The sequence below is a fragment of the Lynx canadensis genome, chromosome D3 (assembly GCF_007474595.2).
Source record: "Lynx canadensis isolate LIC74 chromosome D3, mLynCan4.pri.v2, whole genome shotgun sequence".
Classification (NCBI taxonomy): domain Eukaryota; kingdom Metazoa; phylum Chordata; class Mammalia; order Carnivora; family Felidae; genus Lynx; species Lynx canadensis.
This window is the reverse complement of record NC_044314.2, coordinates 50,019,500-50,140,735: the sequence shown is the minus strand read 5'-3', so window position 1 is coordinate 50,140,735 and position 121,236 is coordinate 50,019,500. Positions and strand designations below refer to the sequence as shown.

General features: G+C 37.0%; 2 protein-coding genes and 1 long non-coding RNA gene across 7 annotated transcripts; 1 reads left to right on the top strand and 2 right to left on the bottom strand.

The window, feature by feature from the left end:
• Positions 1-551: 551 nt before the first annotated feature.
• On the bottom strand, positions 552-75,042 carry ESCO1 (establishment of sister chromatid cohesion N-acetyltransferase 1). Of its 4 annotated transcripts, XM_030335980.1 has the most exons (13): positions 74,889-75,031; positions 52,485-52,602; positions 49,116-49,388; positions 39,661-39,763; positions 37,287-39,423; positions 32,704-32,818; positions 30,355-30,415; positions 28,944-29,058; positions 25,687-25,818; positions 12,140-12,229; positions 8,946-9,089; positions 6,973-7,160; positions 552-1,764 (listed from the first exon to the last, which is right to left on the bottom strand). In XM_030335980.1, the coding sequence occupies exons 5-13, from the start codon at positions 38,835-38,837 to the stop codon at positions 1,617-1,619; spliced, it is 2,544 nt and encodes an 847-aa protein (XP_030191840.1). In that variant the 5' UTR covers positions 38,838-39,423; positions 39,661-39,763; positions 49,116-49,388; positions 52,485-52,602; positions 74,889-75,031; the 3' UTR covers positions 552-1,616. The 4 variants fall into 4 exon arrangements, 3 of the variants coding, with proteins under 3 accessions (XP_030191840.1, XP_030191841.1, XP_032451372.1); XM_030335981.1 differs by lacking the exon at positions 49,116-49,388; XR_003973149.1 differs by lacking the exons at positions 552-1,764; positions 6,973-7,160 and adding an exon at positions 12,772-12,895 and having other exon boundaries at positions 9,000-9,089; positions 74,889-75,042.
• Positions 75,043-80,910: 5,868 nt separating this feature from the next.
• Positions 80,911-93,919, top strand: SNRPD1 (small nuclear ribonucleoprotein D1 polypeptide). 2 transcript variants are annotated; one of them, XM_030336795.1, is made up of 4 exons: positions 80,911-81,038; positions 88,118-88,194; positions 90,432-90,623; positions 93,744-93,919. In XM_030336795.1, exons 1-4 carry the CDS (start codon positions 81,025-81,027, stop codon positions 93,818-93,820), a joined length of 360 nt encoding a protein of 119 aa, XP_030192655.1. In that variant the 5' UTR covers positions 80,911-81,024; the 3' UTR covers positions 93,821-93,919. The 2 variants fall into 2 exon arrangements, with proteins under 2 accessions (XP_030192655.1, XP_030192656.1); XM_030336796.1 differs by lacking the exon at positions 80,911-81,038 and adding an exon at positions 81,246-81,345.
• Positions 93,920-98,955: 5,036 nt separating this feature from the next.
• On the bottom strand, positions 98,956-106,415 carry LOC115527921. Its single transcript, XR_003973103.1, has 3 exons — positions 105,509-106,415; positions 104,783-104,954; positions 98,956-99,165 (listed from the first exon to the last, which is right to left on the bottom strand). It is a non-coding gene; the product is annotated as an uncharacterized LOC115527921 (long non-coding RNA).
• Between the last annotated feature and the right edge of the window lie 14,821 nt (positions 106,416-121,236).

Genomic DNA, 121,236 nt, shown 5'->3' with positions numbered 1-121,236 from the left:
ACAGTTAAAAGAGCATCTATACTACACACGAAAATTGCATGCTCTTTTTAAAAAGTTACAGTCCCTGTCAGGCAAATGATGACACCAGGGGTGACTGTAAGAGTTTAAAGTTCAAAGGCAAGGGAGTGTCAAAATTCAGACCATTATGATGAGTCAAAGGGAAATATTTACACCCCTACAAAGAAGAGTACAGAGCCTTATACCACTCTATAAATGTGAAAAGCATACATCTATAGGGGGATAAAATACACACCTGATAATTGAAAGCTCTAAATTTCAGCTGGTTTTTAATGAAGATATGATTATCATTTCAGCTCATAAAAATAATCTATGTTAGACCATAGTGGTGCTTCATTCTTGGGCTATGGCTCTTTCTTCAAAAGATCAGAATATTTCCATGTTAGGATTCTGCTTTTTGAAGACCAAGTTCAGAATTGTTACTGACATACTGATCCTTTGGCAAAATGGTGAAACTTTTAAGAAGCCACTATTTTAATTCTATTTTAAGGTATCAAATTTAACTCTCTGAAAAAGCACAAATGACAACACACTGTCATCACATTTATCACTTAGAAAAAGCTATCAAGTATTTTATTATTTTATTCTACATTATATACAAGGTCATAAAAGGCCACAGCAGTTTTTCAACATATAAACCCTTTAAAGTAGAGGGCACTATGAAGGATAGACAAGTATCAAAATGAAGTCCAGTAACGCAGGCATATACTCAGTGTAGTATTTCTGAGGAATAACAAAGCAGATACCAAGTCATCCATAGTTAGCTTACAACTATTCCACAGGTTTTTATAAAACCTCTTTGGGATCTGTTACTAGCCTAAGTGTACCCAATTAACATTTATTTTAAGAAATAAAACCAGAGTGAAAGAATAATAAACTTTAGAGGGTATTTTCTAATTCTAGTCACTACAATAAAGCTCTCCAAGAAGGAAAGCCTCTATTTTATACCACCTTCCACTTCCTCCTGCATCGAGAATAGGAAAGAAATGGAAGAAAATGCTCAATATTCCAAATTCTTCCTGCTTATTTGGAACTTTGCTTTTTTGCAGGGGTTCCTTCAAAATGTATTTCAGACCCTTTAACAATTAGCTTTGAATTCCTAAATAGGCAATATTGCACCCTCCTTGAATAGTAACTCAAAAACATTGTTTTCCGCTCTTTAAAAATACAATCTTTAAAACTATAACTGGTATCAGCAGATCAATATAAAAAAATACAGTACCAAGCTACACTGGTATATTTCCATATTAAGAACTTCAAAATATACTTATCACTGAGACCATAGTCCTTGCATTAGTTTTCAGTCCACTATGAACAATTATCTGCTGCATGTAAACATGTCTAAATAACTATAGATAAAATACATCAATCATAAATTTCTGTAAAAGATAATAAAATATCTTCTTTAAAAAACAAAACAATAATAAGCTATTACTGCATTGTTTCCAATTTTATGAAAATGGAACAACCTTATGGTTGTTGCCAGTCCTGAGTTCATTGTAATAAAAATGGCCCTAGTTCCTGGTTAAAGTCAGCAACCAATCCATTCTCTTCAGTAGATGTCTTCTAGTACTGCAAGCAAGAGGCAAGAATTTGTTTTAAGTGTTATTTTGTCCATTAATAAAATTATATACCAGAAACTGACCAGTGCCACAGTACTGTGTTGCAAAGAGTTTTCCATCAGGAGTGGGATCTGAGAAAGCAATTTCTTCTTTACTCAAATATGAGCCATATATAAAGTTACTCCTATTAAAAAAAAAAGGGGGGGGGGTGTGAAAGGGTAAAAAAAAAAAAATTATTATTTTTATCATTAAAATTGGAAAAACCTGTCAACTACAATTTGACCAGAAAGACTTTTCAGGTAATGTTTATGTTCTAAAAATCATTGAAAATAACTGTTCACATAGATTATTAATGATGTGAGGTAAAAAAATTTTTAGGATGGGAATGCAAGCTAGTGCAGCCATTGTGGAAAACAGTATGGAGGTTCCTCAAAAAACTAAAAATAGAACTACCCGACGACCCAGCAATTGCACTCTAGGTATTTATCCAAGGGATACAGGTATGCTGATTTGAAGGGACACATGCACCCCAATGTTTATAGCAGCACTATCAACAATAGCCAAAGTATGGAAAGAGCCCAAATGTCCATCGATGGATGAATGGATAAAGAAGAGGTGGTATCTATATACAATGAAGTGTTACTCGGCAGTCAAAAAGAATGAAATCTTGTCATTTGCAACTACATGGATGGAACTGGAGGGTATTATGCTAAGTGAAATTAGAGAAAGACAAAAATCACATGACTTCACTCATATGAGGACTTTAAGAGACAAAACAGATGAACATAAGGGAAGGGAAACAAAAATAATATAAAAACAGGGAGGGGGACAAAACAGAAGAGGCTTATAAATATGGAGAACTGACAGAGGGTTACAGCAAGGGGTGTGGGGGGGGGGATGGGCTAAATGGGTAAGGGGCACTAAGGAATCTACTCCTGAAATCATTGTTGCCCTATATGCTAACTGATTTGGATGTAAATTTTAAAACTTTACTAAATTAAAAAAAATTTTTTTAGGAAAGCAACAACGGTTTTAAAAACATTTACTCAACACCTTTTCATGATAAAAACACTCAACAAATCAGAGTAGAAGGAACTTTCTCAACCTGATAAAGAGCATCAGAGAACATTAAAGTTAATGTGAAGACTGAAAAGTGTCCCCCAGAGATCAGGAACAAGTTAAGGCTATCTGTGTTTGCACCTCTTCCATTCAATAGTGTACTTAACTGCAGGCTCTAGTCAGGACAAGTAGACAAGGAAAAGAAACTAAAAACCAGATCAGGAAGGAAGAAGTAAAAAACTCTCTTTTTGGACACTTTTGGATGATCTTATATATACAAAAATCCTAAGGAATTCACACACAAAAAATATTAGATCTAATTAAAAAGGAGTTCTGCAAGGTTGCAGGATACAAGATCAAGATTTAAAAATTAATTGGGGGTGTGCCTGGGTGGCTCAGTCAGTTGAGCGTCTGACTTCGGCTCAGGTCATGATCTCATGGCTCGTGAGTTCAAGCCCCACATCAGGCTCTGTGCTGACAGCTCAGAGCCTGGAGCCTGCTTCTGATTCTGTGTTTCCCTCTCTCTCTGTCCCTCCCCTGCTCTCTCTCTCTCTCTCTCTCTCTCAAAAATAAGTAAACATTAATAAAATTAAAAAAAATTAATTGGGGCGCCTGGGTGGCTCAGTCCGTTAAATATCTGACCTCAGCTCAGGTCATGATCTTGTAGTTTCTGAGTTTGAGCCCCTCATCGGGCTCTGTGCTGACAGCTCAGAGACTGGAGCCTGCTTCAAATTCTATGTCTCCCTCTCTGCCCCTCCCCTGCTTGTGCAAAAAATGAATAAACATTAAAAAAATTTTTTTTAATTAATTCGATTTCTATATACTTGAAATTAACTATCTCAGGAGTAAGTTTAACAAAAGAAGTGTAAAACCTGGAAACTTAAATAAAAAGAAAGATAACCCGTGTTTATGAATCAGATCTATGGCTGCTTTTGCAGAAATTAACAAACTGGTGTCCTAAAACTCATATGGAAATGGAAAAGTCATTGAATAGTCAAAAGAATCTTAAAAAAGAACAAAACTGAAGAAGTCACACTTCCTTATTTTACAACATACTACAAAGCTACAGAATTGAAAACAGTGTGCTACTGGCATAAGAACAGATCAATGGAATAGAATTGAAGACTCCAGATATAAAACCCTGACAATCAATGATTTCAGACATGGGTGCAGAGACCATTTGATGGAAAAGACCAGTCTATTTAACAAATGGTGCTGGGACAACTGGATATCCATATAAAAAAAAAATGAGTTTGGGGGCTCCTGGGTGCCTCAGGTAAGCATCCAACTTCAGCTCAGGTCATGGTCTCACGGTTCCGTGAGATCGAGCCCCATGTCGAGCTCTGTGCAGACAGCTCAGAACCTGGAGCCTGCTCCAGATTCTATGTCTCCCTCTTTCTGTGCCTCTCCCCTGCTCATGCTCTCAAAAATAAACGTTAAAAAAAATTAAAAAAAAAAAAAAAAAAAAAAGAATGAGGTTGGATCTCTCATCTCACAACATTCACAAAAATTAACTTAAAATGAATCAAAGACCTAAATGTAAGAACTAAACTAATGAACTCTTAGAGGAAAATATAGGTATAGATCTTTGTGGCCTTGCATTAGGAAATGGCTTCTTAGGACACCAAAAACACAAATGACAATAGAAAAAGATATATAATTTGGAGTTCAAAATTAAAGACTTTTGTGCTTCAAAGCACATAAAAAAGATGAAAAGACAGCTATGAAATGGTGGAAAATACCTGCATGTCCATCAACTGGGATGAAGAGATAAAGAAGATGTGGTATATATACACAATGGAACATATATACACAATGGAACATATATACACAATGGAACATTACTTATATATACACAATGGAACATTAAATGAACGAAATCTTGCCATTTGCAACAATGTGGATGGAGCTAGAGTGTACTGTGCTGAATGAAATAAGTCAGTCAGAGAAAGACAAATACCGTATGATTTCACTCATATGTTGAATTTAAGAAACAAAACAGAAAAATATGGGGGGGGGGGATGGGAGGAGGGAGAGAAAGGAAAACAAACCATAAGAGACTCTTAAACATGGCGAACAAACTGAGGGTTGATGGAGGGAGGAGGGTGGGGGATGGGCTAGTGGGTGATGGGTATTAAGAAGAGCACTTGTTATGATGAGCACTGGATATTATATGTAAATGATGAATCACTGAATTTTGCTCCTGAAACCAATACTACACTATATGTTAACTAACTAAAATTTAAATAAAAATTTGAAAAAAAAAAAATTTGGAGATCATATATCTGATAAGGGACTTGTCTCCAGAATATATAAAGAACTATTATAATAAGAAAAACAATGGACACAGGATCTGAATAGGCATTTCTCTAAAAAATATATATAAATGGCCAATAAGCACATGAAAAGATGGTGAACATCATTAGTCATTAGGAAAATGTAAATCAAAACCAAAACAAAATACCACTCCACACTCATTAGGATAGCTAAAATTATGACAGGTGTTGGTGACGATATGGAGCCTGTTATGTGGCTGGAGGGACTGTAAAATAGTGTAGCTGCTTTGATAAATGAACAGTTTGGCAGCTCCTCAAAATGTTACACAAACAGTTACCATATGGCCCAACAATTCTACTCCTAGGTATATACCAAGAGAAATAAAAATGTGCAAACCAATTACCAAGAAATAAAAACACACAAAAATTTGTACATGAATGTTCATAGATTATTCATAGCAGCCAGAAAGTATAACCAACCCAATGTCCATCAACTGATGACTGGATAAATGAAATGTGGTGGTATATGCATACAATGGGGTATTATTTGGCAATAAAAAAAGGGATGAAGCACACAGATACACGCTACAACATGGATGAACCTTGAAAACATGCTTAGTAAAATAAACCAGTCACAAAAGGTCATATATTATAGGAATCCATTTATATGAAATGTTCAGAATAGGCAAATTCATTCAGATAGAAAAGTACATTAGTGATTGTAAGAAGGTGGGGGAGAGGGAAATGGGGAGTGATTTCTAACAGGTGTGGGTTGTGGGGGGACAGTGATGGAAATGTTCTAGAATTGGAAAGTGATGATGGTTGCACAGCCTTCTGAATATACTAAAACCCACTGACTGTATAGATGAATGTTATGCTACGTAATCACAGCTCAATACGGCTGTTTTTAACAAAAAAAAATTTTTTTATTAGCCAGGATACAGACTATTAGAATTTTCACACTGTAATCTTAAAGGAGGGGCAGGGCGCCCGGGTGGCTCAGTTGGTTAAGCATCTGACTTCGGCTTTGCACTGATGGTGAAGAGCCTGCTTGGGATTCTCTCTCTCTCTCTCTCTCTCTCTCTCTCTCTCTCTCTCTCTCTGTCTCTCTGTCTCTCTCTCTCTGCCCCTCCCCCACTTGTGCTCGCTCTTGCTCTAAGTGAATAAACTTAAAAAAAAATTAAAGATAAATAAAACTGCTTTTCATTTAAAAAAACAAAGGAAGGGCAATGCCCTCATATTTAGGACTAGTATTTCAGCAGCTGCATTTTCCAGGTTTAGTTTTTAAAGAGCTAGAAATATACCTGCCTGCACTCATCATGAAAAGTGTGGGTAGACCTGAGCCCTCCTGGATCATTATTCACAATAAAATAAGGGGGAAGAGACCAGAAACACATTAAGGCTCTAAGATTTCTAGAGCCTTATGACCTCACAATGATGAATTACTTTGAAAGCTATACCTACAGTAATTGCAGACAGGGATTTTAGGAATAAACAAAAACAAGAGACTGACATGAAAACCTCATCTGCATGATTAATTTGAACCTCCATTAATCTGTTAGCAAAGGTACTTTAAAAGAACAACAACAAAAAAAACATGCAATTTATCTGAGTCTTTTCCTCTATACCTTTAATTTAAAATCAAGCAATAAAAGCAAAAAGAAAAACTAGTAAGAGACTTAAATAATTTACAAATAATATTCTTAAATTAAGACAAATTTTCCTAAAAGCTAAATTCCCAAAAAACTTCCCACACTGATCTGATTTTCTTTAAAATTCTCTGATATTGAACACAGTTTGAAATAAGTGGGTTATTTTGCCCTAATATAGTTACAAGTAAGCAAAAATGGTTTACCAGTATTTAACTGATAGTGCTTTCTCCCCCCTCAGATTAACTTCACATAAAAAACACAGATCCAATATGCTGACAATCTTACGCAAATTTTAAATTAAGATAAAGATTATACATTTAAGATTAATTAAATGCCAATCTTTATACTAAAAATCTGAAATCTTAGAACAACAGAAAATGACTTGAAGAATTACATTCAAGTTACCTTAGGCATTCAATCATGCGAGAGGCAATTTTCTTCCGACGCATCATGCTGAATACCCATATCCGACTGATCCCACAGATTGCAGGCTCTGGCAATGTTGAGCAGCACCAGGCTTTCTGCCTTTCAAATCTGACTTTTTCTTCTTCTGACCTGATGACTGGAAGTTTCTCTTCTATAACTCTGTAGCCCTAATATATCAAAATTAGAGGAAAAAAATTTAAAGTAAGAATATTAATTATCAGTTGTCTAGTACTAACCTTAGTGAGGAGGTCACTACATGTGTCTGGCTTCTTAAACTATGGGAGTCACGTATATTTTCACTCCCACTTTAGCAGGAAATAGACCTGAATCTCCATTCTATTCTAATTCACTTACTAGTTATGTCACCATGAGAGAGGTAACTAAGATTTGAGATCCTCATCTATAAACTAGAGATATTTATCACCTCTTTCAGAAAACTGTTGAGAAATTAAATAAGGTAATACATACAAAATACCTTGCCATCATGGCTGGCCCATAATGGCAACTGAATGTTATTTTTTTCCTCTATTACCCACATTCCAAGGACCAGCAAAGCACATGTGAAGAACTCAGCAGTCGTAACAACTGTCTGTGTGATTGCTGCCACAGTTTTAGGGTTCACAGCAATGCAAGAACTAGGAATAGGAATGGCAGAAGAATCAAGAGTTTTAAAAGCTGCTTTCCCCACACTCCCGTCACTTAAAAAAAAAAACCACCAAAGTGCTTTAAAAAGCATGATGTCTCCTCTACCAGTCTAGTTGGACAACAACCAGCCTTCTGATGGGACATGGTACAAAACTTAAAACAATCAGACAATACAATGAAGAATTAACAACAAACAGCCATTACATAACTATCTTCTAAACACTGCAAAAATCATTTGTGGAACTAGGCAGAACAGAAATGAAAAAAATACAAGGGTTTGCACTATGTAAAATTAACTCAATTTCAATATGGCAAACTCTGCAAGCCATTTCATATCAAATTTATATCCCCAAATCACCTTATCAGCTATTCATTTAAATCAATTTTGTGAAAATAGACAGCAAGATTCATAAAGCTATACAATTTAAGGCTGAAATTTTTTAACATACAGAAATTAGTTCATGCAGACTTGTTTTGACTTTGTTTCGTTAGAAAACTTTATGATAAAATATACATTTGCAGGCAACTATTTATATACTAAAAGATACCAACTGAACAAAAGTCAAATCCCATGTGCACTGAATTCATGAACAAGAGCTCAGCTGAAAAAAGCCAATTTAAATAAGGTATGCCTTCTTTGAGCATAAACAGAATCTTCTGTTCTCCTAAGTTGGTCTATTAGTACATAACTTACCCAATGTGAGCATATACCTTTTATCGTGATTCTTTTATTTAGTTTTTGTACAATTTGGCTCCTAAATACAAACCAAATTCTTACCTAGCACTCAACCAAAGAAGTGGTGATCTATTCTGGAGATGGGCAACTTTTTATAAAGAAAGGCTTTGTAGCCCACCTGACTTCTGCTGCAACTACTCAACTCAGTCTTTGTAGTGGAAAACCAGCCACAGACAATATGTAAGCAAAAGGATATCACTATTTTACAGTAAGATTTTATTTACAAAAACAGGCTGGGTTTTGTCCTCATGCAACAGTTTGCCAACCTTTGCTTCATTCCAGTACTAAAGCGACTGAGGCATACATTACATTAGTCTCCAACATGGAAACTTCCTACACAAAATTTTACAGTGCTTTCGATTTATAAAATTTTTATTTTATATACTAACTTGAGAAACTAATTCTCACGCAAGATACAATTCCACTTAATAAAAAATTACAGGAAATCTGACATTCACATGCTTCCTTACATCAAATGTTGATAAATTTACCAGGATTATGTTATTCAAGTTTACACAGTAAACCCTTTAGCCACCAAACTACATATGAACACTCTTTAAAAGTCACTTACCCACTGGATATGTTCCGCAATTAGGCAACCAACTACTTTTTTGTCATTAGAGATAAACAGAAGTGTTTTAGTTCTGGAATAGCACATTAGTGGAGCCTGTTGGAAACCTAAATCATTATCAACCATCTCTCTAATCTCGTCAACCTGCCAAATAAAGAACAGTATTTTTTGTAACAAAAAAAGCAATGTATAGATGTAAAAATATACTATTACAGTTCAGTAAGTTGAGTATATTATTCGAAGGACATTGTTTAAAGAGTTCTTTGGGGGGCACCTGGGTGGCTCAGTTGGCTCTAGGGATCAAGCCCCATGTTAGGCTCTGCACTGAGCAAGAGAACCTACTTAAGATATTCTCTCTCTCTCTCAGTTCCTACTCTCTCTAAAAATAAAAAAAATTTTAAATTAAAAAAATTGGAATGATGTAAGTTTGAACCCCACATCAGTAGTAGTTTGGACAGTAATGCCAGTAATGGACAGTAATGCCAAGACCAGCAGTCTAAAGAACAAAAACAGTGAGAGTTTCTACAACGGACAATAAGAACATTAAAGCTTCCCATTAGAAGCATCACGGGTTTGAGAATTGGAGAGAGCTTCACTGGAATCTTAGCCAGGCAAGCCACTTTTCTTTCCAAGCCTTAATTAGTACTCTCATCAGAAAAATGGAAGTGAGAGTAAAGAAACACATGTTTATTCCTTATCAACCATTGGCCAGATATTATCTTACTTAAGTCCAACATCTCTTCAAAGTCTATGGTTCCTCACTTTACATGTGCAAGGAAGAAAATTCAAAGGTAACTTTCCCATGTCAGATACTGGACATCTAGAAAACCAAGGAGCAGAGATTTGAATCCTTAAATACTAATATGACATCAAACCATGCTTCTTGTAGTTTACCTCCTAGAACTGTGGTCAAGGTCAAATACAAGCTCTAGCTCTTGTAGGCACTAAAAGGTTTTTGTAAGTACTCAAACATTACTTCTTTCCCCAGTTTAAAAAAAAAAAGAAAAATGCAAGAGGCACCTGTGTGGCTCATTTGGTTAAGCACCTGACTCTTGATTTCTTAGATCATGATGTCACAGTTTATGGGATTGAGCCCCAGGTTGGCTCTGCACTGACAGCATGGAGCCTGCTTCGGATTCTCTCTCTCCCCCTCTCTCTCTGCCCTTTCCCTGCTCAGGCTCTCTCAAAAATAAACAAACACTTAGCAAATACAAATAATCAGTCCAACAAATACTCATTTGTGTTACTAAGTTTAAAATGAAAATAACCCCTAAGAGCATTAAGTCTTCATACCTCTGACATGTAGAATACCATGTAATAAATCCTTTATTCAGGGATGAAAACTCAAGTCCTTTTAATCCTAGAACAGGAGCCCATAATACAACTCATATTTCAGTTCCTAAAGGCAAATGACTCACAATTCCTTAGATTTTCATTTTTAACCCATTATGGGATATTAACTAGTAACATACTGCATTGTTACTAAGATTCTGCCTTGAGAAACTAAAACGAGGATGTTCATATTTACTTAATATTCTTAGTTACGAAAAGTCCAAATGCCACATGTGGTGGTGTAGCAACTGTTCATTTCCAAACGGTAATGGCTGGAATTCCAAAAACTACATAATTTTCATCTAGTCAATCACTAATCCAATATTAACTAACAAATATTTGTTTTTATGACAAGGATCAATGTTTCAAATATAAGACAGGGGGCATAGTTATGTGTCATTCTAAATGCTATTGTCTATATTATTAGGCAGTGGTGTAGTATGGGGGCTTATTTGGTTATCTGAGATTGTCCCATCATAGATAATACAGGGTTATCTGAAGTCAAAAACAGTAAGATAAAGTAGAATGTTAGCTATATTTTCAAATGATAGGGTTAAAATGTTTCTTTCAACCTCCCTTTCAAGTGAAGTTATCCTAAATTTAAAAAAAAATTGTTTTTAATAGCTATTTATTTTTGAGAGAGAGAGAGACAGAGTGTGAGGAGGGGAGGGACAGAGAGAGGGAGACACAGACTCTAAAGCAGGCTCCAGGCTCTGTGTGGTCAGCGAAGAGCCTGATGTGGGGTTCAAACTTACAAACTGCGAAACCATGACCTGAGCCGAAGTCAGATGTTTAACCAACTGAGCTATTGGTTAAGTTATCCTAAATTTAAAGAGGTCCAATTGTTAATCTAAAAATAAGCATAAATAATTTTCCTTGCATTTTCTAGACATTCTGGACATAGCTCAGTGAAATTAAGATTTACATATAGACAACTGGACCCACTGCTGTACATTACAAGGTACTTCTGAAAAAGCATGTGGAAATTGGAAAAAAAAAAAAAAAGATACTTGATGTAATAGAATGATTCCAGACTTCATTATCTCTCTGGTTTATTTCTCCGAACCTTCAAAGTATGGAACTCTAAGTTTGAGTAAAACCTGGTTCACACTAGATAAGAGGATCTTTTTAGGTTTTCTACATTATAACTATAAATCAGAATATATCTTTTTTCTCTTAACATTATATGATTACCCCATGCTTAATCTCAGAATTACTACTATTATATCCTCTTCTGCAATAAGCTTTTATTTAAAAATTTACTCTCAGGGTGCCTGGGTGGTTTGGTCGGTTAAGCATCTGACTCTTGATTTTGGCTCATATCATGATCTCACAGTTCATGAGGTCGAGACCCACATTGGGCTCCACGCTGACAGCGCAGAGCCTGCTTGGGATTCTCTCCCTCCCTTTCTCTCTCTCTGCCCCTCCCCTGCTCGCTCTCTCTCCCTCAAAATAAATAAACTTCAAAAAATAAAAATAATAAAAATAAAAACTTACTCTCAACATGAAACTTTAAACTTGTTCATTTTAATTTTCAAAGTTATTCACATTTTAATTATAATTCTGATTCTTAAAGTCACTTATGTGGCATCATAAACTAGCATGCCTATTATATCATCACTCAATTTACTGATAATATGGGACAGTAATCAGTTCACTAAAAATTTATTTCACATATCCCAAACTCATTACAAGTTTAAAGCATAATTTTTCAGTTGGGTTGTATTCTTTATTCTTTAAATGCTTATTGCTTGTTTTCAGAATTGGTGTTTAAATATGCTATGCCAATAATGCATTACACTGTTAAAAGTGGCTACAAAATTACATTATCCATTCTACATGAAATTTCACTGAAAATTTACCTTTTTCAGAGCATACTTTGGGTCTTCAGGAAGAACCATTATTATCCTGCCATCAGGATATTCAGCCAGAATTCTTTCTTTTTTCCAACCCTAGATATAAAAAACATGAATGAATTTTGTTACCATATTTCATTTATCATATTCATGTACAAGAAGAAAAATATATTGCTGTGTCTAAAAGTTGCAAACATGGAAAAATATTCTCATTAATGTTTACATGATACAATCAGCTATTTTGTTAAGCATACAATAGGTAAAATGCAAGCTAACTTCTCTATACTAATCATTCAAAAGTCTAATACCACAAGAATATTTTTAATTTACCATTTCCCATTTTAAATTAATTTTGAAAATCACACACCAAAAGCAAGCCCCTTAAAAGAAGTGATTCCCAGAGCCTGAAAGATAACTGTCCCAGTTTCTTGATAAAAGAACTCTTAAATTCCTTTGGAACATGGTTACCTCCACAAACAAACACTCATGGTTTTATGTCTGGCATGCCAAAGACCTCCAGGAGGTTTTAAATGAACTGATTTGCATGCAGTAGCCCAGTATGTAGTAAGGAATAGTTTTTATTCTTATTGATCACAACTATCAAAGTCACAAGAAGGAGACTATAAAAATATAACTACCTTCTAAGAATCTAATAGGGAAGGAGAAGCTACGTTGTGTGTATCTGAAGTTAAACATACTCAAAAAAAGAGAGGTAATAAACTCTTCTTCAGATCCACACTCGTGGTGATTAATGAGCAGAACCTGCATGAAAAAAAAAACAAAACAAAAACCACTTAAATCTAGTAAGATGGGACTGAACCAGAGGTTAAAACTAGGAGCTTTGAAGTTAATAATAAGTACAGAAGGAATGAGCTTAACTGGTTGTTCCATTTGCCTTACCCAATCAACTTTACATTTAAAAAACAAAAACAAAAATAAAAACAAAAACAAACAAAAAAAACTTTCAAGAAGCAGTATGTACTTCTATTAGAGAAAACCATGATCTTCTGAAATCTTTTAAGACTATGAAAGCTCAATAAAACCAAGAAAAAGACAACTACATTTTTTTTAATACTATGGCAAGTTTGAAAGGAAGCTGATTTTCTGTTAAAAAATTTAGAATGGCTTTTTAGGAGAGGGGCAGGATCTTAGGGACAAAAAGTCTAGTAATAAGCTTGGTAAATGTAACAATTTGAAGTATTTAAAATGAGAATTTGTTTAAAAAACAGAGCACACAAAGATAAAGTAAAATTCAGTTGATTGTAATTATGATTGGTTAAAAGGTTCTCAAGATTTGAAAAGGAGCAGAAACAATAGACACAGAAGTCATTTTTTTTTTCAAAATAGAAATTAAATCTGAATTTAGGTAAGCAATTTTTAAGGAGTATAAAAGACATTACCTCTTTAAAACAAATTTATATTACTATGTTAAGTTAGGAAAAGCTTTTTAAAATATATCCACTTTCCATAAAATGAAAACAGACTTTTCATCTTAAAAGTTAAACTATAAATTCAATGAAGAACTAGAAAATTTAAGTAACCCCCACTTCTAAAAAAGTCATATCCTGAGCTGAATTATCTAAAGAAAATCTGATCAATTTACCTATTACCTTTAAAACAAAAATATTGGTCTAATGTCATTATATTGCACCATAAGCACTAGACAAATTATTTTGTTTTACTGACTTTTTAGTGTAAAACTTTCTCCTGAAACAATTTGAGACTTGCACATTCATGCAGAAATTCTATCACAATTGGATTTGACAAAATTTTGTGTTTTATATATGACTGTTTCTTCACATACATATAAGCAGCAAGCATTTGCAAAGGGCAGAGTTACTATTTCTTAGGTTTCTAATACTCATGAAGACTGTATTTTAGTGAAAACTGTTCAAAGGTTTTAGAGTAAAAGTTCAGGGTTTAAAGCCCTGTTCTTGGTAGTTACTAGCTATATAACTTGTACAAATCACAAATTCTCTGTTTCCAGATCTAGGCTATGTACAAAACGGCTGTCATCACCTCCATCACTTAGTTGCTTATTAAGAGAGTTGTATTTAAGATAATTCCTCACACAGAGTAGCCACTCAGTAACTTCTATTCTACCTTAATAATGATATCAAACTAAGATCAGTGCCCTACTCTAAGAAAACCCAAGTTGATTAATAAAGTCCCCAAAGTTAAATAAACAATAAATTCAAACCACAGACAGATGAAAGAACCAAGTAGGCTAATGTCTGTCAAATAACATACTTAAGACATTTATATGCCTCCACTGTAGTTATCTCTTTCCTGGAGTTAATAACCACATGATCTTCCTGACTTTAAAAAGTTTAGAGGAGATTGTTGCCTGAAACTGAGGCAGAGGTGAAGGTTGTGGGGGAAGGGTGCATACAATTTACAGGAATAACCAAACAGCCACAGCTTTCCACGAAGATGCAAATTCCAACCCAGTGCATTTACACTTCTCACCTTTAGCTCTAAAATGTTACATATATCCCTCTGGTAGCAAGTAATATTTTCCAAACCCCAAATTTTCTTAATTCACCTATCTGGCTGTGAAAAGCAAAAAGCTTTATATTCCTAATAGCAATCAATGATTATTTTTTGTTCCTTGCCACTGTACTTACTCTAAACTTTAGAATCTAAAGAATGAAAAGGATTTCTCCTCTCTTTCCATTTAAAAAGGGTATTAACTGAAAACAATATACATTAAGTGGTGGAAACACTGATCTATCTATACAATTACCAAAATTCACCAAGATCTGTGCATTTAACTGTTTGTAAATTATACCCCAATTTTTAAACCTCACACTAATCACGTTCATAAAAAGGCTGAAGGAGAATACCCATGAAAAAAATACCTTGAGAAATAAAAACAACAACCAGCTTTTGAAAAGATTACCAATATTGCAAGAAAAAAAAACAGGGAGAACCTTCAGATTAAAGGAGACTTAAGGGACGTGCCAACGAATGCCAATATACGGATCTTAATTCAAACAAATAAACAGTATAGAGAATTATATTTGGAGAGCTTTGAACTCTAAGGGAATCTCTGATAGTAAGGAATTAACTGATTTTTCTTTAAAGGTGCAGTTATCTTTGGGCGCCTGGGTGGCTCAGTCCATTAAGCATCCGACTTTGATTCTGATCATGATTTCACGGCTCATGGATTCAAGCCCTGCACCAGGCTCTGCTGTCAGCACAGAGCCTGCTTCAGATCCTCTGTCTCCCTTTCTCTCTGCCCCTCCCCCTGCTTGCTCTCTATCTCTCTCTCAAAAATAAACATTAAAATTTTTTTTTAATTTTTTTAAATTAAAAAAAGGTGTAGGTATATTCTTTAAATTACTTCTGTGGTGAGGTGCCTGGGTAGCTTGGTTGTTTAAGTACCCAGCTCGTGACTTCAGCTCAGGTCATGATCTCACGGTTCATGGGTTCCAGCCCTGAGATGGGCCCTGTGCTGGTAGTGCGGAGCCTGCTTGGGATTCTCTCTCTGCTCCTCTCCCATTCATGTGTGCTCTCTCTCAAAATACACAAACTTAAAAAAAAAAGAACTTTTATAGTAAAAATAGTCATCTTTTCATCTTTTAGAAATACAGATTTAAAAATATCTATCAAAATGATAATGTGACACCTGGGGTTCGTTTCAAAATAACTTAGAAGGCTGGATGAAAGAAGACTGTCCGTGAATTGTTAATTATTAACACTGGATGATAAGTACATGGGCATTCATTAGCGTATGTGTGTGTTGTATTAAACTTTTTATTTTATTTTTTAAAAATTTTTTTTTTCAACATTTATTTATTTTTGGGACAGAGAGAGACAGAGCATGAATGGGGGAGGGGCAGAGAGAGAGGGAGACACAGAATCGGAAACAGGCTCCAGGCTCTGAGCCGTCAGCCCAGAGCCTGACGCGGGGCTTGAACTCACAGACCGCGAGATCGTGACCTGGCTGAAGTCGGACGCTTAACCGACTGCGCCACCCAGGCGCCCCTAAACTTTTTATTTTAGAAAATTCAAACCACCCATCGCCAAAACACTATCAATGGCCTAAGGCTTGTTCAAGCATCATTTATTTAGAAGTGAAAAATAGGGGTGCGTGGGTAGCTCAGTCAGTCAAGCATCCGACTCCTGATTTTTCAGCTCAGGTTATGATCTCATGGTTCATGGGATCAAGCTCTGTCAGGCTCTGTGCAGACAGCGCGGAGCCTGCTTGGGATTCTCTCTCTGTACCTCCCCTGCTCACATGCGCATATGCTTTCTCTCAAAATAAATAAACATTAAAAAAAAAAAACAGAAGTGAAAAATAATGCAAAACAAATCTAGTCAGCATATCAGTTAGACCTAAGGTAAGGAAAAGGAGTGAATGCAACAGGGGCACAAAGGGGCTTGAGATGCCAGTAATGTTTCTTGTCATACGGGTGTTGACTTTGTCAAAACACCATATTAAGCTGTGTATTCATTATTTGTGTACTTTTTTTTACATGTTGTATTTCATTTGATCTTAGCCAAAAGGCCAAGAAGCGATTACATGTTGTATTTCAATAAAAATTTTAAAAATAAGTACAAAAGCAATTTGAAAAAACATTTCAACAGCCAAGTTTAAGAATTATTAAGTATTGAAATAATTAATTTTTAAACCCATCTCTTTTCAAAATCATAAGTCTTCAGAAATGAAAGTAAATTAAAATTAAAATTAAAATTAAAATTAGCTCCGTCAAAATTCAGTTACATTTGATAGTTACCCAAGGCATAAAGTATAAAAAAAAAAAACTGCTGGAAAACTGCAGAAATTCCAATGCAGTGTATAAAAAAATTTTGAGATCAGACAGGAAAGCTAAATACCGTCAAGAGGTCAGTTCTTCCTGATTTGATCTACATATTCAATGTAATCTCAATCAAAAACCTCATCAAGTTGTTTTATGGATACTGACAAAATGATTCTAAAATTTATATGAAAAAGCAAAAAGGGTAGAACAGCCAACACGATACTGAAGGAGAGGAACAGTCAGAAGACTGATGCTACCTGACATCCAGACCCCTTCCAGTGGCAGTCTGGGAAAGGAGCGGCAGGCACCATGTCCAGCCATGAAGGTGGCATGAAGTCAGTCCCTGAAGCAGGTCAAGGAGATGGATGAGATAAGGCATTCAAACAGAAAGAGGAGTAGAAGAAACTCAAGGGAGCTAAAGCAAAGGCCGTGGGGAGGGGTCTCCTGGCCACAGGTGGAATTAAGAAATCTGGCAAAAAGTAAGCTGTTCCTTGTGTCTGTGGCAATGGTGATACTTATTTCTATCCCTGTTTAAACATCTGGATTCCTTTTCATACCAGCTGTTGCTATCTACAGTTAGAATGAAATGTTTCTTAGATTCTATTGTACATTTGAGAATAAGCTTTCGGAAAAAAAAATCAATCATTAAAAAAAAAGACTTACTACAGGGGAGCCTGGGTGGCTCAGTCGGTTAAGCATCCGACTTCAGCTCGGGTCATGATCTATCTCACAGTTCACAGGTTCAAGCCCCGCACTGGGCTCTGTGCTGTCAGCTCAGAGCATGGAGCCTGCTTTGGATTCTGTATCTCCCTCTCTCTCTGCCCCTCCCCCATTCACACTGTCTCTCTCCTTCTCTCTCAAAAATAAATAAAACATTAAAAAAAAGACTTACTATAAAGCTACAGTAATCAAGACAGTCTGATACTGGTGAAAAAAGAAACACATACATCAGTGAAACAGAACAGAGAGTCCTAAAATAAACCTACATAAATATAATCAACTGATGTTTGATAAAATAGCAACAACAGGGACAAGACAGTCTTTTCAACAAATGTTGCTGGAATGATTGGACAGCCACATGCAAAAAAAAATAAAAAAAATAAAAAGGATCTAGATACCATACTTCAAACCCTTCACAAAAATTAACTCAAAATGGATCACAGACCTAAATGTAAAAAGCAAAACTGTAAAACTCCTAGAAAATAACAAAGAAGAAATCCAGATAACCTTCCAAATGGCAATGTCTTTTTAGATACAACATCAAAGGCACAATCCATGGGAGAAAGAATTGATAAGCTGCACTTGATTAAAATTAAAATGAAAACCTTCTGCTCTGCAAAAGACACCATCAAGAGCATAAGAAGACAAGCCACTGACTGGGAGAAAATAATATAAATGAATAGCTGATAAGGGCTGCTATCCAAAAAGATACAAAGAATTCTTAAAACAACAAGAAAAAAAACACCCAAACTAAAAGTGGGCCAAAGACCTGAACAAACACCTTACCAAAGAAGATATAGAGATGGCAAATAAGCATATGAAAAATGCTCCACATCATAAGTTATTTAGGAAATGCAAATGAAAACAAGATACCACTACACACCTATTAGAATGACCAAAACCCAGAAAAATGACAATACCACACTCTGGCAAGGATGTGGAGCAATAAGGAATCTCATTCATTGCTGGTGGGAATAGTAGAGCCAATGTGGAAAACAGTTTGGCAGTCTCACAAAACTAAACTTACTCTTACCATACAATCCAGCAATCACACTCAGTATTTATGAAAAGGAGTTGAAAACTTACCTCCACACAAAAGCCTGCACCTGTACATGGATGTTTATAGCAACTTTATTCATAACTGCCACAACTTGGAAGCAATCAAGATATCCTTCAGTAGATGAATGGATAAATTAAGTATGGTACATACAGACAATGGAATACTATTCAGCACTTTTTAAAAAGAAATGAGTTATATCAAGCCATGAAAAGATATGGAGTAACTTTAAGCACACATTACTAAGTGAAAGAACTCAGTATGAAAAAAAACAAATACTGTATGATTCCAACTGTACAGTATTCTGGAAAAGGTAAAACTATGAAGACAGTAAAAAAAGATCAGCAATTGCCAAGGGTTAGTAGGAAGGCAAGGATAAAAAAGGAAGAGAACAGAGGATTTTCAGGGCAGTGAAACTATTCTCTATGATACTATAATGGTGGATATATGTCATTAGACATTTTTCAGAACTCAAGGAATGTACACCACCAAGAGTGAACCCTAATAAAAACTATGGACTTTGAATAATGGTGTGTCAGTGTAGGTTCATCAATTTTAACAAACATACTGGTGTGAGGATACTGAACACATGGGGTGGGGGTTAATATATGGGAAGTCTCTGTACTTTCTGCTCAATTTCACTATAAACCTAAAATGGATCTAAAAAAAAAAATAGTCTATTAAAAAACAAAAAAGACCATAAACAGAATTAGGAAATGATATTCCAAAATCAAGAAGAAAAAAGTCAATAGAAACAGGTTCAGTGATGACCCACATATGTGAATTAGAAAAACTTTAAAATTTTAGGACACCTGGGTGGTTCAGTCAGTTAAGCGTCCAACTCTTGGTTTCAGCTTGGGTCATGATCTAGCGGTTTGTGCATTTAGACCCTGCGTGGGGCTCTGCACTGCTTGGGATTCTTTCCATCCCCCTTTTTCTCGTTCCCTCCCCTGCTCGTGCTCTCTCTCTAAAAATACATAAATAAACCTAAAAGAAAAATTAAAAAATAGAAGAACTTTAAAATTTCCGTAATAAATATGTTAAAGATTTTAAAGGACAAGATGGACAAACTATGTGAAAAAGATTTCAATAGAGAAAATGAAACTCCCAAAGATGTACGCATATCCTGTGAGAGAAGGATTAGAATTATCTTCATATGCATAAAGTAGAATATATCTCATGGAGAATTTTAAATACAAACTGAAGAAAATTCACTGGTATATGATGATCCATAATAATGTCTTACAAATGGTAAGAAACAGAGTTAAATTATGTTCACTATTTTTTTAAATGAGGAATGAACCACTTTAGCACCTAAATTTAATTAGGTATATAATTCTATATGCAATCCTAGTTAACAAATCTTTTTTTTTTTTTTTTAATTTTTTTTTTCAACGTTTATTTTTGGGACAGAGAGAGACAGAGCATGAACGGGGGAGGGGCAGAGAGAGAGGGAGACACAGAATCGGAAACAGGCTCCAGGCTCTGAGCCATCAGCCCAGAGCCTGACGCAGGGCTCAAACTCCCGGACCGCGAGATCGTGACCTGGCTGAAGTCGGACGCTTAACCGACTGCACCACCCAGGCGCCCCAACAAATCTTTAATCGCTACAATGAATTCAAATTTGGACTGCTTTTTACATTTTGAGGTACATTACTGCTAGTTTTATTTTGCCTAACTTGTATCAAATATAACACAATATATTTCATGTCCCCAGTTGAAGATTTAAGTTTTAAAAGATGGCTGTAGGCACCATAGAGAAAGACTGTAGGGAAACAAAACTGGAAGCTGGGAAACCAGTTAGGAAAGCATTACACAAGTGGTCAAATGATGACAGCTTGGTTTTGAGAGGAAGCAATGGACATGACAGAGTGGGAGGATTTGGAATCTATTTTGAAGGTGGAATTTACTAATGGGTTGAGTATAAGAAGTGCAAAAAGAAAACTGAAGGATTATTCAGAAGTTTTCAGTTTAAGGAAATGAGTTACAGGGTGGCACCACTTCCAGAAATAGGGAAAAGTAGAGAAGAACAGATTAAAGAAATGTTTGCCACTAGATACGTTATAAATTCTCCCTCCTGAGAGTTTATAAGTTCTTTTTAAAAACTGAAAACCTGGGGGCGTCTGGGTGGCTCAGTTGAGTGTCTGACTCTTGACTTCGGCTCAGGTCATGATCCCGGGGTCGTGGGATCAAGTCCCACATCGGACTATGTGGCCTTCCATTCCAAAGCAAAATTATTTTCTAAGATTTGGAAGTCCCGCTCCCATCCTATATTTATATACCACAATACTCTAAGTATTTAAGATGCAACAAAGTAGGGGGCGCCTGGGTGGCTCAGTCAGTTTAGCATCCGACTTTGGTTCAGGTCATGATCTCATGGTTCGTGAGTTTGAGCCCTGCATCAGGCTCTGTTCTGACAGCTCAGAGCCTAGAGCCTGTTTCCGATTCTGTGTCTCCCTCTCTGTCTCTGCCGCTCCCCTGCTCACACTCTGTCTCTCTCTCTCTCTGTCTCTCAAAAATAAATAAACATTTAAAAAATGTTTTTTTAAAAAGATGCAACAAAGTAGAAAAATTAAAAATCAGGATCAGAGAAGAAACAAACTTGATATATAGCCTTATCTTTAAGCAGAGACACTCAACAAAACTCAGACCATTCTCTGACCTCTCAGTCCCTCCTACAAATATACCTGCTCCCTATTCCAGTGATGCCACAGTACAGTTCTAAGGGCCAGTGCTACTTTGCTTCAGATTCCTTTTCCATTCCCAAGATTTAAAAATCTCTATTCCTGCTCTATTTACTTCTCTTTAACACCCAGTGTCCTCTTTCCTAATCACCTTCAAAAGGAATACAGAAAAAGTATATAGAAATAAATATGTATTCAAATTTCACATAAAAAAAATTAAAGACTCAGCAAGAGTTACTGGGTAATTTTTAAAAACTATTTTTTTAAGTTTATTTATTTGAGAGAGAGTGCATGTGAGCAGGGGAGAGGCAGGAAGAGGAGAGATAGCATCCCAAGCAGGTTCTGAACTGTCAGCACAGAGCCCGATACAGAGCTTACCTTATGAAGCGACTGAGCCACCCAGGTGCAACGATTCTATACATTCTATACATTATGCAAGTTTCACAAATGTAGCTATTATCTGTCACCATACACTATTACAATACCATTCATTATTATTCCCTTTGCTGTAATTTTTATCCCCTCCCATGAAGAGGAACAACATTTTTACTTTGATGGTTTAATATTACAATGCTGGAGAGTGTGGCTCTGTAGCCGATCAGAAATCTGTCAAATCTTCCTTCAGTTGTTCTGATCATCGATTTTCCCCTTTTCTACGAACGCCCTAATAATCCAACACCACACAGACCACAAACACATACTACTCTCTCCTTATATGTCACTAAAATATTATTTCTCTCCCTACACTCTATCAAAATATTATTTGATCATTATTTAAACTTAACTGTTTCACAATTCTCAAAATTCTTCAACATCTGGAAGAACAGAAAGAAAAAAGGCCAAAGGGCATCAAAATCAAAGTATCACAATCTGATTTGATGCATTTTTCTAATCTTACTACCTACAAAAATCTGATTCAGTAAAAACAAACAAACAAAAATTATTCATTATTCCCCACACAGATGTTAAGCTTTCTCATTGGCTATACTATGCCATCAATCACAGATGACCTCCTTTTGTCCATTTAAAAAAATTTTCAAGTCTTAATTTTTCCTCACCGATGAAAACAAACCCCTCTTCTGATCACTGCTTTACTAAATTATCACTTCTGAACTGCAAAGCTAATTTATAACTGAATTTAAATAATTAGTATTGACTTACTGCTTTAGTAGTTACATAAATCTCTTGCTAACTTTTCATTTCTTTCAGGTTTTGCTCCTAACCTTGAAGGCAAAGGCATATCATATACCTCCGAGAGTAGAACCCTCCACAGAGCATTCATTCAGTCAGGTGTTAATTAATTCAAAGGAGATAAGGAAGGATAGAGGACAAAGGATTAAGTTAGAAATTTTTCTGCAAAGAACCCAAATACATTCCTTAAAGTTCAAAATATAACTTAGTTTTGGATAGGCTCCAGGCCTGGCAACATTGCTCACTGCTCTGGGAAGAATTTTTCCTGCTTTCTCTTCACACCTTTAGTAAAGAGTACCTCAGTTCAAGAAGGGAAATTGAAGTGTTTCTAAGTGTAAACCAGAGTCCAGGCTCCCCCTGAAGCATTAACAAGTTCCTTTCTAAACAGCTTATAATAAGTTAGATAAAATGAATTTCCTCACATGGTATCCATGAGGCAGATGGGGTACGGAATAGAGAGCATCATCATTCTTTCCCCTACCCCCAAACCAAAAAGGATAAAGAAAAAGAAAATATTTTTGCCAACCAAAAAAAAAAAAAAAAAAGGCTCTGTGAGCATCAATTTCTATGATAACTAAATAATTTAAATATCATTTTGATCTTTTGAATTTTTTTTTTTCAACGTTTATTTATTTTTGGGACAGAGAGAGACAGAGCATGAACGGGGGAGGGGCAGAGAGAGAGGGAGACACAGAATTGGAAACAGGCTCCAGGCTCCGAGCCATCAGCCCAGAGCCTGACGCGGGGCTCGAACTCCCGGACCGCGAGATCGTGACCTGGCTGAAGTCGGACGCTTAACCGACTGCACCACCCAGGCGCCCCTCATTTTGATCTTTTGTAAAGGTCTTTAGCCATTCTTTCTTAACTGTCACAGATTATTACCATATCTAAGAGAAAATTTTTACCCAAAGGAAAAGCTATTTATTTCCTTAAAAACATTTGATTAAAATTTAAAAAGTAAAACTCTCATTGGGTCTAACTTATTCTATTTTCAAAAGGTCTTAAGTAGAACAAAACTTTATTTCCAGTCCCCAAATATTGTCATTTAAAGTTAATTAAAGCCAGAACACCAAATGACTTCTTTTCTATGTGCTTCTCTCCAGGAAACATAAACAGATAAAATCAGTATTAAAAAAAAAAAAAAAGAAGATGTTTTCTCAAACACTTAAAAAGTGATTAAACTTCAATTATAACTCAATTTTTAAAAAGGAAAAAAAAGTGCTTGATGCAAAAACACAACACTAGCCAACACTAGCTGCCCTGTAAGTGTACAATAATGCAAAGCACCATACTAGGTGCCCAATAAATGTTTAATGTCCCAATCCAAAATCGAGAGCTGTGATCACAACAGAACATCTTCAACATAACATGTATGTTTTTATCCTCTCTCCATACACTACATAAGAATGCTACAATGTTTTGGAGGAGTTTCTATAGCCTTAGATTATGTATAATCTGCATTTGAAAACAGCAAAAGAAAAATATTGATCTTGATGTTAGCAAAGGTCGGTCAACTGCTAAACTCAATTCCTTCTCTTGAGCTTATTTCAAAAATAATAAAATAACCCATAGCTCTGTCCCATCAAAGTGGTGGGGTGGGAGGAGGGGTAGGGCTGGGGTAGGAATCAATCTTCCCTAAGTTGCTACATGGCTTGATAGCTTTTCAAGAGCCAGAATTTGTTTAGAAGGTAATGACTCCACCTTGTTCCATAAACCAGCTTCCCTTAGTACTGTGGAAGCGCAGAGTGCGTATTTCCTGATTAACTTCTTTACTTTTTCTCTCAGAAATTAAGGAGTTCCCTTAAGATGAGGAATTAAGTCTTTTAAACCTAATCTTCTTATAATTTTACAAAAGCAATTACAAGAATCAGATGATGTAAAATGAGAACTTCTAGGAGACTTACGTATATTAAATGAAATGTTTTTGCCCCATAGTATTCTATACTTTAGCTACTGATAGAACTATTTTTCTCAAGTTGTAAGAGCATTAATATAGTAAAATTGGAAAAGTACAAATTTCAAACAATAAATCAGTATCTAGCTATAGATACTCCACGTCCACACAGTTCATACTGCATTTAGTTAAGTGACAGAAGGGGGTATGTGTGGCAATGGCAGATAAAATAAGGAATATAAAGAATCACCACAGTAAAGACCCCAAAAAGAAAAAAAAAAAAAAGAAAAAGAAAAGATAAGAAAACTCTACGTATCTTACCTAGAATTAATTGGATAAATGAAATAACATGAACCCTTCAACCAAAGATAAGGGTAAGAATTTAACTGAAGCCAATAAAGATCTTTTAAAAAATCCAACATCTGTTGCTTATGTAAAAATCTACATGAAATGAATTGGTGATCTCAGTTCAGATATCCTGGAGGTCTTATTAATGTGAGTGTACAGTACTGAAGGTAACATGTATAGGAAAAAAATAGATTCCATTTCAGATATAGGTAAACGGCAATTACATTAAATTACTAATTTCACAAGATATCTGAAATGGTTCAAAATGATTAAAACTTTGCAATTTCCAGAAACTATTAAATAATACCCACTGTGTCTCAAATACACATACACTAAAATACATATACTAAAATGTACTTGCTTTGTGGGATTTTTTTTTTTTAAGTATACAACAAATTCTGAGATCTTAACCTTTAAAAATTTTTTTTTAATTTTATAAAGAAAAACTCTCATGATAGCAAAAAGAAGGTAAATAAAAATTGCAAAACCATCTATTTGGTATAATATATATCACTATCAGTCCTCAAATAAAAACTTGTGCCAAGCTATTATGAATATTAAAAAGGCTTATCAACAGTTAATAATAATCACTAAAGAAAAATTTTTAAATACTCAAATTGAATAGCATTATTTGTTAGAAGAGATGAGGTATAATAACTACTTTAAATATGTACCTTAAGTAAAAAAAAAATCCCACAACACAAGCCAGCCAGAATAAAGTTAGCTGGTTTTATGTTCGGCTTTGTTTTAAAATAAGCCAGTATACATACTACCAGGGTTTTGTATATATTATTATTTCCTAAAAAATTTGTCAATGACTTAAATTTGGCAATTCATGTCTTTAAGATGCTGACCTAATTATCTGCATTTTAGAAGTCATGAATTTCACTTACCACATATTTTACGGCACTTATAAATTGGTTGTGGAAGAGCAGATGCTGTGTTTCATCTTCTGGATTTGAAGCTGTGTAGAGCATGCCACAAACATTACAGGAAACTGCTCCAAATCTTTTTTGTCCTGCATCCTATTTATAAAAAACAAACAAAAGGTTTTTCCCTCCCAAAGGAGTAATTCAGCTTCTAAAGCTATAACGGGAACATCAAGTGAGAAGTATTTAATCTACAATGAATAATGTTCAGTGTTGATTAACAAGATGTTAAATTGTGAAATCTAATGTGTAATTTTATTAAGTCCTTAATTTTAGTAATCTGACCACTCACTCCACAGCATTTAATAGCAACTAAGAAGAACTGAGAAATATCTTTTAACACTACAATCTTAGTCCTAAAGCCCTCAACAGGAAATACTCTATAAATGAGAATGAAGATGTATTTTTATATCTGCAATAATTACACTGTTAAAGCTTAGTCTGTGTTTCACAGACTCCTTTTTTAATGTCTTAAAAGTATGTTCTCTTTAATGGTTTTATTCTAGTTTATAAATATTAAAAAGAATATTTTGATGTTACCAAAAACTCATGAGAAAAGGTAATATTAATTTTTCTATTAAAACAGTTGATTAAAAATTATTAACAGTAATTTATAATTTTTTTTTCATATTAACTAAGTACAAGTACAATCATCCATTCTCCAGTAATTCACTTGTGCTATAGAACCATAACTGTTTACAAAATGTTTTCTTTCTTGTCCTTATTCAACAAGAAATTTTCAGCAATATGATCTAAATTTAAGAATAATAAACTAATAATCCCTTTACTCTTTCTATTCTAAAACTGTACAATTTGAATTACTAAAAAAAAAAAAAAAAAAAACATCTAAGATAACAGCATCTCTAGTGTCTTAGAACTAGGATCAAGTAGGGGTATCTTGGTGGCTCAGTTGCATGACTGTACGACTCTCGATTTCAGCGCAGGTTGTGATCCCAGCGTCATGGGATCAAGCCCTGTGTGGGGGCTCCGTAGTAAGTGTGGAGCCTGCTTAGGATTCTCTCTCTTCTGCCTCTGCCCCTCTCCCCTGCTCACTCTCTCTCTCTCTACAAAAATAAATAAATAAATCTTTAAAAAAAATTTTTTTATAACTGTGGCAAAAAATACATATATAACAATATTTGCCATCTTAATTTATTTTTTTAATCTGAGAGAGAGGGGAATACACAAATGAGGGACAGGAGCAGAGAGGGACAGAAAGAATCTCAAGCAGGCTCCACGCTCAGCACAGAGCCCAATGCGGGGCTCAATCCCACGTTGTCCCACCTGAAATCAAGGGTCAGACACTCAACCAGCTGAGCCACCTAGGCATCCCTACTATCTTAATGACTTTTAAGTGTACAGCTCAGTAGTTTTACTATATTCACATTGTTCTGTAACCAATCTTCAAAAGTCTTTTCATCTTGCAAAACTGAAACTCTAAACCAATTAAACAACTGGTCCCCAATCTGCCTTCCTTCCCAGCTCCTAGAAACCACCATTCTACTTTCTGTCTCTGAGTGTGAGTACTCTAGACACTCACAGCAGTGAAATCTTACAGTATTTGTCTTTCTGTGACTAACTTATTTCACTTAGCTTAATGTCCTCAAGGTTCAACCATGTTGTAGCATGTCAGAATTTCTTTTTTTAAAGCTGAATCATATTCCATTGTATGTATACACATTTTGTTCATCCATTCATCCTTGATGGACACTTAGGTTGCTTTCACCCTTTGGCTATTATGAATGATATACCAGTGTACAAATATCTCTGCAACCAAGCAGTTTTCATAGTATTGAGCAAACTTTTCTTCCTTGGTTTCCTAATTGGTAAATGGGAGATAATACTAGTACCTACCTCATACTTTAAAAACTGAGGCCTAACTACGTTAATATGAGTGGAGTACATGGAACAATGTATTAGCTGCTATCCTGACCATTAACATCATCATCCTCATCAACTCTAGACCAGAACTGAATAGAAATGCAATCCACAAATTTTAAATTTTCCAGTAGCCATGTTAAAGAATGCAAAAACAGATGAAATTAATGTTAGTATTTTATTCAACAAAACATATCCCAAATACTTTAACTTCAACATGTACTAAATAGAAAAAAAAACTTATCAGTGAAATACTTTACATTCCCTTTTTTATACTAGTCTTTAAAATGCAGTAACTATGTTTACACTTACAACATATCTCAATTCTAATGAGCCACATTTCAAATACTCAACAGCTACATGTGGCTACCATATTGGACAGTGCTGCTCTATATTCTACTAGTCTAATCCTGTTTCACTACCATACTGATTTAACAACAGAAACATTATTAACTCTAATGAAACTTTCCCGATTAACCTTTCTCAAAAATTTGCAGACAATTCTTACAAAGTTATTCTCCTATATTAAAGTTAGAATCAATAGTCTACTCCACCAAATCCTACTGACAATGTTGACTGGAAGTACATTAAATTTTCCTATTATTTTGGGTTCCTTCATTTTTTTTTATAGTGTGCTCGCTTACTCAAATTAGGTTTTTGCATCAATCAAAATATCTCTTTTTCAACTTGTCACCAAACTGTATTTAAGTTCTATTTCAAATTAACTACTGGTTTATCTTCCTGTAAAACACAGTTTAAAAATTATAATTATACACTAAAATACAGATATTTAAAATCATTTTATGTATTAAGCTCCATGTTATTTTAATATTTAAACCAACTACTAAACAAAGTACATCAAACGACATATTAAAGAAAGTAACAGATCTGGGGCTCCTGAGTGGCTCAGTCCGTTAAACATCCGACTTTGGCTTAGGTCATGATCTCACGGTTTGTGGGTTTGAGTCCTGCATCAGGCTCTGTGCTGACAGCTTAGAACCTGGAGCCTGCTTCAGATTCTATGCCTCTCTCTCTCTCTCTCTCTCTCTCTCTCAAAAATAAATAAAAATTTTTTTAAAAAAGTAACAAATTTAATATAAAGTATCAATCTGTTGTAAATAAAACTAAGAGTATGGATATTTGAGTTTTTATTTGTGATAGGAGGAACTCACTACTGGGGTTCAAGTTGGGGGATTTCTAATGATACCAGGAATATTTCCATAATGACGATTTATGGTGACAAGCCTCTTTGAAAAAAAAGCAATGAATTTATTCTTTAACAATGTGCATAAGAAAGGTGATTATAACAACACTTCACCAAAAAGGTCAAGTTGGATACTTACTATGATCAACTGTTTTTCATCAACTTTCTCTGCTTCTTTTAGTTTCAAGTCCTTTGGAATTGTTATCTCCAAATGGGAATTACACTTAGGCCAAGAATGATTTGGTGGTGTCTCCCTTTAAAAAAAAAAAAAAAAAAAAAAAAATCACACTATTAAATGTTATAGAGCTATTATCACTTCAAAGCACTAAAAATAAAAAAAAAAACTTTCTCTATACGACACTCACAAATCTCAATTCCAAGGGGGGTATAAATAACATTTTAAAAATCAAGGGGAGAACACCCAAGAAAATTACTGATTTTCAACAAATAAACAAAAAACTGCTGTACTATAGTTTGAGTAAGTTTCAAGTTTTTCATAGTTTTAGCCATCTGAGTCAGTACAATTTGTCCTAAATACTGTTTTTTAGTAATCTGTAAAGCAAAGTAAGTCAGATGTAATTTAATTTTGACATTAAAGACAGAACCAAGTGCTTCTAAAACACTTAAAACACTTTTACATGTTGATTATACCAGTACTTCAAAGGGTTTGCAGAAAAGCGCATTCTCAAAATACTGTTGCTGGAAGTATAAAAAGACACACATTGGACAAAAATATGGCAATGCAGGATAATTCCCATAGCTATTAATTTATCCTAGATATAGTAATACAAATTGGCAAAGATGCATATGTTTATTAAAGAACTTTTTTGGACAGAAATAAGAAACAACCAAAATGTCTATGAAGTAGAGAACTGTTAAATAAACAATGGAATATTCACACAATGAAATTTAATGCAGATTTAAAAGAATGAGGTAATTAAGGTAGAGAAGATGCCCATATTACCCTAAGGGGGGGGGGGGAAACTATAAAACGTGTGTGTAGGCACAGAAAAAGTAAAATGAAATGAAAACTTATGAAGATCATTTTCTTTCTACGTGAAAAACCAGATTATTAGCACAACTTTTTAAGGAAAAATATCCCAAACTCAAAAGTTGGAAGTATAAAATCCTAAAGTTCTGTTAAAAACAAGACAACAGGTCCAAAATGTAGTTGCTTATGCTAAGCCCCACATTACCAAATCAAGACTTAGTTTTGGCTCTTCTAGAAATGGAATCTTTAACCAGTCAATCAGGAATCATTTAATCAGCACTAGTTAGATAATTTGCCCTAATGATAATCTGCCATTCCCCCTAAAGGAAAGTAACTTTGCAATAATCAACCCATTTTTTCCACCAGTTATAACTTTCCTTAATCCCACTCCTTTCTGCCTGTAAGTCTTTCATGTTACAGCTCCTTGCAGCTCCTTTCTATCTGCCACACTGAATGCTGCCCAATTTGAATTGATTTTCAAATACACAAAAACTGTAAAAGCCTCAGTTTATCTTTCAATTGTTCCTATATTTACTCTTGTATTAAACTAATGTCTTACCTGTTATCACTGGTCTTAGATGTTTGGTTACTGAGTACAGTGTGTTGTTTGGGAGTTGAACCTGTAATTTAATCAAGAAGATGAGTTAAACCTTAAGCTTTGTACTAGCTCTCCATCTAATAGTTGCAAATCATTACGAAGAAAAGAGAGAACAATACGCTAAATGTTTTATTTTTTTAAGTTTATTTACTTATTTTGAGAGAGAGAGAGCATGTGAAAGGGGATAGGCAAAGAGTGAGAGAGGGAAAGAGAGAATCCCAAGCAGGCTCCATGCTGTCAGCCCATGTTGGGGCTCAATCTCACACACCGTGAGATCGTTACCTGAGCAGAAATCAAGAGTCGTACGTTTAACCAGCTGAGCCACCCAGGCAACTCTAAATGTTTTCTTTTTAATAAAACCATTTGATAAAATTAGGCCTCCTTCCTAGAAATTACTCTTCAGAAGTAGAAAAGTTCTACAGAGTCACAAAGAAATCCAATGGTAGATTAACAGTTTGCCTCTAGTTTCACCAGTTACTAGCACTGAACAACATAGGAAATTGTATAAATGCCCATATAATTATATAATCTCTACATGGAAATAAATGGGAACACCTCTTCGTTTAAAAAAACCCTGAAGTCTCACAAGAAACAGTAAGTGTTGGCAAGAATGTGGAGAAAAAGAAACCCTCATGCATGACAGGTGGGAATACAAATTGGTGTAGCTACCGTAAAAAACAGTATGGAGGTTCCTCAAAAAATAAAAAATAGAATTACCATATGATCCAGTCATTCCACTACTAGGTATTTACCAAAGAATACAAAATGCTAATTTAAAAAGATGTTTATTGCAGAATTATCTATAATAGCCTAATTATGGAAGCAACTCAAGTGTCCATTGATGGATGAATGGATTAAAAATGTGGCGTATATACAATGGAATATTACTCAGCCATCAAAAAGAATGAAATCTTGCCATTTGCAACATGGATGGAGCTAGAGTACAATGCTAAGTGAAATAAGTCAGTCAGAGAAAGACAAATAGAGTACTATATGATCTCACTCATACGAAAGAATTTAAGAAACAAAACAAAGGAAAAAAGAAACAAATACTCTTAAATATAGAGAACTGGTGGTTACCAGAAGGGAGATGACTGAGGGATGGATGAAATAGGTGAAGGAGATTAAGAGTATACTTATCATGAGCACTGAGTAATGTACAGAATTGTTGAATCATTGTATTATACACCTGAAACTAATATAAAACTGTATATTATACTGTAATTTTTAAAATTATAGTTTCTGAAGTTTTAATATTAATAACGCAATAATTCATTTTATTTTCTAAAAAATAACTGCATTTCTCATATTTATATTGTGCTTTCCCTTCCTCCACAAAAAGTTTAAATAATACATAATAGAAGAAATTATCTGACTTCAGTATACCACTCTAAGTATTTCCTTTAGCAGAGAGAAACAAGAATGAGGAATTTGGAATTTCTTTCCATATGCCCTTGTGCTTCATCTGATAATGGTGAGCAAATCTTCACCCAACAACTCAAATAATGTACTGTCAAGGATGTTTTCAAGGTTACGAAAAAAATCTTTGTATGGTATAACTGCACAAATTGCAGAATCTATTTAATTTTTTATTTTTTAAGTAAGCTCTACCAACTGAGCCAGTCAGGCGCCCCTGCAGCATTTGTTAAATCCTTTCAAAAACAAAATCACTAAGATGGAAAACTGAGTAACTCAGGATTGAAGATAAGAATCTAAAGTGGAAAAGCACAAATAATCAGCTGTATTTGAGAAATAAGCTTCTACCACTAACTTAGGCAATTCATTAAGACATACTTCTCCAGAAAGTAAGTTACAAACAAAATAAAAGATTTAAGATAAAGATCTTCTGGTAGCAAGTCAAAGAGTCATATTTAAGTACTTTGTTTTTTCTTTATTTTAGAGAGAGAGCATGAGCAAGGGAGAGGGGCAGATACAGCAGGGAGAGAGAGAATCTCAAGCAGGCTTCACACTCAGCGCAGAGCCCAATGCAGAGTTCAATCCCATGACCCTAAGATCATGACCTAAGCCAAAACCAAGAGTTGGACACTCAACTGACTGAGCCACCCAGGTGCCCCCATACTTAAGTACTTTAAACAAGGTAAGAAAGAGAAGCAATTCTGCCCCGAAAATGGTGATAAAGATTTTTAAAAAACAAAAAAAGAATGGTGATAATTACACATTTGAAAAACATATGCAATATGGTTCAGAAGGATTTAACTGGCCTATTTGGTAGTCAATACTGTTTCCTATCATACTGACAAAAATATCTCTGAACACTGAGAAAACCAAATGATAGTTTCAAAGTTTTACCTGGAAATTTATTCTCTCCTGTATCAACTTTTGCTTGATTGAGTGAAGCTGAAACAGTAGAGGTATTTCCCACGGGATTGTTTTGAAGCTTGGATTCCAAACAGAGACTGAAATTCTGAACATACAACATTCAAATTGTTACTATTTGCTTTCATATCAATGTTTGGGACTCATTCCAAGACACTTTCAGTGAATGCATACTAAGAAAATTTAAGATAATACTTCATAGTTGGGGTAATTCACACTGATAATGCTTTAAGAGTCTCTTCATGATCTCTCCCACAACTACCCTCTCCGCATCAGCTCCCATTATTCCCCTTCATGCTACACTGAAGAACTTGCAAATCCCACAGATATATTTTGGTTCTATACTTTTTCTGTTTCATCCATCTAAACCTGCACTGTCCAATAGAGTAGCCACTACCTCACCTGACTACTGAGCACTTAAAATGTAGTTAGTATGACTGATTTGAGATTATACTGTCAATATAAAGCACAGATTTTTAAGACTTATTACAAAAAAGTAAAATAGGTCTACTTTTAAAATTATATGCTGAAATGAAAGTATTTCTATATGACAGGTTAAATAAAATATTTTAATCTTACCAGCTTATCATTCTTTTTTAACGTGGCTACCAGAAAATTTTAAATCATGTGGTTCACATTACACTTCTACTGGATAATGCTAATCTAGAACCTCTCCCCCTGTATAAATTCAACCCATTACTTAAATATTAACCTCTTCTATGAAGCTTTGCCAAGTTTCTCCATGCCCTTTTCCCAAGTTTGGAATAATTTTCCATCTTCTTCACCTCTACCTCTTTCATGTCCTTATTACTATTTTCAATTGGTTGTTTTTGATTCATCTTCTATAACTTTTTTTTAAACGTTTATTTATTTTTGAGACAGAGCATGAACAGGAGAGGGTCAGAGACAGAGGGAGACACAGAATCTGAAACAGACTCCAGGCTCTGCCCGACACGGGGCTCGAACTCATGGACTGCGAGATCACGACCTGAGCCGAAGTCGGACGCTTAACCGACTGAGCCACCCAGGCACCCCAAGCTTCTATAACTCTTAAGAGCAAAGATATTCTATTCATTTTTGTATTCCCAAAATCCCCTAAATCAGAACACTATCAAAGGTGATAATAACTACCAAAAGAAAATAATATTCCAAGCTCTATCAACATTGGCTGTATCTGTATTGTGATTCTTACACTCAACTATGTAACATTATTTTGAATATTTTTGAAAAAGTGAACAAGTTTTATCACTGACAAAGCAGAAAAATTAAAAACAAGAGCAATGACTAATTAATCTCCATTAAATAGGAAGGAATTTAGGAAGTTACTGGCTTAAAAAAAGAATCACAAAATAATTGGGCTTTAAAATTCATAAAGTTCAAATAATTTAAATTCAGCCCAAAGAATTCAGAGAAGCCCTATCAAACATCATCATTTCTCAGTATGGCTGAAACTGACATCAAAATTACAAGCAGCCATAGAAAAAGATTTCATATGATACAGGGTTTGTTTTTATATTCTCCTTCCTCCCCAAGTATAAAATGGCTAGATTCTGAAACCAGACAATCTCAGTTTAAATCCTAGCTCTACCACTTAAATGTCACTCAGGTAAAAGTTACTTAAATTCCTAAGTCTCATTCCCCTCACCTGTAATATGTAGATAATAATAGAAACCATAGCGTAGACTATAGTGATAATTTTATGAAGCTTTCCTCTGACTAACAAAGAGGCAGTGTTAACCAAAGGCTATTAATGTCATTAACCAAAAGCTTGCTGTGATGGTTGAACAAAGCTGCCACAATTCTTAGTGCTTATGAATAAAGAGAAATCTCTTAAGTGACTGCTACAATGTAAATTCTTTAAAGGCAGAACACATTTGTCTTCTGGAGCCTAGCACAAAATCTTGGACATAGCAGGCACTCAACTATGTCATGAACTAACATGATTACCACATTCCTGATCACTCTGTGAAAGTGATTGCATCAGTGGTATTGGTGAAAAGAAGAGAAACAACCTAAAAGTGCTTTCAACTTGCACAAAACCAAGTTAGCAAAAAACAAAACAAAACAAAAACAAAAACCACACACATATATACACAAACTATGTGTATTTACATTTATGTAAACATTTAAAACACAAACAGTGCTAAGTATTCTTTATGGATATACATAAATAGTGAAATCATAAAAACAAAAAAGGAAGGATCCACACCAACTTCACAAACTCATTTTAACTCTGGGAAGAGAGGTGAATGGAAAGAAGAGGGTGATAAGGTCTTTTCCTGTATCTGTAACATACTTTTCTTATTTTAAAAGACCTGAATTCAATAAAATGTTGGTTTTTTTTTTTTTTTTTTTCAAATTTGGGTGGTAAACAAGAGTATAATGTTAACTTTCTATAGTATTCTGAATGTTTGAAATAGTCAAGAATTTATAAACGTAAATACAATTTTTAACACAAGTTTCATAGGACAGTTTCTCATAATGCACCTTGAGAGGAACTGTATAAATCCAAAGCACATTCCAATAAAAACAGTATTACAGGTCAAAATAATGTGGTCCAAGTAAGCATCTCTATTCTAGTACTCCAAAGGATTACATTTCTTATTCTTTGATATAACTGTCCACAAACTGAGGGTTTCTTTTTAATTTTATTTTAATTGACACACAATGTTAACATTAATGTCAGGTATACACACAGTGATTCAACACCTCTCTATACATTATGCTATGCTCACCACAAGTGTAACTACCATCTATCATCATACAACACTATTACAATACCAGTAACTATATATTCCCTATATTGTACCTTTTATTCTCATGACTTATCCCACAAACTGAGTTTTGACAGGCATTTATGCAGCAAGGAGTAAGAAGATAAACTCCTGAAGATATATACTCCAGGAGAAGATACACCTGGACTATAGCTATCAATTTGCTGACAAAACATACCCTGAAAAGAAAGCCACTCCATCTCCGATGTAAACCACCCTTGTTACACTACCAGTCACTACTTACTTCTAATTACTGTCACTATTTGAATAATTATCTTCTAATTGATGCTTTCATTCCCATTTGTTCAGAAAATAAAATCTAAGAGTACCATATGGTATCTGTTCCCTTTTTAATTTGATTTGTAGTCCACGAGAATAGACAATGATCTATTTTCATGGCTTCTGGCAAGAAGCCCAGATTCCTCATTCATTCAACTTTGCTCCTACAACAAAATGCCTCCAAAAGGAACTTTAAATTATTCCTAAAACTTAGGATGACTTGACTTTTCCCTCTACTCATGATGACTTTTTTCTCAAGTGCTCTAATGTTCAAAGTATGCAATTGTAGAAAAAATGCTGGGCTGAGAAGAACACCTAAAAATTGAATCCTATTTGTGTCCCCAAACATGTGACCTAAATTACATTCCTCCGCTGCTCTAAGTTTTCTCATCACAAAACAATTGAAACAAATTAGTGAAGTTTTTCACATATGTATCATAAAGCTCCATTTTTTTATACATAAAAAATTTCTTATAGGTTTATATATTGGTATTTTACCTATGATTTAATTTGGCGGGAAAAATCAGCTCAGCTGCTTTTATAGTTTCAAACTACTTCCTCAGATAATCATTAAAGTTTCTTCTAGCTATTAGATTGTTTTCCCTTTTTTTCAAGATTGTTTTTCAACTTACCATTTTTAAAATTCTTCACCACTACAATCTTACTCTAAAACTGAAGACTGAATTATTTACATCTTTCAGACATTTTATTTGCCCAACTGTTCAAAATGGTCACACAAGTCAAACTGAAAGACTCCCTACTACCAGAAATAAATGTTTAATTTTTAAATTTTATCAGGTGGAAAAAAAGGGGCTGATTTGTGCCAGCTGAAATTAATTTTAACAATTTGGTCAGAATAAGGCCCAACTTTAATTTCTATATTTTAGTCACTATGAAACATAGTTTCTGTAGTTGCAATTAATAGAAAAAGCAAATCGGTGTGTTAAATGAAAAAGAAAAGCTAGGGGGTATGGGAAAGGGCAAAATGAGTAAAGGGCAGTGGGAGATACAGGTTTCCAATTATGGAATGAAGAAGTCATGGGAATAAAAAGTAGAGCATAGGGAATATAATCAACAATATTATAATAGCATTGCATGGTAACAGGTGATAACTAAACTTGTGGTGAGCAAAGCAGAACATAAAGAGATACTGAATCACTATGTTGTACACCAGAAACAAATATAACATGGTGTGTCAATTATACTCAAAAAAAAAAAAAAAAAAAAAAAAAGCCAGAATTCAACAGGTTTATGCTTCACTTAAAATAAAAATGAAAAGTGAAAATAAGAAAGCAATGAGAAGCATTTACACGAATGTGAGACCTCTAAAGGAGTCAAGTTAGTCGTCTCACTCACTACGAGACTGAGTTAAAATTGAATAGGCTACCTTAACAAATGATTCCTGTCTTTTACAACTTGATTCTTAAGCTAAAATACATTGTAAAACTTATTTAATAAGAAGGTACTCCTGCAACTCTACTGTGCATAATAAAAATAAATTACCTTATCTGGTGTTGATTCAAAAGAATCTTTCATCTGGTTATCCAACGGTGGGTCAGGAGGTGGTTTTATCTGATTATCCAAATGACAATTTTCAGAAGCCCTTTTTGTAGTTTTATTATTTTCAACTGTAACATCATTAACTTTAACTTCTTCAGAATTAATTTCTTTAGTTTCTTCCTGCTGGCAACCTATATTTTTGTCATCATGTGGTTTTGTCCCTAAAACTGTACTTTGAGTTGCTGGATGATGCATTTCTAAGGCTGGTAGTGAAAAACTGGTTCGTATTAAGCCCAATTTAGGGGGAACTTGAGAGTCCAACTTATTTTGCTGCACAGAGTTAAATTTTGAGAGTTTAATTTTAGTCCAGTTGGAGTTCTTTTTAGTTGAGCTGTTTATTCCATTTAATATACATTTCACAGGCTTTGTTTTTCTACTGGGAAAGAAACGATTGCATTGAACATCCTGATTTGTTTCCTTCTGATGAAGTATTTGTCTTTCATTATTAGTCTCTTCCAAGTTTATTTCTGTAGGCTTCTCCTCCTTTACACTTTCCATTTGTAAAGATTCCTTTTTTACCTCTACAGTATCTGACTCAATTTCACCAGCAATTTCTTCACAGAGCTGGAGAATACTACCCCGTTTGCTCTTTCCTGCTTGCTCCAGCTCATTATCTACACTTTGTTCAGGCACTGATGGCTGTGGACTTTTTTGGGATTTTGCACTAGTATTCACTTGCGTATGAACTGACTTCTTCATCTCATTCTTTTTAGAGACTGCCGAAGTAACCATTTTTGATCTTTTTATCTCAGAAGTTACAGGCACAGATTTTGTTTCCTCTTTTCTAGTATTCTTCTGAAGACACTTTTCAGATCCTTTTATGCACTGAGAATTACAAGTATAAGCTGTCTGATGCTCTACTTTGCGTTTTTTTCCTTTGGGGGAATTTATTACTTCATTAATTACTAGATTTTCATCCTCTTTAGTGTCAGACTTTATTTCCGGTACTTTTCTTTTCACATGTTTTTGACTTGTTTTAACTTTATTAGATTTACTTTGAGTATTGTTACAGTGCTCTTTTCTTGGTGGCAAACTCTGTTTAGCTGCTTGAACTTGACCCTGAATTTCTCTATTACGCAGAGACCTTGTTGAAACTTCTGTTAACTGTTGAAGTCTCTGTGACCTCCGGTTAAACTGTTCATTTGATTTAGGAGTTCCATGCACTGACTTTTTCTGAGGTAATTTTTTCTTTTTTGTAGATTCTTGTTGTGAATGTCCCTTCACAGTCACCATATTTTTATTAATGGACTTGCTAGCTTTTTTATCATTGGATGCCGCTTTTGCTGACCTTGTACTCATGCATGTTCCTAATTCAGATTGATTTATTTTACTCTCACTAGAAGATTTAACCAGTGATTTGATAGTTTCCTTTGGGCCTGATTTTTTTGCCAGATTCGTTTGAGAACCTTGAATTTGTGTTTCTAAATTCTTATCTTCACTTTTTTTAATAACACTGGAGGAATTTTCTTTTGATTTCTCCTGAATGGACATCATTCCTGAGTAAGGTCCTCCTTTTCTCAGTAGTATTTGAGAGGATGTTTGTGTCCTGGTAGGTGTGAATGCTGAATGTCTAGTATTATTCTGAGAAGGTCTTAAAAATCAACTTTGAGGCTGATGTACATTTTCAACAAAAATACTAGTTTGCTTCAAATAAGGTTTCAGTCATCCCTAGGACATGAGAAAAGCTGGTATGAAGGCTAAAAGATATTTGCTTTACTTTTGGGCAAGGCAATAGAAATCTGAGGAAAATTTAATTCTAATTTGATATTTTTATAATTTTTTATGAAAAAAACTTAATTCAGGTTCAAACTGTTTTGTTAATTTTTCAATTAATTATGGTTTTCAGGCCTAGCCCTATTACTGGAGGAGTTATTTATCACTGACCTGTTTTGACAAAGATTTTGAAAACTTTTTTCTTCTGAAGTCTACAGTTACTGGACTTCGATTCATTTGAAACATGTCTTACAGCTAGTAGGTTTCTCTCCTTGTTTGCTGAGACTGTTAGTTTAAAGTTCTTATCTAACCTTTTTAGTTTAATAAAATACTCTATTAATATAGATATCCTTTTGTGCTGCCATTTCTGAAAAATTAAAAAAAATTAAAATTAAATTTTGTACAATCCAAGAAATATGGCAATGCTAATACTATACAGAAATAATCTGATTTATGTAAAATCTAACTTCTCCTTTTTAATTAATCTATAAATTTAAAGTTAATAGAAAAAAGTATCCCAACTACATTCTTACAAGTAATCAATGACTTGTCTTATATAAATACACAATAGTCGAAAATCAGTTTATTCCCTGATATTACTTACAATTCTTTTCCCACAAGATAGAACTGATCTTTCAGCCACCATAACTCATGAAAATTTGACAAAATCATTCCTTAAAATATCCTCTTAACACATTACACAGCACCTAAGGAGGGGGGAAAAGAAAGTGTATTTTAAAATGTTTAAAAGGTGCAAAGGAAATATGCAAATTATTCATTCACCACTCATTATATACAACACTCCACAATTTTACCCTGTCTTACCATTAGTCTTCAGAATTCACTTTATACATACCAATAACTTTAGTATTTCTAACCTGAGGTAAACTATCCATTTTATGCTGTAGGAAAAAAGTTTAAAAATAAAAATGCAATTCATAATATGTACATATAATAGGTTAAAGTGGTAAAGTAAAATCCTATTTTGAAGAAAAAGAGTGCACATAAATAACTACTTGTACACAGAAAAACACCGATATACAATTGAAAAGGCAGATTTAAACACACATTTACCTCTACTCTCATGTAAAACCTACTTTAAAAAAGCAATAGATTAAAACAAGACAAAACAAGAAATCCAAAGAATAAATAAAAGAGCAAATGGTGAAAATAAAAATATGTAAGCTGCAAAGAATGATAAATAATAACCTCCAGACTCAAGAAAACTTGAATCCTAAGCTAGAAATGGGGAAACTGAGAAGTAGCTCTACTTAAAACCACAGAATCCCCAAAAACTCAGTAATTGGAAGTATCAGGCTCCACCAGAGATGAGGATGAAAAAAGAAATCAAAAACACAGAAAGATTCCAAGACTGCCATTCCAATTACTAGCACCCAGAAGACTGTCCACCCCTGCATCCTTAAAGACTGTAGTATATATGTCTAGAAAGAGTATAATGAAAGGTCTTTGGTCTGGGGACTCAGGACAGCTGAGGGAAGAAGTATCATACTGACAATAGAAGGAATAAGTAGGAGTACACACAGTGATTGCTGAAACCCACTCCCTACACCTAAACTTCTCTTTTGCCTACTCAAGAGACTCCTAGAGGAGGCAGCCAAGACTGTACCTTCCGGGAAGATGGTTTTCTAATGAATTTGACAGGCCTAGAGATAAAAGATACAAAAAAAATACTGATAGGACCTGCAGTCTGTAGTAGTCCATAGTCCATAAGCACAAGCACCCTCTCTCTGTCTCTCACACCCTACAGTCAAGAAACTACCAGCCCGTCCACCATCCAAACACACAAAACTTTCAAATCAGTTTTTAGTGTCTCACTTGTAACCCTGAGCAAATAAACAAGAATAACAATATACATAAGAAAAACCTTAAAATGAAAAAATGAAATAAATAGCTTGGCAAAAACAAACTCTGCAGAGCCAAAAACTAAAAATAAGCCAATCCATCCATGAAACAAATATACAAGAACATTCACAGTAAAAAAAAAAAAAAAAAAAAAGGAACACATGAAAATTAAAACTACCAAAGAATTTAAAAAGTCAATAAAAGCATTAGAAGATCACAGTAAGAAGATCTCATAAAAGTCAAACAAAAAAGACAGATATGGCAAATAGGAGACAAAATATAAGAAGAAAATTAAAAGGCAATCTGTATCAAAATAACACCAGCATTCTTCACAGAGCTAAAACAAACCACCCTAAAATTTGAATGAAACTAAAAAAGAGCCTGAATAGCCAAAGCAATCTTGAAAAAGAAAACCAAAGCTGGAGGCATCACAATCCCAGACTTCAAGATGTATTACAAAGCTGTAATCATCAAGACAGTATGGTACTGGCACAAGAACAGACATATAGATCAATGGAACAGAATAGACAACCCAGAAATGGACCCACAAACGTATGGCCAAATAATCTTTGACAAAGCAGGAAAGAATATCCAATGGAAAAAAGTCTCTTCAGCAAATGGTGTTGGGAAAACTGGACAGCGACATGCAGAAGCATGAATATATGTATATATTACTCAGCAATCAAAAAGAATGAAATCTTGCCATTTGCAACTATGTGGATGGAACTAGAGGGTATTATGCTAAGTGAAACTAGAGAAAGACAAATATCATATGACTTCACTCGTATGAGGACTTTAAGACACAGAACAGATAAACACAAGGGAAGCGAAACAAAAATATAAAAACAGGGAGGGGGACAAAACATGACAGATTCTTAAACATGGAGAACAAAGGGTTACTGGAGGGGTTGTGGGAGGGGGATGGGCTAAATGGGTAAGGGGCATTAAGGAATCTACTGAAATCACTGTTGCACTATATGCTAACTAACTTGGATATAAATTTAAAAAATAATAATAAAAAAAGAACCCTTGGGCCACCTGGAAAAACCAGGATAATCTCCTCATCCCTCCATCCACCCCCCCCCCCAAAAAAAGAAAAGAAAAGAGAAAAACAGGGGCACCTGGATGGTTAAGCATCTGACTTCAGCTCAGGTCGTGATCTCACAGTTCGTGGGCTCAAGCCCTGTGTTGGGCTCTGGGCTGACAGCTCAGAGCCTAGAGCCTGCTTCAGATTCAGTGTCTCCCACGCTCTCTGCCCCTCCCCCCCTTGCACTCGCTGTCTCTCAAAAATAAACATTAAAAAAAATTTTTTTAATAATTAAAAAAAGAGAAAGAAATGAGTTGCCAGATTAAAAGGGCCCAGAGCACCTAGCACAATGGATTTAAAAAGAATGTTATAAAGTATATCATGAGGAGAAAAAGATGTCCCTCAAGCTTCTAGGGACTGGGAAAAAATCTTGACCACATATATATTATACATGCAAATTATTACTTGCAGGGCAAAAAAAGAAAAAAATTATTAGTATGTGAATTCATTAAGGTGAATAAAAAAATTTTAAATAAAAAGTTTTAAATAACAATTAGCTGAAATACCTAATAGAAGAAAATATCACATACCAGTTTATAACAACACACATACACAAATCAACTTAGAAAGTAATAGGGTATGGGGTGCCTGGGTGGCTCAGTCAGTTGAGCTTCTGACTTCAGCTCAGGTCATGATCTCACAGCTTGTGAGTCTGAGCCCCACATAGGACTCTGTTCTGACAGCTCGGAGCCTGGAGCCTGCTTTGGATTCTCTGTCTCCCTCTCTTCTGTCTGCCCCTCCCCCACTCACACTCTGTCCCTCTCTCTCTCTCTCTCTCTCAAAAAATAAACATTAAAAAAAAAAAAAACGAAAGTAATGCGGTGTATGGGGCGCCTGGGTGACCCAGTTGGGCAGCAACTCTTGATCTCGGCTCAGGTCATGAAATCGCAGTTTGTGAGATTGAGCCCTGCATCCAGCTCTGCAATGATGGCATGGAGCCTGCTTTGGATTCAGTCTCTCCTTCTCTCTGCCCTTGCCCCACTTGTGATCTCTCTCTCAAAAACTTAACTTAAAAATAAAAAAAAGAATTCCAAACACTTAAAAAAAAAAAAGTAATGGGTGTAGATTTGTGCCACTTAGTTATAATAATTAACAATTTAGTTCCGGGACACCTGGGTGGCTCAGTCCGTTGAACATCCGACTTCGGCTCAGGTCATGATCTCATGGTTTGTGAGTTCGAGCCCCGCATCGGGCTCTGTGCTGTCAGTTCAGAGCCTGGAGCCTGCTTCAGATTCTGTGTTCTCCCTCTCTCTCTGTTCCTTCCCCACACATGCTCTGTCTCTCAAAAAATGAATAAACGTTAAAAAAAAAAAAAGTTTTTAAAAAAGAAAAACAATTTAGTTCCCACACATCAATAAACAGGAGAGTAATGCAAGATTTGTGCCAAAAATAGGCCCAAGTGCACGAAGCAAGTTATTACATACAAAGGTAGTAGTATGAATCTAATTACTTTCAAATTAATGAAGATAAGATTCAACATTTGGTGTGTCACCAAAGGCAAGGGAAACAAGAGCTAACATGAACTACTGGGGCTTCATCAAGATAACAGGCTTCTATACAGCAAAGGAAACAATAAAACTAAAAGGCAGCCTAAAGAATGGGAGAAGATATTTGCAAATTGATATATGTGATGAAGGGTTAGTATCTAAAATCTATAAAGAACTTACCAAAACTCAACACCCACAAAACAAATAATCCAGTTAAGAAATGGGCAGAAGATATGGATAGACTAGTTTCCAGAGAAGACATCCAGACAGCTAACAGACACAGTAAGAGATGCTCATCATCATTCATCACTAGGTAAATACCAATCAAAACCACAATGAGATACCACCTGATACCTGTCACAATGGCTAAAATTAACCACACAAGAAAAAACAGGTGTTGACGAGAATGCAGAGAAAGGGGAAACCTCTTGGGCTGCCGGTGGGAATGAAAACTGGTGCAGTCACTCTGGAGAACAGCACTGAGGTTCCTCAAGAAACTAAAAATAGACCTACCCTACGATCCAACACCTGCATTGTTAGGTATTTATCCAAAGGATACAAAAATACAGATTTGAAGGGGTGTATGCAACCCAAGGTTTAGGGTGGCATTATCAACAATAGCCAAACTGAGGAGAGAGCCCAAATCTCCACTGACTGATGAATGGATAAAGATGTGGTGCTGGGGCATCTGGGTGGCTCAGTCAGTTCATGAGTTCAAGCCCCGTGTCGGGCTCTGTGCTGACAGCTCAGAGCCTGGAGCCTGCTCGGATTCTGTGTCTCCCTCTCTCTCTGCACCTAACCCACTCACATTCTGTCTCTGTCTCTCTCGAAAATAAACAAACATTAAAAAAAATTTTTTTTTTTTTTTTTTAAAGAAGATGTTGGGGCAACAAAAAGTCTTAAGCACTGCTTTTGGTCTTTATATTGGTACAAACATTTTGAAAAACTGTTTGACAGTATCTACTAAAGCAGAACATAGGGGGCGCCTGGGTGGCTCAGTCAGCTGAGCGTCCGACTTCAGCTCAGGTCATGATCTCATGGTCTGTGAGTTCGAGCCCCGTGTTGGGCTCTGTGCTGACAGCTCAGAGCCTGGAGCCTGGTTCGGATTCTGTGTCTCCCTGTCTCTCTCTGCCCCTCCCCCGCTCATGCTCTGTCTCTCTCTCTAAAAAAAATGTTTTTAAAGCAGAACATAGACCTAAGCTATGGCCCTGCAATTCCAACCATTGCTAACTTTTAAACTGAAATGACTATATCCAAGTACAAGAATGTTCCTAGCAGCATTATTCGCAATAGCCAAAAATTGAAACTAGATTCAATAAATAAATTTATATGCTAGAATACTATTCAGAAATGAATAAAGAACAAAATGCTGTTGTATATAACAAAAGGTGAACCTCATAACTACAATGTTGAATGAGAGAAACCAGATAAGAAAAATTAAACACAGGAAGATCCAACTTGTTTAAATTAAAAAAAAAAAAAAAAGAAAAGAAACAAAGAAACAAAGAAAGAAAGAAAGACCAATCAATGTTAATAGAAGTCATATAGTAATTATCTCTGTAGGAGGTAAAAATTGAGATGGAGCACAGTACAGATTTCTGTGGTGTTAATATTCTCTATCTTGGTCTGGACAGTAGTTACTAAGTTTTTTGGATTTTTTTTTAATTCATTGAGTTGTTCAGTAATACTTTGTGTACTATGTTGTATATCTCTGTGTATTTCTATGTTTCAGTTTGCTACATATTTTACAAGGGTAAATATATTTTCAAGGACAGGCACAAACACATGAGGGTAGTTATTAAAGTAAATGCATGTAAGGGAGGAAAATATCACTGGTAATTGGATGTAAAGCAGAAAAATAGAGATGGACTGTACATAATTTATTACACACCTATGGTCTTTCCCCCCCAAACTAAGTATTCTGAACTTGAATGTTCCAAGTACCTACTCAATTTGAATCCTATTTCACAACGACCTCCACTTCCCCTACTGATTTACAGTAACATACCAGTGCTAAGCTGTTTCCTTACCCAGGTACAGATGTTATAAAAATAGATGGTATGAGGCCTGAAAGTACTAGGAATCAGCTCTGCATATAAAGACTGTGCAAAGAAAATGTATATTAAATGTGAACTTCTTGAACTTCTACATAAAATGAACATGGATTTTAAATGTTCTTCCCATGGTCTCAGCATTACCAAAAGAAATGAAGAAGATAAAAGTCATACATTTCACCTGGCAATCCTAAAAACTCCACAACATGTAGGAGCTGGATTATGTATATAATTCAGTAAGGGGGAAAGTTCAAGGTGCTGAAACCATCATCTAGCGTCAGACTGGAGGGATAGGAATGGGATGGTTTAGAATTCCATGACCTTATACTTCCTTCCAATTATTCAATGCTAAGAAACAATCCATTATCCCAGAGGAAACAGCTCCAATCTTCACATAACTGAGTACTGCTTGCAATGCCAGAAGTCCAGATACAGCAAAGCACATGCCCAGAATAAAAAAAAATGAAGGTGGGGAAAAAAAAGAAGAAGATGTGGTGTATACATATAATGGAATATTACTCAGCCATCAAAAAGAAGAAACCTTGCTATTTGCAACGACATGGATGGAGCTACAACATAGTATGTTAAATAAAGTAAGTCCATCAAAGAAAGATAAATACCGTATGATTTCACTCATACATGGAATTTAAGAAACAAAACAGATGAGGGATGCCTGGGTGGCTCAGTTGGTTAAGCATCCAACTTCAGCTCAGGTCATGATCTTGGGGTTAGTGAGTTCGAGCCCTGTGTTGGGCTCTGTGCTGACAGCTCAGAGCCTAAGGTGTGCTTTGGATTCTGTCTCCCCCCTCTCTCTGCTCCTCCCCCACTCACGCTCTGTCTCTTTCTCAAAAAATAAACAAACATTAAAAAAAAATGAACAGATGAACACATGGGAAGGGGAGCGGGGAGAGAAGAGAGGGAAACAAATCACAAGAGACTCCTAATGATAGAGAACTATAGGTTGATGGAGGGAGGTGGTTGGGAGAGGGGTAGATAGGTGATGGGTACTTAGAAGGGCACTTGTTACGATGAGCCCTGGGTGTTTTATATAAGTGATGAGTCACTGAGTTCTACTCCTGAAACCAATATTGCACTGTATTTAACTAACTAAAATTTAGATGATAGATAGATAGATAGACAGACAGACAGAAGCTCCTGGGTGGCTCAGTCAGTTAAACGCCTGACTTCAGTTCAGGTCACCATCTCTCAGTCCATGGGTTTGAGTCCCATGTCAGGTTCTGTGCTGACAGCTCAGAGCCCGGAGTCTGCTTCAGATTCTGTGTTTCCCTATCTCTCTGTCCCTTTCCTGTTCACACTCTTGTCTTTTTTTGTCTCTGTCTCTCTCAAAACTAAATGAACATTAAATTTTTTTTTTTTTTTTTAGTTAATAAATAAATAAATAACACGGTTGGTGTCAAGACAATTAGGAAACCATCTGGGCAATTATGGTTAAGAGTGAGGTATTGTCCAGAAAACATTTAACCATTAAAAATTAATTAAGAACTAAAACATAAACAGATTAAATGTAGGAAATTATATTTATTTTCACAGTGGGAAAGACTTTCAAACCCTGTCACAAAATTCAGAAGACAGGTTTGAGAGACGAAATTGGGGAAATACTCCGGCAAGAAAAAGAAACAGTAATCACCATAATGTATTCACAGGAAAGAAACCACACATGGTTGGTATGATAGTAACATAATAATGTAAGCTAGAACCAAGACAAAATACCAATTTTCAACTATCAGGCCAAAGATCAGGAAGTTTAACAACACAGTCTTGGCAAAGGTTTGTGACAGGTAGTCTCACATTCTTGCATATAATTCAATGTCTATGCAAGACAATCAAGCAGTATCTATCAAAATTATAAATGTTAAATTTCAAACAATTCCATTTCCAGCACTTTATAGAACAGATACACATGCACCAGTGCTCAAAGACACAAATAAATATAAAATTAATTGTCAACACTGTATCAATAGACTGAACACTCCAACAAACAGGCATCAGTATAAGCTACTTACATAATTGATGTAATCATATACACCCAACAGAATACCATGCAATCACGTCAACTGAAGTCCAAGCAATATTCCCAGTCTTTTTATAAAGAAATTGGCAACCTGATTTTAAACCTTACATGGAAATGTAGAAACTATATACTATGATCAAAGCCTTTTTTAAGAAAGATTTTCTTGAATACCGATAACTATCCAATTTCAAGACTTACAAATCTACAGTAATCAAGGCACTGTAATACTGATAAAGGAAGCAGAGATCAATAGAACAGAGAATCCAAAAATAGACCCATACATTTATGATCAATTGATTTTGGCAAAAGTGCCAACACAAATCCATGGGGAAACAAAGGCTGAAAAAATGATGCTGGAACTACTGGATATCTAAATAGAAAAGAAGGGAAAAAAAAAAAAAAAACATCAACCCTTACCTCACACAACCCACAAAAATAATTTGAGATTGATCACAGAAATGAGTACAAAACTATAAAGTTCAAGAAGAAAACAAAGGCAAAATCTTTGAGGTAGACAAAGATGGTTTCTAGGCAAGAATCCTATTCATTCTACATATGACCATGTAAAAACCCATGGTCTAAAATCTTCAAAGCAGCTTTATGCACAATAACCAAAATCTGAAGGGAAAAAAAAAAAACCACCAAAGGTCATGTGAATGGACTGATATATCAATATATAATAGAAAATTACTCTACAACAGAAAGAACAAACTTCTGGAACAACATGATGAACCTCACAACCATTATGGTGAGTGAAAAAAGCTTGACCCAGAGAGTACATTATGTTGGATTCCACTTGAAATTCTAGAAAAAGTAGACAATAGTTGACCCTTGAACACCACAGGGGTTGGAGTGCCAAATCCCAGTGCAGTCAAGAATCTGCATATAACTCCTGACTACCCCAAAACTTAACTACTAATATAGCCTACTGTTGATGAGAAGCCTTACCAATAATAGTTAATTAACACATATTTTGTGTTATATGTATGTATTATATACCGTACTCTTACAATAAAACTAGAGAAAATAAGATGTTAAGAAAATAAATTTACAGTACTGCATTTATTGATATGTTTACATCCTTTTACAAGATGAATCATCTGTCAGAACCTACATCAACATTGTCCTAAATGATACAAAACACTGTAAATGTTATGTGCTATCACTAACACTAGACATCAAAAATGAAAAGATAATGTGAAAAAGAAATTCCTACTTATTTATAGGTATAACAATTCGTGTACTAATGAGGCAGCAATATAATTGCTTTACAGTAGCCTAGTATAACTGATCAGCTGCTTCATGCTGGCCTAGCATATACACTAATGAATCATTATACAATTTTTATGTCATACAGTATTACAATCATAACACTGCAAACACATTTTTTAAAAAATCACTTACTTGTGATGATAGGCTAATATACAGTTTCTCCAATTATAAGAGAAGCATATAGTACATAACGTAATTCTTTGAAAGCAAAGTTATAAAACAGTAAGAAAACATATTATTAATTTCATATTAAATATCACTCACCTTATGCCTATGTAAGGATAAGCTATCCACTTCCATACAAGTCTTGTACATGATTTTCTATACGATGAATACTTAAGCAATGATGATGATGATGATGAAAGAAAAATGTCTCATACAGTTCTTGCCACAAGTTATTAGATTTTCACAGGAAGACAAACATACAACAGATAAGTTTATTAACTGTATGCCATGATGATTATTTACTATTGATTAAATGGAAGTGGGTCATCATAAATGTCTTCATCCTTGTTTTCACTCTTCACAATGAGTAGGCTGAGGAGGAGGAAGAGGAGGGGTTGGTCTTGGTGTCTCAAGGACAGCAGAAGAGGTGAAGGTGAAAGGGAAGGCAGTAAAGGCATGCACACTTGGTGTAACTTTACAGCAATACACTAATTTCTGCCTGACATTTTTGTTTTCTCATCTCTTTAAAAATGTTTCTATACAATACCAATCCTTCTTCTACCATTTGCTTTAGTTTCAGTACCTGTATCATAGAAAGGTCCACATCCTATAAGAAGTCAAAAGCAGTCTTGAATAACTGGAATGCTTCTACCAAACTGTCTAATGTCAATCTGTTTTCCAGCACTGTTTCCACATCTTCATTTTCTGGCATTGGTTCAGATGTGTTTATCTTCTGTTAACAACTCAGCTGTTAACTCCTCTTGTGTAGCATCTATTAGTTCTTCAATTTCTCCAAGATCCGTATCTTAAAACCCTTCACACTCCCCACCATTTTTTGCCATATCTACAATGTCTTTCATGATTTCCTTGATTGGCTCTGTTGTAAATTCTATGAAGTCATGCGCAACTTCTGGACACATTTTTTTTCCCACAGGAATTTACTGTTTCAGGCTTGATAGTTTTCATGGCTTTTTCTATAAACAACAATGGCATCTTCAATGATGTGATCCTTCCAGACTTTCATGATGTTCTATTAGGGTTCTTTTCCACAGCATTAAATATTCTCTATATAGAGTATCATGTGTGATGAGCCTTAAAGGTCCTAAAGGCTGATCTAGAGGCTGAATCAGAGATGTTGTGTTTAGGGACAAGCAGACCACTTTGATGCCTCTGGTGTTGAACTCAGGAGGTTCTGGGTGTCCAGGCACACTGTCTAAGGTCAAAAGAACTTTAAAGAGCAGTATCTTACTATCAAGGTACTTCCTGACTTAAGGGACAAAGTATTGATGGAACCAAACCAGAAAAAGGGTTCTCATTATCCAGGCAGGCCTTTTTGTTGTAAACCAAAAGTCTGGGGCACCTATCTGGCTCAATCAGTAGAGCACGAGACTCTTGATTTTGGGCTGTGAGTTTGAGCCTCATGTTGGATGTAGAGATCACTTTAAAAAAAAAAAAAAAAAAAAAAAAAAAGTCCAGCAGCTAGTGTTTCTCTTTTCCCTTCAAGATTTGGAGATTAGCAGCTTTATAGGTAAGGACAGTCCTGATCATAAACCAAATTGCATTTGCACAAAACAAACGAGTTAGCCTATCCCTTCCTGCCTTAAATCCTGAAGCTCATTTCTCTTCCTTAGTAATAAATGTCCTTTGTTGGTATTTTTCTTTTCCAGAATAAGACATTTTTGTCTGCATTAAAAAACCTGTTCAGGCAGATACCCTTTCTCCTCTGTGATTTTCTTAATGGCATCTGATAACTTATCTGCTGCCTCCTGGTTGGCAGAAGCAGCTTCTCCCATTGTCTTGACATTTTAAAAATCAAACCTCTTTCAAAAATTATTAAGCCATCCTTTGCTGGCATTAAATTCTCGAGCTTTAGAATCTTCACCTTCCTTTTGCTTTAAGTTGTCACATAATGACTTTGCGTTTTCTCAGATCATATTAGAGTCTATAGGTATGCCTTTCTTATAGCAATCCTGCACCCACATAAAAGCTGCATTTTCAATACAAGATAAAAAGGTTATTTCAAAAAGTACAAGGTTTTATGCCTTCTGGCATAACTACAGCAACAGCTTCACGAATTTCCTTTTCTTTTCCTACAATGGTCCTTACACTAAATTCATTTATCTTGAACTGGAGGGCAACTGTAGCTGCAGGCTTCAAATCAATGGTACTCATCAAACAATTCAATTTTTTCTTATAATGTCATGACTTCTCCTTGCTTCTTGGGAGCACTTCCAGCATCACTAGTAGCACTCTGTATGGGTCCCATGGTGTTATTCAAAGTTTACGGTATTGCACTAAACACGATGAAAAATATGCAAGAACCATCGAGATCATTTTTTACTGTAATACGTAACTTACTGGAGAGACTAATCACACAGAGATGATTAGCATCACACGATGTTTAAAGCAGACTCAAACACTTGAGCTCACCACAACAGGAACATGAGGTGCCTACGAAATTATTACAGTAATACAGTATTTATGCAGTTATGATTTAATACCGCATCTCTGTTTGTTTACATTTCTTTTGACAGCAAATGATACAATGTATGTGTGTGTGCATGCACGTTTTAATAAATTTTAACTTTTTATAACATATCAATATTTTATGATAGTAAATAATAAAATAACTTACATATATTTTATGCATTCACGAGACTCCTTTTCGTTAATGTTTTCAATATTTCTAGGCTACATAGTTCATCTGGGTTTTTTTGAAGTGCCACAAATCTCAAAAAAATTTTTCAATGTATTTACTGAAAAAAATCCACATATAAGTGGAACCAGTCATGTTGTTCAAGGGTCAACTGTAATCTACAGTAATAGAATGTAAATGAGTCACTGCCTAGGGTCAGGGATAGAGGGAGAAACAGACTTTTGGAAGTGACAGAAATCTTCTGTGTCTTGACTGTAATGGTGGTTCTAACAATGTGTACATCTGTCAAAATCCACCAAATTGTACAGGTTGAGAGTGAAATTTACTGTATATAAACTATAATAAAGTTGTCCAAAAAACAGTGCTGTAAGTAACTGATATGGATCTACACCTACAATCAAAAAACACTGTTAAACCAAAAAAAGCAAGATGTTGAACAGGGTAAAAATAGCTGCTTTTTAGAAGAGTAGGAGAAAGGAAATGTATAGAAACATATGCTTACTTATGTATATAATAGGTATGGAAATAATATTATATTATTAATTATATATTATTAATAATTATTAATATTAATAATATATAATAATAAATATAATAGTAAAGCTTTCTGGGAAAGAAAACTACAAAACCAAGTGTCAGAAGTGTAAAAAAGCTTACTTTTCACTATACACCTACTCAAATGTTTTCTATGTAGACGTATAACCTAGTCAAAAAATTAAAATATAAGTTATATTTCTTTGAAAATAGAAAGTATATTTGGCACACTAATTCATATCGGAAGGCACTAATTTATGAAAGTATAAGCCACTTACCTTATTGAGACAGAAATCACATATCACTGTTTCTTTAAATTGAATGATGATATTTCCAATGAATGATGCTTCTAATAACTTCTTGTGTTTGGCAATTAATCTTAAAAAAATCCTATAACTAAAATAAAACAATCTATTAAAACACGAGAATAAAAAAATACTATTGTCTACTAACTGATCTATTAAAACAACTTAAGACTAAGCTAGATAAAACAACTGCCTAATGACAATGCAAAGCATCACATATCTCATTTTTAATAGATTAGATATAATAGATTAGGTTTATCTTCAAATATAATCACTGTCTCCAAACCTTCGCTCCATAGAAGGAGTATATTTTCCTTCCCAACTGATGCTGAGCCTGGCCACATGCCTTCCTTTGGCCTCATGGTGAGCAGAGTATACTTCCCTGCACCCATGCCTTAGCCATCTAACTTGCTTTGACTGATGAAACATTAGCAGAAATGATGCAAACAGTGGTTTGAAATTTCTTTGTGCAGCAGGGCTTGCCCTCTTGCACCTCTGCCATCACCATGAAAAGAGTTTCACCGGGTAGATGAAGGCAACCCTTCAGCCTAGACCCCAGAATAAACACAAAGAGGAGAAGTGAGCCTAACTCCACATGAGGTGCTAAGCCCAACCCACAGTGAGATATAAAGACCACCCACACCCAAAGCTGCCCAGGCAAGCCTAACCTAAGTCACCTAACCCATAGCTGCTCTATAGATATGTGATCAAGAATAATTAACTATTAATTAGCTAAATATTAACAAAAATTAACTCAAGAATAATTAAGCCATTGAGTTCTAGAGCAGTTTCTTTCTCTTATCCTTTTTTTTAAAAATAGAATTTATCATCAAATTGGTTTCCTAGAACAATTTCTTATACAGGAATAGCTAACACATATCGTACTTAATTTTTATTTTCTGAGAAGCTCCAAACTTACCAAAGATTAAACCCCAGAAGTATAATAACAAAAAAATAATAAAGCTCACTTATATTCCTTTATTATTTTAGCACTAAGAATTATAATTTTTAAAATGATGAATTATCTCCTTTTACATCTCTTCCTCCCAAATTCTAAATACCTTAGTACATTCGACAGTTGGGACCTGCCTTAGAAAAGGGATAAACTGATATACAACTCTACAGTAACTGTCAATCACTCATTTAGTGTTCTAAGGACCACTTCAATTTTAGTTTCCCTTTCGTGCTAAATCATCACTATAGCATCATACAACTTAATAAATCCCCCTTTCTTTTTAACCCCTAAATAAAATCTTGCATCAAGAACTGAAATGTATCCTCTCATCTGTTAACAAATTGATAATACTACTCCTGCAACGCAGAGCTAACTTATTAATATAATCCTAATGAAACCAATATGGAAGTAAAACAAAAATAATTAAACTTTATATAAAATGACCACTTCAAAAAACCGAAAATAACATTTATATTTTACTACAGCAATTTTACAAGACATGATACAAAGTAACTGAGAATTTTAAGAGTACATCCAATTTCCCACAAGTACTTCATAATAAAATGTACTCAAGTTTTAATCATTAATATTGGATTATGAGGGTGCCTGGTGGCTCAGCTGGTTAAGCGTCCAACTCTTGATCTCAACTCAGATCATGATCTTGCGGAATGGGAGTTCAAGCCCCACACTGGGCTCTGTGCAGATGGGGAGAGCCTGCTTGGGATTCTGTCTCTCCTCTCTGCCCCTCTGCTGCGTGCACTCTCTCTCAAAATAAATACATAAACTTGAAGTAAGTAAAATAAGACATTTGATTATATTAAAATGTGTAAGGGGCGCCTGGACAGCTCAGTTGGTTAAGCATCTTTGATTTCGGCTCAGATCATGGTCTCAGGGTTAAGAGATCAAGCCCCATGTCAGGCTCCATGCTGGGAATAGAGCCTGCTTAAGATTCTTTCTCTTCCTCTCTCTCTGCCCCTCCCCAGCTCCCATGTGTGAGCATGTGTGCATTCTAATAAAAAAATTTAATTTTTAAATAGAGAAGAAAAAATATTTGGATTGTATATCATCCAATATATTTTAACTCTAAAATCATTTTTTTAAAAACTTAACAGAATTGAGATAGAATTCCTTTCCATAAAATTCACCTCTTTATAGTGTACAATTTAGTGGGGGCGGGGGGGGGGGGGGGGGGTTGTGTTGGTTTGTTAAAGAAAGCACGCTGAGTACAAGCAGGGGACAGTTGCAGAAAGAGAAAGAGAAAATCTTAAGCAAGCTCCACATTCAGCGCAGAGCCCAATACACAGGGCTCAATCCCACAACCCAGGGATTATGACCTGAGCCAAAATCAAGGGTCAGATGCTCACCCAAGTGACCCACCCAGGCGCCCCTGTAGGTTTTAGTATATTCAGAATGTGTAAGAATTGCCAGTATCGAATTCCAGAATATATTCATGACTTCAAAAAAATCATGGCTCATTAAAAGTCATTCACCATTCTCCTCTTCTTCCAGCCCCTGGCAACTACAAATCTACTTTCTGTGTCTCTGGATCTAACTATTCTAAATGTTTCATATAAATGGAATCACAAAACATGTGGCATCTTGTGACTGGCTTCTTTCACTTAACATGTTTTCAAAGTTCAAATAACATTATAGCATGTATCAGTAATGCCTGGTTTGTTTGTTTTTTTATGGCTGAATACTATTCTGTAGCACGAATATACCATTTTGTTTAGTATCAGTTGATGAATGTTTGACAGATTGTTCCTACTTTTTGGCTATCATGAATAATGCTATGAACAATTCTAATGAGTTTTTGTGTGAACACAGGTTTCAAGTCTCTTGGTTATATACCAAGAAGTATGACTTATGGACCATATGGTAACTCTGTATTTAACTTTAGAGATTGTTGTCCAAATCAGCTGTATCATTTTGCATCTCCAGCAGCCAAGAATGAGGGTTCAAATTTCTCCACATCCTTGTCAGCATTTATTACCATCTTTTTTAACTTTAGTCATCCTTTTAGGTGTGAAGTGGTGATCGCATTGTACTTTTGATTTGCATCTTCCTAATGACTAATCAGGTGAGAATCTCTTCATGACCTTATTGGCCATTTGTATTTCTTTTCTGGAGAAATGTATATTCAAATCCTTTCCTCATTTTTTATATTTTTTAATTTTTATTTTTTTAACGTTTTTATTTATTTTTGAGAGACAGACAGAGATGGAGCGCAAGTTGGGGAGGGGCAGAGAGAGAAGAAGACACAGAGTCTGAAGCAGGCTCCAGGCTCTAAGCTGTCAGCACTGAAGCCAACATGGGGCTCAAACCCACGACCCAGAGAACATGACCTGAGCCGAAGTTGGACACTTAACCAACTGAGCCACCCAGGCACTCCTCCTCATTTTTTAAATTAGGTCATTTTTCTTTTTATTATTGAGTTGTAACAGTTCTTTATCTGGATATGAGACTTAGCAGATACATGGCTTACAGATATTTTCTCCAATTCTGTCATTTATCTTTTCATTTTCTTGATAGAGTCCTTCGATGCACAAGTCTTTAAGATTATGTCCAACGAATCTATTTTTCTTTGGTTGTTTGTGATTATGTGTCATATCTAAGAAACCACTACCTAATCCAAAACCATAAGATTTAGATCTGTTTTCTTCTATGAGTTTTACAGTTTTACCTTACATTTACATCTCCATTCCATCTTGAGTTAATTTTATGTATGGTACAAGGTAGGAGTAAAACCTTCATTCTTTGCAGGTGAATATCCAACTGTCACAGCACCATTTGTTAAAGACCATTCTTTACCTACTGAATTGTCTTGGTAATCCTATCAAAAATCAATTGCCCATAATCATATGGGTTTAATTCTGGACTCTCTATTCTGTTCACTGATCTATATGAGGTTATGTCAGTACCACAAAGTCTTAGTTACTGTAGCTCTGAAGTAAATTTTTTCCAGGTGAGATATAATCAACCTATTGTGTTAGTTTCAGGTATATAACAAAACAATGCATTATTTGTATACATTACTACATGATCACCACAATAAGCCTAGTTAATGTGTCACCATACATAGTTACCAAAATCTTTTTTTCTTATGAAGATTTTTAAGATCTACTCTCTTAGCAATTTCCAAATGTACATTATCAGCTATAGTCACCATGCTGTATATTACATGGCCATGACTTACTTATTTTATAACTGGAAGTTTGTACTTTTTAATCCTCTTCCCCTTTACTCATTTCACCCACCCCCCCCCACCTCTGGCAACCACCAATCCATTCTGTATCTATGAGCTTAGTTTTTTATTTTTGTTTGTAGATTCCGCATTTCAGTCAGATTATGTAGTATTTGCCTTCCTCTAACTTATTTCACTTAGCATAATGCCCTCAAGGTCCATCCATGTTGTCACAAATGGTTAAGATTTCATTTTTTTATGGCTGAGTAAAAACCACTGTATATACATTGTGTATACAGGACATTGTATATATACATTTTCTTCATCCATTCATTTATCGATGGACATATTGTTTCCTTATCTTGGCTATTGTAAGTAATGCCACAATGAACATGGGTGCATATATCTTTTTGAAATTTTGTTTTTGTTTTCTCCAGATAAATACCCAAAGTATTGTTGGGTTCTATTTTTTATTTTTTAAAGAACCTTCACACTGTTTTCAATGCTGGCTGTACCCATCCTCACTGAACAAGGGTTTCCTTTTCTCCACATCCTTTCCAACATTTGTTATTTCTTGTCTTTTTGATAATAATCATTCTAACAGGTGTAAGGTGATATTTCACTGTGGTTTTGATTTGCACTTTCCTGGGGATTAGCAATGTTGAGTATCTTCCCATGTACCTATTGGCCATGTCTTCTCTGAAAAAATGTCTATTCAGAACTTCTGCCCATTTTTAATTGGATTGTTTATATATTTTGGGTATTAAACACTCATCAGACACATAATTTGCCAATATTTTCTTCCATTCAGTAGGCTGCCTTTTCATTTTGCTGATGGTTTCTTTTGCCAATGCAGAAGCTGTTCTTAGTATGATGTAGTCCCACTTGTTTATTTTTGCTTTTGTTGCTTTTTCTATTAGTGTAGATTAACAACATCATCACCAAGACTTATGTCAAAAAGCTCACCACCTATGTTCAGGAGTTTCATGGTTTCAGGTCTTACACTCAAGTCCTTAATCCATTTTGAGTTAATTTTTGTGTATAATTTAAGATAGAGTTCCAGTTTCATTCTTTTGTATGTGGCTATCCAGTTTTCCCATCAACATATATTGGAGATTGTCATTTCCCTCATCATATACTCTTGGGTCCTTTTGTAGTTAAGTTTTGAAATGAGGAAGTGTGAGTCTCTCACCTTTGTTTTTTCTTTTTCAAGATTATTTTGGCTATACAATACTAATTTTAGCAATTTCTGCAAAAATGTCGCTAGGATTTTGATAGGGATTGCGATGAATCTGTAGATCATTTTGAGGAATACTATCATCTTAATATGAAGTCTTCTAATTCTTGAACACAGATAGTTTTTCACTTATTTAAGTCATCCTTAATTTTTCAAAATATGTTTTAGAATTTTCAGTGCACAAGTCTTATACTTTTGTTAAATCTATTCCTAAGTACTTTATTCCTTTTGATTATAAAAGGAATTTTTTTCTTAATTTCCTTTTTAGATGGTTCATGTCTAGAATTAAATACAACTGATTTTTGTACAATGATCTTGTAACATATAACCTTGTTGAATTCATATATTAGTACTAACAAGCTTTGGGCTTTTTTTGTGGATTCCTTAGAATTTTCTATATCTAAGGTCATGTCATCTGCAAACAAAAATTATTTTATTCCTTTCCAATCTGGATGTCTTTATTTCTTTTTCTTGCCTAACTGCCCTGGCTAGAACCTCCGGCACAATGTTGAATAAAGGTGGCAAAAGCAAACATTCTTGTCTTATTTCAGAACTTAAGAGTTAAAACCTTCAGCCTTTCACCATCAAGTATAATGTTAGAGACAGGCTTTTCACAGATGCTGTTCTAGTCTTCATTTGTTGAGTGTTTTTAATCATGAAGGGCGCTGGATTTTGTTAAATGCTTTCTCTACATCCGCTAAGGTGATCATGTGAGTTTTTCCCCCTTTATTCTTTTAACCTAGTGTATTACTTTGTCATATGCTGAGCCAACTTTGCACTGCTGGGATAAATCCCACTTCATCATGGTGCATAATTCTTTTTATATGCTCTTTGATTCAGTATGTATGTATGTAATTGAGGATTTTTTGTGTAATAAGAAATATTGATCTGTAGTTTCTTTTACTTGTGATGTCCTTGTCTAGTTTTTGTATCGGAGTTATATTCTTGACTCAGTTTCTTTCTAGGAATGTGTCCATTTCGTCCAAACTTCTCAAGCCTGTATAGTGGTCCAAAATCCATAGAGAGAAGAACAACACTAACTTTAAGAAGTAGCTATTTACATCCTTCTACTACCATGTCTCTCATTCTTCAGTAGCAAAGTCTCTGTAAACTAGCTGCTCCCTGTGGAGTAGCTTCTAAAGGAAGGAATTAAGTATCAATCCAAGGCTTCCAGTTTTTCATTTTTCCTGGGTTTCTCCATGAACACTGAAAGGGGCAAAGGGGGCTTTGCCAATCACAGAGACCTGTGTTTCTAGCTTGAGAACTTCATGCTTGTTATTAACAAACCATCCAATTACAATTTCTATATCCTTTAGAACTGGCAGAACACAGAGCAGGCATTACATTAACACAAAGTGTAAGATGCACTTGGAAGAAGTGGAATTTTCACAGGAGGAAAAAAAAAAAATCTGATTGTCCTTGACTTACAGTCACCATCTTGGATTTGTGCCTAGTATTGAAGAAGTCATGATCATTTCTATGACTATAGTCATAAAAAACAAAAGGTTAAATAAATAAATAGGGGCAATAGCATCCATCCATCCATTCATGAATAGATCAAAATGTTCCCTAAATAATCAAAAGGTTAAAGACAAACAGAAATACTAACAAATTTAAGGGTTCTAGAATAAAATCAAAAAAAGCTAGAACTTGATTTATCTTGACCCCAACAATAAAATTCTTCAATCCTGTAAAAAGTTTCTAACAAAAAAACCTACATCTTATAATATATAATAGAATTTACTATAATATAATCACACTCAATACCCAAAAAGCAAATAACCCGTTAAGAAACGGGCAGAAGACATGAACACACACTTTTCCAAAGAAGACATCCAGATGGCTAACAGACATAGGAAAAGATACTCAACATCAATCATCACTAAGTAAATACAAACCAAAAACACAATGAGATACCACCTGATACCTGTCACAATTGCTAAAATTAACAACACAACAAACAACAGGTGTTGACAGGATGCAAAGGGAAACCTTCTTGCACTGCTGGGAATACAAACTGGTACAGCCACTCTGGAGAACACTATGGAGGTTCTTCAAGAAACCAAAAATAGTGGCGCCTGGGTGGCTCAGTCGGTTGAGCGACTGACTCTTGGTTTCGGCTCAGGTCATGACCTCGCATTTCATGGTTTCAAGCCCTGAGTTGGGCTCTGTGCTGATGGCTGGGAGCCTGCTTCAGATTCTCTCTCTCTCCCTCTCTCTTTCTGCCCTCCCCCCCCCCCCGCTTGCTCTCTGTCTCTCTCAAAATGAATAAACAAACTTTTAAAAAAATTAAAAAGAAACTAAAAAGAACTATCCTGCGATCCAACAACTGCACTGTTAGGCATTTCCCCAAAAGATTTAAAAATACAGATTTGAAGGGGTACATGCACCCCAGTGTTTACAGCAGCATTATCAACAATAGCCAAACTGTGGAGAGAGCCCAAATGTCCACTGACTGATAAATGGATAGATGTGGTGTATATATACAACAGAATATTACTCAGCTGTCAAAAAGAAACCCTGCCATTTGCAACAACGTGGATGGAGCTAGAACATAGTCAATCAGAGAAAGACAAATACCCAATGATTTCACTCTTACGTGGAATTTAAGAAACAAAACTGATGAACATGTGGGAAGGTGCGGAGAGAAGAGAGGGAAACAAACCACAAGAGACTCCTAATGATAGAGAAAAAACTATAGGTTGATGGGAGAGGGGTGAGATGGGAGAGGGGTGAGATGGGTGATGGGTACTAAGAAGGGCACTTGTTGTGATGAGCACTGGGTGTTGTATGTAAGTAATGAATCACTGAGTTCTACTCCTGAAACCAATACTGCACTGTATGTTAACTAAAATTTAAATTTAAAAAGGGGGAGGGGGGAGAAAATGACAGAGATGAAAGCTATAATAAAGAGTGTAAAATGTGAAAAAAGGCAAATCAATGGAACAAAAAGTCTAGAAATAGACACATTTAGACAAACCACCAAATTTTAAAATGTGCAAAAGAACTGAATATATACCTCACAAAGATAATTTACAAATGGCCAATAAGGATCTCACAAAGTATTTTACATCAGTCATCAGGAAAATGCAAATTAAAAACACAATGAGACACCACCACAAACACATTAAAATGGCTAAAATTTAAAAGACTGACAAAATCCAGTATTTGTGAGGTTGTGGAATATAGAACTCTAAGAACATGCTGCTGGGATGAAATAAAATAAACACTTAGGAAATTTGGTACTTTCTTATAAAGTTAAATTTCATGTACCCTGTGACTCAAATTCCAGTCCTAAATATTTACCACCCAAAATAAAAACATATGAAAAAACAATAAAAGCATATGACCACAAAAAGACCTATATAAAAATGTTTCTATTAGTTTTACACATAATAGCCAAAATGTGGATGCAACTCCCTGCATCAATGACTAGTATATAAAAATAAACTGTGGTATTTTCATGCAATGGAATACTTAGGAGAAAAAAACAAACATAAGCATGTTGTTTATGCAACATGAACGAAATTTTTAAAAATCATTATGTTAAGGGAAGGAAGTCAAACACTGCATAATCCCACTTATATGCGGTTCTAGAAGAGGCAAAACTCATCTATAATAACAGAAAACACAACAGTGATTACCGGGAGTCAGGAACATACCTGAATACATTCCAAGAGACCTTTTGAGGGTGATGGAAATGTCCTTTAGTCCTTTATCTTGGAGTGTTAGCTCCACAGTGTTCATATGCCCAAACTTATCAAACTTTACTGTCTTAAACTGTGCATTATACTAAACGCACATTTAAAAACCCATTTGGCAAAAAAAAAAAAAAAAAAAAAAAAAAAAAAAAAAAAAAAATTTATGAGGCTTTCAGGGTTGGAGATCTTTTTAAGAAGCTACAAATATTGGGGCGCCTGGGTAGCTCAGTCGGTTAAGCATCCGACTTCAGCTCAGGTCATGATCTCACGGCTGGTGGGTTCAAACCCCACATCGGGCTCTGTGCTGACACCTCAGAGCCTGGAGACTGCTTCAGATTCTTTGTCTCCCTCTCTCTGCCCCTCCCCTCCTCATGTTCTCTCTCTCTCTCATAAATAAAAAAAACATTAAAAAAACTTTTAAAAAAGTTCTTTTTAAAGTTACAATTAAATCTGATATAGTACTAATTGGCTTTTAAATATAACTTACTGATAAATAACAAGTTTTTCTCTTCACAAAATAGCAAAATCAATACCTAACAAGTGGAAGCATTTTCATATTAAATACAGTACATAAAAAATAACTTACTTTTTTTTAAGTAAGTTCTATGCCCAACATGGGGTCTGAACTTACAACCCTAAGATCAGGAGTTGCATGCTCAACCAACTAAGCCAGCCCGGCACCCCCATAAAAAAGTAATTTAAAACAAACAAACAAAACTCACACCAGATATGTAAATATCATGTACTCAGGAACAAAAGTCAGTTCCTCCAGGGAGGAACAGTGCCTTCTTTTTTATGTTCCCAACAAGCACTTTACTCAATGCACAAGTATTTATTATACCTCTAATACAGGATTTATCAGTTATATAGGAAGTATGCTTATATAATGTATGTCCTCCACTATAATAAACGCTCCAAATCATTTCTGCACCCCAGTTATCAAACAGTAATTATTTGTCAACCTACAGATGATGGATTTGACCACAAAAAAAAACGGTATCTTAGAGCTGAAGAGCCTGTTATCTACTTGCATTAGAATCTTGAAAACTGCAAAATGCCTCAAGAATAGTTGCCTCAAGGGGCGCCTGGGTGACTCAGTCCGTTAAGCGATCAACTCTTGATTTTGGCTCAGACGATGATCTTACAGTTTGTGACATTGAGCCCTGTGTAGAGCTCCACTCTGACAGCATGGAGCCTGCTTGGGATTCTCTCTCTTACTCTCTCCCCTATTCTACTCGTTCTATCCCTCTCTCAAAATAAATAAATATTTAAAAGCCTGCTTGGGATTCTCGCTCTCCCTCTCTATACTCCTCCCCCATGTGCACATGCACACTCTCTCTCGTTCTCTCTTTCTGAAAAATAAATAAACTTTAAAAAAAAAAAAGAAAAGAAAAGAAAAAGAAATGAGGCACCTGGATGGCTCAGTCGGTTCAGTGTCCAACTTCTGCTCAGGTCGTGATCTCATGGTTCATGAGTTCGAGCCCCATGTCAGGTTCCCTGCTGTCAGCACCAAGCCTGTTTCAGATCCTCTGTCCCTCTCTCTCTCTCTGCCCTGCCTCCGTTTTCTCTCTCTCTCAAAAACATCACACAAAAAAAAGAAAGAAAATCTATTCTACATAAAGCATAAGAAAACATACTTTTAAAAAACCACAAGATACGTGAACTTACCCTACCAGACATCAACAATTAATAAAATCAGGGTGCCTGGGTGGCTCAGTCGGTTGGACGTCCAACTTTGGCTCAGGTTATGATCTCATAGATTATGGGTTCGAGCCCCGCGTCGGGCTCTGTGCTGATGGCTCAGAGTCTGGAGCCTGCTACGGATTCTGTGTGTGTGTGTGTGTGTGTGTGTGTGTGTGTGTGTGTGTCTCTGCCCCTCCCCCACTCACTCTCTATCTCTCTCAAAAAAGGAATAAACATTAAAAATTAATTAATTAAAATCAGTAAAGCCATAGTAATGTGTTATACTGAAGGACAAACAGAACAATGGAACAGACTAATGACACAAAGCAGAGTGCCCACAATCAGACTCATGAATGTATGGTCAACGGCTTTTTTTTTTAATTTTTTTTTTTTTTTTAAATTTTTGAGAGAGAGAGAGACAGATAAAGAGGGAGACATAGAATCAGAAGCAGGCTCCAGGCTCTGAGCTGTCAGCACAGAGCCCGACATGGGGCTCAAACCCACGAACCATGAGATCATGACCTGAGCTGAAGTCAGACACTCCACTGACTGAGCCACCCCGGAGCCCCGGTCAACTGTTTTAAGAAAAATAGTACTACAGCTGGGAAAATAGATTTTTTAAAGAAACAGTGCTGAGACAAATAGTGGGGGGGAGGAAAACTGGTTTCCTACTTTGTACCATGTACTAAAGTCAATGCCAAATTGAATACAGACACAAAATGTGAAAGGTGAAACTTACAAAGTATTAGTACACAAAGATGATATTTTCTAAAATCCTACAAATCAATTAAATGGCCAACTGAAGGAAAAAAGGACAAGAAATTTAAACAAGTTCATCACAAAAAGGAGGAGGAGGAAGGAAGGGGGGAGAAGAGGAGAGAAACTCAATAGGGCAATGGACAAACACCACAATGGCTAAAATTTTAAAGTTTAAGAAGACAAAGTATTGGTAAGAATGTGAGGTAAAAGGGCACCTGGGTAGCTCAATCAGTTAAGCGACTGTCTCTTAATTTCAGCTCAGATCATGATCTCCTGGTTTGTGGGATCAAGCCCAGTATCTGGCTCTGCTCGGACAGCATGGAGCCTGTTTGGGATTCATTCATTCATTATCTCTCTCTCCACCCCTCCCCCATTCACATGTGTGCATGCTGTCAAAATAAATAAACTTAAAAAAAAAAAAAAAAAAGAATGTGAGGTAAAATATTGCTGGTAGCAGTATCTATTATACAAACACCTTGGAGAATAGGTCAAAAGAACAACCAGTCTATAATGAAACAGATGGCTGAAGAATCCCAAAAGGAACCTTGAGGCTAGTGGGAGTGCACACAGGAAAGGGAGTGGATTTTGAGTATGAAAAATCTGACTGTCAGGCATGTGACATTTGGGGGGGAAACTGTGCAAGCACCTTTTTTTTTTTTTTTAACGTTTATTTGTTTTTGAGAGAGAGCAAGCAAGTGGGGAAGGGGCAGAGAGAGGGAGACAGAATCCGAAGCAGGCTCCAAGTTGTCAGCGCAAAGCCCAAGATGGGGCTTGAACTCACGAACCATGAAATCATGACCTGAGCTGAAGTCAGACACTCAAACGACTGAGCCACCCCGGCGCTCCTGCCCTACCACCTTAAAATATTAGGCAAAAGAAAAGCAAGGCAATTATTAACTCCAAGGGGTAAAAGGGGGGGGGGGAGATATAGTTTCAGAATACTCAGCTTAGCAGTAAAACATTTACATAGTTATAACAACACTCACTACTGGCTTAACCAGCAATTGAAATAGAACTCTTTTAAGGGGATATGGGGAAGGAAGCAGGAGAGCTAAATTTTTAACTAAGAAGGCAGAAAGTAAGTAACATCTGAAATTGATAAAACAAAATACAGCAGTTATTGCATACCACCAAAAATATGGAGTTAGATACTAAGAGTAACAGCTAGAAGAATAAAAGTGGTAGCTTCTGGAGAAAGGTATTAGGGGATAGGGAAAGGTTAGGAATGGAATGAGATTTGTCATTGTAAGGCTGTTAGTGCTATTTGACCTTAAAAATACACAAGGTTCACTGTGAAAGTTCTGAAAAAGTTCTCCACTCTTATTTCATTTCTGTCAGTGTATCCTGGCATCCAACAGGTCTCCTCTATTGACGTATAAAAGTTTTAGCCATTTTTTAAATTTAGAGTGCACAATCTATTTTAAAATCTCACCAAAAAAGGGGCGCCTGGGTGGCGCAGTCGGTTAAGCGTCCGACTTCAGCCAGGTCACGATCTCGCGGTCCTGGAGTTCGAGCTCCGCGTCGGGCTCTGGGCTGATGGCTCAGAGCCTGGAGCCTGTTTCCGACTCTGTGTCTCCCTCTCTCTCTGCCCCTCCCCCGTTCATGCTCTGTCTCTCTCTGTCTCAAAAATAAATAAACGTTGAAAAAAAAAATTTTTTTAAATAAAAAAAAATAAAAGAAATAAAATAAAATCTCACCAAAATGGAAATCCTGAAAATTATTTACCCCGACTCAACAAGTCAAAGAAAATGAGAAGATTTTTTTTAAGTCTAGAAATGCAAGAGAATGTAATACAATTCAAGTACAAAAAAATTAAATTAATAGGAATACTACCCACAGAGAGATTTTTATTGGCTACTAAACATCTGAAACTTTAACACCTGAACTCCTAATGTTGCCTCCTAAATCTAAAGTTTTCAAAGGACTCTCATCTCAGTAAATGGCAGGTTCATCCTTGAGTGTCCAACATAAAACTTTGTGCAGTCATTCCCAATTCTTCTCTTAAGCTTATGCAATTTGTCATTAACAAATCCTGTCTACCTTCAAAACACATCCATAACGTGGCCACTTAAAATCTCTACCACTTCCACCCAGGTCCAGGTCATCATTTATCTGTCACCTGGATTTTTACCAACAACTTCCTATTTCCTAACTCTGCCTTCAGTTTTGCTCCTCCCTCCCCACTTCAGCTTCTCCACAGAACAGCCACATGATCCTTTTAAAACTCAAGTCAGGCTGTTATTTCTCTGCTCAAAACTCTTCAGTGACTTCTCATCTCAATCAGAGTAAAAGCAAAGGCTGATGTTAACTATTAACTACTTGCTGGTTTTGTCCCTACTCACTCTGCTCCAGTTAGGTTGGTTCCCTTGCTATTATTTCTTAAATGCATTAAGCATATTCCCACCTGAGGCTAAAAAGTGTTCCAGGCAAAGGAAACAGCTCTGCTTTCAAAGAATTGATATATATATTTTTTGTCCCAGAATGAAGGAAAAGACAACTTACCCAAAATAATACAAAAATTTGTTTTGCTACCAAAAGTAGTATACACACACATGCACATGCACCACACACACACAATTCATACACAAAAAAAGATGTAACAAGCCTAAATTCTTTTTTAATGTTTTATTTATTTTTGAGACAGAGCATGGGCAGGGGAGGGGCAAATAGAGAGGGAGACACAGAATCCAAAGCAGGGTCCAGGCTCCGAGCGGTCGGCACAGAGCCCGACATGGGGCTCGAACTCACAAACCGTGAGATCATGACCTGAGCCAAAGCCAGATGCTTAACCACTGAGCCACCCAGGAGCCCCGTAACAAGCCTAAATTAAAACAAATTAGCATTTTTAACAGAGCATGAGCATAACCACAGTCTATTAGTACCAAGTAAAACTGATTGAAGGATACAGAGATGACTGAATTTTAAGAATTCTATTATTATAGGGCATCAACCAGCCAAATAATTATCACATCAATGTAACTCCTTCACCAAAAAAAAAAAAAAAAAAAAAAAAAAATTCATAAGATGAAAACAGCTTTGTTCTACACAGCCTTAGGACTATTTTACCTAATCTGCTCTTAGTATTTCAAACATCACTGGAAACTTCCAGCCAGATCAAAGTGCAGTTAACTCCATCAAAAGATTTACTGTAAAATCCAACTCAGTACACCTCTCAATTCCACTCTCAGTTCTGAAAATCAAATATTCTTCAGGCAATCACAAAGGTCCTCTGGGAGACAAAATCACCCGTGTGAGCATCTGGCTTTATTTTAATGTTTATTTATTTGAGAGAGAGAGAGAGAGAGCATGTGCATGCACGCCCGCGCACACACACACGAGCCGGGGAGAGGCAGTGGAGGAGAGAGAGAGAATTGGACTTCATGCTCAGCACAGAGCCCAATGCAGGGCTCAATCCCACGACCATGAGATCGACCTGAGCTGAAATCAAGAATCAGACGCTCAAATGACTGAGCCACCCAGAAGGCCCTGGCTTACCTTATTTTAATTCCTCTAGTAGCAGTATCTGCTGGGTAAGCCAAATGCTGGAGCTACACTATTCTCAGCAACTTTCTGAGTCCTGCACTATATTCGAGGCCTAGTGTTTGGTGATTCCTATTTTCTTCCACAAAATCCAGCTCTATAAATGGAGTCTTCTCTTTCTTATTTCTGTGTGTGTCAATTCACTCACCCACTATCTAAGGTAATCCAAGTATTTCTTACATTCTAAACACACCCCAAAAATAGAGATGAAAAAAACATTTTAAGTAACAAAGTTTAAGGGCCCCTGGGTGGCTCAGTCAGTTAAGCGTCCGACTTCAGCTCAGGTCATGATCTTGCAGTTTGTGGGTTTCGAGCCCCACGTCGGGTTCTGTGCTCACTGCTGACAGCTCCGGGCCTGGAGCCTGCTTCAGATTCTGTGTCTTCCTCTTTCTCTGCCCCTCCACTGCTCAAGCTCTGTCTGTCCCTCTTTCTCAAAAATAAACATTAAAAAAAATTAAATAACAAAGTTTAAGCCAATTACTGCTAACCAGAAACACATAACGTGTCATAACTGAAGCCACAAAAGACCATTAACAGAGAATGCAACAGAAAACACACACAATAACACAAGATATTGTCCCTAATAAATTTTTCCAAACATTGAAAGCCTAAATCTATTACACAAATGGCTCCAAGATATGTGGGAAACATGCTCTTCGACTCATTTTAAGTGGCATATATAAGAACAAGGGCACCCAGGTGGCTCAGTGGGTTAAGTTAAGCGTTGGACTTCAGCTCAGGTCATGATCTCACAGTTCATCAGTTCAAGCCCAGATTAGGCTTTCTGCTGTCAGCACAGAGCCTGCTTTGGATCCTCTGTCTGTCTGTCTGTCTGTCTGTCTGTCTCTCTCTCTCTTGCACCCTCTCAAAAATAAATAAAACTTAAAAAAAAATTTTTTTTAATTAGGAAGTACTCCCCAATAAATAACATTTTAGCAACAAGAGACCCACTATCATCAAGTAAGCTCTATCTTAAGAAGAAAAGCAGAAATACCACTGTAAAAACTGTTCTCAGAATTAGTCATCTTGATAGAAAAACAAATTGCAAAATTCCTGTAATTTTCTCAATAGACTGGTAATAGTGATTCAGTAAAACTCAACATTAATTAAACTTCTAAAAAAGTTAGACATGGAGGTGCCTGGCTACCTCAGTCAGAAGAGCATGTGACTCTTGATCTCAGGATCTTAAGTTTGAGCTCTATGTTGGGGACAGAGTTTACTTTTTAACAAGTTGGGGGTGGGGCACCTATCTGGTTCCTCAGTACAGCATGTGACTCTTGATCTTGGAGTTGTGAGTTCAAGCCCCACACTGGACATAGAACTTACTTTAAAAAAAGGGGGGGGGGGTGGGGGAGTGCACCAGGGTGACTCAGTCAGTTAAACATCCAACTCTTGATTTCAGCTCAGGTCATGATCTCACAGTTTGTGGGGTTGAGCCTGGTGCAGAGCCTGCTTGGGATTCTCTCCCTCTCGGTCTTTCTGCTATATGCACACTCTCTCTCACTCTCTCTCAAAGGTAAATAAACATAAAAAAAAAAAAAAAACAGGTATAAAAGCTGCATAGCTACATATAATTTTCTAAGAAAGAGATAAATGAATGTCATGTACCACTGTACTAACAGACAAAACACAATACACATTAAAACATCAACAGCAGTAAAAGTTGGGAGATGAAAGGGTACACAAAGAATGAATACTTTCACATTTTACTTATATATTTATGCAATCTTTGAATCTTTCGTATCAGAAATGAACATACTTTATTAGCTGTGAAGTAAAAAACTATATACTGTTTATATTGACATAAAATATACTGGGAAAGCTCAAAAGTGAATCTGAATACACCTATGCAATAACTTGTACACAAACATTCTTGGTATTTTTCTTAATAGTCAAAAAGTGGACACAATCTAAATGTTCATCAACTGACGAATGGATAAACAAAATGTGGTATACACATGTAATAGACGGTATTTAGTTATAAAGTACTGATAACATGTAATAGACTGTATTTAGCTATAAAGTACTGATACAAGCTACATGGATTAACCTTAACATTATGCTAAGTAAAAGAAGGTAGTTTATATGATTCAATTTATATGAAATGTCCAAAATAGACAAATCTATAAAAACAGATACACTGGGGCGCCTGGGTGGCGCAGTCGGTTAAGCGTCCGACTTCAGCCAGGTCACGATCTCGCGGTCCGTGAGTTCGAGCCCCGCGTCAGGCTCTGGGCTGATGGCTCAGAGCCTGGAGCCTGTTTCCGATTCTGTGTCTCCCTCTCTCTCTGCCCCTCCCCCGTTCATGCTCTGTCTCTCTCTGTCCCAAAAAAAAATAAAAACGTTGAAAAAAAAATTAAAAAAAAACAAAAAACAGATACACTGGTGGTAGTAAGGGACTAGGAAGGAAATGAGGAGTGACATACTAGTACAGGCATTTTGGGGGAATGATAAAAATATTGTAAAATTAGACAGTGGCAATGGTTGTACAACTCTGTTAATATACCATCTCCATAAAGCTGTACCAAAAAGTGAATATGAAATGATATGGATTTTAATATGCATCAAATATTTAAAGTAAGCCTAAATTTGTCTTGAAAATTATCTATTTTTGTTTTTGAAAAAAGCCTCACTTAGTGACTTCGCTTAGTGACAACAAACTTTCAAATATTAATTGAACTGATTTAACAAAATAAACTTCAAACTTTCACAATAACAAAATTATCTTCTTAAAAGTTCCTAATATTTGTTTTATTCAATAACTGAATTTTCTGAGTGAAAATATTCTAAAACTTTATATATTTAAAAAAAATTTTTTTTGATGTTTATTTATTTTTAAGTGACAGAGTGCAAGTGGGAGAGGGGCAGGGAAAGGGAGACACAGAATCCAAAGCAGGCTCCAGGCTCTGAGCTGTCAGCACAGAGCCCCAAGTGGGGTTCAAACTTACCAACCGCAAGATCATGACCCCAGCCAAAGTTGGACGCCTAACCGACTGAGCCACCCAGGCGCCCCTAAAACTTTATATTTTAAATATATACAGTGACAGATGCTAGAGCTAGGCATATTCCCTAACCTCAAATACCTTGGAGGAAAATTATTTAAGCAGTACATATCTGGAACTATATATGTAACTCTTTTGGGGGGAAGGAGGGGGAAGAGAGAGCACAAGTGAGCCAGGGGCAGAGAATGAGAGAGAATTCCACAAGGGAGGGGAGTGGCGGGGGGGGGGGGGGAAGGAGAGAAGCAGGGCTTGTGTCTTTGTTTGTGGTTTGTTTTTTTTTTTTTCATCCGAAGCGGGGCTCAAGCTCACACACCATGAGATCATGACCTGAACCAAAGTCAGATGCTTAATGATTAAGCCACTGGGTCATGAGTACAAGTCCCACATTGGGACCTAAAGCTTACTTCAATCAATCAATCAATCAATCAATCAATAATAAAAGATTAAAATAGATAGCACTTGGCTAAGTTGGTAAAGCATGTGATTCTTGATCTCTAGGTCATTAGTTCAAGCCCCAAATTGGGACCTAGAGCTTACAAAAAAACATAAAATAAAATGGAATTATATCTGCATTATACGGAATAACATTTATCAGAAAAACTATACTATCTATAGGGAAAAAAAAGTTAATTATATCTGCCTTTCTCTTAACCATCAATAAAGATGATACAAAAGCAACATTTCCTAATATAAAGTCCTTAGAATAATTGGCACATCATAAGCACTTGTTAAATATCAGCTATAATAATAACTATAAGAATATTACTGATACAATAATATTTCCTATAAAAAAGAAAACATTTACCTTAGTTACTCCTGGTTTCACTTAACTGCTGGACAATTTCATTTCCATATTATCATTATCCCTTTCAACTTTAACAACTACGTTAATTCTAAACTATTCAATTATTTACACTAAAGCAGTTCTCAAGGTGGGACCATGGGGATTCCAGGGATCCTTTCAGGAGATTCGTTAGCTCCAAATCATTCTTGAGTAAAAGATCAACTCAAAGTGCAAAACAGACCAATGAATTTTAACACAACGTTGTACAAAAAGTATATAGAAATGGTTTCAGATTCTACATTGCAGCTAACCTTTAAGAAATTACCACTTGTTTAAAAAAAAATATTACTATTTGTTGAGTTTTGTTATAGAATCAAAGAATATCACAATTATCTGAAAAGATTACTAAAGCACTCCTCCCAACATATTGATGTGAAACTGAATTTTCTTCATATACTTCAACCAGAACATATAACTGAATGCAAAGCTGATAGGAGAATCTAGCTGTCTTCTATTAGGCCAAACATTGAGGAGATTTACAAAAATGTAAAAGAGTTGCCATTCTTTCACTAATGTTTTTTGCTTTATAACTAAAATTTAAGTTGAAAAAAATTAATTGTTTTGGAAAATGGTTGTTTTTCAAAATTAAAAAATGTTATTTATATTAGCCTGTAATTTATCAGTTATTTTAATGAATATATTAACTTAAAACACAATAATTATCAATATAAACAAAAGCTATTTGAAATCCTACATAATTTTTAAGAGTGTAAAGGGATCCTAACCAAAAACTCTGAAAACCACTTCATTAAAGTAATACTTAATATCCCACTTTTATTTATATTGAGTCTTCATCTCTATGAATCCCCCATATGCAGCCATAAATGTTTAAAGTAAGCTGAAGAGAACAGAGGACATAAATCTTGCTTTCTTCAGATGTACTGTAACACAATTAAGCATAAGATACAGCCCCCTCAAAAAAAGAAAGGATGGCCAAGTTAACTGAATGATCCGTTTACCAAAAGTAACTTAAGTAGTATAACACAGTTGTAATACACAACTTACACAGAAATAGAGCCAAAGAACTTCAACTGTGCCGAGAAAAGGATGCACAGAAAAATTGGGGCTGCAGAAGGGGTAATATAGTTCTTAAGTCAATTACTTATAACAACAATTTTACTGGAGTTGATTTCAAACTACCATCTGAATTCTGATCACCTTCAATAAGAACTCTGTATGTAACATAAATTTGCCAAAAGAAGTCATGAAAATGTATTTACTTATTTAATAGTCCATTCTTTTGAATTGTGCAATGCTAGCTACCTTCATTATTACAATAAATACAATCAACTTGTGGGGTGACTGGGTGGCTCAGTTGGACTGGGTTTCGGTACACCTTGGTTTGGTGATCTCATGGTTCTGTGTTTTGAGCCCAGCATGGGGCTCTACCTCTCTCTGCCTATTCCCCCACCCCTCTCTCAAAATGAATAGTTTAAAAAATATTTTTAAAAAATACAGGGGCGCCTGGGTGGCGCAGTCGGTTGAGCGTCCGACTTCAGCCAGGTCACGATCTCGCGGTCCGGGAGTTCGAGCCCCGCGTCGGGCTCTGGGCTGATGGCTCAGAGCCTGGAGCCTGTTTCCGATTCTGTGTCTCCCTCTCTCTCTGCCCCTCCCCCGTTCATGCTCTGTCTCTCTCTGTCCCACAAATAAATAAACGTTGAAAAAAAAAAATTTTTTTTTAAATACAATTTGTTCTATAATATAAATACCAAGCTAAAAAACTCTATCCAGCAATGGGGGGGGGGGGGGAGGGATAAAGGCATTCATTAATTAGGGCCCTTTTCCCTTTCTTCTGGAAGCATAATTTATCAATTTAAATGCCTAGTACAAAACCTTGTATGAGGCTGATGTTAAAAACATTATTGTTCACTACAGAATTTTCACACTGTTCAATGAGAAATGACAGCAAAATTTTCCTTGGCCAGGAATGAGTAAGGTGGGCAGAAGCTTCGTCCTAAGAAGGGTACTTCTGAAGTCATACATCTAACCTAAGGGGGCATACACTTCATTCTGCCTGAAAGGGAGAAGTGTCTGTTAGAGTTTTCTCGTTTCTAGGCCTGAATTTGCAGCTTCCAAATTAACCGCTTTTCAAGCACTTTTCATCCTACTCTAATATCTAATTCCATAGTAAGAATTTTTAAGTTTTTAAAATTAAAAACAGTTCCATTGTGGTAGATGCCCTATGTAACGCAGAAACTAAGGACCTAATACAAAGGTTTAATTTAGTACAGTCCACTGCAACAAGAAGGTTTTAAATTGAAATCCGTGTTTTATCAGCTTTTTAAAAATTAAAGAGGAAAAAACAAAACCCACCCACATCTTACTATTCCACCAAGTAGTACCCTTTTATTGGTTTTTGCAAAGGCTATTTATTAAAATATCATGTGATAATACTATTTAAATACTGGGTGCTGCAATTACTTCCTGCTGTATAAGAATACCATTTCAATTCTAAAGGCTACAAAGAACAAAGTTCACAGTACCTCTCAAATCACAACGATTTAATTCCTTCCTCTCCCCCCACTGTGCTCTCCTCTCCCGGAAAATACAGTACCTGCAGCAGGGTTTTCAGAACTCAACATTTAGAGGTGGGGGATGGGAAGAGGTTGGGAGTGTAGGAGTGGGAGAGTTATCTCATTTTTGGCGTTGCTATTCTACTCTGCCTGAGTAAAACAAACCCCCGTTGTAAATAATCTTATGAACGGTGACAAAAATAGAGAACCCAATTCCCTTCTGCTCGCATCTATCCCTACAAACTTCACTATGGCCCTCAACGCACCCATTTCTACTCCAGAACAGCCCTACCTGTGTCCAGACCCTCATGTCCAACCCAAATTACTCTGTGACCTTGGACCCAGGCCACTGCTCCCCTCCAAGATCCCCATATCACAGCCTGCAGAGGCCTTAAGGTTCAGGTCGGGTCAGCGGGCAGTGGCGAAGGCAGGGGAGCAAGCTGCAGGAACCGCAAATCCGCGATGGCTGGTTAGGCTGGCTCGGGAAAAACGCCGGGAAGGAAAGACGCCAGGGGCGGGGACGAGGCCGGGGGCTACCTGCCGGCCAGCGGCGACACCGCCCCAGTAGTCTTAATGGAAGCCCTCGGGGCTCCGGAAGCCCTCGCGGCCGCCTTGGGAGCCCTGACCTGACCCGGTCCTCGGTCATGGCCCCTTATTACCTCTGACCGCCTACCAAGCAGCAGCAGATGATGAGTCGACTGGGCAGCCGAGACGCGCAGGTTGATTGCCTACCTCAGGCGACAGTGACTCTGAGCCGCCCACTCCCTCCCAGCGGCTCCAGGAGCCCGGAACAGAGAAGTAGCAAGATGCGTACGATGCAAAACGACACAGAATGTGGGACAAGGCGGGGGGGGGGGGGGGGAGGATCGTCCAGCCTCTCCGGAGAGGCTGGCAAAAGGGACGTGAGGACGCGGGCGGCACGACAGTAGGCGGCGGGGACAGTCGGAAAGCTAGCGTACCTTCCTCACTCCTGGCCGAGGGTCCAATGCCAGCCAGCGAATCGCCTCACATCCGGGTATCAGGAGACAGCCGCTTCTGCCGCGACCGCCGCCTCTCCCGCGGCGCAGATACGCCAAACTTCCGGCGACGACGGCGACGCCTCGCCCGTCAGATGGGAGTTACCTGTGACCGTCTGAGGCGCGCTTGCGCAACGCTCCTCTTCAGCCGTAACAGGCTCAGCTGACGTGCCCAGAAGAGGAAGATGGCCGCCACGCTCGCTGCGTGTCACGCAGTTTTTTAACCCGGCCGGGACCGCTGGGCGTCGGGGAAAAGCAAGGCAGCGTTCACCCTCAGCGCAGGCGCGGTGGGAGGCCTCGCGTGCACGCACCGCGGGTGGGCGCCTCGCCGGGAAGGGGCGGCGCCCCCAGGCGGCAGCTTCTGGACCTTCCCGGGGAGGTCTCTTGGAATAAAGCCACTCACGCCCCCAGCGGTGGTAGTTTGTCTTGGTAGTGCGTCGCCGCCGAACCCTCGGTGGGTTGTGGGAACTGCTCTCTGCGACCTTCAAATACCTTTAATCTTCGATATGGGGCAATGTAAAGAAAAAAAAGCCGGAAGGCAGTTGACCCTTCTCTTTCCTTACCCCACACTGCACTCCAGCGCTTCCAAAAAATCCAGGGCTTCATCTTGTCTTTGCACAGTTTCTTTCTTGTGTGCGGGCGCGCAAGAGTCGACTAGAAATTGTAGAACGTTCCACTAGATTTAGTCATGGCGGGTGTTCAGACAAAACTGTGGCTCTTCGAAGCCTCTAAAGCTAGAGCCTAGGTTTCTATCACTAGGATTCGTGGTTCCCACAATCCTTTTGAACACACTTAACTGTGCTGATTTTATTTGCAGAACTGTGAGGTTGGGTAAAATCGGTACTCATGCTTTTGAGAATCTGAAGACATGATCACACGTGGGTTCTCCCCGACCTGCTTTTTTGGAACTTAATAAAACCAAATGTGCTCTAAGTTTGTAAAGCCTGGTGTCAAGACTGATTTTCTGACAATACATTTTCCATAAAACTTTATTGAGCTACTTGTCAGTTTCGTCTGGAAAGAGTCTGTGGCTTAAAAACCACAACCAGATGTATTGATGGGTGAGGCCATTGTCCACATCACCATACCTTGTTACTTGGGAACACAATGTTACATTAATGGCATATGCCAAATGGCTTTAATAGGGGGGTGACTCAGGAGTAAACTGCCAACCTGATTGAAGTGGTTTATGTACCAGGCTATCTCACCTATATCTGCCTTCACCTTTAGATTGTGAGACATCTAAACCACTTTATTTTCAGTAAGTCAAATTCTGCCATATTTACAAGTTTCCTTTCCCACAAAACAGGCCTCTGCTTCTGAGGAATCTATTCCACTCTATTTGTTGAACTGGTCACCATCAGAAGCATAGGAATCCTTACAAATGTCACGCCATGTGAACTCATATGTATCTATTTCAGTATATAAGTAAATCATATTTGATGTATAATTCATGTCTGCCATTTTCTAGATTTTCTCTTCTAAAACCAAATATAGTCAGCTTCTTAAACATGCCATGAAAGTATAAAATAGTTTCTTTTATAACACCATATTATACACATCAAAGTTGCTAAGAGAGTAGATCTTAATTCTCACCACAAAAAGCAAATAATTATGAGACATAGAGGAGTCAGCTAAGATGGTAACCATAATTGCAATCTATAAACATATCTAATCAACTCACTGTATACCTTTTTTCTGGTTCGTTTATTTTTGAGAAAATGAGAGAGCATGAGCAGGGGAGAGGCAGAGAGAGAGGGAGACACAGAATCTGAAGCAGGCTTCAGGCTCTGAGCTGTCAGCACAGAGCCCAACGCAGGGCTTGAACCTACAAACTGCAAGATCATGACCTGAGCCAAAGTCAGATGCTTGATAGACTGACCCACCCAGATGCCCCAGGTTATATGATTTCATGTCCATTATATACCAATAAAAATGTTTAAAAAATTGTTTTATGGGAAAAATAAACTTTCTTGAGCACTATTCTTTATCATTTTTTAAAGTTATTTATTTTGAGAGAGAGAGAGTGGGGGAGGGGCAGAGAGAGAGAGAGAGAGAGAGAGAGAGAGAGAGAGGAGAGAGAGAGAGAATCCCAGGCAGGCCCTGTTCTGTCAGCGCAGAGCCCATTGCAAGGCTTGAACCCACGAACCATGAAATCATGACCTGAGCTGAAGTCCAGCACTTAACCAACTAAACCACCCAGGCACCCCTCTTTACCATTTTAAAAGATATCTCACTTCTGATTCATTAATGCCAGAGGTCTCAATTTGTAGTTAAATTCTTAATTATTCTGTAATGTCATTTTTGACAAAATTTGTCTTGCTTTCTGTCAATGGTTTTCATTGAGAGCAGTCTGTCTATGAACTTTGGAATTTGGTTTATTTAATTTGGTTATCTACTAAAAGAAATCATAATGAACTGAATAAATTATCTTGCTTGACTGAGCTTTCAAAAATTACAGAAACTCACAGCAAACTGATCCCAGTAAAAAGACAGGCCTCCATTCCTGAGAGCTCCTAAGAAAGTTCTGGGGGAGAACTCTTATTAATCCACATTTTGCCATGTACACATGCTGAGAACACATGCTGTGGCCTAGATAATGCATCTTGGTGCTCAACATTATGGTTCTGTAAATTGTGAAGGTCTTTTGCACAATCCTTACACGAAGAACTACAAGCCCCTCCTTGTAAATTCTCTTGAGAAACTCAAAATTGTGAATGTAATCTAGAATTGTTTAAATTGTTTTCTTTTCTAATTCCAAATTGCAGAATGTACTTTTCTGCGTGAGGATAGCTACTTCTAAAAACCAATAATGGGGGCACCTGGGTGGCTCAGTTGGTTGAGCGTCCGACTTTGGCTCAGGTCATGATCTCATGGTTCATGGGTTCAAGCCCTGTGTCGGGCTCTGTGCTGACAGGTCAGAGCCTGGAACCTGCTACAGATTCTGTGTCTCCCAGTCTCTCTCCCTCTCACCTGCTTGTGCTCACACTCTCTCTCTCTCTCTCAAAGGTAAATAAACATTAAAAAAATGTTTTTAAACTAATAATGAAGCAGTTGCATTGTTCCACACATCATATTTTCACTTCCTTGTTCCTTTTCTTGTGACCAATCTAAATGCCTATAACCTGTAAAACTTCTGCTAACTCACAGAAGACAGAGTAGTCTCACTTTCAGACTGATCCTTCTGCTAGCAGCAAATAAAGCCTTTTTCTTTATTAGTCCACTCTCGTTGACTTTATTTCAAGACTCTTGACATTTTGAGAGAGTTACTAGGAGAGAGTCAAAATTCTAAGCAACTTCAATCTAGAAATCAAAAACAAAGAAAAAGTCTAGTTGATTTGGTATAAATTAACTGATAATGGCATTTCAATGTGCCATTTTCTGGGACACTCACTACTTACACATACAAGTAATAATGCTGGCCCCACATACTTGAGAAGGAATGAGTAAGTATTAGCCAAATTAAAGAACTAAATTACAAAAGTCTGGAGAGGAGAGTGAGCTTGATGAGTTTCAAGAACTCAAACATTCCAATACTATTGAGGGGAAAAGAGATTAAAAGGTAGGCAGAGCCAAAGTAGGAAGGAACTTGAGGATAACAGGGAGGAGTACCCTGTGCTCAATACTTAGGTATACTGTAATGAGCAATACACGCAGGGTCTCCTTCCTCATGCAACATACATTCTAATGGAGAAGACAATTATTTCACAAATATTTATTGAGGGCATGTTCTGTGAAAGTCACTATTCAAGATGCTGGGTATGCAGAAATTAACAGAACAGATACAAATTCCTGCCTTCAGATAGTATATTTTCAAGTTAGGTAAATAGGTAAATAGGTAAATAACAATTAAATGCAAAGAAGGAAATAAATATGGTAATAAACAGGGTAGCAGTATCTAACAAACTTTCTGTGCTGATGGAAATGCCCTAGATCTGCACTGTCCCAAAGTGTAGCCATAGCCACAAATGCCTCTTGAGTGAAATGTGAGTATTGCAACTGAGGAACTGACTTTGTAATTTTATTTACTTTTAATTTAAATAGCCACATTTAGGCATTTTTTTTAAATCCATGGGCTTTTTAATATGGGTCATGAGTTTTAATTTTTTTTTTTTTAACTCTCTCCTAAGACTGATTCTTCACTTGGTTCTACTGCCTGTCCATTCACATCCAAAAGGATAGAGTATTCCCTGCAAAGGTCTGACTGGATCAGCCTGCATTCCAAGGCCACTGTGGACAAATAATATAATGTGATGACTGACATAAGGGTAGAGTCAGCTTCTTTCGGAATACATAGATCATCAGGAGATTATTAGGAACTGGTGGGAAGACAGAGGGATAGATATTGAGCAGGCAACACACAAATGAACAATAACAGTCTTGCTACTCATATGATGGTCCATAAACTAGGGGCATCTTCATCAACTGAAGGCTGAACCGAACTGAAGGCTTTTAGAAATATGGAATTTCAGCCCCCAAACCAATTGAATTAGAATTTTCTCTGTTTTTAATATTTATTTTTGAGAGAGGAGACAGAGAGAATGTGAGTGGGGAGGAGCAGAGAGAGAAGGGGACAGAGAATCCAAAGCAGGCTCTGTACTGACAGCAGAGAGCCTGATGCAGGGCTTGAATTCATGAACCATGAAATCATGACCTGAGCCAAAGTCACACATTTTACCTACTGAGCCACCCAGGTCCCTCCAGAATTTTCATTCTAAAGTTTCCTCAGGTGTGTCCTATGCACCTAAAAGTTTGATGACCATTGCCTTACAACATCCAAGAGTTCTGATAATCAGGGATGAAGATCAGGCTGGAGATATAAATTACAGCCATGGTTTTAGAGATCACCTAGGCTAAAGGACAAAGTATCCATATGAAGAGTACATGGAGGGTAAGCCCTGATACACTCCAGCATGCAATGGCTCAGTAGAGAAAGAGGCAGCTGAGACCTAGAAAGTGTAACTAGTGGCATAGAAGTAAAACCAGGTGAGCTTAGCATCCTGAAAATCTGGAGAGCAGCGTGTTTCAAAGGGGTAGTATTCGTGTTAAATACAACTGAAATACTGAGTAAGATGAAGATAGAGGTTTGTCTTGGAGGTTTTTGATGACTTTTAGAAAAGCAGTTTCAGTGAGTTTGAAGAGTGAAATAGAGGTGATAAAACAAGTGTAGACAGTTCATTCAAGAAGTTTTTATGTGAAAGAAATCTGACAGTAGTTGGAGCTGCATCAGAGGAGAATTTTGTTTTAAGATAAATTTGTATGCTTATAAAAAAAATCCCATAGAGAGAGAAATTGATAATTTAAGTTTGGAGATAACTGAAGGAGTGAAATTCTTGAGAAAGTGAGACATGGGATCCAGACTACAATGGAGAGGAATTTGCCTTGGAAAGGAGCAACAATACTTCTGTCCTTCTAACTGGAAGAAGAGCTGAAGGATGGCTTCTGGTTTTCTCACAGTAGGAAATATTAGCAGAAAGTGATTTGAGAGCCTATAAAAGGTTTCAGAGGGAAAGAAGACAGAAGGTATGAAACAGTTTATGAGCTTATTAGAAAATCTCTCCACAGTGTAGGGTATCTTTGTGATCAGAATTTAAAGTAAAAACAATCAGTTAATCTGTATGATTTCCTTCAGGTACATTAAGTAGTGCAGAGGTTCCTGGTGTTGAAGAAGAATTAGCGTAATTCTTGAGCTTTCTCAGAAATTTCCTTTGTTCACGAGTGTATTTAGTGTTGCATAGTACACGGCTTCTGGCCGTGGCAAAAGGCGCACTAACTAGATTTGATATCCTCAAATCCACCTCTTACTGGGAATTTCCTCCTGTACCAGGTCTAAACGCCCTCAGCAGTCGCAAGACACACCCCCAGCCGCCAGAGGCCGCAGTGGCGTTCCGCGCGGCCGGAAGGGAATTCGGTCCAGCGCGGCCCGGCGTTTCCGCTTTGCGTTCACATCGCTTCTCGCGCTCTTTACGTCGGTACCCAGGGAGTAGGCGTTTCCGGCCATTCATACTCCCAGGCTTTTTGGACTTGGGTGGTCGCGTTTTGTGCGCTATCCGACCGAAAGAGTGCCGGCACCGCTAGGATGAAGCTCGTAAGGTGAGGAGGTGACCCAGCCGGGTCGGGGCTGTGACCATTTGAGCCGGGAGCGGCAGGCCGGGCTGCCTAATTACGGAAGGCGCGAAAGCCGCGTGCGCGCGCGGCCTGGTAACGGCCTCCCGCGCCCGCTGCTCCCGCCCCATCTTGACCGCGCCGCCGCGGGCGCTGGGCCTGGGCTTCAGACTGAATTGCGTGCGGATCCCGTGTATCTTTCGAGAGGTGGCCGTAAAGGCCTGGCGGTTTCGTCCCATCTAGTGTCTAAGAGGTCTTAAAGGTGCAGCGCCAGCCTTACAAGCTCTTATTTTCGGTTAGTTGAAGATTTTCATTTCATTGGAATTTCTGCTCTTAGTCTAGGTTACTTTTCTGGTCCCTCTCTGCCTGCAGGAACCGCAAATATAACTAAGTGTTCGCTCTCTGAGAACGTGGGAGACACAAAAATTTTATGCGTTGAGTTAAATTAATGAACTTTAAAAAAGTACCTAGAAGCTGCAGGACTATCTGGAAATAAACTCATTTCCGAAATGTCTTAAATCAGTGTTGGACTTCTGATTTAATTACTTTTTTCTAGTTTATTTTTGATAACTTTTTCGATTTAAGGTTACTCAACTAAGATTTCCTTTCAAGATAGTTCTTTAATTCAGGGGAAAAAAATCTCCCAACTTCAGGCAGAATCATTTTCCATATTTGTGGCTGATTTATGCAGGTAATCGCATTCTGTTTTATTTCTGTGTTTAAACTTGATCGGTTAGTTGAGCCTATTGGTTTACTGATTTGAGGAATTCATTATAAACTGCTTGGAAAGAGATTTGGTTTTGGTGTTTTTCCCGGAGGCAGAGGGCCTGGAACATAGAGAACGTTTCTGATTAAGTTAGCAGTTACAAGTGTAACAGCTAGTCAGTCCCTTGTCTGAATCAAGGTTTGTCAATTGCGATCAGTTACTGGGCACCTGTTAAACTGCACTGGTAATGGATTTTTTTTTTTTTTAATGTTTTAAAGGCAGAATGCTTGCCTTTTTGGAACTTTATGTTTTGTTAAGACAGACAAGTAGATAATTTCTAGTATGGTTGAAATAACATATAAAACCTGAATATGTATTTCGAGTGGAGTTTATAGAGAGAAGGCATTTAAGGTTAACTTTTAGTCTATTTTTGTTTGAATTTAGCTTTGGAGAAAAACACCCCAGAATTTAAAGTATATTTTCACAATTTGTAGATAACTGTCAGTCTGAATCTATTTATAGTTAATTTTTGTGTAATGCTCTTTGGAATCAGTTTATCTCATTTAAAGTTATTGTGGGTTGTGACAGTTTTCCTGAAAAATTTAAAAGCTGTACTGAATCTTATTCTGTGTATTAGACTATAGAAGTAAAATGTCTTCTTACTGGAGAGTGTATTTTGTGCCAAGAAAATGAGTAGTTGTTTAACTGGTTTGCATTTTCAGTTGACTTATTTCTGTACAGGGGTTGGTGGCACCTTACTGTCACCTTAACCAAAAATTTGGGTGTTGTCTTTTGATATCTTTCCCTCTTTTTTTTTTTTTTTTTTAACATTTTTATTTATTTTTGGGACAGAGAGAGACAGAGCATGAACAGGGGAGGGGCAGAGAGAGAGGGAGACACAGAATCGGAAACAGGCTCCAGGCTCCGAGCCATCAGCCCAGAGCCTGACGCGGGGCTCGAACTCACGGACCGCGAGATCGTGACCTGGCTGAAGTCGGACGCTTAACCGACTGCGCCACCCAGGCGCCCCTCTTTCCCTCTTAATAAACTGATAAGTTGACAGGTTTTCACAATTTTACCTACCTCCTAAAAGTAGCTCTTGTTACCCAATTTTCTTTGGTTTTTAAAATTTTCATAGTGGATTTGGATACCAAAGGATACTGTATCAATTGGATATTTAAGTTTCAGTAAGTAAAAAGAATTCAGATAGTGAAGGATTCATCAGAAAATAATTCAAATCTGTTTGGTTCCTGGGCTGGGATAACTATTTTTCCTGCCACAATACCTTCACTACCATTCCAGTCACACCACTAAGCCATAAAGGCTCTTTTTTTTCCACCCAAGATTTTAACTGTCTCATGCTATGAAATACAGTATATATTTGCCAATTTAAAAAAATTTGCACACCTCTGTAACCCAAACCCCTGTTGAGATATGGAACATTACCAAAACTTCATTTCTCTCAAGCCCTTCCCAGTCAGTCTTGTGTTCTCATAACCCCCCTGGCAATCAGTTTCTTCTACCATTGCTTAGTTTTGGTTTCAGTAGAATTTCATATACGTATTTGGAATTATGCAGTATGCATTCTTGTGTAAAATGTCTTACGCAGCATATTTTTGAGATTCATCCACATTGTGGCTTGTATCAGTAATTTGTTTAATTTTATTAGTAGATAAGTTCATTGTATGTTTAAAAGTTACATGTTTTGGGGGCGCCGGGCTGGCTCAGTTGATCTTGAGGTTGTAAACGTGAGCCCCCACGTTAGGTGTTTGCTTAATCTTAGAAATTTAAAACTTACATGTGTATTTTCTTTAAAATTGCTTTGAACATTCTTGTGCAAGTCTTTTTTCATTTTGGGCGGTGGATATTTAGGAGTGGAGTTGCTGGATCATAGCATCGTGTATACTTTAGTTCTATAGGAAGATGCCAGATCATTTTCCCAAGCGGTTGTATACCATTTTACACACCCACCAACAGTATATTAGAATTCCAATTGCTCCACACCCTTAACAATATTTGTAGTCAGTTTAATTTTAGCCATTTCATTGCTTGTGTAGTAGTGTCTTACTATGGTTTTAATTTGCATTTTCTTTTCTTTTTTTTTTTTTTTTTAAAGTTTTTTTTTTTTTTTTTTTTAACGTTTATTTATTTTTGGGACAGAGAGAGACAGAGCATGAACGGGGGAGGGGCAGAGAGAGAGGGAGACACAGAATCGGAAACAGGCTCCAGGCTCTGAGCCATCAGCCCAGAGCCCGACGCGGGGCTCGAACTCCCGGACCGCGAGATCGTGACCTGGCTGAAGTCGGACGCTTAACCGACTGCGCCACCCAGGCGCCCCTCTTTTCTTTTTTTAAAAAAGCCTTTTAAATTTATTTATTTTGAGAAAGAGAGAGCGAGAGTGTGGGGGGGGCCTGGGGGGTGGGGGAGGGGTAGAGAGAGAGAATCCCAAGCACTGTCCGTTGCAGGGCCCCATGTGGGGCTCAAACCATGAGATGATGACCTGAGCCTAAGCTTAACTGACTGAGCCACCCAGGCTCCCCTTGTATTTTCCTAATGCCTAATGATGTTGAACACTTTTTCACCTGCTTATTGACTATTCATGTATCTTTGTGAAGTGTTTCATTTTAATTGTGTTGTTTTATTATTGAGTTGTAGGAATTTTCTTTATATAACCTGCATACTAGTTCTTTGTCAGGTATAACTATTCCCAGTTTGACTTGCTTGTTCATTTCCTTAATGTCTTTTGTGAGTAGTAGTTTATTTTGAGGAAGTTTTAATTTACCAGCTTTTCCTTTTATGGTGATTATCTGTGTACTGTCAAGAAATTTTTTTGCCTACCCTCAAACCATAAAGTTATTCTCCTGTGTTTTCCTCTTAAAGCTTTATGATTTTACTTTTATGTTTAGGCCTGTGATCTGTCATGAATTAATTTTGGTAAGTGGAATGAATTAGGGGTCCAGGTTTGTTTTTTTCAGTATAGATTTCCAATTATTCTATATTCTTAGGGAATGTAAATCCCTATTACCATAGATTGTATCATTTGTTGGAAAGGTTTTCCTTTGCCCATTGGAGTGCTTTGACAGTCCCATTGGCACCTTTGTAGAAGATTATTTTATATATACATATATATTTATATTTGTATACGTATATAGTATATGTTTAGTATATAAATATAAAGAGAGCAAGTGGGGGAGAGGGACAGCGGGGGGGGGGGAGAGAGAGAGAGAGAGAGAGAGAGAGAGAGAATGAATGAATGTTAAGCAGGCTCCACACTGAACCTGTGGTGATCCCTGCAACCCTGGGATCATGACCTCAGCCAAAATCAAGAGTTGGATGCTTAACCGACTGAGCCAACCAGGTCCCCCAAAATTAACTATATAAATGTGGGTCCATTCCTGGACTCTATTCTGTTTCATTGATCTATTTGTTTTTCCTGTGTCTTGATAACTGTAATTTTAACCTATGTACTGCTCTAGCCACCTAAATTGTCTTCCAGTGTGAATATGACCCTGGTGGTGGTACTCCATTGATGAAAATTCTCAAGTAGCTCTTTAACAGCTTGGGCTCCGCATGAAAGGAAATTACCTACTCATTTTCTGGGACTTAACATTCCATTGGTAGTGTAGCTGTAATTTCTGTGCATTGTGCTATTTCTTATTCCCAAATCTTTGCTCTGGTTTCTTTTTGCTGCGTGTTTCCAACTTTTCAGACTTCTTACTAGAAGTCCACTAAGTTCTGACTCCCTCCTATCCATGCTACATTATGTTCCTGGTAAAAGCCTGTGCCTACATCCATTACATTTTAAATTTAATTACCTTTAAAATAAAATATCTTTTATGTGTCTGTCCTTTCTATTAGAGTTTGAGCTCCTTGGAGGCCTAGTCCTACTCATTTTTAATCCTCATTGCCATGCACAGGGACTACCAGATAACATATAATGATAAATATTATTTAAAAAACATCCTTGGACTTGTTAAAATGTATTTTGGTCCCTTCAGAAGCCATTTTGCTTACTTTGGTTTTCCTTTTACTTCCTTCCATATGGTAGATTGTTTGATTACTAAAAGGTTTTATTTTTACTTTAATACTACTTTCAAAAATGATTTGGACTTCTCTAAAAGTTAAATATTACTGAGTGGGACAGTTAATTATTTTTTTTAAATTATGTAAACTCTGTGTCCAACATGAGGCTCAAACTCATGACCCAGAGATCAAGAGTTCCTTGTTCTGCCTACTGAGCCAGCCAGGTGCCCCAAAATAAAAGATTTTTTGAAAACCAAAGTTTGATCATGGAAAGAAACTATTAGATGAAATTCTAGGCTAATATAGTTATAAGTGATTATTGTAGAGGTAAATTAAAGAATTCTTACCCAGTGAAATAAAGCATTAACAATTTATTGAGAGAGACTTTCTTTCCTTGACAGCAAATATGAGAAGTATTCAATATAATGGATCTTTATATAAGTCAGATTAACTTTTTAAAATTTGGGACTTAATATGTCGCAATCCAAGTATCCCCCCCTTTTCCATGGCTGGCAGTGCCACTAAAAAAGTGGTATTTTAAGATTGTCTTCTTTTTTAGTCATTGAAACATTTCAGCGAACTGTTGATTTAGTGCCCATGACCACCCAGGATTAGGTGTAAAGGTCTTGATCCCTACCCTAAGCAGTAGTCTAATGGGGGAGAAAAATAGGTGATCCTACATGTACCATTCAGTGTGATACTATGATAGGGTGTACAAAGTCTATATTATAGATTAGAAATTTTGAATGTGGACATTATTGGATCATAGTGAAGGATTATTGTTCATCATCCTGCATGTGATTGTGGTATTATGATTACGTAGGAGAATGTCCTCATTAGAAAATTCATGATGAAGACGATATGAAAGTGTAAGTTGTGTGGAGACATACCCACATAAATGGGAACATTTTATTTATTTTTAATGTTTATTTAGAGAGAGAGTGTGAGCAGGGGAGGGGCAGAGAGAGAGAGAGTCAGTCCCAAGCAGGCTCCATCCTGTGAGCACAGAGCCTGACATGGGGCTCAGTCTCATGAAACGCAAGATCATGACTTGAGCCAAGAATAAAGGTAGATTTCTACCTCATGCTGCATGGAAAAGAGATTAATTCCAGGTAGATGAAAACTCAAAATAGAAAAGTAGAAGAAATAAGACTTTTTACAGTCTTGGGGAGGGAATATACTCTTACACAGATTAATACCTGAGGAAGATTCAGAAATTTAACAATATAAAAATGCAAACCACAAACAAAACACGAATGGCTGTGGCAAACTGGTAGAAAATAAAAAAACTTTTGACCTAATTGAACATGTGTGAATAATGTGAATAGGTAATTCATAGAAGAAATGCAAATTCCCCATCTTCATGAAAAGATGTTTAATCTCACAAATAATAAGGAAAAACACATTGTCTTTTTTTCCCTGTAGAAGTGACAAAAATTTAGAAGATCGGTTACAGTTAGTGTTGCTGAGGATTTGCATAAATGGATTTGTGATTTCTAAATGTCTTTAAACTGCTAAATGAGAACTACAAGGTATAGAAGTCAATAAAGTTATGGCTCAGTTTGCATAAAAACATTTCATCTGTATGCTTATGAATGCATGTAAAATGGTCTAAAGAATCTCCCCATATACATGGGGGGGGTTACGAAGGGAGACTTTTAGTGTTTATACATATAGGAAGCATGTAATTTTTTTTTACTATCATAATTTGTTTTTTCTTCCATTTTAGTGAGATAGTTGACGGATAATTCTATATTAGTTTTAAGGTATATAGCATAATGATTTGGCTTACATATATTGCCAAATGATTACCACAGTAAGTTTAGTTAACATACATCATCTGTTATGGACACCAAAAAAGAGGGGAAAAAAGGTTTTTTCCTTGTGATGAGAACTTTAGGATCTACTCTCTTAGCAGCTTTCAAATGTACCATGTAGCAGTGTTAACTATAGTCATGTTGTACCTCACATTCCTAATACTTAATTTACCTTATAACTGGAAGTTCGTACCTTTTTCACTACCTTCATATAATTTCTTGTTTCAGTTTTTGTGAATTATAATGATTTTATGACCTGTATGCATGGCTTGGAGATAAAGCTGTATAATGGTTTAGACAATCAGAAATGTCCAAATAACAGTTTCTGGTATTACGTTCCTTCATAAATATTAAAGGTATAATTCAAGGAAAACTGAAGTTGTCATGCAGATTATTAATAGGAATTGGTGCAAGTAGCATCTACAGCAGATTTTGAACATCTAGAAATTTCACTCTTTCACTCAAAAGATTTTAAGGTGTTAAAGGTGAACATTTGTTGTTTTATTTCCACGTTTTTACAGATTTTTGATGAAATTGAGTCATGAAACTGTAACCATTGAATTAAAGAATGGAACACAGGTCCATGGAACAATCACAGGTATGGATACAGGATGGCTTTTTATAACACTTTTTTCTACCTCTTCCACCTTTTAGACCAGTAAGTCCTTGAAGATAGAGGATGGGTTTTTCATGTTTGATTACCTTGGCTGAAAATATATATGGGAAATAGAGTATTTGGGAGTATTTACTTTTAGGTTTTTTCTTATGTGTCTAACTCTTTGCTTTAATAGTATTGTATGCGTAGTTTTATATTTAAGGCTACTGTGATTCTTCACTCGTGGTGGATATTCACTCATGGTAGGTGGTCTCCCCAAGATTGCAAAACTTCAAAACAATTTCTGAGCCAAATGAATGAGAATGCTATCTTAGCATGTGATCCCAGTCTCTGAAATATTTAAACTGTAAGTTTATAAATAATTTAATTTATTATTATTTTTTAGAGCACACAAGCAGGGGAGAGGAGCAGAGAGAGAGAGAGAATCTTAAGCTCCACACTCAGCCTGGAGTCCAACATGGGGCTCGATCCCATGACCCTGGGTTCGTGACCTGAGCCAGAACCAAGAGTCAGATGCTCAACTGAGCAAGCCACCCAGGAGCCCCTATAAATTTTTAATGTGTAGATCCAGCATCTGAGTACACCAAGAGAAATATATGGTGTTAATTGGTGTTAATATGGTGATAATATTTGAATATACTCACATTTGCAACACGAATTGCTTTGAAAGGAAATTGGTACAGTATAAAGTTTCAATACCATATGGTCCGTGACCATATCTGAGGAAGAGTAATTGCTATTCTTTTGAAACTCCATAAGTAAGGATTTAGTTTGCTCTCTCCTGAACTCTGTATTAGATGTGGTGGAGGAAGGAGAGTGTTCTTCTCACTTTTTAGGAACTCAAAATCTAGTGATGCTTGACACAAAAAAACATAATATAAGGTTTGCCTAACATATATAGTAGGTACTTAATAAGCGATATCCCGGGTGGGGGAAGATTTTCAGCTCATAGGATGAGCAAAATTTACGAAAATCTGTTCTATTCCCCTCAGTAACACAAGTTACAGGTTACAAGTTTCTTGCATCCTATATGAATATGTGTTTTAGTCCTCATAATAAGGATATTGAGGATTAAGTTAAAACATTTTAACACGCAGTTCCTAACACGTAGAAAGCGCTCATACATCTCATTTTTTCCTCTCCCTTGATGGATCAAGATCCCCAAGGAGATAGACTATCTCAAAAGTATATTAATTTTGGAAAAGAAGAGGATCTCTTCTTTTTCAAAAGAAGGAGGAAAAGATTAGTAGTAAAACTAATAAATTTGAGATGGATGTTGGGAAAGTTGAAAGAATTCATGTTTCTGGCCTAACTGCCTAGGGTCAGAAATTAACTAGATCTTGGGGTACCTGGGTGGCTGAGTCAGTTAGACATCCGACTCTTGATTTCAGCCCAGGTCATGATCTCACAGTTTGTGGGTTCGAGCCCTGCATCAAGCTCTTCACTGACAGCGTGGAGCCTGCTTAGGATTCTCTGTCTCCCTCTTTGTCTCTAACCCTCCCTTGCTTGCTATCTGTCTCAAAAAAATAAACTCAATTTAATAAAAATTAACTAGATCTTTAGTTATCCCATTTGTTCAGCTATATTGGTAAAGGCTCCAGTAATTGGGTGTTTCTACTATACTGCCATATATTCATTCTAGAAAATTGTTTTTATTTTGTAAAATCTCAAACTGGAAACATAGGAAAAATAGTTTGAAGCAGACCATTTAAAACCTGGGCAACTTGGTAATTAAAATACTAACAAAAACAGTAACGTCCATTTAAAAAAAAAAAAACGTGTTAAATTCATAGTAACAAAAAATACTGCAGTACAAATAGAACTTTATATTTAAGAGAAGGATGAATCTAATGTGGAATGGGGTATAAGGAAGTTATGGAGACAGAACATGCAATAAACATTGCTCACCCTGAGATAAGAATACCTGGGCACAGTGAGAATGAGTCATGGATACCACTCGCATTCCTCCAGAGCTTGTTGCATTCACATCTGTAAGCATATCTAACCGTGCAAAACATTAATGTCCTGGGGATAATCTTTGAAGAAAGGATTTCTGGTTTATACTGACATTCACCCATTTACTAATTGTATTAAATTATATCTTAGAAATGTGCACTGTAGCAGAACAGATAGCACTCTCTGGTATTTACTGTGGCCTGATAGGTAAACTGGTTGCCTTCTTTATCGTGCTAATAATTGCCCTCTTTTTCCCCCTCTAGGTGTAGATGTCAGCATGAATACACATCTTAAAGCAGTGAAAATGACTTTGAAGAATAGAGAACCAGTACAACTGGAAACACTGAGTATTCGAGGAAATAACATTCGATATTTTATTCTGCCAGACAGCTTACCTCTGGATACACTACTTGTGGATGTTGAACCGAAGGTGAAATCTAAGAAAAGGGAAGCTGGTAAGTTTGAAAGATTATAAATGTTTTTGTGAATGTGTATTTAACATTTGCAAACACCACAGATTTTTTTATTTTGTTTTGATTCCCTGTACTTGATGTGCATGCATATAGTATTTATTATGGTTTCTGGTGTTGATACCAAAGACTGATGCTATTCTTCTTGTCCCTTTGCATATCCTAGTCCCCGACCCTTTACACACTTTGGAAGATTTGGAGATTTAACTCTCTATTCCTGTTGTTCTGAACTTTCTTAATGACTTGGCATAGGGTCTTTGCTTGCTCTCTGTATTGTTTCCTCCATTTTGTTGTTTTGGCTGTTTGGTGGACCCCTTCAATATGGGTATTCTTGCCTTTCAAGCTAAGAAATGGTATGTGTAGCTCTGATAAATGTCTTCTCTTTACTTACTGTTCTTTCTTCCTGGATTTTTTTTTTTTAATGTTTATTTATTTTTGAGAGAGAGAGAGAGGGAGACACAGAATCTGAAGTAGGCTCCAGGCTCTGAGCTGTCAGCACAGAGCCCGATGTAGGGCTTGAATCCACCATCCACGAGATAATGACCTGAGCCAAAATCAGACGCTTAACTAACTGAGTCACCCAGGAGCCCGTCTTTCTTCCTGGAATTCTTAATAATTGGGTCTTTTGAGTGATTGTCTAAGTCTTTTCTCTTATTTTTGTTTTTTCTATTTTTTTTTTTTTTAATTTTTTTTTTTTTTTCAACGTTTATTTATTTTTGGGACAGAGAGAGACAGAGCATGAACGGGGGAGGGGCAGAGAGAGAGGGAGACACAGAATCGGAAGCAGGCTCCAGGCTCTGAGCCATCAGCCCAGAGCCTGACGCGGGGCTCGAACTCACGGACCGCGAGATCGTGACCTGGCTGAAGTCGGACGCTTAACCGACTGCGCCACCCAGGCACCCCGTGTTTTTTCTATTTTTGACAGAGAGAGACAGAGCATGAGTGGGGGAGGGGCAGAGAGAGAGGGAGGCACAGAATCTGAAGCAGGCTCCAGGCTTTGAGCTGTGGGCACAGAGCCCAATGCAGGGCTCAAACTCACAGACCATGAGATCATGACCTGAGCTGAAGTCGGTCGCTCAACCGACTGAGCCACCCAGGTGCCCCTCTTTTTTTAAGTTTTATTTTGTACTCGGCATTGTATTCTTGGGTTTCTCTTTTTATTTTTTTTATTTATTTTTTTAATTCCAGTGAATTAACATAACAATATTATATTAGTTTCAGGTGTGCAGTACAGTGATTCAGCAATTCCATATGTTGCCTTGTGGTCATCATGTTGAGTGCATTCCTTAATCCCATCAGCTATTTCACCCATTCTCCCATCCCTCATTCCTTTGGTAACCACCTATTTATTTTTGAGAGGTCGTCAAAGAGAATCCCAGGCAGGCTCCGCACTGTCAGTGCAGAGCCCAGTGAGGGGCTTGAACACACGAACCATGAGATCATGACCAGAAGTCAGATGCTTAACAGACTGAGTCACCCAGGTGTCCCTGGCCATCTATTATTTAACAAGAACCCTGAAAAGACAAGTTCTGGGAAGGGAGGCTGGACTTCTGAATTGGCGGGTCTCACTATAGAGTGGCTCAAGAGTTAATTGACCTCTTCACTGAGGAGACCCAAAATTTCATCATCTAGAGTGGTTTCTGGAGCTTGTTTTTTTTTTTTTTTTTCATGAAAAGATTCCAGTCATCTACAGTGGGGGATATATGCCTGGTAGCCAGCATTATAGGAGCAAAGCAGGAGAAAGGGGCTGGGTGTTTTGTAGACCCTCACTTAATACAGGGTCTTGATTTTGAGACTTTTTTTTGCCTTCCTCCCACACTAGGAAATACACTTTGTATCATTCATTTATATAACTGAAACAAAAATCTCAGAATTCCTGAATTCTAATACATGCAAAAACCCGTATGTTTCCTGTCCTCTTTTAGTTCAGAAAAATTTTAGGTTGCAGCCTATAGCTTGAAAAATGCTAAATTAATACCCATTCCCTTCCCATCAGTTCTGTGCCTCTTGCTGTTATCCACTTTGCATATATTTTCAAATCTGAAGATTTCTGCTTCAATGTCTTTAGGTTTACTTTACCTTTTCTCTCCTATGTACCTGTCAGGGAAATAATCATTAGCTTTGCAAGGTGTGGAAGAGAAGACTCGCCAGTCTTCTTGCTCCACATGATTGTCAACCATTTTGTTTTCAGCCACCTGCCTCATCTCACCCTTGGCTTCTAAGGTCCTAGGTTTTCTAGGAGTTATTCTTCCTTTACTAAACATTTACAGTTCTTAGTCTACTTTCTGAAATGTTTCAACCACTGTATTCCCTCCCTCCATTTTTCTCTTTATGGGTATTTATTGTTTTTACTCCTTTCCTGTCATGAGTAGTATTTCAGAAGGAATTGGAGATAAATGTGCTTAATCTGCCTTGTTTTAACAGGAGTCCTAGACTTAACTCTGCTTCTTTGAATGATAAGGTTGGCAACAAGGGGTAGAAGTTTAGAGTGTGACCGACTAGAACTTCATGTCAGGATTTTTTTAGTATTCATCGCTCTCTGAAGATTGAAAAAGTTCATTTGAGAAATGAGTTTTTTGTCACTATAATATTCAAGTAGGGTTAGGATGACCAGCCTACAGGAATATTGCTGTAAGGATTAAAGTACTTGGTTATGATTGGATCAAATGACTTAAGATTCTGGAGTCATAAGGTTGTTTGATATAATGTATTTTAGACTTTCTTGGCTTTGAATTTTGAACTTGGGTTCTATACAATAACAGAAAAGTCTGGCACATGGTGTTCATGTTCTTTTCCATTGATAGGATATCTCTTCCATCTTGTGTAAGGTTCGGATCATTTGGATTTTATTTTGTGAAGTTGAGACATGATAAAAAGAAAAATATTTATAAACCTGGTGAATTTCTCATAGATCAAATGAAATAAAAATTATCTTTGCAGGCCAGCAGCTTTGGGTTCTGCATGATAATGTATTGGAAGGATGGCTGTGAGGTCATATTTGAGAGAAGCTGGGTTAAAGTTTTCTTTCCTCTAGATGTTTGTGGTGGCCCAGGTAACATCATTGCAGAAGAGAATTAACCTTGCTTTGTTTTTCTTTTTTCTTAGTTGCAGGAAGAGGCCGAGGCCGAGGAAGAGGAAGAGGACGTGGTCGGGGTAGAGGAAGAGGGGGTCCTAGGCGATAATGTCTCTCAAGATTACTATTTCAAAGTGATACGTGATTTGGAATATTTTTTGTACAGGCTTTGTTTATGTCAGTTTTTAATAAACATAAATGTAGGACACAGTTGTCTATTGACTGTCAAATTTTAATAGTTCATATAGATTCATGATATTTACATAGTAGAAGCTAAGCATTTCTACTAGGCAATCACAGACTGATTTCATTCTTAGATCAGACTTTTAATTTTTGAACTAAAGTTTTTGTATGAATGTATGTAGAATACGTACCTATTTCACATGCACTGAATATGCATTTTATTGTTTTACTTTGACTCCATTCTGTAGAACCTGCCTACAAGTGAAATAATAAGTTCATTTTGGTACTTCAGAAATTAACGTTCTCTGGATTCAGTCTGAAATTGATTCCCCTTTCCTGAGTTTTACTTTATGGAGACTTCCAATTCAGGAGTCTTAGACTTAGTTGTCTTCGTTAATGGGTTTTTATTTTGTTTTAATCTCAATAGAATATAGTTTTACATTCTCTTGAGTTGAAACTGTAGATAACATTTACTAGATTATCAGTTGTGAGCAGTGTCAAAACCTGTTAATGTGAAATGTACGTGTTGGTGGCTCCTTTATCAAGTACTTTTACAAGTCCTTAAAGAACAAAAAGAAAGAGACCTACTTTGACAACAAAATTGAATTTTTTCCAATTGTTGCAATTGGTTAAGCTTAGAGAAAAATATGTCACAGTATATGCAGTTCCTTGTAGAGCTTCCTACCATTTGTTCACATGCTAAGGAAAACACCTGAGAATTGGGGGGGGGGGGGACTAAATCTGTATTTACATTTAATCATGCACATGGGGTTTTGTTTTATTTTCTAAATGTGAAGGAAATTTTCTGCACAGATTTTCTAAAAAGAAGGTATAGGTCCCATTAGAGGGTTATTCACATTGAGGGAGAGAGAAGTGCATTTGTGTGTTTTGTGTGTGTCTCAGTGATTTTCCATCTTTGATCTGTGGTGCTCCTATTGAACCCCACATAGAAGGCAAGGGAGCCCAATGATACTGTATGGTGGAGAGCAGATTTTAAAGGGGCAGTCAGAGCAGACTTTGCACACGTGAATAAACATGAGTTGACTCCTGCCCTCATGGAGCTTTAGGCTAAAAGGGAAGCAGAGTTAAATATCAGTAGGTAATTACAAATTGCGAATGCTCTGGTGATAGAGTACTTCACAAAACCTGGTCTGTTTTAAAAACAGTTTATATAGAAAGTTCATTTTGATTTTAAGTCAAATGCCAAAGTAACAAAAGATTTTAAACTTTTTTTTGTGGAAATACTAACATTTAGGTGTTTACGGTATGAATCAATCAAAAAATATATAAATGTAAGACTAAAGTACAGTTGGTGTAGATTGAGTTTATTCCACTAGAGGTCATTGTTTCATTTTTATGTGAAAAGAAATTGAATAAAAAGCTGTTTGAACTGATTGCCATTATTAGCTATAAAGGAAGCACTGCAGTGAATAGAAAACAGACCAGACTGTGATACGCTTCCCTTGATCCTTTTCCCCAAGACAGTATATAGGATCTTAGTGTTTCTGCATTTTGCACATAAATGGTCTCTTAAAGCTTAAGGTTTTATATGTGAAAGTTTTCTTAATGAAATGTATTATGAGTTTAGAAAACCATAAGTGAAATAATAGAAAATTAAATTTCATAGCATGTTTTAATCTATTATGATTATGTTGGGTTATGCAGGATCGCTCAGTGTTTTGAAATGTATTGATAACAGGGGTGCCTGGGTGGCTCAGTCCATAGAGTGTCTGGCTCATGACTTCGGCTCAGATCATGGTCCCAGGGTCATGGGACTGAGCCCCTCATCCCTGCTTGGGATTCTCTCTCTCCCTCTACCCATCTCCCCCCCACCCCCTTAAAAAAGAGAAATGTATCAATATAGACAGCAAACAAAATCCACATAATTCTCTATAACAGATATCAGAATAATATTTAACAGCAGTTGTTCCTGAAAACAAACTAAAAGATAATTCTTTAACATGATGAAGAAATTCTTAAGTCAATAGCAGAAATTTTCCAGAGATACTCCAATTAAAATAGCAACAGAAAAGAATGTCTGGGGGTGCCTGGGTGGCTCAGTTGGGCGTCCAACTTTTGACTTTGACTCCGGTTCTCCTGGTTCGTGGTATTGAGCCCCACGTCTGGCTCCTCACTGACAGCATTGAGCCTGCTTGGGATTCTCTCTCTTTCTCTGCCCCTCCCGTTTGCTCATGCTCGCTCTCTCTCTTTCTCTTTCTGTGTGTCTCTCAAAATAAAAAATTTATAAGGGAAAAAAAAAAGGATGCCTGATACTGGTCCTTGTTATGTAATGTGAAAATTCTCATGGGAATATTTACTAGTTTCTGTCTAGGAACAGGGTAGTGTGCTATTTTTCTGAACACGTTTTTCAGTAAAGGTTTAGTTTTATTTCATATACCATGGATAAAGTTAGTATGTTAGTGATTCATTTTAGAAAAATAACACCAAAGTTTCTAGATGCAGTTGATTCTTATTACAGTAGTTCTGTTGTAATAAAATTACGAAGAACTGAAATAGTGAATACTGACCATTGCTTCTAAGGAAAATGCAGGGCTAGGTTTCTATGTGACACATTTTCATGAAAGGATTAGTACATAACCTTGGTTTATGTGTGTATCTATTTAAAGACTCTGTATTTAATATATATTGTTTCCCTTACATTGAATTCATGACCAACAGCACCGTAACTCGTGCCTGAAGAAAACTCTTCTAACACGTGTCCTCCAAAAGGCAAAACTCTATGTCTGATGTGGGGCTTCAACTCACAACCCCGAGATGTAGTTACATGCTATACCGACTGAGCCAGCTAGGGGCCCCACATCACAGCCTTGTGCTTAGGAGACAAGAGTACTAACTTAGGGGCTTTTAAACAAAATTACAGAATAGAAAAAATGTGGCACTACACAGACCATGAAAAGGACATTTGTTTACAGTAAGAATTGAAACCAGGCAGAGTATTGCTTTGTTCACCCTCACCTGGGAACACTCATTTCAGGTGACAAAATGTTTTGCTGCTCTATGCTGAACAGGAAAGCACCATAAGTATTAATTTTGGAGTTACAAATAAATTTTAGCAAGTGACTTCCCCAATACAGAACCCGTGAATAATGAGGATTGACCATACTTAGAGCATTTTGTTAAGATTATACCAAAGTATTTTGTGTATCATTAGGTGTGTTTTACTATTTCTGAAGTTGAAATGTTTCTTATATGGTATAAATTCAGGTTTGGTATCAAACGTAAATCAAGTTTTTTTTTTCCTTGTAAAATAACAAGTGCAACTAAAAATAGATGTTTTATATTTGATGAACTACGGAAATTATAGTGTGATGTGTAAGACAAGTAGAACCCATGAGTTACTACGAGCACTTTGTCTTTAAAATTTTTCCATGTTTTCTAGAACGTTTTCCCCTTTGAGGGCTTGGGAACGGGGACAACATTCCATTCTAGTTTTTTAGAAAATTCCTGAGTCTCAAAACCAAAACTAGTGCCATATATCAGGGTAGGAAAGCCAGTGTAAAGATGTGAATTCCCTAATTTATAAGTTTAAATGCAATTGTCCTGGTGACTTTTTTAAGATTTTATTTTTAAGTAATCCCTACACCCAACATAGGGCTCAAATTAACCCTGAGATAAAGAGTCGCATGCTTTATTGACTGAGCCAGCCAGGTGCCCCTATCGTGGTGAATTTTAAATAACCTCTTTATTGATAGTGTATCAACTGATACATACTTAATGCTAATTCTGTGCCAGATTTTTCTTACTGTTTTATAGATCTAATGCAGTTGTCACAAAGGAATTTTTTTAGTGGACAGTACTATTGTCAAATACCAGAGTGCTTAATCTGTGAGGTTCTATGCTAAGCCCTTTACGTGTTACTACTTTTAACCTTCAGATCAATTCTATGTAGCAGACAGTGTTTGCTGTTTTCAGAAAGAAACGTGTTAGGTCTTAGTTTTTAAACAATTTTAAAGTCGCATGGGTTTTTTTGTTTTTTGTTGTTTGCTTTTTAATTTACATCCAATTTAGCAAATAGTGGAACAGTGATTTCAGGAGTAGATTCCTTAATGCCCCTTACCCATTAGGCCATCCCCCTCCCACAACCCCTCCAGTAACCCTCTGTTTGTTCTCCATATTTAAGAGTCTCTTCTGTTTTGTCTCCCTCCCTGTTTTTATATTCTTTTTGCTTCCCTTCCCTTGTGTTCATGTGTTATATGTCTTAAAGTCCTCATATAAGTAAAGTCATACGATATTTGTCTTTCTCTAATTTCGCTTAGCAGAATACCCTCTAGTTCCATCCATGTAGTTGCAAATGGCAAGATTTCATTCTTTTTGATTGCCGAGTAATACTCCATTGTATATATATACCACATCTTCTTTATCCATTCATCCATCAATGGACATTTGGGGTCTTTCCATACTTTGGCTATTGTTGATAGTGCTGCTATCATTGGGGTGCATGTGTCCCTTCAAAACAACATACCTGTATCCCTTGGATAAATACCTAGTAGTGCAATTGCTGGGTCGTAGGGTAGTTCTGTTTTTAGTTTTTTGAGGAACCTCTATACTGTTTGCCACAGTGGCTGCACCTGTTTGCATTCCCACCAGCAGTGCAAAAGAGATAGTCTTTCTCCACATCTTTACCAGCATTTGTTGTTGCCTGAGTTGTTAATGTTAGCCATTCTGACAGGTGTGAGGTGATATCTCATTGTGGTTTTGATTTGTATTTCCCTGATGATGAGTGATGTGGAGCATTTTTTCATGGTGTTGATTGGCCACCTGGATGTGTTCTTTGGAGAAGCGTCTATTGATGTCCATTTCTGCCCATTTCTTCACTGGATTATTTGTTTTTTGGGTGTTGAGTTTGATCTCTGTAGATTTTGGATATTAACCCTTTATCTGATATGTCATTTGCAAATATCTCTACGATTCCATCGGTTGCCTTTTAGTTTTGCTGATTGTTTCCTTTTCTGTGCAGAAGCTTTATTTTGGTAAGGTCCCAATAGTTCATTTTTGCTTTTGTTTCCCTTGCCTCTGGAGACGTGTTGAGTAAGAAGTTGCTGCAGCCAAGATCAAAGAGGTTTTTGCCTGCTTTCTCCTCGAGGATTTTGATGGCTTACTGTCTTACATTTAGGTTAAAGTCCCATGGTTTTTAACAGTAGAGTTGGAATTTAGATGCAAGTCTGTCCAAGAACCTTTGTTCTTGATTAGTGTATTGATTCTCATGTTCATTTTGAAGAATGAAGAGGCTGTAGGAGATACATCATTTTTCTAGGGGGGAAAAATGGAAAGAATGGGAGAACTTAACCTTATTAGATACCAAATATAAAATATTAAATAAGAGGAAATTATCTTGGTACTCATGTAATTTTCAGCCAGATTTCATTTTTGATCAAATAATTTTGTAATAGTGCTCATTGCTGGGAAGGTAGAAGAGTGTGTCTAATAGTCATGGGAAGGAAATTGAAAAACTTTAAGCAAGTCGTGAAGTTATCTCAGAAGCCTTACATTTTCTTTCTGACTTTGATCCAGGATTCCATTTGAAAGCCCCAAGGAAAAAAAGTTGACATTTAGTCATAAAGATGTTCATCATATTAATTTTTTAATTGAAAAGGAAGCCCTGTATGTATAAAATTAGAGGAACAGTTAAGTAAATTACTTGAAGAAATAGACCAGGAGTTACTGAACTTTATCTGTAAAGGGCCAGATAGTTAACATTCTAGGCTTTGAGGGCCATATGGTCTCTGTCTCAACTATACAGCTATAGGCAATAGGTGAATGAATGGGCATGGTTGTGTTCCAACAAAACTTTAAGAAAAATGGGCAGAGGGCTGGATTTGGCTCACGGGCTGTAGTTTGCCAACCACTGAGATATATTATAAAGCTGTTGTAAAAGTGTTTCGGCAGTCCACTGACTGGGAAAAGATACTTGCAAAGCATATGACCAATAAAGGATTAATATCTATAAAATCCTCCTTGAAATTAGTAAGGGAGACAGTCCAATAGAAAAGTAAAGAATGTAGCCAATTCACATAAGAGAAAAGTTCAGTAAAATGTAGGGGGAAATGCCTAACGTTCCTAGGATCAGAGAATGCAAAATTTAAAATGTGCTGCCGATTCACCCAAGGGGATATATTCAGGAAAGTGATAGTGTTCTTTGTAATAGTAAAATTGCTAACTAAATGTCCAACAGAAAAAGTTGTTAAATTGTTCATGTGTATAGTAAAATACATCAATGAAAATGAGCAAAGAATGCAAGTAGCAGAATACATATAGCTTGATGTCACCATGTAAGAGGCATATAAACCTTTAAGGACCTGACAAGTGGTTAAGTTTTAGAAATGTGCACACAAAAAAATGCACGAGAATGATCGACAAGTTCAAGGGAGCAATCACCTCAAATGGAAGGAAGGAGGGGAGTGTGATAGTTTTAACTGGGTAACGTTCTGTTTCTTAACCTGCGTGATGGGTGACTTAGGTTGAAACATAGGAAATTACCGATACTTAATTGTCTTGACCCATAAAAACATCACTTTCATATGGTTCATATTAGTATTTATGCATTTTTTGAAATGTTTGTTTATTTTGAAAGAGAGTGCATGGGGCGCCTGGGTGGCGCAGTCGGTTAAGCGTCCAACTTCAGCCAGGTCACGATCTCACGGTCCGTGGGTTCGAGCCCCGTGTCGGGCTCTGGGCTGATGGCCCAGAGCCTGGAGCCTGTTTCCGATTCTGTGTCTCCCTCTCTCTCTGCCCCTCCCCCGTTCATGCTCTGTCTCGCTCTGTCCCAAAAATAAATAAAAAACGTTGGAAAAAAAATAATTAAAAAAAAAAAAAAAAAAGAGAGAGAGTGCAAGCAGGGGAGTTTGAGTGACAGGTATGGAAACCAGTAAAACCCTCTGCTCTGAGTTGTTCAAAAGGTCTGCATTTGTAGGTTTCTGGCCAGTTCTCATTTCTTCACTTCCTGGGCCAAATTTCCTCACTTCCTGGGCCAAACAGATCATCTTTTCGGAGGCAACCTATGCTGTCATCCTCTTAATGCCTCTACCTTCCAAGTTTTACCCACTTTGCTACCTCTGGCTGCCTGTTTTAGCAACAGAAAAGCAAAAGACAATACCTTTCATTTCAGTTAAGTTGAAAGTGTACCAAGGTCAGTATTGACCTGTCTCTTGAAGTACAGAATGACAACAAGATGTTTGCAGTATTTGGAAATTGTGTTTGAATATGGTTATTTTTTATTAAATGTTAGAAGTCACATTCCTGAAGAATGTGGGGAAATGCCATTTGAGAATTGGCACTGGGGATCTATGAATGAATGACAATAAAAACCCATAGAATGTGGACCTCTAAGTAGTATTTCTTTCTGGGGATAACTTGTTGCAGTTGATAACTAAATTAGTTGACTGGGTGTATAAAAATTACATTTATGTCAGTGGTGGAACATACTTTGTAATTCAAGATAATATACCAGAATAGATGATTCTAAGTAATTTTACGGTAACCTTTTCCATTAGATACTAAGCCTTATTTTTTCTGAAATTTTATTTTTAAGTCTTTGAATATGCTTGAATTGTTACATTTGGGTTTTCTTTTCTTTCTTTCTTTCTTTCTTTCTTTCTTTCTTTCTTTCTTTCTTTCTTTCTTTCTTTCTTTCTTTCTTTCAAGAAAGAGCATGCATGCATGAGCAGGGGAAAGGAGCAGAAGGGAAGGGGGCGAGAATATTAAGCAGGCTTTATGCTCAGCATGGAGCCTGACATGGGGCTCAATCCCAGAGCCTGATGCAGGACTTGATACCACGACCTTGGGATCATGACCTGAGCTAAAATCAGGAGTCGAACTCTGAACCAGCTGAGCCACCCAGGCACCCCTGGGTGTTCTTTTAATAAACAGCTTTATGGAGATGTAATTTACATATCATACAATTTACCCATTTAAAGTTTGCAATTCAGTGACTTTTAGTTTATTTACAGGGCTGTGCATCCATCACTGCATTTCATTACCCACCCCCCCCCCCCAAAAAATCCCATCTTACCGATCTAGCCTCCAATCTCCCCTTGTCCACCTCTAACCTTGGTAACCACCAATCTGCTTTTTGTCTCTCTAAATTTGCCTATTCTGGACGTTTTGTATAAATGGAATAACAATGTCTGGTCCTTTGGGACTGCTTTGACTTGGCATCATATTTTCAAGGTTCATCCAAGTTGTAGCATGTGTCAGCACTTCATTTATTTTTATTGCTGAATAATATCCCATGATATGAATATACATTTTCTTTATAGCTCGTCAGTTGACAAACATTTTGGTTATTTCTGTTTGGGGCTGTTACGAGTAATACTATGAACATTCATGTCCAAGTTTCTGTGAACATGTTTTCAACTTAATCTTGTGTATACACCTAGGAATGGAACTATTGGATTGTATCGTAATTATGTTTAACCTTTTGAGAAACCGCTAGACTATTTTCCAAAGTGGCTGTAACATTTGACATTCTCATCAACAACATATAAAATGTATAAAAGTTCTCATTTTTTCTGGGGCGCCTGGGTGGCTTAGTTGGTTAAGAGCTTGATTTCGGCTCAGGTCACGATCTCACATTTCGTGGGACTGAGTTCTGGGTCATGACAGCTGGAACCTGCTTGGGATTCTCTCTCTCCCTATCGCTCTGCCTGATCCCCATGCTCACTCTTGCTTTCTCTCTCACAAAATAAATAAATTAACTGAAAAATAACAATAAATGTCAGTCGGCATTTAAAAAACACTTTCCAATTTCCACAGCATCACCAGCACTTAATTAAGATCCTTGGATAATTATTTTTAATATTAATATCTTAATTTTTTATCCTGTGTTGCCATAACAATGGGAGACACAGTATTCATATTGTGCCAAGTTAAAGAGACTAAACACTACCTGCCGGCTTTGAATGGCAATTTTTCTCTCCAAGAACATTGCTACATTTTAAAACATGACAATCATATTAAAGTCACTGTAAGACATTTCCACCTGCATAAAATGAGGCTCAAGAAAATTAAACATCAATTAGCTTTTTACCTACATCTACCTCAAGAGGACTCCAGTGAAAACCACACTAGGTAGGCCTGCCCCTGGGAGAGGACGAGAGAAGACCTCCAGTATCTTGATGACTGAAATACGATTTCAACAAGCTGTATGTTTTCAAGAACAAAGACCTCCCTGTAAGCTCGTGTTCCAAATCACTGCCATAGTCTCATGATAATTGCCTCTTGTCGACTGGCTGTTCACTACAAACAGTCTTCATAGTGACAAAGCTGGGCATTTGAGGGAGAGGGCTGTCCCTGAGCCTTTCACTGGGGAACCTCTTAGGTTAATTTCAGTCATCTGGGGAAAAAAACAAAACAAAACCCAAAACAACAACAACAAAACAACCTTTCCACAAAAAGGAAATGTTTCCATTCTGGAAACCAAAGTAAAAATAAAATATAGGAAGGCAACTAACAAGGATTTCTAAGACTGGAGCTTCAGATTTCTTTGTGTCTTGATCCATGGGCAGTTTAATGGTCATTCAGCAGCTACTTTCCGCCCCCACCCCCCACCCCGTCGTACCCAAGAGCTTTAAGTCAGGGAGGAGATTTTGTTTCCATTGTCAGACTGATCTATAGTTTTGCATAATCTGAATCTGGGTTCTACTCTGCAGTTTAAGATGTGAGCCAGGGGCCTGGCATTTGTCTTTATTGTGTTCCCCCAATAACTTCATAATTAAAGCATTTGATGATTGTTGTTGTTTCTTCTTGCTGGCAATGATGTACATCATGTGAGGAACTGGGCTATTCATGTGTTTGCAGGTTAAAGGAAACCAATAAACTTTTGGGGGAACCTTATTAGGATTTTCCAAAGAAACAGAACCAATAGGAGATACTTACACATAAAAAGGGATTTATTTTACTGAATTGGCTCACACAGTTATGGAGGCTGAGAAGTTCTAACAACAGCCGCCTGCAAGCTGCAGACCCAAGAAAGCCAGTGGTGTAGTTACAATCTGAACCCAAAGTTCTGAGAACCACTGGTGCGAGCCCAAATCCAAAGGCTGGGGAACTGGGAAAGCAGTGGTGTAAGTTCCAGTCTGAGGGCAGAAGACCTATGTTTAGCCCAATCTGAAAGAGTAAATTCTGGCTTCCTCCACCTTCTTTTCAGGCCCCCAATGGCTTGGGTGATGTCCACACAAATTGGGCTGAGCAATCTGCTTTAGTCAGTTGCTAATCTCATCCAAAAAAAAAAACACCTTCATAGATACACCCAGAAATAATGTTCATCCCGTGACCCATTCAAGTTGACATGTAAAATTAACCATCACAGGGACCAATTCTTTACATCTTCTATCTTGATCATCTTCTGTCACTTGCTTATCTACATCTTACCACAGTCACCTTCACCTCTGATCTAGTTTCTTCCACCCACTAAACTGCAATCTTCCCTTTCAGAGTGTATCTTCTATGTATATTTACACATTTTTTGTGTAACATTGACAATCTCTGTGTGTAGATGCTTTGTTGGCAACCAACTGAGAAAAAGCAAACATTCTGCTAAGAACATATTGTACTTCATTGAGAAGCATGTTTATTTAGACCAAGGTCTTTCTGGATGATTATTTATTTTGGATTTATTGTGGATTATATTTCAGTAAGAAATAATATGCTTGTGTTTCCCATTCATACTTTTATCACAGGTTCCTAATCTTTACTAAATATTCTCATAAAATGACAACTCTCAGGACATTCATGAAAATTGCTAACCTAAAAGTTATCTTTCACATAGGGGCAACATGTCTGTCTCTTTCCACATTCCTGCCTGAGCCCAGAAAATAGAACAGAGGTTATAAAATATTAAGGGTCACAGAGCTTTGGTCATTTTGCTTACCTCACTTTCCAAGGAATCCTGGGTTGTATTGGCATTCCCCAGGAACATCTGCTAAAAGGCAGGCATGGAGGTTCTCCACACCATGTGGCTTTCTGTTTTGCGTATGATTCACAAATTGGGTAAGTGTGCTCTGTGCATTTAATTTTTCCCGTAAACCTGTCCTAAAGTGTACCTTGAAAGAAGAAAGGCATTCCAGTTTATCTTCCAATCCAAACTGTTCTTTGACGTAGTTTACCACTAACAAAGTAGATAATGTGACTCCACCTGTCTTAATCAATTTGATTCAAAACCCAGAGATGACACTTTTGAAACCCCAAAACATCAAAATATATAGATAGGATCCTAATAAATAAATGTGGTCACAAATTCCTGATGCGTATTTGTGACATACATGCATACGTGAGAGATTGAGCCCCATGGTGGGCTCTCTGCTGGTGGCACAGAGCCTGCTTGGGATTCTCTCTCCCTCTCTCTGTCCCTCCCCCACTTGCTTGCTGGCTCACCCTCTCTCTCAAAATACATAAATATTTAAAAATATATTTAAGATATATTGAGGTCAATTATGAGCCAGAACATTGAAAATATAAAATTTTGGAGACCTCAGGTTAAATGGGTTCTGTAGCATACACCGCTAGTCTCCCACAAAATATCCGTTCTCTGCTCTTATCAACAGAACCCAATTTTGTTGGAAACAGAAATATGTCTATCTTTCAAAGCTTTATTTACCTGCCCATCCTGTACCTGGCCTTCCTCCCTGGATCACAAATGAGAGGACTGGAGATGTAGCAGCTATGTTTTATCAATGAGGAAAAGTCCAAGAAACCTAGACCCTGACATTCTTGATGTGTTGAGCCAATGCCAGCAACTTGTCTTTCTCTGAACTTTTTGTTCTGCAAGAAAAAAATACTTCTTTTTGAATAAACTTTAGGAAGCTGATTTTTCTATTATCTGTTGCCAAATGCCAGTGGGTTCTTTTTTGTTTTTCTTTTTGTTAAGATTTTATTTTTAAGCAATCTCTATACCCAACGCAGGCCTCAAACTTACAACCGAAAGGTCAAGAGTCTCATGCTCTACTGACTGAGCCAGCCAGGTGCCCCCAATGAGTTCTAATAGAAAAGAGCACTTAACCTCTGTGCTATAATATTATTCCTGCCCATCCTGTTTGTTCAGCTACCTTGGTAGGGATAAGATGAACCATTAAGATAATGATTCTTTGTGTGTACTATTAAAGGTTTAAATCAAGTTTTGCCAGCCTTCAAATACGTGTCAAAGAGCACATGAGCTTATAGTAGAACAAGTTGGTTGTGACAGTTCATCGCCCGAGCTGTAAGGAATGAGGCATCTGTAAAAACCAGGGGTGTGTTCGATATCTGCTTGCTTAATACTTTTCGGTATATTGCTGCACTGAGCTCTTAACAGGATTTTGAAGTGGTTTGGTAAAAGTTGATTAATTATATTTGCCCTAGAATAGGAACCCACCAGTGGAATTATATGCCATTTCATTATGGCAATACCTTTCAGACATCAGCAAAATAGAATAGCACATTGAACCCCCATATAATTATTACCCACCTTCAAAAGTTACCAACTTCCGGACAAATTTCTTTCACCTGTGCTATGACCCATCTCCCCACCCTTCCCCCCCACTATGACCCACTGAATTATTTCAAAGCAAATCTGAGGTATTTCATCTATAAATATTTCAGTATGTATTTCTGAAAGATAAGGGCTATTTTAAAAATATAATCGTAATATCATTCTCATGTTAAAAAAAACTATCAAATATCTGGGCAGGGTTCAATTTCTCCAATTGCCTCATAAATGGTATATTTGCAGTTGCTTAATGTTTTCTTACTTCATTTTGGCTTTTTCTTTGCAGTTTATAAACTGCATTTTCCTGTTTGCATCTCATCTGTCCTTTAACATGTCTCTCTGTACCCTGAATTTCCTGTTTTTGATCCAGTTATGCTTCAAGTTTAATTTTTTGTTAAAAATATTTCATAAGTGGCATTCATACTCATTTTCATTCTTGTGTTCTTTTTAAAAAAATATTTATTTATTTTTGAGAGACAGAGAGAAACAGAGCATGAGCAGGGGAGAGGCAGAGGGAGAGGGAGAGCAAGAATTTCAAGCAGGCTCCATGCCCAGTGCAGAACTCCACACAGGGTTCAATCTTACAACCATGAGATCATGACCTGAGCTGAAATCAAGAGTCAGACTCCTAACCGAATGAGCCACCCAAGCACCCCAAGAATTTTTTTCAACACTATCGTACTGTTTTCAGAAAAAGAATATGCTATTCTAATGAATTGACAGCAGTAACTAATTGATGAATCCTTTTTGCTGCATATTTGGCCATGATGGAGAGTTTTCAGGAACTGTGGAATCATATGACCCTTCTCCAAAATACCCAGCCTTCCTAACATGGCTGGTGAATATGATGGTGGTTCGGCCAGCTCTCACTTTTGAGTGAGCTATTTTGAATTCTGAACAGATGCTTCTAAGCTTTTTCCTCTTGGAGGTGGTTGCAGGTTAGCTATTCTGACTTACTTTGGAGGACTTTGGGATGGAGGCAGGAACATTAGAACCACAACAGTTCGCCCGGAGCATGTTTCAGATTCTGTCTCCCTCTCTCTCTGACCCTCCACCGTTCATGCTCTGTCTCTCTCTGTCTCAAAAATGAATAAACGTTAAAAAAAAAAAAAACCCTGTTTGGGGCGCCTGGGTGGCTCGGTCAGTTAAGCGTCCGATTTCAGCTCAGGTCATGATCTCACGGTCCATGAGTTCGAGCCCTGCGTCGGGCTCTGTGCTGACAGCTCCGAGCCTGGAGCCTGTTTCAGATTCTGTGTCTCCCTCTCTCTCTGCCCCTCCCCTGTTCATGCTCTGTCTCTCTGTCTCAAAAATAAATAAACGTTAAAAAAAAAAAAAAAAAAAAAAAAAAAAAAACCACAACAGTTCACCTCCCACTGCTTTCTGCCCCACTCCCAAAGAGTCAAGTAAGCTGAAAACATGGGGAAATATTTCCAGTTAGGGATGTATACAAAAGGTAGGCATTGCTTTTGTCTATGTCAGACTCTCTTATGAGAGCACGTCTTAATTAGAGTAAAGGAGAAGTAGAGTAGAAAGTCTATAGAACTAGGGATGCCTGTGTGGCTCGGTCAGTTAAACTTCCTACTCATTTAGGCTCGAGTCATGATCTCACAGTTCATGGGTTCAAGACCTGCATTGGCCTCTGTGCTGACAGTGTGGAGCCTGCTTGGGGTTCTCTCTCTGCCCTTCTCCCACTCTCGCTCACATGCTCCTTCTCTCAAAATAAATAAACTTTAAAAAAAAGTCTACAGAAATATGAATTGAAATTATAAATTATTTAATATCAACTTGAAAACGGTTTCAGCTTAAGGTTTAGAGATGGGAAGGGACCTTTCTAAAAGCCAGCTTTTCCAACTCCATTTGCCAGATGGCTTGTAAATGGCTCAAAATACGTAACTGCAAAATATTCTAACATACCAGTCAAAACCTAATTCCCTTCACTTCAGTAGTTTGTCTTTGGTTCAAGCAAATGCATGGGTTCCAAATACTCTTTAATTTGGGCAAAAGATACGATTTATAATGTAAAAAACCTAAAAATCATATTAATGAGTTTATGAGTCAGAGAACCATTTTGTCCCACCCTCACTTCCTGGTAATTGGTTTTCTCTAGTAATAGTGTTGATGTAAACCATGATTACAGATAGCCAATGGAACAGTGAACTATGGGTACTTTAAACATACCTATAATATTAACTCAGGAGCATCGGCTAGTTTTTATCTTCTTTCTGCTGACATGGCTTGAAATTAGAAGTAGGAGAAGATACACAATAATTTTCAAATGCTGTTTAAAATTTGCCCTGGTTATGTTTTACAACTGGTATCAACCATGTCCACTTTCAATTTAGGTTGCTAACTTTTTTTTTTAAATTCTATTTTTAGTAGAATAAGAGGAAGGACAAATGGGAACTAATGAGAAACTACAACAAATGAATTTCTGTCTCCAGAGAGATTCACTAAATCTTGTGCTCAGGGTTCTCCAAAGGTATGCATCCTCCCCCCCCCCCCCATTACTCCAAGGAACTAGAATATCATTTACATTCCCTCCTTCTTTGTACCAGAGAAGCTGCAGAGTCACCCAGAGGTCACTGAGACATGAGATTGAGATTGAAACATCCTGTCTCCAAAACTCAAGTTGGATGAATAATTAACTCATGTGAGTTGGAAGAATACAATTGTTACAGAAGGAAAATGAGTTAAATGGATTTATCTTTAATTTGCTTTCTCCCTCTTTTCTGTAACTTAGTTCACACATTCCTTATGGAATCCCTTTGCTTCCATCTGTACCCCTCAGAAAATAGTATCTTTAGTGTCTTTCCTTTAAGGTCTCATTTAAATATTACCTTCTTTGTGAAGCCCTCCTTCCCCCACTCCCCCCCCCCACTACTTTTTAAAGTTTATTTTGAGAGAAAGAACGTGGATGCATGTGGGTGTGGGGGGATGTGGGGAGGGGCAGAGAGAGAAGGAGAGAAAGAGGATCCCAAGCAGGCTCCATGCTGCCAGCGAGCCCAACATGGGGCTCCATCTGAGATCATGACCTGAGTTGAAATTAAGAGTCAGACGCTTAACTGACCAGGCCACCCAGGCACCACAGTGAAGCCCATTTTAATCCTTGCTCCCATCATAATTATATTGCCTCTCTTTTATATCCCCAAAGCACTTTGTACATCTGCTATACTAATTACCAAAACTTGCCTTGAGGGACGCCTTGGTGGCTCAGTCGGTTAAGCATCCAATTTCGGCTCAGGTCATGATCTCATGGTTCGTGAGTTCGAGCTCTGCATTGGGCTCTCCGTGGACAGTGTGGAGCCTGCTTGGGATTCTCTCTCTCCCTCTCTCTCCCTGCCCCTCCCCCACTTGCACACGCTCTATGTCTCTCTTCTCAAAGAAAAAAAAAAAAAAAGAAACCTGCCTTGATTTCACCATTTGTAAATTAGTGTGTATTTATGTGTCCGACTTCACTATTATCATGGTTCTTAGTATCCATCACAGCCTGATGCTATATTCTGCACACACATGAAACTCAGTAAATACATATAAATTATGATTCCTAGTTGTATCTTCTTGGATAGTATGAGACTGGACATGTCAATAAAAAGCTTTGGGGGGCGCCTGGGTGGCGCAGTCGGTTAAGCGTCCGACTTCAGCCAGGTCACGATCTCGCGGTCCGGGAGTTCGAGCCCCGCGTCGGGCTCTGGGCTGATGGCTCGGAGCCTGGAGCCTGTTTCCGATTCTGTGTCTCCCTCTCTCTCTGCCCCTCCCCCGTTCATGCTCTGTCTCTCTCTGTCCCAAAAATAAAGAAACGTTGAAAAAGCTTTGGAAGCCTGGAAGATTTAGAGAACTGGGAATTTCAGAAAGGGAAGGGAAAGGAAGACCCCTGGATTGATTACAGTGAAGCCCAAGAGGTTTGTGAAGAGAGAAAAATAAGCTCTATTATTTGCTCTGCATTTGGTTCTTTCTTCTTTCTTTACAATGTAAAGGGTGCCCCACTTCTTTCTTCAGCCAAATCCTGCATCTTTGGTCTAGATCACATTCTATTCTGCACCTTCAGGGACTTAAGATCCATCAGTCATCCCATACTTGCTTCTTCAACATCTTCTTCTACTAAACCACCTCATGTGAGTACACAAGAGTGTTTCTAATTTAAGGCTGCATTTTATTCTGTTGTGAGAATGGATCTTAATCTAACCTTTCTCCTAATGGTGTTTATAGTTTCCAATATTTTGCTATTACAAGCAATGTTTTATTAAATAACTCTATCCTTTTTTATTTTGTTATTTTACATGTGCCGGTGTTTCTGAAGGATAAATTCTTAGAAGTGATTTCTGAATCAAAATGTTGGAAGATTTCCACCACTTTACACATTTTGCAGCAGTGTATGAGAGTGTCTGGTTCCTTTCACTGTTGCCAATACATGGCATTAAACTTTTCAAAATAGTTGCCAATCTGATAGATTAAAAATATTTCATAGTTTTAGTTACCATTTACAAGTGTGGTTAAACATTGTTATTGTAAGAGCTCTTTGTGTTGTTGTATATGTGTACGTATATGTGAATTGTTTATCCATGCCTTGTGACCATTTTCCTCACTGTGCTTTTGGTTACTTAAATTCTAATATATATTAGGGTCTCTTTCTAGTTCTCCATTCTGTTTTAGTGATCTGAAAAATTTTGCACCACTAACTATTTAACTGTAACCTAATTCACCTTTCAATTCTGATGGTACCATATCTTCCTTCTTTGAAAAATCTTTTTGACTGTTCTGTTTCTTTTTGTAGATAACTTTTAGAATTGCTTTATTTATTTCTTAAAAAAAATTTTTTTTTAATGTTTATTTTTGAGAGAGAGACAGAGTGTGAGTCAGGGAGGAGCAGACAGAGAGGGAGACACAGAATCTGAAGCAGGCTTCAGGCTCTGAGCTGTCAGCACAGAGCCCGATGCGGGGCTCAAACCCACGAACCGCGAGATCATGACCTGAGCTGAAGTCAGATGCTTACTGACTGAGCCACCCAGGCGCCCCAAGAATTGCTTTATTTCTAAATAAATTCTACTTTGATTTTAATTGGGATTTAACTAAAACTATAAATTAATTTGGAAACAATGTACAACATTCATTTTTTTTGTTATGCTGAAACATGTTTCTTGGTTTATTCAAGTCTTTTTTTTTTCCAAAAGAGGCAACAAATGTTTTATTTTGTCAGTGAAAATTACTGTATTCACCACAAGCTTAAGAATATGTACATATATATACAAATATATATGTATGTATATATATATTTGAATATATATACATATATATGTTTATATATTTGAATTTATGGAAGTCAAGTCTTCTTTCTATTTTCTTAGGAAGTTTTACAATTTTCTTCACAAAATCATTACACTTAATAAATAATTACTTTCTCTGGGGCGCCTGGGTGGCGCAGTCGGTTAAGCGTCCGACTTCAGCCAGGTCACGATCTCGCGGTCCGTGAGTTCGAGCCCCGCGTCAGGCTCTGGGCTGATGGCTTGGAGCCTGGAGCCTGTTTCCGATTCTGTGTCTCCCTCTCTCTCTGCCCCTCCCCCGTTCATGCTCTGTCTCTCTCTGTCCCAAAAATAAATAAATGTTGAAAAAAAAATTTTTTTTTAAAAATAATTACTTTCTCAGTGTAGCTGAAGATCTATACGGTTGATACTTGAACAAGGGGGTCAGGGGTTAGGACCCCCAACTCTCCAAGCAGTAAAAAATATGAATATAACTTCTGACTCTTGAAAACTTAACTACTAATGGCATACAGTTGAGTGAAAGCCTTACCAATAACATAAAGTTGATTAACAGGTATTTTGTATGTTATATGTATTATTTACTGTATTCTTACAATAAAGTAAGCTAGAGAAAAGAAAATGTTTTTGAGAAAATAATAAGGAAGGCGCACCTGGGTGGCTCAATCAGTTAAGCATCTGACTTTGGCTCAAGTCATGATCTCACAGCGGGTGAGTTCGAGCCCTGCATTAGGCTCTTGTGCTGACAGCTCAGAGACCCTGGAACCTGCTTTGGATTCTGTGTCCCTGTCTCTGCCCCTCCCCCGCTCATGCTTTGTCTCTCTCTCTCTCTCTCTCTCAAAAATAAACATTAAAAAAAAATTTTAAAGAAAATAATAAGGAAGAAATAATATCTTTACATACTGTTCTGTAAAAACTCTGAATATAAGTGGACCTACACAATTCAAACCTGTATTGTTCAAAAATCAACTATAAATAATTTCTTAAAACATAATAGAATTTTAGTTTCCTCTTAATTTAATTCCTGTGAAACCAAAGATGAAATAGAAGACAAGGTCAGACCGTTGGCAATATTTTTTTTCTCAGCCTGCCATTCTTAAATGTCAGGAATTTATAATTTTCTGTAAACATACATACAGAAAAGTATACCAACCATGTGTAACCATACATAACCATAAGTACACAAACCATATGTATCACAAATGAGTCACTATTCTCTCCCAAAGGGTAACAATTGCTATCCTGGTTTCCAATATTAATAATAATATTATTTATAATCTATTTTATTTGTATTCAACAAATAAGTAAATATGTTACAGATAATCAGAGACATATTTCTCACTGGGAGAAAGGAGTTACAGATAAGGAAAGAGTGGGAAGCTAGAATTAATTCTGTGTTGCTAAGTTGGAGTCAGAGGTATCAATATGGACTCTTGTTTATTTACAGATGATAGATACATTTAGATGTATATGTGTATGTATTATATAGGATTTTTTTCTTAACTCCATTGAGAGGGGCTACGAGCAGTGGGGCCCCAGTAGCAATGAGCATATCATCTAGGTTTCAGCTTTTTTTTTTTTTTTCATGTTTATTTTTGAGAGAGAGAGAGAGACAGAGGGTGAGCAGGGGAGGGGCAGAGAGAGGAAGACACAGAATCCGAAACAGGCTCCAGGCTCTGAGCTATCAGCACAGAGCCAGACACGGAGCCTCAACATGTGAACCTTGAGATCATGACGTGAGCCGAAGTCGGCCACTTAACCGACTGAGCCACCCAGGCACCCCTAGGTCTTAGCTTTTAAATCCTATTCTTAAAGGAACCAGGGCTCCCTGGAGAACTAATTGATTTCAGGGCTGGAGTAGTGGAAATACAAGATGAGCCTAGAGATCTTGTGCTACCAGAGTGCTTAAAAACAAACAAAAACAGCATATCAAAGACACATAGAAATCAACCAGAAAAAAACCAAGCTGAAACAACTAAAATAATGATAGTACTGAATTCTAACCCAAAAAATTATAACACCATCAATTCTTGGTGACTATGAATAAAGCTACTATAAACATATAAACAGATAAAGCAATTTCAGGTTTTGGTATGAACATGTTTTTATTTCTTTTGGGAAAATTATCTAGCAGTGGTAAACAAATATCCATGAGTCTCCACTGATATCGGTAAGTGAATTAAGAAATGGCATTGGAAGAAAAAGAAGCAACAGCTCTTCTTTTCTGAAGAATTCCAAATTTAAACATAGAAGAAATATGGGGAATAGAAAATCACCATCAGAACACTACCTTGGGGACACCTGGGTGGCTCAGTCGGTTGAGCATCCGACTTCAGCTCAGGTCATGATCTCAAGGTTTGAAAGTTCAAGCCTCATGTCAGGCTCTCTGCTGTCAGCACAGAGCCTGCTTCAGATCCTCTGTCCCTCTCTCTCTGTCCCTCCCCTGCTTGCACTGTCTCAAAAACAAATAATTTATTTAAAAAAAAAAAAAGAACACCACATTAATTGCTGCAGGCAAAATCCACCAAAGAATGGGCAGAGAAGTTAAAACAGAAACATGATATTTGTATAGCCTCAAAGTATCTCCCCAGCAGCATCACCACCCTAGCCAAGGAATCAAGTTAACGTGACCATTCAGATCAATATGCACTTTTTTTCTACACTGAACCCAATGTGTTGGTGGGACTCGAATTCGTGACCTTGAGATCAAGAGTCACGCCCCACCAATGTGTTTTTGATAGAGAAAGCTACATTAGTACTAACATGTCATTAGGTTTGATTTGGTTTATAATAATACACATCTTTTCATAGCCACTTCTTACATTTCTATAGCTCTTAATAGCTCACAAAACACTTTCACATACATATTATCTCTTTAATCCTCATACTAACTCTGAACATTGACATCACCTTCTGCATTTTATAGGTGAAGAAACTAAAGCCTAAAAAGGATAAATTATTTGCTTCAGGTCAAATGGTGAATTAGTAGGAGAGCCAAGAATCCAGCACAAATGCTCTGAATTCAAGTCCAAATATCTTTTCTAAGAAATGATTTTAAAATACTAGGGACTGGGTGCTTAACTGGCCTGAGTGGCTCAGCCAGTTAAGCATCTGACTCTTGACTTCAGCTCAGGTCATGGTCTCACAGTTTGTGGGATTGAGCCCCTCGGCAGGCTCCACCCTGAAAACATAGAGCCTGCTTGTGATTCTCTTTCTCCCTCTCTTTCTGCCCCTCCCACACTCAAGACCATGAGCATGCTCAAGTGCTCTCTTTCTCTCTCAAAATAAATAAATAAACATTTTAAAAAATACTAGGAACCATAATTAATGATTATAAATGGATTTAAGTAAATACAGAGTATAACAGGCATCTAAAAATTTTATATATATTCAAGAATATACATCATGAAAATATATATAATACTTACAATAATAGATATGTTATATCTACATCATGGGTTTTTTTTTTTTTTTTAAGTTTATGTATTTATTTTGAAAAAGAGAGAGCACTAGCAGGGGAGGGGCAGAGAGGAGAGACTTAATCCCAAGTAGGCTCCATGCCATCAGTGCAAAGCCCAAGTTGGGGCTCAAATTTACAAACTGTGAGTTCATGACCTGAGTCGAGATCAAAGGTTAGATGCTTAACTGACTAAGCCACCCAGGCACCCCTCTACCTCCTGTTTCTCAAAGTGTCCCTTTAACTCTGGTAAAGTGTCTCTTTTAACCTAGAGGTTTCAGAGGCCAAACTGAATTACTACTGTATAGCATTAGGAGAAATAAACTATAATCAGAGTATGGGAGTTAAGTACTTTGCATGCTTCATTTTGAGTTTGGAAAAAATAGAGAAAATTTTCTAAAATGCTTATGTGTGCTCATAGGCAAAGTAAAGCAGATGATATGGGTATTTGAAATTTACAGGCACAGGGACCCCTGTCTGCTCAGTCATAAGAGTGTGTGACTCTTGATTTCAGGGTCATGAGTTTAAGCCCCATGTTGGGTGTAGAGATTACTTAAAAACAAGTAAATGAAGGGGCGCCTGGGTGACTCAGTTGGTTGAGTGTCCAACTCTTGGTTTTGGCTCAGGTCATGATCTTATAGTTTGTGGGGTTGGGCTCTGTGCTGCTGGTGCGGGGCCTGCTTGGGATTCTGTCTCTCTCTCTCTCTCTGCCCCTCCCCCACTCATGTTCTTTCTCTCTTAAAATAAACTTAAAAAAAAAAATAAGTAGGGGCACCTGGGTGGCTCAGTTGTTAGGTGTCCACTTCGGCTCAGGTCGTGATCTCAGGGTTTGTGAGTTTGAACCCTGCATCAGGCTTTCTGCTGTCAGCACAGAGCCTGTTCCAGATCCTATGTCCCCCTCTGTTTCTGCCCCTCCTCTGCTCATACTCTCTCTCTCTCTTTCTCTCTCTCTCAAAAATAAACATTAGAAAAATACATAAACTTAAAAAAAAAGACCCGGCTATAAAATTTATAGGCACCAATAGGTTGACAGTTTAAAGCAGAATAATGTTCTTCTGTGATCATTCTTATCTGTAAATATACTGCTAGCCTATCTATTACTATCCAGCTGATATTGAGTCCATAGTAATATGATCACCAATAAAACCTGAAGTATGAATAAGATAGATACTATTATTGTACTGTTTATAAAATTTGGGTACAAGTATCTAACTCATTGTGGGGAAGAAGATGATAGCCCTTTCTAGAAAGTGCAAATGCACAATTGTCCAGTAATAAATTAATACTGAGTCATGGTCTTAACTGAAAGTGAAATGTTTGTTACTTGATCCAAGTAATTATCTTTATTTATTTATTTAAAAATTTTTAATGTTTATTTTATTTTTGAGAGAGAGAGAGAGGAAGAGAGAGCACAAGTGGGGGACGGGCAAAGAGAGAGGGAGACACAGAATCTGAAGGAGGCTCCAGGCTCTGAGCTGTCAGCACAAAGCCCATCCTGGGACTCTAACGCCCGAACCATGAAATCATGACCTGAGCTGAAGTTGGGATGCTCAATCGACTGAGCCACACAGGGACCCCAATAATTTCCTTTATTTAAAAGAGATATCCAGAGAGGTAATTATTCTTGTCAAATTCTTGCCTTCCACTATTTTCAAAATAATCCCCACATTTAGGTGGTTGAAGGATAGAGCCAGAAAAAGTATCTCGTAGTTACAGTATTGAAGGTAGAGATAAATAGCACAGTTGAATAATTCACAGGTTTAAAATGCATATAATGAAAGCATAAAACATCATTTTTATTATCATAAAGCCCATGAATATATAAACATCTGTCTCTTTGTTTAGAGATCAAATTTAAAAGCAAAACAATAAAATCAGTTATATACAATGATTCTTACTGCATTGGGTATCATTGCTAGTGTCAATTTTGCATTGTAGAAGGAACGGCAGTTTCTAGTCTGTCTTAACTTGTTTTCAGAAAAGGTTAGGTCCAAAGTATTGTCTTTTAAGTGAGAATTGGAGTTAAAATAGCCAATTTCCTAAGTATTCTTTATCACCTGACCTTGCAAATTGTCCTCATTGATTCCAAATTAAGTTCTAAAAAGTTGTGTGCTTACCTTGTGACCAGCGCTTTGTTAGGTTCAGAGCAACTGTGAAATTTTAAAAATTACCATTTTGACTATAATGTCAGTAGGGGACAAGCTGCTTTAACAGATGTTCTAATGTGGAGAGTGGTTGCAATAATCTCTCCTCTCCCTACTTTTGATTTGTATGTAAAATCTACTATTCCATCAGTCAGGGTCTGGTTCAAGTATTATTAAGTATTATTTAAAATTTTTTTTTTTCAACGTTTATTTATTTTTGGGACAGAGAGAGACAGAGCATGAACGGGGGAGGAGCAGAGAGAGAGGGAGACACAGAATCGGAAACAGGCTCCAGGCTCTGAGCCATCAGCCCAGAGCCTGACGCGGGGCTCGAACTCCCGGACTGCGAGATCGTGACCTGGCTGAAGTCGGACGCTTAACCGACTGCGCCACCCAGGCGCCCCAAGTATTATTAATAATAAACCTAATAGGGCACTTGGGTGGCTCAGTCAGTTAAGCATCCGACTTCAACTCAGGTCATGATCTCATGGTTCATGGATTCAAACCCTGCATCAGGCTCTGTGCTGACAGTTCAGAGCCTGAATCCTGCTTTGGATTCTGTGTCTCCCTCTCTCTCTGTCCTTCCCCCACTAGTGCTCAGTCTCTCTCTCTCTCTCAAAAATGAATAAACATTAAAAAAAATAAACCTAATAATGGGGTACCTGGGTGGCTCAGTAGGTTGGCATCTGACTCTTAATTTTGGCACAGGTCATGATCTCATGGTTTCGAGCCCCGTGTAGGGCTCTGTGCTGACAGCAGGGAACCTGCTTGGGATCCTCTCTGTCCCTCTCTCTACCCTTTCCCTGCTCATTCTCTCCCTTCCTCTCTCTCTCTCTCTCAAAAATAAATTTAAAAAAGAAAAATAAACCTAATATGAGGCAGTCATTGTGTTGCCCCAGGGGATAAAATGGAGAGTAAAGAAGATATGTTTCCTGTCTTCACTGTATTTACAGATTGCTGGGGGAAAGCCAATAAGTAAAGAAGCTGTTAAAACTAAGTGTGACAACATCATATACACTAGTGACTTCTTTCTTTAACTTTTAGTAACTCCTAGAATTCCAGTCTTTTCCAAACTATAGGTTACAATCCATTAGTGGGTCTTAAAAGTGCATTTTTAGAGTAATTTTTAAAAAGTAATAAAAAAAGTATGCACAAAAGTAGAGAGAATAATATAGTAAACCCAGTACACTTATCCCCCAGATTTAAGAATTAATAAAATTTTCATTTTCTTACTTTCATTTAAAAAAAGAAAACGGGAGGGGTACCTGAGTGGCTCAGTCGGTAGAGCGTGTGACTCACATCTCAGGGTCATGAGTTCAAGCCCCATGTTGGGCATGAAGCCAACTTGGAAAAAAAAATGAAAATGGGGTAGTTAAAAGGATAAGATAGACCAGACTAGAACTGGATAGGCTACAATATATGAGTGTATCACACTATGAATATTGTACCTAGTAAGAGAAACTATTGTTCCATAAAATTGTGTGTGTATTTACTGAATTTAAGATATAAAAAAATGGGGGCACCGGGGTGGCTCAGTTGGTTAAACGTCCAACTCTTGATTTTGGCTCAAGTCATGATTTCATGGTTTGTGGGTTTGAGCCCCACATTGGGCTCTGTGCTGTCAGCACAGAGCCTGCTTGGGATTCTCTTTCTCCCTCTTTCTCTGTTCCTCCACCCCCCCTCCCCCCAAATAAATAAACATTAAAAAAAAAAGTTCTTATAAAAAAGATATAAAAAATGAATGGGATTCTGTGAAAAAAAAAAAAAAGGAAAGGAAAATGACGTATCCATTTGTATTCCTATTAGTGAGTACAGTGCTGTGTAAGAAGGCTCTGGATAAATGTTTGGTAATGACAACAAGCAACAGAAACATGAGGAACTAGCTAGAAGAAAATTACATATGCATAAAGTTAACTGTGTTTTTTGTTTTTTTTTTCATAAAGTTAACTTTTTAAAACAGGGAGCTGGCTTATAAGGTAGTATTTTCATTCTTATACACTATTACTCAACTAATGTTGACTAAGAACTTACTCTGTTTCAGGCAATATGCTAAGTGGTTGGGATGCAGAAACAAATACAGCACAGCACTTCTTTCTCAGAAAGAAGTTGTTTGGAGAGTTGTTTGCTGTTGTTTGGAGAGATAGCTGGAGAGAATAGTCTATCCTCCACGTAAAAGAATCAACACTTGAAAATGCTCATCTCATTATAACTAACACACACATACAGGTCTGTATAGCTGTGTTTAATTTTTGTTTTATACTAATGAGATCATACCATACATATGAACCAACAAATTGTTTTTCATTAGATAATGTATCAGAAATATCTTTATAAATAAGTACATATAGGGGCATCTGGGTGGCTCAGTCAGTTGAGCATCTGACTTCGGCTTAGGTCAAGATCTCACAGCTTGTGAGTTCGAGCCCCACATTGGACTCTACGCTGACGGCTCAGAGCCTGGAGCCTGCCTTGGATTCTGTGTCTCCCTCTCTCTCTGCCCCACCCCTGCTCACGCTGTCTCTCTCTCCTTCAAAAATAAACAAACATTAAAAAAAATAAAAAAAAAACAAGTGCATATAGTGCTATCTCCTTCTTTTCCATGGTTATGTAAGGGTGAATGTCATAATTTACTCATTTCCCACTAAATAGGTTGTTATTCTAAGTGTGTAAGGCTGCAATGAACCTGTATCTTTACATACCCTTGCTGGCTTTTCTATAGGATAGATTCTTCAAATTGGGATTTCTAGATGTTTGCTTGTCTTTTAATGCTGTCAAAATGTTTTGCCTTCCAAGAAGTTGCTTATTTACATACTTGTCAACTATTTGAATAAGTATTTCCCCATACTATTACCAACACTATATATTATTAATCCTGTATGTTATTAAATTTGTAATCTCAAGGTCATGAATCTCTTTGTTTTTAAATTTTGCACTTCCTAAACTATTAGTGGGATTGTCCACCTTTTTAAAAATAAATTTATTGGCTATTATTCTGTGAGTGTCCTTTGTATATCCTTTGCCCATTTTTCTATCACGTGTTTCATTACCAATTTTTAAGAGTTCCTTAGCTTTTTGTGATACTAACCTAGTGTGTATTGCAAATGTTTTTCTCTGTCATTTGTATTCTAATTTTGCTCATGGTGGTTTATGTAGAACTGAAGTTTTCTTTTTCTTTTTTTAAAATGTTTATTTATTTTGAGATAGTGAGTAGGGGAAGGGGAGAGAGAGAGAGAGAGAGAGAGAGAGAGAGAGAGAAAATCCCAATTAGGTTCTGTGCTGTCGGCACAGGGCCTGACATGGGGCTTGATCCCACAACCCTGGGATCATGACCTGAAGTGAAATCAAGAGTCAAATGCTCAACTGACTGAGCCACCCGGGCTCCCCATAGAACTGAAGTTTTCATGTTTCATGTAATCATATCTGTCACTTCTTTTCATGTGGGTTCTGATTTTTATATTTTGTTTCAGAAGGACCTCTCCACTCTAAAATAATAAAAATAGGGGCACCTGAGTGGCCCAGTCAGGTTAAGCCACTGACTCTTGATTTTGGCTCAGGTCATAATTTCATGGTTTGTGAGACTGAGCCCCTTTGCAGTCAGCACAGAGCCTGCTTGGGATTCTCTCTCCCCCTCTCTCTGCCCCTCCCACACTCACATGTGCTCTCTCTCTCTCTTGAAATAAATTTAAAATAAATAAAATAAAATAATAAAAATAACCTCCCATGTTTTCATCTAGTACTTTTATGGAATTAAAAAATGTTTAACTCTTTAATCTAGCTGGAATTAATTTTTATATGGAGAGGGAGGTAAGGAGCTACCTCCCCAATTCTAGCACTGGTCAATGGGTAGACAATTTTCTTGATATAATTTGTTTAAAATTTAGAAGAAAACTCTGAAAGGCAGGATCAGTTCCACATGAACCATACAGACTGAAAGTAATTATTACTATTGAATCAGAATATATGTTGTACAGACAAACAAAGCTCTGGTATTATCAGTGCTATCAT

Coding starts and splice junctions, on each gene's coding strand:
- ESCO1 (XM_030335980.1), bottom strand. CDS start 38,837: ATGATGTCCATTCAGGAGAAATCAAAAGAAAATTCCTCCAGTGTTATT. Junction 32,819..37,286: donor TTGAATCAACACCAGATAAG/GTAATTTATTTT, acceptor TTGTATGTTCAG/AATTTCAGTCTCTGTTTGGA. Junction 12,230..25,686: donor TAAGTGCCGTAAAATATGTG/GTAAGTGAAATT, acceptor TTTTATATCTAG/GGTTGGAAAAAAGAAAGAAT.
- SNRPD1 (XM_030336795.1), top strand. Junction 88,195..90,431: donor GGTCCATGGAACAATCACAG/GTATGGATACAG, acceptor TTCCCCCTCTAG/GTGTAGATGTCAGCATGAAT. Junction 90,624..93,743: donor ATCTAAGAAAAGGGAAGCTG/GTAAGTTTGAAA, acceptor CTTTTTTCTTAG/TTGCAGGAAGAGGCCGAGGC.